Raw genomic sequence first — 144,179 nt, forward strand, 5'->3', positions numbered from 1 at the left:
TCATTCACTCACTCTGCAGAAAGTATTCTCAGTTCATGGTAACCCAAGAAGATGATGCTTTGAGTGCAGTAAGCAATATTAAGAGTGTTCATGAAGGTCATAGCAGCTGTTTTTGTGTACCTCCAGAGGACAGAAGTTATCCTTTCCCCATAGCTAGGGATTCGGTCTGTAATAAAAATGATTCTTGTGAACAGGCCTCAAGTACTCTGGAAAGCTTTGAAAGTCTTCAGTCCATTGTGACTAATTTATAGGCCACATCTCAGAATTCATTGAGGTGAAATGGACATGGTCTTTGCTCAAGTTTATCTTTCTAACAACCATTTCAACTCCTTACGGTGTCATTTTCTTTATCTGTCTCTCCTCAGATTATATATGTGCTAATTTGGCAGTTCTGAAACTCATGCTCCTTTTCATCCAGGTTACTTTTTATGCCAGACTGCATGTATTTGTATATGAAACATGGCTTCACACCTACTAAAATGGATGTTAATGTGAGTCTCCACTCTGGATATGGTCTGAACTTTCTTCCAGTGGTTATACAGACTGAGTAACACTTGTAAAAAGCCTTTGAGGAAGATATTCTACCGGGACTACAAGGTGTAATATGCTGTACACTCTGCCTGCAGTATTGACTGTGGTATTCGTCTTAGTCATCCTGTGATTCATACTGTTCAGCCAGTGTAAGTCTCATTTACACTTCAGTGTTTTTGAATTGTGAAAGGTTTGGAAAATGTGATGGAATCCTCTCCACTATGTCACAGTGGTTAAATGGTGATAACCACTACTACTACTACATTTTATATAAAGGAGGAGAAAGACCTCCCCTGCTGTCAGGAGACAATGATTCTCTGTCACACATCATCAGATTATCTGCTTTGAAGTTTAAAAGTTTATGCTGAAAAACTTCAGACACTCTTGTCTTGATTGGGAAACATGATCTAGCTGAAGTGAACTTCTTCCAGAAGCCCTTATATATCCCTGCTGTGGTCACAATTGTAATGGAGTACTGAAATTTATCAGGACTAATGCAGAGGTGTGTGGAGGAGGTGGAGTGGTGGCTTACATGCAGTAGGACTGCTGCAGTATGAAAGGCTGTGGCTTGAGTGCAAGTGAATAAGCATGAATGGTTAATACATTTAATGGAACTACTCTTTTAACCTTCATTTCATTTCTTTAGATAACAAGTCATTCACACTGGACAGGCATACAGTACATAGCTCAGGTGGCTTAGAGGGTATTCATTTTTATGTTGCAGCAGGCAGAGAAAATTGCAAATCTTTACCATACTAGTGTTCTACAGTTCTGATGGAGGTTTGGTGCTAAATGTTTTCATGGGATAGTCTCATGTGAGATGTTTTGATGCTGAACACACATGCTTCCTACCTAGTTTTAGACATGAATTAGGAATTTATTCCATGAATTAGGAATTTAGCCTTTCTCAGATCTCCCAAGCCTGATGAGATTGTGCAACTGTGGGGAATGAACTTCTGGAGCTGCCTGTGGTCTCTCTTCTGACTACAGAGGAAGACCAGAGTAGTTTAGTTTCTACCTGAGGCACATAACATTATCAGTAATTAATCCTGACTTCTGATAAAAAGCAAAATACGTAAGTGTACACTTCACCAGTAACTTTGTTAATATTACTTAAGGCTGTACTTGTTCAAAGTAAAAGCCCTTAGCAGAAATGTGATTTTTGATTTTTTTTTTCCTGTGTATAGTATACTGTTTTCTGTTTCTCAACCCTAATATTGCAACAGAGCAATTAATTTCGTTAACAATTTCCTGTCTTTGGTTATAATTTTTTATAACATTGCTACTATATTATATATTTTTAATAATATTGTTACTTTGTGTTGTGGACTACTATGAACTGATTACTTTCTGAAAGTACGGCTGATATATTGGATAGAAAACATTGTGCATTTTCAAAAGACCTTTACTATTGCTATTTTCATATGGTGTTTTTGCTCAAGGCATAAAGAAGTCAAAAGTATCAACACTATTCACTCTTATGGCAGAACTGTTCAAGTTGCATAGACCAAAATGCCACTTTTACTTTTAGTCTCTCTTACTCTTGCAGCTTCATTTTAATTTTTGTACTTCATACACAGTTCCTCGATTATTATTTTTAATGGCTAATTAACTGACAGTGCATGACTTCTGATTGCTCATTTAAATCAACTAATGAGCATGAAAGACTTCATGTAGGTTTAATCCAGGAAAAGATGTTTTCAGTTGATATGTTGTTATCTGACTTCCTGTTAGTAATGCATAAATGACTAATTTTTTATTTTTATTTTTATTTTTATTTTTATTTTTATTTTTATTTTTATTTTTATTTTTATTTTTATTTTTATTTTTATTTTTATTTTTATTTTTATTTTAAGTGCCAGGAGAATAAGTGTGAAGGTATGTAATTTTGTAATCTGAAAAAATAAACAAAGGCCCAAAACAGATGACAGAATAATGAATATATTCTGCTACTGAAATTCACTAGTTGTTGATGTGAGTTACAGAAGAGTCTATATGCAGCAGAATTTATTTAGGTACATCAGAAAGCATCCACCCTTCTGATTTACCATTTAGATCAGATGTTAAACATCACATCTAATTATTTTGTCTATTGTAACGCACTCATACTGTAATCAGTTTAATGTATGGTGGAAAAAAATAGGGTATTTATGGTTGTCAGGATGCATTTTTTTTCTTTGTATTTTTATTATCTTAGTTCATATTCTGGCAGTTGTTTGAGACACTGTTATGTTACCAGATGACATTCTGGTTTTAGGTCTTCATTAGTTAAAAGTTCAGTTTTTTTTACAATTTTATAGCTGTGTTACAGTATTAGCAGTTAAAAAAATTAGGTCATTAAGTTATGATATTGAGCTTATGAACAGTGTGTATTTATTTTATTTGTTGATGAAAGCCCTGATTATTTCCTCAGAGGGAAATTCCATAATCAATACTGTGAGCATGTTTCTAGCTGTAATGAAATCAGTTAAGTGATAGCTTCAGCTGATTAAAATAAGAACAATACAATCAGAATGCATTATATTTTATACATTATTTGAGTCTTAATGATGACTAATTTCAATGCTACTAAAAGTTTCCATATTCATATGTTTGATAACTTAGGAGCTGGAATTTTCCTTCATCCTCTTGTAATGCTAACATTTAGACACTGCCTTATTTGGAAAATAGTGCTGATTATTTCATGGTTCTGAGTATAATGGACTTAAATGTAACCGATAAATGAATAATTTGCTTTCTGCTTTTTTTTTTTTTTAATTCCATTAACAGCTCCTGAAGCCTCCTGATTTTTATATAAATACTATAATTGGGTGGTATTAATGTTAAATTTAGCCTACATGAGAATAATTATCATCTTGAATTGTCTGAAATTGAATTGCCATGCATCACAGAATAGGAAGTCATAGATGTAATATGATTATCAAGAGATAAGCCAGTATATTCTGTTCTAGCCAAGACTATGAAGACATTACATTGATATAGCCAGGTCCATAGATTTTTTAAAAAATATTTTTAAAAATTAAAATATGCAAACTTTTTTTTTTTCCACTTGAAAGTAGAGTATTTCTGTCCACCACTGTGCAAATATCTAAAGTCCTGAAACTGGAAAATAGTCTGAAAGTTTATGAACAGAGATATTTATCAGTGTCAGAGAGTGAAACCATAGTAAGGTAACTTACCGCTACCAAAGTGCCTTTGTCTTACTTGTGCTAAATCTAATTTCAGTCACATATATCTCTCAGCAGGATACTAACATTACGTTTTTTCATTTTTTACAGTTGCTTGCTTATAGACTTTCTGTATATTGAGTAGATTTATCTATTGAGCAAAACTTTTTTTCTTCCTCCAAATTTAATGAACCATTTGACACTTTAGAAAGGACATGCATGGTTCTATGCCAGCTGGGTTCTCTTCAAAAGGATGTGTAATTATTTTAGTGGCTCAAACCACTGCTTCTGAAATCTGCATTTTAATTTAACTCAGATTATGAAATTCTTCAATCAAGAAGAATTTTCTAAAGCAGAAACTCTTACTGTTGGAAGCAACATTGCAATGTGCAAACTGTTCATATCTGTTACTAAAAATGTTTTATTAACCAATTAAATATTTAAGCATCTGTGTCTTTAAGTACATAATTCTGTAAATATCTGTTACATGTTACATCTGTTATCTGTAGGATTGAACACTGTGCATGGGCAGAACTTCCAGAAGGTATTGTTTTTGCTCTGTGCTAAAAGATACTTTCAGGAATGGGCATTTCACCTGAAGCAAAACAAATGGGAAGACATTCAGGTGCTGACTGGTGCAGTGACAAATATTACCAGTGTTCTACTATCATATTAAATCATGTCAGGGACTCATTTCTAAGAAATGATCAAGATTCATTAAAAAAAAAATAAAAATTGCTTTTTGCTCTGCTACTTTGATTCCAGAATTTAATAAATCTGTTGGCCTTTAAGATGATTTCCAGCATATATTTATTCATGCATGGATGTGTTTGTATCCACTTGCATTTGTGGTAATATTATCTTTCAGTTTGAACAGTATTTCTCTGTGTAGGATTTGATTCTTCTTCCTTCCTTCCTTCCTTCCTTCCTTCCTTCCTTCCTTCCTTCCTTCCTTCCTTCCTTCCTTCCTTCCTTCCTTCCTTCCTTCCTTCCTTCCTTCCTTCCTTCCTTCCTTCCTTCCTCCCTTTCTTCCTTCCTTCCTTCCTTCCTTCCTTCCTTCCTTCCTTCCTTCCTTCCTTCCTTCCTTCCTTCCTTCCTTCCTTCCTTCCTTCCTTCCTTCCTTCCTTCCTTCCTTCCTTCCTTCCTTCCTTTCTTTTAATAAATACTATATATAAAAAATATTATCATTTATATATAAATGTATATATGTATATATATATATTTTTCTTCAGTGGGTCAAATATAACATTACCAGTATATACAGTATAGATAAAAAAATATATTCCATTTTGCTCTGATTTATCTCAGTTTACCATTCCTGAAGACTGGTGAAATAGCTTATTTTATATTTTATCATGATATTGGGATTTGGGGACTGGAGTTCATGATGTGTGTAATGAGGCTGAGAACTCATTTTGTTCAATCTTTAAAACAAAACAAAACCCAACAAACTACTGTAAGGGTGACACCTTTCTTACTTTAAACTACATAGGAGGAAAAAAAAGATGAATTTTGATTCTTAATTGAGATGAATAGTGAAAGGAGAAGCAGCAGACCCATCCCTGCAACCTAAGAAATTCAGACTAGATACTAAGATTTTTATTTCTTATTTTTTTTTTTTACTAGGAGAGTAGTCAAACACTGGATATCACTCCAGTGTTGTGTCTACTGCTGCATAGTGCTGGCACAGCATCAGGACTCCTTCCAAGCCCCCAAGAGCCAGCAGGTTGGGGGTGGGCAAGTGATGGGGAGGGGACATTACCAGGGCAGCTGACATAAACCAACCAAAGGGATATTCCATAACTCCTGATGTCATACTCAGCAATAAAAAGGGGGGCTCTCGTGGGGGAGGGGGCTGTTCCTCCTGAACAACCACTACGCGTTTTGAGGCCCTGCTTCCCAGGATGTGGCTGAACATCGCTCATTAATGGGAAGTAGAGAATAACTTTTTTCCCTCTCCCTGTGCTTCCGCGCAGACTGATTGTTTCTTCTGTTTCTTTTTTTTTCCTCCCCATTCCCTTTCCCTTTAATTAAACCTTTCTCATCTCAAACCTCGAGTTCTCTGTGTTGTATTTTCTCCGCCTTCCTCTTTGAAGAGAGGGGGAGTGAGAGAGTGGTTGTGGTGGAGCTCGGCTGCCCACCTGAGTAAAACCACCACAAGGGCCATCTTATTCTTATAAAATGGAATATAATGCCTCATCAGGATCCATTTGCTGCAGATTCTTCATGAATTCATTTGTCTTTGACAAAGTGGATGAAGAGGTCCAGTGCTGGTGATTCCATTAGGCTGGCATTCATCCCTTGAATATATCAAGGTTAGGGTAGGTGTGGAACAGGCACACTCATTAAGTTAACCTTTAAAAGCTTGATAAAGTGAGGGTAGAGAAGAAAATAGTGTTTTATGCTGGTTGAAAAGGTATAATCCCAATTCACTTGTCGTGCAGCTGTTAAGATATTAGATTTTTTATTTTTTCGTAAAATGCTTACCTTTTATGGTACACAGAAGAGGTCAGTTTGTTTAACAATTGTTAGTTTCTCATGGATAGGAGACTGCGAGGTGAATGTAATTATGTGTTCACATTAACCAGGATTTACAGGTAACTTTAACTACCTGTAGCAGCTGTCAACTGCAACTGGCTCTCTTCCTCCTAGAGGAATCTTCCTCCCAGAGAAATTAACTATCACTGGCTATTACCAAATTTAATTCTGGGAGCTGGCATGAAAGTAGATGAACCAAAGGTTCTGGGAGACTGGCTTATATTTAATATAACCCAGATAAACAGAACTGGAACCCTGGTGTGGGAATCAGTTTTATCTTTTCCAGTTAAATCAGTTAAATAATTGATTTTTTTTTTTTTTTTTCCAAGATCCATTATAGTCAAATACACTGACTTCCCTGGTTTCTATCTTTTATATTGCTTATCCCTGCTCTTGTGATAGGAGTTGAAGCAGATTTGCAGAGAAACTGGAGAATCTATTTCCACAGCCTACAGATTGGACTACCAACACCGATAAAACAAATTTGCAGTTTCAACACAATCAAATCAAAAGAAATCCAAATAAAAAAAAAAAAAGTGATATCATTCAAACAGGAATAGATTTACTAAAAAATTCTTGTGGTTTAGCCCCAGCAGGCAGTTCAGCACCATCCAGCTGCTTGCTCACTCTCCCCAGGTGGGATGGGGAAGAGAATTGGAAAGCTAAAAGCGGGAGAACTCATGGATTGAGAAAAAGACAGTTTGCTATGGAAAGCAAACTATGTGTGGAAGCAAAACAAAGCAAGGAATTCATTCACTGCTTCTCATCACCAGAGAGGTGTTAGTCACTCCCAGGAAAGAAGCGCTTATTGCATGGAACTGATTCTTCAGAAGAAATATCATCACTCTGAATATCCCCCCACCATCAACCAACTCCTCCCAACTGTTATTTCTGAGCATGATGCCACATAGTGTGGGACATCCCTTTGGTCGCCTGGGACCACCCCTTATTTATTTATTTATTTATTTATTTATTTATTTATTTATTTATTTATTTATTTATTTATATGCAGAGCAACATGATCCTTCTCTGCCAGGCAGAGAAGGACCTGGGAGTGATGGTGGACAGTCAGCTGAATATGAGCCAGCAGTGTGCTCAGGTGGCCAAGAAGGCCAACGGCATCCTGGCTTGTATCAGAAACAGCGTGACCAGCAGGGCTAGGGAGGTGATCATCCCCCTGTACTCAGCTCTGGTGAGGCCGCACCTCGAGTACTGTGTTCAGTTTTGGGCCCCTTGCTACAAGAAGGACATCAAGGTGCTTGAGCGGGTCCAGAGAAAGGTGACGAAGCTGGTGAGGGGCCTGGAGAACAAGTCCTACAAGGAGCGTCTGAAGGAGCTGGGCTTGTTCAGCCTCGAGAAGAGGAGGCTCAGGGGCGACCTTATTGCTCTCTACAGATACCTTAAAGGAGGCTGTAGTGAGGTGGGAGTTGGCCTGTTCTCCCACGTGCCTGGTGACAGGACGAGGAGGAATGGGCTTAAGTTGCGCCAGGGGAGTTTTAGGTTAGATGTTAGGAAGAACTTCTTTACGGAAAGGGTTGTGAGGCACTGGAACAGGCTGCCCAGGGAGGAGGTGGAGTCACCATCCTTGGAAGTCTTTAAAAGACGTTTAGATGTAGAGCTTAGGGATATGGTATAGTGGGGACTGTTAGCTGTGAGGATGGACTTGATGATCTTGAGGTCTCTTCCAACCTAGAAATTCTGTGATTTTGTGATTTTGCAAAAATATTTTATTACCTGCATGGTGTTACATTCCTTCTGCAGTATTGGTTGGCATAATATTTTTACTGCTTTCACAGTTACCGAGAGCAGATATGTTCTTTGTGCTTGGCATATGTTTTAGCCTCACAGCTTGACTACATTTTTGATTTGATGTGTTTGTTTTTGTTTGCTCAGCCTGTTAAACTTTCCTTCTGTGAGGAATAATTCTTCCTAGCTCTGCTAATACTTTTTCTTTGGAAAGTCAAGTTTATTTTTCCAATACTCTTTATAGATATGGTAATTAGCCATATTGCAGATAATAAATCCTCCATTACATTTCTAAATTTTTGAACTGCTTAAATTCATGGAGAAAGGACAAACAATATATTATTTAAGTTATGGATATTCCCAATCTTCTTTAATGTGCTTCCATGAGAAATTAATGATAACATTACAATATCATGTATTCTTCTGATTCTAAAACCAGCTTTATGAAGAAATAGAGCTCCACAGAAAGTATAAATACTAGTAAAATTAGACACCTGTGTCTAAAAAGCAGAAAGTATAAAAAGTGGACAGCATAAACGTTGTTACTTATTTGCTAGTGCTTACTTCAGCTGGATAACCATAAAACACATCAATATATATAGTGCTTTGAGCTGGATTTAAAATTACTTATAATTTTATTAATCTGTTTTTAGAACTGATAAATATAATTAACATAATATTTATTATAATATTTCTATCTGTCAATTATCAGCTGAGTCTGTTTAAAAGCTGACATTTAGGTTGTAAATCTATGGAATAAATTCACATAATTATTGAGCATTGATATGCAAGGAGATTTGCACTGCAACATTTCAGCCTCTTACTTGTATATAAGGAATGTAATTCTGGGCAAGACTTATGGTAAGCAGAAGTGATTACTATTTGGAAAACTTCTGGCTATCTAAATCAAGTGAGTGGATGATTTCATACCATTTAGCAGTGTCTAAATACTTCACAAAAATGCTTCACAGCAGTGTCTAGATGCTTCACAAGAAGTCCTGTTGATTTAATTGAAATTTATTTGATTCCTTTATTTTATTATTTTTTTTCTTTCTGTAAAATGTAGCAGTTTCACCACATGGACAAGTATTTTATTAACCGTAGTTTCATAAAATTATGCTGGCTACTTTGTGTGAGGACTTTTGCTCAAAAAGTTGTGGTATTGGGAAAGAAATTTAGCAAGTCTTGCACAGATGCTCCTAATAATTTAATAACCACATCAACTTTATAATATTCAATATTTTAGATTGTGATGAATAGCATTTAAGGTAATCACTGAGGATCAAAATTCATTATTTTCTGTTGTATCTTATTGATATTAAAAGCCTCAAACTTGTAAAATAAATGTTTGAATGCATCATTTTTCTGCTTAGACTCCTAAGCAAAGCAGAAAATAATAGTCAATAAGATTTTTTGTTGCATTAAAAGTCTGCAATACACATTGCTTTCAAGTTGGCTACTCAGCTAACATCTTTCTGATACAATTGATGTATCTCTTTCTTAACTTAATAAACTAATCATGTAGTAGTTCCTTAAGTAGTATACTCCATCAAGTGAGAGACAATAACTTAAAGAAGGTAAATCATTGAAGTGCATCTAAAAGGACCACCTTTAAATATAATCCCTTATTATATCATAAATACTCTCTCCATGCTAAAACTGCTCAGTGGTTAGAAGGAAGACTTTTTAGCATTGTTATTCTTTTAATAAATAATAAAAAGAAAATTGTAACTTTTTTTTTTTTTCATTCAAAATTGTCAAATTACTTATTACTTACCTTTTAGGTTATATAGTGAATCATGAAACTCTTCCAGAAGACCTAAGAAATAAAAGGCAAGTGTAAGTTAAAACATGAAATTTCAATATACATTTAAAAAAACTTTGCTAGGATATGTTTTGGTCATGTTTTATATAAAAGATATTGTCAGAACTATGAAATATTATAGTGTTACAATAATAAGTGACAAAATAATGGAACTCGATTGTAATTTATGCTTGGATTCAGATTGTGTGTATTTAGATATTTACATTTTAAGTAAAAGAAATATGGACAGTTTTGAATGTGTATACTATACAAATGCATGTGTATGTTTTAAAACTGAAAGTCTCTTACTAGAGTGTAATTTTCATATTTTTAGAATACTTTTTTTACTTACACATTCGTTGCTCACTGATAAGATGTTGCATCTAAATACTACATACAGATGATTCCAGATTTTTTTTTTTTTTTTATTTAAAGGGGGCTCTTAGACAACTTTGCTTGTGGTTTTATCAGAATTGCTTATATTTGAGCTGAAAGAATATCCAGGCCAGCTACTGCAGCTACTGCTGCAGAAGGACACAAAGACACAAAAAGGAATTTTTTAGGCACTGTGTAATGGAAATTAGTTGACACAGATAAAGCATTATGTAAACTACCTTGCAGGAAATGTTAATAGAAGGGGAATATCTAAAATACTGTTACTTTCCTGGAATTAGCTGCTGGCAGAAAACCTTGATATAGTCATCCATGAGAGACAGAGATTCATTGTCTGATACTTCCTTTGGAGCCTGTGTCCATGTCACCATCTGGATTTAGGGAACCGCACCACTTTCCTCTTTTAAAAAACACAGGGAGAGTGAAGAGAGAAGTAATTTTCATAAATAACTTAGCTGTCAGAAGACTTACCTGGAGAATGGAAGTTCTGAGTTCATAACAGCTTGGTGGGTTACCACCCCACAGCATGCACTTCAGTGACTGATGACTACTTGCTGAGGACATAGTGTTTGAGCCAGAGAAATGTTTTCCTCTCACCTTGTTAGTTCTGGGTAAGGAAAATAGTGCTACTTATGTAGGAATATTTCCTTTAATGTTGTCAGTCAAAGTCTGATTTCCGTGCTGGATTTAGTGTATTGCATTTATTGTTTGTAGGTTAATGTAACTGTGCATAAATGTAATCCTCTCTAGATGTTATTAAGATATATTTAATGTTTCAAGAGCAAAAGCTGCATGGAGTGTCTATCACGTAATGAAAGTTTCATTTGTTTCTATCAGTGTTATAATTTTACTGGCTATTCTGTTCTTGAATTAAGACATACTGTCTGTGTTTCACTTGTTATTTTATAGGCTTTTATTGTGTTCTTCTTTTTTGTATCTTTCATAAATATAAATTTCATAGCTACATTCTTTAAAATCTCTCTTCATGTGAAAAATCACATTATGAAAATAAAAACATATTTTCATGACTAAAATTAGTTTACATATTACCTTCAGTGGGATTTTTACATTCATCAGTTTTATGCTGTGCAATTGTTTTTTTCTTCATTTTTTCTCTCTTGATGTCTGCTAGTAATAAAGCAGATATATTATTATATATGACAGCTCCATATGCATTAGTGATAATACTAGAAATAACACTGCAATGATGTCACACAAGCTTTGGCTTCTTGTAATCCATTGAGACATTAAATCTAAACCTTGGCCTGATACAAGTCTTGAATTCCTAACAAGGAATCAATCAAAGTCCAATTACAGTGAGCCTTTTAGTAAAGGGAAGATGTAAAGATTCAGGACTGTTGATATAATGTGTACTATTGTGCAAGGCCTGAAATCATTCAAGGAATGGGAACTGGAACCCGGAAGGGGAATAATCTCTTGCTGGTGAGGGAGCAATGAGAATTTGGGAACATACTACTATGGTGTCCTTTTAAACTAGATCACTTCCAACTGGCTAGCATGTAAAATTATTGGTGGTGAGCTGCTATTGCTTTGCTCTTTGACATGACAGGAATAGTTATGCTCACATCATGCAATGCACTTTTGTATGAAGATCCTTTAAAATTTTTGAAAAGTACTTTACTATGAAATGGATGAATTCTTGTTGCAGCTGATGATTTTACAACTGTAACAGAAATATGAGAATATATGCAAAGAGCTGCGGTAGCTTTCTCACTTTTGCAAAATCAAAAGAACTTGCTAAGAAACCAAAGTAAAAAAAAAATTGCTTGCAATAAATCTGAACATTGGTGTTGGTTACACTACAGATTTGCAATGGGAAATAAATGATTTTGGGATTATTATCAATATATTAAAACTGTTTAGTTTGATTTTGACATTCTCAGTTTATTGTTCACTACACAGCAAAACTTTATCTCAACCCATGAGCCTTGCTATCTTATTTATTCCCCTATCCTGTTGAGGAGATAGAGAAAACTACTGGGTGGGACGTCTGGCAGACAGCCAACATAAACCCAACACAAAAAAATTAAATATATATATATATAATATATATGTATAATACATATGTATGCATTTTAGAAATAATGCTATCCAAAGGGAAAGATCCTACCTTTCAACTGATTTTATAAACAGTATGTAAGTCCTATTTTTGGGGGGGGGGGGGGGGGGGGGGGTGTAAAATGTAATAAAATGCTCTATCTTTTGCTGAAAAGATCACAAAAATTAATTTGCTCTAAGTGAAGACACTAAAATGAACTCCTTTTTAAATGGTACTTTCAAATGTTTTACATTGTAAAAGGGAAAGTTCAGAATGAAGAAAGATACTGAGTTTTATTAAAGGATTTGGATTTGACAAGCATGCAGACATTAAATGAATATGGAAACATTCATTTGCAATTACAAAGACAAAAATTTTTCATTTCAGCATCTAGTGTCTTTACAACAAATGAGCCAAGAGAATAAGTTCAAGGAGTAGAAGTACAAGACGACAAATATGTGCAAGCAGAGGTGCCAATTGATCAGTTAGTCAAAGCAAATTTGTTGCTTTATCTAATGTGATCATGAGTTGTCCAGAGCCTTTGAGACAGAACTTCTTACAACACTTTCTTGAAGTCTTTAACGTTGTTTTGCTAGAACACGAGGAAAATAAGGTAGACATCGTAAACTAACCTCATGACTCCATGGTGAAAAATAAATAAATAAATTAAAGGCAAAAGGTTTTCTCTTTGTTATTGAGTCTCTGCCAGAGTTTTTGATCCCACTACTTCTTTTTATTCTGACAAAATACTGGGATCAAACCAAGAGCATGAACTCATGTAACCTATTCCTTGGTTCAAAACACTGGTAATGTCAGTGGTAAAGAAGGAACAGAGTGCTGTACACTAGACTGCTGCTCAGAAGTGAGCTCTAGAGACACCTGGGTTATCTGGTGTTTCTTTCCCTGCAGGTTTTGATGGTGATTTGCTTTAACCAAGTGGTATTCTGAAAGCATTTCCTATGGGCACTTAAGCCCTCTGAGTAAAAGAACGTGAATGGATTTCATCCACACAAGTGAGAAATGATATCAGTAAGCATTAAGTGCATATATGTTTCGTCATTAAAAAAAAAATAATAAGGAGGGATGTTTCATATAAACACATACAGATTAAAAACAATAGGAGAAGGGCACATATGAAAAATGTTCATTTCATTTATTGTTAACTCATGATAATTCTGTGAAATCATTAAATAATTAATTCATTAAATTCAATTCTATATGCACATACATTTTCCACATTAGTCATTTTTACAACAGTTACAATAGTAAATAAATTTTAAAATAATTTTATAATATCATATCTATACTGTTTAATAACATAAAAAACCCCAAACAACTATTTTGTGTTTTAAATATCTCCTTATAGATGCTGTACTTGATTTCAGCCCAAGCATATAAGTCAGAAATGGACTAGCAGATACTTTAAAAACATGGAAACAAGAAAATAATCAGGATCCTATAGTATTTTATTTTGTAATTTTTTGTATTTGGAAGAGCTTATGATAAAAGAAAGGTTTTTTGATTCTTTTTTGAACTCAAAACAAAACAAAACACATCTGATTAATTATGAAGTGTCTTTCAGTTTCAGGACAGACAAAACAGAGATTGCAGAAGGTAAATGAATGATCACCTTCTCTGATCTCTCTCTCTCAATTCATCTGTCAGGTCAAACTCGTTCTGACAATGAAATCTTTATTTTTGTATTTTAAAATGAATTCAAAGCTTGTGAAAGCTGCCAGGTTGACAGCACAGAAAGGTGAATTCATCTGTATATCCATGGGACAGGTAGTGTTCATGAAGCAGCATCAGTACTGGAGGTATTACTAGAAAGTTCACTCAGGCTTTAGTGTTAAAATACAATTGCTCTATAATCAACTGTTGGCCACAAATGTGAAAAACACAGCAACACCTGGATTGTGATAGTATTTTATAGTATGCTACTTCATATTTTGTGCATATGAATTTGTTTTTAGTCATCTTGCGTTTCCATTTGACTACTCATTCTGTAAGGTCCATTGAGATTATATTTTGCCATTTTTTTTTTCCAATATGATCTATGTACTCTATGCCCAAGTAACTTCAAGGCTATACAACAATATATACTCTTGATGATGCAGTTGGCAAAGACATGACTGAGATGGAAACATAAAAGGAGAAGGAGGGTAAGGAAGGAGAGTAAAATGAATATAAAAAGTTGCTCGCTTGGGAAGGCAGGGAATAGAGAGATACAAAAGATAGTAAAAGATAGAACTGGAGAGATAAGAGAATTTGAAGATGGAAAAAATAAAATATACAAAGAGGACAAAATCAAAACAAGCGAAATATGAAATATGAAAGGAAGAATGTTAAGTATAAATAAGAGAGCACAATAAATATTTATGTAAAAATATGTTCATTTTTGGAATATACTTGTTACACAAAATTATGATGCTCATTTTTCTTCATTACAAGGTAAACAGCTGTGGGGCTATATCAATATTTTTCTCTGCTTGGAGAACCAATATGCATAAGATCAATCTTCCAGAAGAGCTATTTTGCATTGCTAGATTATTACATCTTTACTTTTAATGATACATTCATTGGAATGCATTTAGTTGAGTAGTTCCCATATATTTATTTTACTCATCTATTAAGATTACTGTAATATTCTCTAACTATTGCAACATTCTTCTCAAACAAAGCTTTCTAGTTTTTTACTCTTCTTTGCCTTTTATTCTTTTTATGTAGTGTGTTCCATGAAAGTCTGAGTGTAAATTCTTTTTATCAAAGCCAACACATTTGCATTTGTTTTTGAGAAGTAAAACTTCTGTATTTTTACAGATAAGCATTTATTGCAATATTAAAAGGGAAATTAGGCATTTGGGTAGTGGACAAAAAGCTGCTACTTATTGTCCTCTGTTAGTCCCTGTAAAGTTAAAATGATGGCATGTTAAAGATATGAACTGATTGTTACCCTGCCTTTTTAGTCTCTGTGCCAAGAGAAGAGGAAGATGAGAAAATTAATTTAGTTAAAATGCTAAAAAAAATGCAGAAAACGTGTTGTCTTTGTTTTCATTGGTAAAGACATCATAAATCCAAGACAGTGCTTACATTCCTGTAAATTTTAACAAGATTTAGAATTAGCATTCTAGTGACTTGTCTCTTTAGAATAAGAATTTTCTCAATAACATTATAATGAGATAAATGTTAGCCTCCAATTTAGTGGAATAAGGTTATAATGGTTTTAGTATTGTAATTTTGACACTTTCATTCTCTGTGGTTGTTCTAATTCAGTTTCATACACAATCAGTGATTTTGATTTGGCTAAATTATTTATAAGAGTTGTGAATATGAAATTAACATAACTCATTACTTTACTAGTTTGAGCCAAATCCTCCAGCTCTTTCTTAAGCAAAAACCTTGCTGAAGTGCATACTTACCCCTGAAGTGAAAGAGTTTTTTATTGAGTAATATCTGAAGATCAGTGAAGATCAGAGTGTTTCTTAATATATATGTAAATGCTTTTTTTTTTTTTGTATATATTTTGATTCACAAATTAAGAACAAGTATTTCATTCTTTGTATATTACCACTGGATATAAGTTAAAAGTTAAGATGAAATTAATGATAAAAGTTAGAATGAAACTAGAGTAAGAAAGCTTTAATTACTTATATACCAACTCCATAAACTAGGAAGAGCTAACTTGCTTTTTTATGTATATACATTCCAGCTGGGGCTGTAGAAGAAGAAACTATAGCGCATACCAGCAGTACTGTGAATGAGGTTAGAATTCCTTCTTTATTAAGTGTAAGCACATACATATTTTAAATGTAAACTAGATTTTAGAAGTAGAATGTAAAGCATTTGCATTTGATTCTGAACATGAAATCAATTGAACTTGTCTTGATTAAGGAATGCAGTGAAGACCTGGATGAGCTTGATATTTTGTTTGGTTCTGATGTGGCTGAAATTTCAATAAACCTTTTATCCAGGACATATGCATTATTAAAAGATGATGGAAGTCCTATAGGATTCAGTAATCAGATTTCTTTCATTGTTACTGTAGAAACTCATGAAATTTCAGCATCATTGAATCAGTTATAACTGAAAATTGAACTTGTGAATACAAGCATCATCTCTTCTCTCCCCTCCCACCAATGCCCTGCAACACAAATTTAAAATACAATACAGCTGTACAGCTTTTATTGTAAATACCTGTGGAAGCAATGGAAATAAATCTGTGTAAGTGCTTTTGCCCAAATGTATTTATTTTTGTTCTACCTCAAATAGACACTTGTCTTTTAAAAATTTGCCATGGATTTTAGTTTTACTCTTTCTTGAACAGTGTTGTAAGAGAAAAGGGAAATCTTAAGGTTCATGTGATGAATGCCCTGGCAGAAATCCTGTTTTTGTTGAAATTAGTCTGTGTTTTGTCAGTGACTTTGGTAGAGATAATACATGCAAATTCATGATATGCATATGCCTTATGATATAATTAATCTGATAAGCATTGCTTCTATGCCCCTATGCCAGAATATCTCTGTCATTGAACTATTTGTCTTTGTATGATAAAAGGAATGCCTGCACCCCAGTTCTTTTCATGCTTAATGCAATGAATTGAAAAAAAAAGAAACAAATCTCATTTTAAAAACAAGATTGACACTATTTTGATTATGGAAATACAAATATACCTGCAGTGTAGCTCAAGTGCGGACCAAGGATGAGAGTTGGAGAGAAAACCCATCTGCCAAGCCAAGGGGAGACCCCATCATGGCTCCTTGCAGTTATACACAGCTCTGCCCACTGCAGCCTGACTGTAGGCTGTACCACTAGACTGTGTCAGAGGTGGCCTGGAGCCCTGGGATGGAGAAGGAGGAGGCAGAGCTTCTTGCTGCTTGTGGGGCTCAGGAAACTGACTTGATTTCCAAGTGGATGTTTTTAAAAGGCCAGATAACAGTGGCTTGGTTTAAGGAGGTTCTGAAGCTGCTGTTCTGTCCACTTGTGCTTAAGTTTGTACATTGAGTAGTTCCATGATGGTTTTAGTCCTTAACTTTTCCATGATATAATATTTTTTCTTTTTGAGCATACATTAAAGTTGAGACTAAATCCACTTGGGAAGCGTTAGTGTCATGCTGCTAAGGTAATTTAATAGATTACACAATGATTAAAAAAAAATAGGGACAGGATTCACAAAGATTTATGATCATAATTACAGCATTTACATTTTCAGCATAATGTTACTGAGTCAGATCTGTCATTTCAGTATAGTCATTTAAGTTCCCTGTACAATGCATAGAGAAAATAGGAAATCTCAGAATGAAATCCACAAAATCTGAATGTGGGGTGTGAGCCATCTGAATAGGCAAAGGCAAGACAGATATAAGTGCTGCCCCTTCATTTGCATGTGTTTAAACTCAGGCCTTATGCCATTATGCCAAGCTACTCAGTTATGAGTTTGTCATAAGTCTCTTTCATTCAGTTCTAGTAGAAATTGTGTTCACACTGGGTGGTAAAGTAAACACCCCCTATAGGAGGAAATAAAAGACAGTGCTCCCAACCCAGGAGTTGGCCACATTTTTAGTCTTTCATTTCCTTTCTCTTTCTCTGTAGACCACTGAGCCAGCACTATTTCTACAAGCTGAAGTCACTGAGATTAGAAAATTTGCCTGCATGAGAAAAGGCAAAACCACTTATGCTAGCAACTTGTATTTAGCAGGTTCATTCCAGCAAAATGGAGACTTGCTCTGAGACTTGAATCCACAGATAGAATTTGGCCTTCTGTGTTTGTGTTGTGTAATTCTGCATACACAGGTTTATGACAAAAAAATGAGATATTGATTCAGAACATTAGGATGCTTCAGATCTTTTTCATGATTATTATATTACTCAAAGGAAAAAAAGTTCTTTAGTTTGGGTATTTCTGTAACTCTTAGAAAAAGAAAAAAGTGTAGAAATACTTTAGAAATAATGAAACACCTTTAAAAATGTATGAGTAATTTAAGAGAATTTGCAATGTGTGAGGTTGCATTGTGAAAAGTAAATGTTATTTATTTATGGATTTTCTACGTGTAAAAATCCAAATGAAGCTAATGTTGAAAATTCAATGAATTAACTGCTGTACACTTATTGATATAGGTTGAAGTGGTTATTCTGTCTCTGAGGATAATCAGGAAAGGTTAATTTAAAAGAATAGCTGCTGTTTTCTGAATAGAAGTGTCCTGAGCAGCAGAATAAAAGAATTACTCTGGACTTGGGGAAAAATCACATTTTTATGATTTTATTACTTACATATTTATATGTAAGTATAAATTCAACTAGAAAACAGCAGTACAGAAGGTGCTGTAACATTTCCACCATCTGCAAGAGCAAGCCTGGACTATTGTTTTAAGCACATGCTTAGTACGTAGAGGTTATGAAATGCAGTTCTTTCTTACAGTGTGGGCTGTATATAGAGAACTGATCTATCTGTAATTTGTACAGTGCCCACGCTGTGTGTAAGTATGAAAGTCTGCAAAAAAAATGCACCTATAAAGACTGCGAAAACTGCATAAATGATAAATAAGGTCATAGTCATGAACAGTAATATGCAGAGCAATAAGTAAGTTTAGTGGTGGTATTGTGTGTGAAAAATTGAGCTATCAGAAAATGTAACGTGACTAAAAATCACAGTTTTCCTGTTGAGAACATGAGCTCAGTTAACTGATTTTATTTTGCAGTCAGGAGTTGGGACATTTTAGAGTAAAACCTTTTTACAGCTCTATAGATTTTCCTATAATATGATTTTCCTTTCTCAATCAGAACATGAACTAAATTGAAAATTCTGAAATAAGTATTGGGACAAAATTAATTTCCTAATTAGATTTAGCAATTAGAAGCTATAATACTGCTTAGATAGAAGAACTGCAGTGTTTTAAAGTGAGTTTGAAAATATGGAGTTCTTTAGTTCTATTTTTATTGTAATTGACTGAATTCAGGGGCATATTTTCTCATTTTATCTCATGTGATGTAGGTAATGTTGGCAGGAATAGGCCCTTAATGAGAGTCTGTTAAAGATTTATGGGCAATAATAAAACGTGGGTTATTTTTCATAGTTGTACTGACTTTGCATTACTAATTAAAATAAAGATGCAATACCAGCTTATTTTTAGCAGGTAATGAGCAAACATGACTCAGATATAATAAGGGAACAAATCTATTCAGTAAGACTATGGGAGGTCAGCTTTGCTAGTCTGTGGTAGACCCATTTTAATTGGTGTGTATTCCCTCTATGACTGGAAGTGAAAGTCAGATAAATTAACTCAGGATGACACCTTTACTTTGGAGACAGAGTGTGTGGATTTTTCTCTACCTTCTACTCCTGAACATAGTCATGGGTGTTTACTTCCAGAGGGCAGAAAGGGATCCTCTACCAGAAAGATGGTAGGAAAATTTTGTATTAGAGAAACAAGCAGCAGAGAGAAACAAGCAGCAGTTTTCATGAAAGCACCCAATAAAACTTTATAACAGCAAAGTTCACTTTAAACACTAGATTTTTGATCATTTACTTTCCCCAGATTTAAAGCTTATAGTTTTCAGCAGGGTTGTTTCTGAGTACCATCCATAACACTTCACATTGCATAGACCCTATAAATTTGATTTACAGGCAGCTTGTAAATGCAGTCCTATTTGGAATTTATTAACAAATGTGATCTTACTTTAGATTCTCTTTCACATTTTAATGATTTGTGGTTAAATGGCACAGTGTTCAATGTTTATAAAAAGCATGAAGAATGTATTGTAGAAACAGATAATCACTGTGGGGTGGCTAGTAAATTTCTGTTTAAGCCTATGTGCAGTATCAGAAAATCAGCATATGTGATTATCTCACATATGTGTAGGAATTCTTATATACAAACACAGCCATTGTTTGGTAGAGGCATATACATTGTGAAGATGCAGTTTTTCCATTAAGTAAGTGTAAGGATTTATTTGCTAAAAATACTTCTGAGTGTAAATATATAAAAAGCAAGTAGACAAGTTAGGTATTGACATGGGTAATACAGGAATTCAAAAGATAGTTTGTCTTTTAAGATTAGTAATTTAAAAAACTATATATCATAGTACATTAATAATCTTAGGTTGCAATCCAGGAAAACATTTGTAATCAGGACAAGCTAACCTTGTTCTCAGCTTTAAGTATGTATTTAAGTTCTGTCTTGAACAAAAGTAAGATTAAAACTGATTTTCTAATGTAACACTTTAAATAATTTTGTGTTGAAATAAGAAAAAAAATAGAATACATTACTAACATAACATAAAGCACATTTTTTCCAAAGTTTTGTTTGTCAAAAAAGAAACAACCACCACCACCAAAAAAAATGTAAGTGCATGCATTTAGCAGCACAACATAGAAGTAGTAATTCTAACAGAGAAATCTTTTAATTCATAAAAAAATCTCCAGACTGAATGTTGAATGAATGCATTGGCCTGATTGGCTGATAAGAATCAACTGGACAAGTCTATATCAAATATTTAATATTATTGGGTGCTTTATCAATTTTCTGTAATTGGAATTCTCTTTAGTATTGCTAGAACTACTAATAACACTCATATTGTGTGATCAAGATTTTTCCCTTGTAACAATATTTTTTAGTTAAAATCCAAACTTGAATCTATTTATTTATTTATTTTATTGCTATGGTATTTATTTTATTGCCATCTACCTTGTTTTCTTTATTTACTTGAAAGTAAATATTTTTTTTTTTTCCTACGGTTGCAGCTAAATATTTTAGTGCCCAGGTAAACAAGCTCAGTGCCAATGGCCATAGAAACTACATTATCTAACCATAAATCATTAGTAATAATGATCAGGAGAAATAGGAAAGTAGCATCAAAAGTAAATATCAAAGATTTTTTTTCCCAGTCTTTTAGGTCTTTCATATATTCATTTGCATATCACTTATGAAGGAACTTCAGTTATTCCTGGTAGCATACATTAGACTTTTTATAAATTGGAGATGCAATTTAAAGAAAAACAATTCACTTTAAAATCTGGGGATATACAAGTTAATACTTGTGTCTGTGTCAATAACCATGAACTGTTTTTCAATACACGCAATTTCCTTGCATTACAGTGTGAACAGATGCCAAAGTAAATGTCCAAATTATTGTAAAACATAACAATTTTTCAAGCCTGGAACTATTAGAACTAAAATCTGAGATTCTTGATTAGTAACTGTTGAACTCGGCTAGCAAATCAAGCCAGAATGGTTACTCTTACCAGTAGTTATTGTAAAAAATGTTCAGATATTTTTGAGAGAGAAAAGTCAGAAAAATTTATGTGTTTCTGAGTCCTTTTAATTAAGGTGTCCTGAAGATGAGTCATTGCATTTACAGAGAAAAAAAATATATTGCAACTTGACATAGTACTTGTTTCTACTCTATTTCACAGAACCATAGAATCGTTAAGGTTGTAAAAGACCTTCAAGATCATCTGGTCCAATGTGGTTTAACCTGGCCGGCAGCTAAACACCACGCAGCCGTTCGCTCACCCTCCCCCCTCCCTCTCTGGGACGGGGGAGAGAAATGGAAAGTGAAGCCCGTGAGTTGAGATAAAGACAGTTTAATAAGACAGGAAAATAATAATAACAATAACAATAACAACAACAACAATAATAATAATAATACAATGATGATAATAGTACTACTACTAATAATATGTACAAACAAGTGATGCACAATGCAATTGCTCACCACCCGCTGACCGATGCCCAGCCTAACCCCAAGCAGTTGGGCCCCCTCCCCCGGCTAGCCACCCCTATATATTGTTTAGCATGACGTCAGATGGTATGGAATACCCCTTTGGCTGGTTTGGGTCACCTGTCCTGGGTCTGTCCCCTCCCAGCTGTTACTGCACCCCCAGCCTGCCCTTTGGCAGGACAGAGCAAGAAGCTGAGATGTCCTTGGTTTAGTATAAGCACTGCTCTGCAACAATTAAAACATCGGGGTGTTATAAGCACTCTTCTCATCCTAAGCCAAAACGCAGCATTCCACCAGCTACTAGGAAGAAAATCAATTCTGTTCTAACTGAAACCAGGACATCCAACCATACACATTTATTGAATATTTGAGAGACTTTTCAATACTGTAAGAGTTCTGACCATAGGTAGCAAAGGAATACTTTCAAGTATAACTTTTAATTACACTACTTTGCATATAAGTAAAGGAGAGTTAGCAGTGATTCTCAGAACGTCTTGTTATCTTGGGATGGATCTTAAAATGGCTTAGTGGTCATTTTACATTTGTACCTTATTACACAGGGTAATATCTAGACAGACTCAGAAAAATAGACTCCCTTTGTATAATCTTTATTTGAGAGATTTATTTGTATTGGTCACTTTAGTCTGCTTTAGCTTGCTCTGAATCATCCCATTCCACTCCTAAGAGGCTCCTTGTCTCCATAAATAACAAAGATAGATTAGGCTACTTGTTTTGGTCCTCTTGAATTATACCTAAGTGCAAGAGAAACACCCCAAGTAACAAAGGATAAACAGTACAGATTCTTACACAAGCTTATCTATGCTTTAAGTTTATCTAGCAATTTCAATTAAATATGTTAAATAATCAAGGCTGCTGTGTGTTGTGTTAATAAGAATTGAAAAGTTTCTATATACATAAGGCAAGAACAGCATTTAGGATGAAAAAAAATCATCCTAATCCAATTTATAGTCAGATTTAGACTTAATTCCTAGGATATCACTTTAAAATGTACTTCAGTTGATGTATATGAAATATTAATTCCATAACCTATGGTATTAATAGAAATCAAATAAGAACTTATTTAAAGTGTTGTTGAACTTTTATTGCATAAAAATTATAATTTCATGTAATTCGTATATATGCATACACATACACTTTTACTTTGTCATTCTTCAGTTAAATTAAATTTTAATATGAAAAAGTTATATATAAAAATGTGTATATCAAGGAGTAGTTAAAAAAAGTGCATCTGAAGTATTCAACTTGATTTAAAGCTGAGGAAATTTTAGATGTTGCACCAGAAAGTAGAACAATCTAGTTACTGAAAGGGCAAATGTTCACAAAAGTGTGAAGTGTATCATCTGTGTAATGATTTAGACAAAATGCAGCTGCAGTTGAAATTAATTAGCTTTATAACTGAATGGAATTACCCTTGATATTTTGTCTTAGAATGATGCTTAGCAAGCGGTGGTTTATAAACACTGTTTTCTTAGATACACTTTACAATCAGTTCTTCCAAGACAGCACACCAAGCACGAACTCTATTAGCTTGGTTTGTCTGAAAATGTTTTCTGATAGTTAAACAATAAATATAAACAATATTTGGTCTGAAGACCAAATATTACACAAAAAGTATGTACAATGTCCAGCTTTTTACCAGTGCATTTCTGTTTTAATGTTTTAATATTTTAAAACATGTAAAATATTTTAAATTTAAAAATTATTTATTTATTTTTACAGTTTACAGTGTTTGCTTGGAATATTTCTGTGGCTTATCTTAATATCCAAAACCTTTTAATGTTGTGCAGCCTTTCATAGGTCTGTTCTGTGCTCAAGCATATCTCTCACTATTTCTATAAATAATGTTATTGTTGGCCAAGATCTTTATTTTAAAAGTGTTGGAAACACCAATAGCTTCAATGGGAATTATGCTTAGGAACAAAAGGTTGGAGTCTACCACTTTGAACATACATTAGTAAAAATGTTTCAGATCACCAGCACTTCTGTGTGTTTGCATATATACATGTATTTATGTATATATATATATAAAAATATATATTTATACCTATGAATGTGTATATATAAAAAAAAAGCTTGACTTTGCAGAAAATCTGGTAATTCAAAATGTATATAATGCAGTCATTGCTAAGTTAAAAAGAATTAATTTACCAACAAGTTTAGAGAAGAAATTAGTACATTACAGTTCTATGTCACCTACAGTCAGAATTGCAGAATTTTAGGATGTTCTTTATCCTAAATATATCAAGGAATATGCATTAAAAATCTTGAATCTGTGGATGTGAAATTTTAGCTGCAATCTTTCATACATATGTATCTTGAACAAGTTGTTGAAGGAATGGATATAGATTAAATTAACAGTCACTTTAAGGGATGAATTCCCCTTGGAGCTTGTTAGCTATCTTTAATAGAAGACTCTTTTTGCATGTTTTGTATAGTAGTTAAGTTGAAAGTGGTTATTTTGTGACTTTTGATTACCAGATTGATTCAGATGTCAGCTTCTGATAGGAATTCTACATTTCTAAGGTCTCAATATTTGAAAAATTAGTATTTGGTCCAAGCAGTCTTTTGCTATGTATGGTTATTGGCATTGGGCTAAAGCTCACATAAAACAGTTATAATTACGTAGTTCTGCAGTAAGCTTTGGTAAACACTTGTCATAGAATCTATCCAAGAAATTTCAGAATCATCTGTAATTATGTTCACATGTATCAAGTATAACTGAGTAATATGAACCACTGGTGTGATGGACTGATACACTGCTGTACAATGACAGACTGATTTACACCGAGAATGAGCACCCTTTGGACCATTTGTTTTCATTCCTTGAGAATTTCCATGATCTCATCTATATAAAAAAACAAAAAAAAAAACAAAACAAACAAACAAAAAAAAACTAAAACCATTGAACAAGTAGTGATCTATTTTGGTGAAGCCTAAGTTTTTTTCATATAAAAGCTATTATTTAGTACAAATGAATCAGGTTCTGTCTGTTTGTAAACCACGACAATTTAATAACCCTGTTCTACTAATTATGTTTGTTTCCTATTCTTGCTAACCACATATTTTATGGGTTGTTAGTTCTTTAGCTTCATATTTCCCCTCAACTACCTCTGAGCCTACATAAACCTGTACAGATAAATAAAATAAGTAAATAAATAAATAACAGGTACCTGTTATTTAGTCTGGTCATAAATTAAAGTGCCAAGGCCTAGCCTGATATATGGCTATACTGTCTCCATCAGAGCAGTTTGGGCTCATCCATACTGCCAACTGGAAGAGTTCTGTGTTCCAAATCTTGCCTAGATCTAGTCTGGGAGAATATTATTTGGCATAGATTTTAACAGAAATTTACCAAAGTGTTATTCGACATTGGTTTTAACATGTTAGCAAGAAAATGCAGTGGATTGTTGTAGGTATTGCTTGAGCCTGTCACGTAGACCTGTTTAATGTGTTAGTAGTATTCACAGAATCAGGATAATAGTTGCAGGAGACCTCTGGAGGTCAGGTCTCAAAGCAGATCTAATCAGTCAGGTTCTCAGGTTCATCCAGTTGTTCTTTTAATACGTCCAAGGATAGAGATCCCACAGCCTCTCTGTGCAACTGCTCTAGTTTCATCTGGGATAGAGTTAATTTTCTTCCTAGTAGCTTGTACGGTGCTGTGTTTTGTATTTAGAATAAGAATAATGCTGATAACACTGTTTTTATTTTATTTTATTTTATTTTATTTTATTTTATTTTATTTTATTTTATTTTATTTTATTTTATTTTATTTTATTTTGTTTTGTTTTGTTTTGTTTTGTTTTGTTTTATTTTATTTTATTTTATTTTATTTTATTTTATTTTATTTTATTTTAATGCTAATTTTTATTTATTTTAATATTAAATTTTAATTCCTGATTTAGGTATTGTGAAAAACAAGAAAGCAAACAGTTAAGCCAAAACTTAGGGGAACACTTTGCCTCTCCCTTCTCCAGGATCAACTTCAGTCCAACATCTTTCTTCCCCCCTTTTTAGTCTTAACCTCCAATTTGTTTTGCCAAATTCTTCAGTGTGGTGCTGGGCAGCGGCCGTGGTTTTGACTGGGACAGAGTTATTTTTCTTTGTAGAGGCTCACACAATGCTGTATTTTGGATTTTTGGTGAAAATGATGGTGATAACACACCAATGTTTTTAGCTGTTGTAGAGCAGTGCTCACATGGAGCCAGGGACTGTTCTGCTCCTTGTGCTACCCTGCCAGCAAGGGGCTGGGGTTGCACCAGGAGATGAGAGGGGACACAGCCAGGACAGCTGGCCTAGGCTGGCCAAAGGGATGTCCCACAGTATGTGGCATCATACTGAACAACAAAACTGTGAGTGTTGTCCAGGGGGGCTGCCATTGCTTTGGGATAGGCTAGGCATTTGTTGGCTGGTAGTGAGCAATTTCATTGTGCATCACTTATTATAATTAGTTATTATTATTATTATCATTAATTAATAGAATCATAGAATATCCTGAGTTGGAAGGGACCCATAAGGATCAAGTCCAACTCCTGGCACCACACAGGTCTGCCCAAAAGTTTAGACCATGTGACTACATATAAGTGCACAGTCGAATTGCTTTTTAAATTCAGACAGGCTTGGTGCAGTGACTACGTCCCTGGGGAGCCTGTTCCAGTGTACAACCACCCTCTCAGTGAAGAACCTCTTCCCGATGTCCAGCCTAAACTTCCCCTGCCTCAGCTTAACACCATTCCTGCAGGTCCTATCACTCACTGGTGTTTACAGAGAATAGGTAGCCAGCATCTCCACTCCCCCTCACAAGGATGTTGTAGAAGTGATGAGGTCCCCCCTCAGCCTCCTCTTCTCCAGGCTGAACAGGCCCAGTGCCCTCAGTCGCTCCTCATATGTCTTCCCCTCTAGGCCCTTCACCATCTTCATCACCCTCCTCTGGACACTCTCCAACAGTTTAATGTCCTTCTTGTACTGTGGTGCCCAGAACTGCACATGGTACTTGAGGTGAGGCTGGACCAGCGCAGAGTAGAGCAGGACAATCACCTCCCTTGACCAACTAGCAATGCTGTGCTTGATGCATCCCAGGATATGGTTGGCCTTCCTGGCTGCCAGGGCACACTATTATTATTATTATTATTATTATTATTATTATTATTATTATTATTATTATTATTATTATTATTATTATTATTATTATTATTTCTTTTTCTTTTATTAACCTGTCTTTATCTCAACCCATACTTTCTTGCATTTTTACCATTTTCATTTCTCTCCCTCACCCCATTTTTAGGGGGTGAGCAAATGGCTTTTTGGTGCCTAGCTGGTTGCTGTGTTAAACCTTAACAGTCCTTATGATGCCCAGCATGAAGCTCAAAGGGTTGAGATAGTGATACATCCAACCAGAGCATCAGAGAGAACAAATTTGTTTATAATCATTTTCGCCATGATCCTAATCATCACAAAGGCCTTTCACTGGACTTTTTTTTTTTTTTTTTTCTTTTGTGCTGGAAAGCTCAAAGCTGTACACAGTACTCCAGATGCAATCACACCAGTCCCTGACAGAGAATGTGAATCACTTCCATTGACCTGCTGGCTACTTTCTTACTGATGCAGATCTGAATGTTGTTGGCCTTCTCTGTCACCAGTGCACCCTGGTGAACAGAGCAGAACAGAACAGAATAGAATAGTTCAGATGGAAGGGACCTTCAAAAATCATCAAGTCCAACTGCCTGACCTCTTCAGGGCTAACCAAAAGTTAAAGTGTATTTTGAGAGTATTGCCCAAGTGGACTCTGACAGGTGTAAAGCATCAACCACATCTCTAGAAAGCCTGTTCCAGTGTTTGACCACATTCACACACATTTGTGGTGTAAACATCCCAGAGACTGAGAAGCTTGTAGTCCCCTAAATTCTCCTGTTTGCCCTTCTTGAAGAATAGATCCAGCTTGAGACTCTGGTTCAGACTGTTACATATTAATGCAATTAGTCAAAGTAGTGGTAATGTGATTTTAATTATTTTCATACAAGGAAGTAACACAATGGGTGGTATAACTTGGGAACTGATTACATGATAGAGGAAAAAGAGAAGAGTTTTCAATTCTGCTTCTTTTGTTTATACTTCTTTTCATACAGAAATGTGTAGTACCACATGGTCAGTTTAAGTTCCGGTGTAAAAGTAGATTTTGTGATGTCTGCTCTGATATATGGAACAAACTTAGTTCAAATCTGTTAATAATGAACAAAGTAAAATGCATTTGCAATTTTTTGTGTGGGTATACTTACAAGATATTTTATGTACAATAATGTTAGTGCAGCTACCAATGACTTTTTTTTTCAAATATTTTTCAAATATTTTTGAAAAAGTTTTTAATCCTGTTTCAGTTTTAAGATCATATTTAGCAGGTGGATAATTCAAAGACCAAAGTATTGAAGGTTTTAAAATTAACAACTCTGGATAAGTTTGTGTTGTCTGTTCTAGAAAAGGTTTGCTGGTATATCTATTTGATGGAATTTTCATATTAGACATACATATGAAATATGTATGGTTTACAGAAGACTGTGCTTTTTTTTTTTTTTTTTTTTTTTTTTTTTTTTTTTTTACAGACAGTTCCTACTGATTTTACAAACAAAATGAGTAGTAATAGTAAAGGTTATTTTGCTGTCTTAATTTAGTTACATTAGGGCTTTTGTCAATAGAAAAAAACAGTCACACTGTCACGGTTTTATAAACTAACAAAAATATTTCATAGTGAAAGATATATCAAAGTGAAAAATGCAATTGCTTTTGGATGTCCTTTAAGGTTTAATGTAGGTTATCTTCCAAATTGCTGATGATCATTTTAGTAATTCTAAGGCACTTAGATGTAACAGATATTGAAAAAAATATGTATGTGATAAGTGAAGCTTATGAAAAGGCTGATAAGATTGAAATTTTGATTGACTTTTAGGTATTTTAAAAGTTTGAATTAGTTCTGATTCTATTTAAATACTAATCTGATAGTAACTTCTACTGTGCACAAAAAATGGTGACATTATATTTTTCCTTTTCTTTTTATTTTTTTTTCCTTTTTTAGCTCTTTCTTTAATGTTGCATGCCTGAAATATACTATGCTTCTCTTACTTGTTGCTTTTACTAGACAGTATAAAATAGATTAATAACAACAATGTAGCTTTTGTATGGTGCTGTGTATCTCTGAAGTGTGCTGGATGTAGGAGAGATGCTTTCAGTCTTTTATGAGAGGTTTTGTTGTGCAGAGAAATAACAGGAGGCTGGAAAATTGTGACTGCTCAATAATCCCAAATCTATCATTAAAGCATTTTTCAGTTTTTTATAAGACACACTTTGTGAAGTTTTATCTTACTCAGAATGTAATCTTTATCTACAAGAGGTGTAAATGAGATCAGAATCCGACCCAGTGATGTTTTTCCAAATGTTAAGGTGCTTCACATACTTTTTTTTTTTCTTTTTCTTTTTTTTTCCCCAAACACAAATATCACCAATGAAAGACTTAATGTTGCCCAGAAAATTTTAATTCTTGGATGACATTTCCCAGCTATTTCTATAACAGTAAACATATTTCTGTTACGAACACCATAGGAATTTATGAAAAGAGCTAAGTTTCTCAAGGGATTTATTTAATCTGAGAAATCCCCATGTCTCACGTATAGAAAAACCTGGGCAACAAGCTAATGCTGAATTTTAGAAGGCCCAGTTTAGGCAACAGTGTCACTCCTCCTTAATTTCTAAAGGTTTAAACTAAAAAAAATCTAGGAGTGGGACACTAATTCTTTTGTATGTGAGCATTATACATATATATAGTGTGTATATATATAGTATGTATATATATACTATATATGCTACACTATACTAAATATGTATATATTGTAGCAGTATAGTGTAAAACTGCTTCAGGTTTCAGTTTTAGGATATAGACAGGGATAGCTACACATAGTCACTTTTTAATTTTGGGTAGCTACAACAGGTGATATCTAGTAGACAGTATGTTTCATAGTAGCAAAAGTGCCAGAACTTAATTCTTTGTGTGTAATAATTTATTAGCTCTGTGTGCTCTTTAGTTATACAAAGAGATTTTGGAAGAGGTCTTTTTTTTACACTCCTTACTAATTATTCCAAATTTGCATTCTCTATAAGTTCTGAGTACACTGTGTTTTTAACTGAAGGATCTTTGACACTCTCTCCATTGTGTAGGATCTAGTTCTGTTACTGTAACTAGCATTATTGATATTTGAGACCCTTATTTAACAGGTGATGTGGTTTAGCTCCAGCAGGCATCTAAGCACCATGCAGCCACTCACTCACTCTCTGGTATATGTATATATCTCATTAAAAAGTTACACATATCTCATTAAAAGTTACACATGCTTTGCCTACCCAAAGCAATGGCAGCCCCCCTGGACAATACTCACAGTTGTTCAGTATGATGACACATACTGTGGACAAAGGGACATCCCTTTGGCCAGCCTGGGCCAGCTGTCCTGGCTGTGTCCCCTCTCATCTCCTGGTGCAACCCCAGCCCCTTGCTGGCAGGGTAGCGCAAGGAGCAGAACAGTCCCTGGCTCCATGTGAGCACTGCTCTACAACAGCTAAAAACATTGGTGTGTTATCACCACCATTTTCACCAAAAATAAATATACAAGTTACATATATGCTGGTGTTAAAAGAATCTTACTCCATCTCCAGGATGTGCTTTCAGGCTTCTTATGTTTTATTCCTCATGGGATTCTGCTTTATTTAGTCCCTAGAACTCTAGAATCCAGTGAAAAATACTTTGTTGAAAGACCATTACTACTGCTGAGCTGGTATTTCTGTCATTTTTCAGTACTTCATAGTGGTTTTTTAGCTACTTGACATAGCTAATTTGTACTTTTCACTTCTATTCCAGTGTCAGCCACCTATGACTGGGAGCTCTGTTATCAACATGTTGTCTCCTTTGCTATTGTTTTCTCAAAAGTTTCAGCTAGCACTCAGTTGAACACCACTTGCATGCTGAGGATTTCCAACACTCCTGTTGACCTTACATAAGTTCATAAATTTAGTTTTGCATCATGTTTCTGAAGATATTTTTGCATCATAGTTTCTGAAGATATTTTTATCCTTTTGTGTCATATCTGGCAGTTACTTTACAGCAACTGAATCAATCCTGTGGTAAACATTGGGATGCCTGAAGACAGCTTGGTTTATAGATGTTGAAATAATATTGTTGTGACAGTCAAACTTTTAGAAATCTGATATTTTAGATTGTAACCTAAATGAACTCTTTAGTGTTTTGTAGTGACAATTTTCTGTTTGCCCTCTCTAACAGTGGACTTATGTAATTTATAGACCCTTTGCAAAGAGGGTCCTTTCTGTATCTGTCTGACATAATGACTTGGAGTAAGCTTCAGACCTGAATACTGCAATGATTTTTGTGCATGTTTAACAAGAAGGTAGTAGATGTGAATAAGTGTATGTACTTGCAAGATCAAGCTTTCAGATTGTAAAGAATTGTTTGGGACTATAGTGTTTTATGGATCTGTCACACAGGATGCAAGAATAGTCATCTGTATTTTATTACTATCTTTAAATTTTTCTTTTTTAGGATTTTAATTTTGTAGACTGAGACACAATTTGCAAAATATATATATATTTAAGCTACAGGGAGATGTCTACACCACCTATTAAAACAGTGCTTGTAAAGAAACAAACAATACATTAGGTATCTTTCTTGCACGATTCAAAATGTAAAACCTAAACATATGGTTAAATGATCTTTATTCTTTATTGGCAGATATGTACATGCTCTCTAATAAGCTTTGGTGGATACATTTAGAAATGAACATATTTAATTATTTAGTGTCTGCGGAATATCATAATTTTTACTTTACATGTTGGTGATAATTAATTCTTTTTGTAATTTTCTGATGAATTATTTCTGTTTCTGCCTAATCAGCAGGCACACTGTGAAATATAATTGCACTTGAAGGAAAATTACCGTCTCATGAGATGAATAAGTTTGATGATTAAATTACATAGAATAAAGCAATAACATTCACATACCCAAGCAGGATGACATACTCATCCTTTGTTGTGTTTTGATGACCTTTAACAGAGAGTCTTTTTAGAAAAAAATCAAAGTATTTCAAGTCAGACTATATGAAAGAAAATTTGAAGAATCCTAAATAACACATAGTTTCATGGGCAAAGTAAAAAATTCATCTTTTAAAATTAAAAATACTAGTCTTTATTTAAGTTCAACATAATATAAACCACTGAGGTTGGAAAAAGCTCTTAAACCTGCTAAGAAAACTTATTTGCTCCTAAAGTTAGTTACTAAACTTGATCAGAAATAAGTTGGCAGCCCAGCACTAATATCAACAGGAGACAGCCTTTTGTACAAATAACATGAAATATATTTTGTTTTGTAAATAAGAAGACAAATCCTTCCTTACCATTTGTTCTGTTTTTAGCTGTGTCTTTATATAGTGAAGTATTCATGACCCTTCAGAAATTCTTTTTTTTTTTTTTTTTTTTTTTTTGAGATATGAATATTTGATTTAAGAGTAGGTCCATTTTGATTCAGAACAAACATGTGTGTGACTGTAGACTTGAAAAAAAATATTTTTGGCAGTATTATTCCTTGATTGTTCATGACAAAGCCCTGATTATACTTAAGTCTGTACGTATAGACCTAAAAGGGGATGCTCACTATTATAAAGACCTGTCAGTTTAGAATTTGGATATTGTGAGTGAATATGTCTTGTATTTCATATTCCAAGGGAAAAGAGAGATTCATGGCCTCCCAGCCCCCCCAAAAAAAACAGTATTTCGAAGAACACATGGATCCATGAACCTCTGGGACTTCTATAAGGTATTACAACTATAGAAAAATGTTTGCAGCATTGAATAATGCTCTTCCCAAAAGTGGAGGAAAGGTTGAGAAAAAGCCTTTTTGGGGTACTGATCTTTGAGTAATGTAGATCTACTTTGGCATTGTTCCCAACTGCTCTTATGTACAGGAAATCTGATAGAAATAACTTATCTTAGAGGAGCATATATGGACAATTTATTTTTTCTTTTTTAGACTTTTCTACACCACAGTTAGGAAGTTGGTGACTGAATGGACATATCAATAAAGCATTTCTGTTGCTAACTTTGATGTAAATAACAGTAAGAATGGAGGTTTGTTTTGTTTTCACATTGAAAAACAATAATTTCTATTCAGATGCGACTCCCATGTGTTCTCAGTAGACAACACTGAAATTTGCTTGATTCAGTTGTATGCTGAATTTATGTATGGAGAAGTTTTGATTCCTGGGGATTCAGAAACTTGCTGTATGATTCAAAGGAGACTCAACACATGGTACGGACCCATATCCGGAGCAGTTCTGGAAGAGCTGTTGCCTGTGTGAAGCCCACGCTGGATCAGTTCACCAAGGACTGCATCCCGTGCAAGGGTCCCCACAACACAGGGGATGAGAGTGACAGAGAAGGAGCGGCAGAGAAGAAGCGTTGTAGACTGACCATAATCCCCATTCCTCCGTCCCCCTGCACCACTTGGGGGGAGGAGGTAGAAGAGGGTGAATGGAGGGGGGGAGGGGGAAGGTGCTTTTGGTTTCTTTCATTTGTTTCCCACTTCTCTAGCTTGTTAGTAATAAGCAATACATCTTACTGTCTCCCTATGCTGAGTCTGTTTTGCCCATCACAATAATTACTGCGTGATCTCCTTGTCCCTATCTCAACCTTTGAGCCCTTTTCATCGTATTTTCTCCCCGTTCCTCTTTGAGGAGGGGAAGTGAGAGAGCAGTTGTGGTGGAGCTTGGCTGCCCACTTGAGTGGAACCGCCACAAATCTTTACTAAAATTTGAAAACTTCATGTTTTGATTTTTTTAAATTTTTATTTATTTATTTATTTTTTAAACTTAACCTACATAAATTCAGGTGACTGAAAATAGTAGAATCATCTGTGCTCTAGTCAAGTGTATATGAAGGTCACCTCATGCCTTAGGAAAAAAATAACACAACTGCATAACACAACTGCTAGTAATCACAGAATCCTAGGATGGTTTAAGGGGGAAGGGATCTCTGGAGGTCTCTAATCCAACCCCTCTGCTCAGAGGTTGTTCAAGTATTTATCCAGTTGGATTTTCAAAATCTCTAAGGACGAGGACTCCACAATCTTTCTGGGTATCCTGATCCACTGTTTGACCACTCTCAGAGTAAAGCAGTTACTTCTTACATTTAAACAATTTCCTGTTTCAGTTTGTGCCACTGAGGAGGGTATGATTCTGTCCTTTTTACTCTCCACCATCAAGTATGCAGGCACACTGATAAGATCCCCTCTGAGCCTTCTCTTCAGGCTGAACAGTCCCAGCTCTGTCAGCCTCTTCTTGTTGTTCAGGGACTCTGATCACTTAATTGTGTTCATGACCCTGAACAAGATAATTAACAAAAAATAGTATAAATAGTATGGCTGGGGAATAGTGAGCAAGCAGTCGTTCTGCATAATTTCTGGATCATAAACGTTAGTTAAAATGAGAGAAAAGTCCATCTCCGCACACACAGAGGAACAGTGGAGAGGGGTATGAGTGGGGTGAGGGGACAAAGGTCTGGGAAGGGGCAATGAGGCTGTTGTGCTGAGGGCCCTGACATTAACTTTACATGATTTATGCCATGGCCTTACTGTCCTATCTGATAAGATAACTTGAGATGTTCAGTATGTTTGCAGAAAAGGGAAGGTAATATAAAGAGGAGAGGATGAAGGAAGAGGGGAAAAAGAAAGACTGGAGGAGAAATGTCAACACTGGAGGCATTAAGCACTCTCTGGAGACATTGATAATCATTGATGAAATGTATAATTTATGAGCTTTTTATGATGTTTCTGCATGGGGGTAGAAGCTCCATGTGTGATCTCTGGTGTTCCTTTGGAAATACCTTGGCTAAGTATAAAAAATAATGTATCTAACAACATGCAGTTTTAGCCAAATTCTATTTTTTGAATACCAGAAGTCATTGTCCTTCACCGGCAGTTGCCAAGGAGAAACAAAGACATTTGTCCCTCACTGGACAAGAAAGCCAGAGTAGACTAATGCAAAGGCTTTGCCCATGTCTCTGTATCTGTGGGTGGCACTGAAAATTTGCAATGTCAATGATTCTATGGGAAGCAAGAAGGCTTCCCGCAGCCAGAGTGTGTCCCTACAGCCTCCCTATAGCTTGGGAATAGTGTCAAGAATAAAACTGTAATAAAGTTAAAACCATGGTTTGAAAGATCATTGCTGCAGATGTAATAGTTAAGATGATATGAGTAAGTATGTCTTTCTGATAACTTTTAAGCATTAAAAGAAGAAACAGTTTTGGGAGTAATGGATGAAAACCAGGAATCCTGTTAGCTGCCCATGCAGGAAAATATGGATTTGCTCCCTCTTACTTTTTCTCTACTGTTTTCTATACAGTAACAGACAATAGCACTTTAAAGACACAAATAATTAATTTTGCAATTTGCTGATGATAGCATTTCAGTTATTGTAATTTAGTGTTCATTAATTTAATTTACACTATTATATACTATGCCATTTTTTGGGCCTTGTCATTTATGTATTTAGCAACACTGTATTGTGAATATCTATAAAACCATCCCGAGTTAAAAACATGAGTTGAAATCCTCCTTCTTTAATTACTCACCTAGACCTTGTTAATTGATTATTGATTTAGAAACTGTGCTGCAAAGTGAAAACTGAGCTGGAATGCTAAAAGTAGAAGAGAGCAAGTGCTCTGATTGTGTAGCTATTACGTAAAAGGTGATGGTAACTGCTAGGATGCTCTCAAGCACTTGGCTCCCATTAGCTACAAGAGATATTTGTGTCACCATAGGAGAATTTAGTTTTAGAATGAAGACAGTATTTGCTATATTGCCTCTTGAACTCTATGTAATGTTCAAGTCTTTTGATGATTTTAAAATACGGTAAAGCTATGAAAGGCCCACGTTTTTAAAACGAGGTATACTTAGTAGGCCAGACACCTAAGTGAAGACATTGTTAGTTACAAAAAAAAAAAAAAGTAAAATTATGTTTTACTGAATTTAATGGAGTTGATTTTTAAAGGTAAACTTCAACTTTCATGACAGTGGGACCTTAAATTGATTTTTCAGCTTTTCCAATGATTCTTTGCTCTGAATAAGTCAGAATGCTAATGCTAAATTACAGCTTCCTTTTGACAACCTAAATTATGGATAAAGTGAAATGTCATGTAAATATGAACCACAAATCACATTTATACAAACAAGAAGTTATTCTCTGGCATGTGTGGCTGACATCTCATGAGAAATTTCTCAAAAATTGCTTAGAGTGTAGGTTGTCACCAAGACTGAAGTTTATGACAGCAAATACCGCTAGTCCAAATAGTCCTTTTTACACGAGCACAGCGATTGCCAGCAGCTTGAAAGACAAAGGTTCAGAAAAAACTTCCTTTTCAAAATAAATAATCTACTAGAAGAACTCCCCATAATTTCTAAAGTGGAATTTGGAGCTCAGTCTGGTTACTGCCTTGCTGAAACATTGGTTGTTTCACATGAGGCTTTGCTCAGGCAGATAGCGACCACAATATTGGCTCAGATTGGCTGCTGCAGAAACTAACAGACAGATGTCTTGCTCTGCAGCTGAAAGCCAATAAAGCATATGCCAAAAAACAACGTGACTATTAGTCCATCATTTTACTCTGTAAGTAGTAGGCCAAGAGCCCTTTGAGCCCTTCTGCATGGCAGCTGGCTGCACAACAGGATCTACCCTGGAGTTGGGATGCCTCTCAAGGTCATGCCAGCTGCAGAGATCCCTTACTCCTTGCAAGAGGTTCCTTGCCACAGCAGATACTCAGCAGGTGATTAATAGCTTGCTTACAAAGCTTGAAGCTTGTAAGCTTCACTAAGATTATATGTTTGATTGTGCACATATTGTCTTTAGCCATAAGCCATTGACCAAGTTGGAGACTAGTAGTAGATTCAGCTGCATGTAGGCTCCTTACCTCTTCAGTTCAAGGAGTTCAGAAAGAAAGGGGGTCCACTCTGAACCTTGTGACTCAATGAGAGGGTCTCCCTGACATGTCTGACTTACCCTGTCCTCTATGTCCTCTATGCAGTTGATAAGTTATGCCGTGTATTTTAAAGATGAAAACAATAGCAGTTCTGCATATGTAGTGAAGATTCACTAGTATGTTCCTTATCCCCAGTTTCCACAAATTCTGCAGATAGCGTGAAAGAGTTAGAATTTCTTAAATAGATGTGAATTCATGTGTGTGCATGTGATTAGCAAATCCCAACTCATTCTCTTCTGTTTGTCTTACAAGCAAAAAAGCAGGCTTTATGTTAAAATTAATCTATACCGAATGCAATATGCAGTACCTATTTGCTCGTGTAGTGTAGATTTGACAGCTACTGGACATATTGATAGCCTTTGTCATATCCAAAGTCTGATTACTAGCAGTTAGATAGTTAGTGATCAGTTGTGATAATGTAGAACCTTTATGGTCTCTTAATTTAGTAAGATATATGATCTCTCTTTATAAGTCCTGGGTCTCAAAAGTAAAAATCCTTTCTTCTTCTTAATTAGCTTACTGATCAGAGTAACACTTTAAATTAAGTAGTTTACTGGTAATATTGCAGATTTGTCTTTTCCTACAGAGATTAGATTTCCCATGCTATTTTACAGATAATGTGTTGTTGTGGACAGGTAGCCTGTTAGGAGTGTGATTTATAACACAGAATGTCAGAAGAGATTAAACCCTGAAGGGGGAAAAGATGGCAACTCCCATAAACTGGAGATACCATGTAGTACATGGTACATAGATAGTTTTTTGCCTATAGTCCTAGTAGGATTATGTTGAGGGATTTTTGAAACAGCAAAGATCCCATGACTTGCTGCAGCTGACCAAACCAAGCCACCAGGACGACTATGAGAAGTTCCCATGACAGTGTTCCCACATTGCCCGATTGAGGAATTTAGAAAAATATTGTTGACAGCAGCTGGCTTCAAGAACGGGATCTGTGTGACTGCTAATCACAAGGGGGTTGTTTTCTTGCAGGTGGGGTTGTTTTCTTGCAGTTGTTTGTCTGAATGCTTTTGACCAATAATCTTGTGTGAGACACTATCTGCCCCTGTTAAGTTTGCTATAAAAGTCAGGCTATTCGGGTAATAAAAGAGAGCATGATCTGACCATACTAGTGTCTGTCGTGTTTTCAGCTGTTCTTCTTGCAACAGGATTACTTTTCTAGACTGAAATACTTAGAACTGTTGATATCAAGAACTGAAAAATTTCAATTTGATTCTTTCATGTTAATAAATCGGAATATTCCTGAGAGAAGTTGTCTCAGAAATAAAGCTCTCTGCTCAGGTGATTTAATAAAAATAAAACTCCTGTGTATGCTCCTAATAATACTTGTAAAAAAGGTCTGACAACTCTTTCATTTTCATTGAATGAAAAAATATTGAGTGATGAGAGTAGAATAGGACAGTGATGCTGAAGAACTTGGAATATTAGGTTTGAAAGATGTATATCATACTATACTGAATACTCATGAAGAAGTTTAAATGAACTTCAGTCACTGTAACACGAGCTTTTGTAAGCAGAAAGAGGGGTCTCAAAGGCACTAGAAATGCCAGTTACCCTCCCTGTGTGTGCATTACTTGAATATCAGATGAAGCCACACCTCTTCAAAGGGTTATGATACAGAGTTGACAATTTCACAAGAGGTGTGTCTATTCTTATTTATAACCGTGAATATGCAGAAAGATAAAACCCCATTCTAGACTGAGCTTGGGGCTCAGTCTAGTGTGTTAATGCTCTCTCATAGAGCTCATGGAGATTGAAAGGAAGTACTTCACCCTAGTGGCAAATTATCTTACTCAGTATGAAACCAGGAATATCTGCAGCAGAGATTCTGATTACTGAGTAGGTTACTGAAGAGTAAGCCCTCTCATGTCAGCTGGGTTAGGACTCATCTCAGCTTATCCTAAACATCTCCATCTAAACTAGTGGCTGTAGAGTAATGGTAGATTTCCTTTGTCGTCCAATAGGCATGCGTTAGCTTCCCATCCTCCAGACTGTCTTGTTTTAGGATGAAGTAAGGCATGCATTCTAGAAACATCTGCACTGTAGAAATTTAATGAATGAAAAGTTATTATGGTGAGGCAAGTAGACTGCTCAAAATTTTGAAGCCTATATAGATTTTTTTTTCCCAGCAGAATTTTGCAGCTGTTTGTGCTGAGGCTTAATAAATATTTTTTTGTGGGAAGTGAAGGACTATGTAAAAGATAGCTAAATTTCTAAGTCTGTAGGTAGCTGATGCTTTATTATACCAAGTAAGCAGACTGCTTGGAACCAGACCAGCAAAGAACTATTATATTATTTGCTGATTTACCATCTTACTCATAGCTGATGAATCCACATAGCAAAGTCTTGTGATTACGATGCAATTGCCTGGGAAGAAAGTAAGATAGACTGATGTAAAGTAACATATACTGCTGCTAAAGATATTGTAAGGCAGGATATTATGTACTTTACTGCAACATTTCCCAGATTTTTGTGACTGTTCTAATACTGTCTTAATTGCTAACAATGTTCTTGTTTTCGTGAATTCTAGCAGTCTCTATGCAGGAGAGTATTCAGCATCTTGGGGTTGGGGTTTAGTTTTCCCAGGTTTTCAGGCTTGCAGGGTTTATTTCTATGTATTTCTTAGTTAAGAATTGCCCAGTCTAGCCCCTGGTGCTGTGGTTGGTCAGTGGGGAGAAAGATGAAAGAACACTACCGCTAAGAATAGAATTAGACTGACTTGTCTGCATGATATTCTGAATCTTGTTAATTATAAGGTTTTTAGATTTTTGCCTCATTAGACTTCACAAATTTGTATTTTATTTTCCCACTGTGTGAAAAAGTCTAACCCTTGCATTAACTTTGAAGTGAATAGGTGTCAAACTCACTGCTTTCTTGGGACTTAAGTTGTAAGATAAATTTAGTTTAAAACCTGAAACCTCTCCCCTATCATCTCTGCAACTTAATTCACATAACAAATCAGTAATGGTGTTCCAAAGCATGTAATTACTTTATTTTGCATTTGGTGTCATGAGAAATTATTTCATCTGCATGTACTCAAATGGAGCAAGGTGTGATGGACTGCTATGGTGAGCATTCTTCATTCCCAGAACTACCTGTGCTCTGTATTTCAGTGTTGTACCCATTAAAGGTCTTTCTCTACAGTGAAATATGAAACAAACAAACAAACAACAACAACAAAAACACACCGCTAACAACAAGAAAAATCCTCTGTTTGTGGTTGAGGAATATGAGTGCTTCTCAGGGTCCTTACTGCTAATGTTTTCTTAATGTTTACAGATTTTAATCTAAACCCTTGGACTGTATAGTGAAGATTTTAAATATAGTCTCACCTTTTTCTGTTACTGCTCTGTTTTTCTGCATTCATTGTACTTGAAGTGTGGTTATTATTGCAGTTAAGAATGAGTTAGAAGTGAACCTGCAGTTTCCTTTTGAAAGTCTAATACGTGGTAGAGACTATGAATTAAGGAGATGGGCACAGTTGATTTAAAGCACTAATAGGAAACCATCAGTCCTCAGGGGCTGGAGATATTTCTAGGCAGAAGCTAGACAGACTAGATTAGAGATAATTGTCTTCCTCATTCTCATGAAGTTCAGTTAGAAACTTGCTCTTTTGATAGTTTTCTATTGTCACAAAACACCTTAGACAGCTATTTTGTATTGACTTGGAGATCTATTAGTGAAAGGCAGGGATGGAAAGCTGTGTGACAACTTCTGGAACTTCCTTCACTATACATGTGATAAATAGACCTAATCATCAGACCCATCAAGGAGGTCACATTGATAATAATAATTTGATATTTGATAATATCAAATTAGTGAAGGGAAAAAAATAAGCATATAAGTCACCAATTACCTAGTTAAATTAAAGAGGACCCACTGGTATATAGGAAAAAAAGGGAAAACAGAAATTTTCATTTATTACACTGACTTTAATAAATGTTCAGTTAAACTCAAGAATGATAAAACCACTAAAGTGGAACATACAGGAGGCCTTGTTCAGTGATGTGTATTTCATTTTAACTTAGTTCAAATGTGGCCTACTTTGTGACTGATAACCCTGTCAGTTTGGGACTAGAGACAGATATATCATTGCATACTTCTAACAAGATACCTAGCTCAGACAGAGACAAAATAAACAGTACAGATTAGAGCTGACCAAAATGCTGTTGAAGAAGAAAAGAAAAAACAAAACAAACCAACCAACCAAGAAAACAAAAAAACTGCCAAACCTGTCAACATCTTCATTTTTTTATTTTTTTTTGATTTTCTGGAAAATCCTTAAGTGTGAAGGTAACCAATTTACTACTAATATTCAGTTGAATCTCTGAGAAGTGACTTATCCCTTGACATGTACTCAGATGAGTTTATTTAGTAGTATGGGTGAATATGAAATCTTGTTGCCTCACTCATCTATCACTCATCTATCTTTATCTATGAAGGTAAACACAGACCTCTGAGTCATCAGCACTGAATACCTTTTGAGTAATATGAGATACTAGTACTGAAAATTGATAGAAAATGACAGTGTTAAAATATCTTCTCATAATAATATTCAGCTTTTTGACATGGAAGAAACAAATATTAATTCGGTTCTGGTATAGATATAAGACTAGACTGGACTGGTTTCTTTCTGGCTCAGAGGTTTCATGTTGTGTGTGTTTCAGTTTCAGGCAGCAGACATGCAGTTCCTCTCCTCAAACTAATGTTAGTTACCTGAATGTCTGATTAGGCAACACAGAAGCTTATTTATAAGCAAAATGTTATGAGCCTATAGCATATAAAAATATACAGCTTCTGCATAATCTGCAAAGTCTTACCCTTAATTTTGTGTCTATCGCTATGCATATTGCCTGTAGAGTGAGTTAAAAATACCAGGTAGTTTGTAATATATATGGACATGTGATTTGTCATGTGAGAAATACCACTGGAAGCTTGCATCTGGCCTAACAGATGGTCTGTCAAGGAACAATAGAAAAATGCATATTTAAAAGAATCCCAGTTCTCTCATATTCTGTGTATCCAGTGTGCACTGTACATTTTTTTGAGAATAGTTAACGTTACCTTCAGAACAAATAAGTATTACTACCATTACAGTGAAGGGTATTTAACAGCTCTATGTGCAGTAGAAAATAGCAGGAGGAAATACTCTGATAGTAGGGTCATTAACTTCAGTCTTGAAAGATTTGGGGTTAGTTAGCTTCTTCAAATCTGACGATAAACAGATCACTGCAGTCACATTCATCCGAAGTCACTAATTTAGCTCCTCAGAACCCCTCAGCCCCAGGTGCCAAAGCTTCTGTCTGTAAAACTGCAGAGGCAGCTGGGTACCTGCCCCCAGCAGAGCCATGCCCAAGAAATCCCACCCATCTTCGGAGCTGAGGTACTTCTACATTTCTGTGATCTTGTAAGTATTTGAACAGTTTAACAAAATGATTCGCTCTTGGTTTGAACTATTATACAAAACTGTTAACTATCTATTGGGATAAGGAATGAGATTTAGGCCAAGGAGTGCCCTAATCACTGAGGTTTAGAGGTGAAGTCAGAATTGAAAGGAAAAAGTCTTGATAAGAGAAACTTGTTCTCTCCCACCACAAAGCAGAACTGTGAAGAACAGACAATGTGTACCACTTGAAAATAAAAAAGTAAATAACTGTTTTGAATTTGCTATATATGCAGTCTAGGTCCAAATCCTGCTTTGTTTTAGATCTGAACAATAATTTTTGGTAATATTAAAGAAGGAAATGTTGAAATCATGTGTGTAATTAATGACCCAATACTTAACCCTTTCTATCTGAAGTAGAAGCTGACTGGCTCTCTTTATTATAAACACTTAGTACCAAATGGCAGCAAAACCAACATAACCATATCTCAACCCAATCACTAAAATGTGAACACAATTCTTTTCCCAGGGAAAGGATGAGAAAAAGAATTAACTTCATGTTGGAAGGAACATTATTATCCCTAAAAGTCTCCATAGATGCTATGATGACAGCAGCAGCATAAAACCTGTTTGAAATAATATAATTACAGAATCAAGACCAGGAGGGCCTGGATCATTTGGACAGCAGTATTTTGCAATGTCGGGTGCTTTTTCACTGTAGTTATGAGAAAACACTGCTGAGAATAAGGCTACTGAGGTAAATCAGTTGAATCTCACATCTACCATTGCTCATATAATTTGCATTAAAAAAAAATAATATATATATATACATATATAAAACTTTTGCTTAAAGTGTTTTTCCGTAGTTTTCATAGCAAGAATGCAGAAGAGAATTTTCTGTGTTTGGATCTATTGCTTGCTAATTTTGTCTAGATACAGACTGAACTTTTATTTAATTGAACTTTTGGATAAGATTTCAGGGCAGAATTATTATTCTGAACAATTATATGTTTAAGTTTTTGGTACATAAAGTTTGCTTTCCAGAGATCTGTACGATTTAAGGAAAAGGGAATTCTTTATCCTCTACCTTGAAAATTTATACTTTACATAAATTTACCCTCAGAAATAATGACCCTTTATGCTATTTATATAGCCTAAATAGCCTTAAATAGCCTTAGCTTTGCTTTTAATTTCTGAGAATTTGTAGGAATTCAATCAGTACTGAAAGCTAAGAACCCAGCAAGCTTAAAAAGAACATAAGCTTTTTAATTAGGCTTCTTTTCAGATGTTTAGTTTTACTATGTATGATGAAATGAATGGAGATCATTAACCAGACTGCCAAAAGAGAGGCTATGTAGTTAAATGTGTTATAGAGAAATAATATCAAATTATATCTGTCTTGTAATTTCTAAATGATTTTACCCTGCAAAGTTTACTAGCATATTAAATCAGTAGGTTAGCCTTTGTTAGGAGGCTTGCGTAAGATTTCCTAAGTTTATGATGGCTAGAAGAATTAATCATAAAAGCCAATACAGCTCAGAAATTCATGGTTGTAATTTAGTTTATTTAGGGAGGGAAACATGAGACATTTTTCTTATTTCCAAATGCAAATTAATAGACATAGCCTAAGTCATGCTTTCAATTTCAAAGGCAAAATCAATACACTTCAAAATATTTGAAATATATTTTATCCATTGCATAGAAGCTCAGCTTTTTACTCTTCTATTTTAAACATCCTGGCAGTAACTCATGTTGTGTAGATAGCTAGTGATTTACATTAAACAATAATAATGCAAATCTATACACCAGGAAAATACAATTATTTATAAAAAACAAACAAAACAAAACAAACAAAATAAAAACAACCAACAACTTCATAAGGATTATGCTTGTTAGTCTGATTTTCTGTGGAAACAAAGTATATGTGATTGTATGGTCTCTACATCTGTTGTTCTGCCTCTGCTTCCTTACTCAATAGCTAATTTTGAGCAAATTAGACAGAATTATTTGAAGACACTAAATTCATACAGATGTAGGTGTTCAAGGAGAAAACCTTTCTGAGACTCTGTAACACTGAGAGATAGAAAGCAGCAGCATCTTAAATTTATTGTACATCAGAAAGAAGTGGTACGGATACTCCCAAACTAGGTAAAGCTTCAGTTTAGTATGGCCTCATTGTTCTGTGGGCATCTTCAGAATGCAGTGAGCTTGTCTAGGTTCTTGTCGAGACACATAGCTTGACTGTATTAGCTGAGTCTGTGTTTGGGCTAAATGATCCTGTTTACAAGCCAGGGTTTTAGCTAGGTATTTATTCAGCTCAGAATGGCTTCTTCCCTGACAAAGAATGGTACAACACTAAGCAAAGAACATCAATTTGACCTTTTCTGATTATTAAAGTATTTGATTCCAAGATCCAGGAGTTTCAAGCTCATGTCCTGGGTTTGCCATGTTGAACTGGGACTTTTGGACTGTAATGAACAAAACCCAGCCTTATCAGAAGTAATCACAGCTGACAGCAGAGTCACTAGGCTTCCAATTTAAGCCCATGTTTCTGAAGATCTTTACATACATAGTCTCTACTGTTTTCAGTGAAAATTAGATATCTAACTACCTTTAGATTTATGCTTATGTTGCATTTATGATATTTGGTACTATTTAAACACTAAAGACATTCTTCCTGTCACGAGAAACAACAGGATCCTGATCGTACATAATGTTGCATGAAATGAAATGTTTTTATCCCTTGTAAGGTAAAGAATAGAGTTCATTTCAGCTGTTTAACTCAGAAAGCAAAAGACATCACCATCATAATTTTAATTATGATTTTTATTTACATTGTGAAAGTGCCTAGATGCCTCACTTAGCATACACGTGCCATTATGCTGTATGAAAAGCATAGAATAGATACAGTTTCTATTCCAGAAAGCTAATGATTTAAAAAACTGTGAAACACCTGGACATTTCTGTTTGTGCTTGTGTATGAACTAATAGTATCCAGATTTAAACACTGAAGACCCTGAGTGTGTCTTTTTCCTCTTTATGGGTTATATCACCCATTGTAGTTTTAGCAGGATATAGAACACTGGAATGTTACCTTCATTGTTATTGAAATAAAGAGATATTTATTGAGATAAAGCTCTTTGGGAATCAATAATATTTCCTCAAAACTTGACGGTTAATATTCCTTTCATTTTTCTTTTTGACAACTGGATATGATAACTAAAGTTATTATAATCCATAGGTGGACAGAGGAGAGAAAATGATCAAAATAGTGTATTTATGATGAGAGAGCTTAAAAACTGTGGCCATAAACCAAACTGTTACTCCACTTTATAAGAAATGCATACATCTCATTCTGTGAGGAAAGATATTTTTATAGCTCTCACAGTCATTAATCATGATGGAAACAGAAATTCCTTGTTACTTCTGAAGACTGAGAAGAAATTACATCAGAATTACACAAAGTTCTTCAGAGGTACTGGAAAAGAATACAGAAAGAAGTTGTGAGCTCAGCCCACCATTAAGATGTCTCTGGGGTACCTGGGGTTGCCTTGGTCAGCCTGTATGCCTTCTCTGGTCTCCAGCTTGTCCTACAGCTCATTCAGTGCTGTGTGTTGTGCAACTCATGGTGTAGCTGTGTCATTCGTGTAGTCAGTGTCTCAGCTCCTGACTTTTCTTATGTGTTCACTTTCTTCTTAGAGGAGGCAAACAGAAAAATTGGTGTAGAAGGGCAGGATGTAAAGAACAGAGATAGATCTGTGAAGCTGCTGCAGGGCAATTTATTGTGTGTGAGATCTGTGGTGTCTTGATGACTCCTCTCGCACACTCTAGAATTGGGCAGGGAAGAAGTCAATGCCGTCACTGCAGAAGGCTGAGGAAAATAAATATTTTAGACTTGCCAAGGGGAAAAGGGAGCCACTGTAACTACAGATTAAGTGATAGATGTCTCCCCATCTATGGTGGTTTCACACTGATAGGTAGCAAAGCACCACCATGCCACTCTCTCACTCCTACTCCTCAAAGAAACAGAAGGAAAAAATATAATGAAAAAAGCTTGTGGTTTGAGATAAGGACAGGGACATCACTCACAAATTACTGTCATGGGTAAAACAGACTCAGCATAAGCAAGATTAATGTAATTTATCACCTATTGATAATAGACAGGATCAGTGAGAACTAAAAGCAAACTAAAAATACCTTCCCTATACTTACTCTCTTCTATGTCCTCCTCCTGCCCCATGTGGTGCATCCACCTGCTCCACTGGGGGCTCCTCCACAGGCTGTAGCGTGGAGATCTGCTCCATGTGGGACCCATGGGCTGCAGGGGGACAGCCTGCTCCACCAGGGGCCTCTCCACAGGCCACAGGGGAACTTCTGCTGCATGTCTAGAGAACCTCCTGCCCTCCTTCTGCACTGACCTTGGGGGATGCAGGGCTGGGTCGCTCACATTTCTTCAGTCTGCTCTCCCAGAGGTCCACCCAGTGTTGCTTCCTGGCTTGGCTCTGGCCAGTGGTGGGTCACTTTTGGAGCCAGCTGGAGCATGGGGCAGCTTTTACCAAAACCTTGCCATGTAAACCAAATACACTCGCTGAGTGTACCAGTGTACCAGTACTTTCAGCACAGTAAAGGAAAGTAAACAAATAATAGAATTTGATCAGCTGATAGACAAGGCACTATTTTTAGGACCTTAGAAGTAACATGCAGTCAAATTCTGAAGGCAGTTCAGTGTACCTCTTGCACTCAGTTATAATTATTTTAAATAGACATTGTATCTCAAACTGCCATAACCAATGCCTCTTACATTTCTTTCAATTAATAATTTTACTTTTAAATGTCATTTATTTAAAATTGTGCATTGGGAAACATTCATAATATGTAAAAAGAAACAACTGATTTCCTGCATGCCTATATATAGAATATTTATATTACTCAGTGATGATCTCCCTCCCTCTGTGTGTCAAATAACATTTCTTAGTCATGGTCCCAAGGGTGTAAATCAAAACACAGTCAGCCTAAAAAGGGGGTTTTTCATCCTCAAATACATAAAATATGCATATTAAATTAGAAAGCTTTATAATTCATAAATTATTGTAGCCTGGGGTTAGTAATAATTTATATCTTATGAAATTACTTTCTTAGTTATTCATGGCAGTACTCAATACAGAAGCATACATACCATGGTACTACTGTAATTCATAGACTACATCAGAGATTACCTAAAAAGGGAAAATAACAGTTTTTTACCTGATGTAAGTCAATCCATCTCTCTTGATTTACTCCTGCTAAAGATCAAGTCCAGGCTCTCCATCAGTGCCTAAGATGCATTTGGAGTACAGTGTCTAATACCTAAAGCTAGATGTATAATGTAAGCTTGGGGTGTGTGAAGGACTCTTGATCCCTTACATCTGTAAAGATTCAGTGCAGTCATTAATCTGCACTGGCTCACTACTGTATTATTTCTTGCCACCATCTTTTACAGATATACATCCTATTTTACTCAGGAAGGAAAATTCAGGAAAGAAAGTGAGGGTTCTATGGAAAATTTGAAATTCCTCTCTTTCACTATCTAGTAATTTAGCTACTTAAATCCATTAGGAATTTTGTCCTGTCAGCAGCAGTTAAAACAGGTTTACTCAGTGAAGCTGGGTCGGGGTGCAGAGGTTAATATGATTCTGCTGTCACAGTCTGGGATGGTCTGCAGTCAAAACAATGGCAATCAGTCTTATAAGATTACTTTCATGACACTGATGGCCCTGGAGGTTGATGAAGTACTGCACTGATTTTTCTACACTAAAAGAAAATCTACGTTAAACCCCAGTGAGGCTGAAATACTTAGAAAAAGGGAAAATAATTGTGATATTTTGAAGAAAATATGTTATTTTCTGGAGGCTATTTTAAATTCATAATGATTTTCTCATTTCTTTTGGGGAAGTTTTGTGCCTTTTATATTATTAAAATTAGAGTTTAGGTTGTCTTGTAACTTGGAGTCAAAACATAAAAATTCTGAGAAAGACACACAGTCCCCACCACATATCACCAAATACTACCTTTAACTGAGTGCCTCAGTCAAATAAGTGGCAGAAATGCCCCATCTGTGGCAAAGACAAACAGCTGTGAAAACAATTCAGACCTTAGGTGGTTTAAATCATCTTCTGGAGGCCTTTGTTTTATTTCTACAGATTACAAAGATACCTTCAGTAGCTGGGCTCCCATGTCAGGCCTCTCATTTGTCTGCCCAATAACAGGAGAGATGATCTAGGTCAAAGAGCCTGAATTTTTGTTCATTTTGTAAAAGCTTGCTTGCTGATCTCTTATGTCAAAAATTTGCACCTTTTATTCTTGACTGGAATCATTATATTGGCTCCTGGGTCCTAAGTATGTATCTGGTTTGAAGGTATAAAGGCATTATAATGCAAGAGTAAAGATTGTATTGTTATTCTTTAAAGAACTGGTAGTATTTAAATGTGTTCAAAATAATTTTGTAAATTTCAAGTGTTTCAAGAAACAGTGATGTTTTAGTCTGTGACTGTGGTCATTGCTTGTGGTCTTGTTATAATGCTTACATACTCTCTGCTATTAATTAACATGCTTAGCTGAGACAGTCTACTATGAAACAGTGTAGACTAGGATCATTTAAACCAGCAACAAATGATCAAACTGCTAGTGTTAATAAGCAATTGTGAATGGTTAGAGTCACAGCACATGTAGAAGAATAGATGACATGAGCTGAGCTACTGTACTTCATCAGTTTGGTAACCACTGTAATATTCAATATTAATGCAGTAGTTCAGTAGTATAGAACATGAGCTAAATGCAAATATTATCACAAGTTAGGTTGTTTTTGAACTGTGGCTTGAAGACTAGTTCATGAATTTATTTCTCTTTATGACATGGGGGTAATGAGTATCATGTTCTTATCTCGTTTTTAAAAACTGAAATGACCTATTATTGAATACCTTATTCTGAATACCTTATCTCAAAGGTGATGTGTTTTTCTGAATTTAATAATATCAAAAGTGTCTAGTTTACAACCTTGTTTTTTGAAAATGAGTGCTACAATGAAAAAATGCTTTTGTCCTGTTACATTTAAAAAATGTTACATTTAAAAAATGTTTCCAGATAACTTTCAAACTGCCTCAAAGCAATTCATAAAATTTATATAATCTTTTAAAATTACCAAATTAGAAGCTTGTTTTGCTTACATTTTAAGATTAAAATTCTATTTTGACATTTTTAAAATTGAAGAAGTTTGTTTAATGATGGTTTCCCAGAGCTAATATTATCCCATTCAGTTTCTGTGAAAACATTTTTAGTGAAAAACTTAATAAACAAAATAATTGTCTAATTTTAATAAAGAACAAGGGAGTTTTAATTATTTCAGTGTCCATCTTCAAAAAATAAAAACAAACAAAAAAACCACAAGGGAGTCCTTATTTTTATTTCAGTATTACTGATAATGACCTTTATAGGTGTCATTCAGCTATCTGAATTTATCTATTTCTCTGATTTGACCCCAAATTTTCTAGACATGTATTTGGGCTTAACCTGTGAAAAACATATCTAATGCAGAACAAATACATCAAAAGTGTCCAAATATAGCAAAAAACTATCATTGATACAGAACTTTTTCAAATCTTTAGACTCTTAGAAAGAGAGATGAGAGCACTTTTCCTGTTGTAGAAATCATGCAGCACCTTGCAGGACTGACCTTTTAATCAGAATTTCTACAATGTTTGGTTTAATTTTCCTTGTCAAGATATGTTCTTGACTAGTTATGCTCTTTAAACCTCAAATTGCATAAATAAGCAGAGAAGAAACACAGCTGTCACGAATGCATGAAAGAATGCTTGGAAGAGGACAAGGATCAATTATTCCCATTAGCAAATGAGGGTTGAAGAAGAAATGTTTCAAAACTATACAGGAAATGTGTAGGCTAAATATTACGTAAAATGTTGATAAAAATTAACTGTAACAAGCAATTTAATGAGGAGGGAGGAGATGGGAAAGGTTAGAATCTTTTTGGAATAGTTATTTTAATTATCACTGACAGTATGGAGAAAATTAATGTATTCATGACGAACTAAATGTTTCGTCTAATCCAAATTATTCTAGTTGTCTCTTGTGGTTATAGCATGTGTATAAACTTCTCTTTTCTGTGCTCATAATAAAGTCAGTGATGAGTAATTTTTTTATGTCTTGAAAACCTTTTGGGGGCAGGAAAGGTATGAGCCAGAGGTTGTGTGTATTTTTCACCAAGATTTAACTTGGACTAACAGCACAAGCCTCTAAAAAACAGCAGTCTGCCTGCTACTAATCAAAGCTAAAGTAAAGAATGTATAGATGACATTCCATTTGATCTTTTCCATGCTCTGTGACTATACATTACAACTAAAAAACCTCATGTACTGTAATAGGTCCAGAGAAGCATTTTGCATGACTTTTGACAGATAGCATCCCATATTTTCTCCCACAGAATGTGCTGAACGTGCTTCCCATCTGTCTTTCACCACAGACTTCTCTGTTGCACATGCAACTCCTGTTTAACTAGGGAACTGACTAATGGTGTCTAAAAATAACTGCATTACTGTTCCTATTAATCCTCAATATACACCTTAAAAAGCATCCTGCCTGCTAAAAAAAAAAAAAAACAGAAGCCAATCCAAAAACCTAAGCAGAATGTATCTATATGCAAACCCATTTAATGAGAAGGGGCTAGTCCTTGCTGGAGCTAAATCTTAGATTATGCATTGGAAAGATAGATTAGGCCATTCTGCAGCTTTTTTGAGCATAGCCACACAGTTGGAAGAATACCAAGAAAAATATTCTGGGACAATATCTGTCTGAATCAGAGCCTCAAAACTGCATTTTTCATGCAGATTATGTCCAAGATTCTACTGTGTCCCACTGTGTAGATTTATTCATGGCCCACTGCCATTTATTACACCAGAGTTTGCAAATGTATAGCCTCTGAACTCTCCATTTGCTGAGCAAGGAAATGAGCAAAGAACTGGCTGAAGGAATGTAGGCAAATGTCTTATGATGATTCTTTTCCAAAGCCTCAATTTTCACTCCCAGAAAAGTCAGTCTCTAACTTCCACTATTATGAAGCAAGTCTTTAAAGAGAGCTCTGAGCATGATTGATGAAGTCACGCAGTTCTGATTTTGTAGAGACTGATAGCATAGCTCTAAGTTGCAAATGATTGCATTTGTGCACATATCTTCATCGGCAATAAGAATGTATAAGTCACTCCATGTAACTGTAGGTTCTTATCCATGGTGGTTTACATGCATAGTTGGCTTGCAGTCCCTGGACAGGGAGGCCACACCTGTTCCAGAAAGGATGTTGGGTTGTCAGTGAATGGCTTCTATAATTCTTTTATAATATCACAGAATCACAGAATGGCTTGTGTTTGGAAAAGCCCTTAAAGATCACCTAGTTCCAGCCCCCCCTGGAGCCAGGGATGCCACCCACTAGGTCGTTACTCAAGGCTTCATCCAACCTGGCGTTGAACACTTCCAGGGATGGGGCATCCACAGCTTCTCTGGGCAACCTGTTCCAGTATCTCACCACTGAGTTAAGAATAAAGAATTCCATGTAAAAACTTTCCTACTAACACCTAAAACATCTAATCTGAATCTCTCCTCTTTTAGTTTAAAACCACTCCCCCTTATGCGATCACAATCTTCCTGTGTAAAAAGTCACTCTCCATCTTGTTTTTTAAGCCCTTTTTAAATATTGAAAGTACACAATGAGGGATCACTAAAGCCTTTTCTTCTCCAAGCCGAACAAACCCAGCTCCGCCAGCCTTTCTTCATAGGAGAGGTACTCCAGTCCTCTGATCATCTTTGCAGCCCTTCTCTGGACCTGCTACAACAGACCCACATCTTTGGTATCATGGGGACCCCAGACCTGGATGCACCACTCCAAGTGGGACCTCATGACAGAAGAGCACAGAAGTGTGTGTCACCTCCCTCTACCTGTTGGCCATGCCTCTGTTGATGCAGCCCAGGATGCAGTTGGCCTTCTGAGCTGCAAGTGTACACTACTGGCTTGTTAATTTTTTTCATCCACCAGAAGCCCTAAGTCCTTTTCTTAGAGAAAAGTTTTCTTAAAAAGTTGCCAGCTCTGATCAGTTCCCTTGTCCTTAAGGACAGTGTCCCATAGGATACTAATTATTTAAACAGCTGGAAGTTCACTCTTCTGTAGTCCAGGGCCTGATTTTGCTCTTGGCCAGGCATATGTTCCTTGAGATCACAAACTCAACCAGGGCAATGTTGCTACAGCACAGCCTGCCTCCAGTCTTAGCCTCTTTACTGAGTTCATCCACATTGGTGAGCACCAAGTCCAGTAGCACTTCTCCTCTGGTTGGTTTGTCTAGTACTTGGACTAAGAAGTTATCTTTGATGCACTCCAGGAGCTTTCTGGATTACTTACACCCTGCTGTGTTGTTTTCCAGTAGACATCGAGGGAACTGAAATCTTCTGCCCATTATGATGAGGGCCTGTGAGTGAGATGCTTGAAGCTGAAGCAAGACCTTGCCAACAGCCTCCCCTTGATCAAGTGGCCTGTAGTAGACCCCAACCACAGAATCACAGAATCACAGAATTTCTAGGTTGGAAGAGACCTCAAGATCATCGAGTCCCACCTCTGACCTAACGCTAACAGTCCCCACTAAACCACATGCCTAAGCTCTACATCTAAACGTCTTTTAAAGACCTCCAGGGATGGTGACTCCACCACCTCCCTGGGCAGCCTGTTCCAGTGTCTAACAACCCTTTCAGTAAAGAAGTTCTTCCTAACATTTAACCTAAAACACCCCTGGTGCAACTTTAGCCCATTCCCCCTCATCCTGTCACCAGGCACGTGGGAGAACAGGCCAACCCCCACCTCACTACAACCTCCTTTAAGGTATCTGTAGAGAGCGATAAGGTCGCCCCTGAGCCTCCTCTTCTCCACGCTGAACAAGCCCAGCTCCTTCAGACGCTCCTCGTAGGACTTGCTCTCCAGGCCCCTCACCAGCTTCGTCGCCCTTCTTTGGACCCGCTCAAGCACCTTGATGTCCTTCTTGTAGCGAGGGGCCCAAAACTGAACACAGTACTCGAGGTGCGGCCTCACCAGAGCCGAGTACAGGGGGACGATCACCTCCCTAGCCCTGCTGGTCACACTGTTTCTGATACAAGCCAGGATGCCGTTGGCCTTCTTGGCCACCTGAGCACACTGCTGGCTCATATTAAGCCGATTGTCCACCATCACTCCCAGGTCCTTCTCTGCCTGGCAGCTGTCCAACCACTCATCTCCCAGCCTGTAGCTCTGCTTGGGGTTATTGCACCCCAGGTGCAGGACCCGGCACTTGGCCTTGTTGAACTTCATGCAGTTGACCTCAGCCCATCGGTGCAGCCTATCCAGATCCTCCTGCAGAGCCTTCCTACCCTCAAGCAGATCGACACACGCGCATAGCTTGGTGTCATCTGCGAACTTACTGAGGGTGCACTCAATGCCCTCGTCCAGATCATTGATGAAGATATTAAAGAGGACCGGCCCCAGCACTGAGCCTTGGGGGACGCCACTAGTGACCGGCCTCCAACGGGACTTGACTCCATTTACCACAACTCTTTGGGCCCAGCTATCCAGCCAGTTTCTAACCCAACGAAGCGTGCGCCAGTCCAAGTCAAGAGCAGCCAGTTTCTTGAGGGGAATGCTGTGGGAGACGGTGTCAAAAGTCTTGCTGAAGTCAAGGTAGACCACATCCACAGCCTTTCCCTCGTCCACCCAGCGCGTCACTTTGTCATAGAAGGAGATCAGGTTCGTCAAGCAGGATCTGCCTTCCATAAACCCATGCTGACTGGGCCTGATCGCCTGCTTGCCCTGCAAGTGCTGCATGATGACTCTCAAGAGGATCTGCTCCATGAGCTTCCCTGGTACTGAGGTCAAACTGACAGGCCTGTAGTTTCCTGGGTCTGCCCTCCGGCCATTCTTGTAGATGGGCGTCACATTTGCTAGCCGCCAGTCAGCTGGGACCTCCCCCAATAGCCAGGACTGCTGATAAATGATGGATAGGGGCTTGGCCAGCTCCTCTGCCAGTTCTCTCAGTACCCTTGGGTGGATCCCATCCGGCCTCATCGATTTGTGCACATCCAAGTGCCGTAGCAGGTCACCAACCAGTTCTTTGTGGATGGTGAGGGCCACATCCTGCTCCCCATCCCCTTCCGCCAGCTCAGGGTACTGGGTATCCAGAGAACAACCAGTATTGCCGCTAAAGACTGAGGCGAAGAAGGCATTAAGCACCTCTGCCTTTTCCTCATCTCTTGTAACTAAGTTTCCCCCCGCATCCAGTAAAGGATGGAGATTCTCCTTAGTCCTCCTTTTTGTGTTGATGTATTTATAAAAATGTTTTTTGTTGTCTTTAACGGCAGTAGCCAGATTGAGCTCCAGATGAGCTTTGGCCTTCCTAATTTTGTCCCTGCACAGCCTTGCTACATCCTTATAGTCCTCCCTAGTGGCCTGCCCACTTTTCCAAAGATTATAAACCCTCTTTTTTCTCCTAAGCTCAAGCTGCAACTCTCTGTTGAGACAGGCCGGTCTTCCATGCCAGCTCATCTTTGGGCACATGGGAACAGACTGCTCCTGCGCCATTAAGATTTCCCTCTTGAAGAGTGCCCAGCCTTCCTGGACCCCTCTGCCCTTCAGAACCACCTCCCAAGGGACTCCACCAACTAGTGTCTTGAGCAGCCCAAAGTCAGCCCTCCGAAAGTCCAATACAGCGGTTTTACTGGTCCCCTTCCTGGCCTCGCCAAAAACAGTGAACTCCACCATTTCGTGGTCACTCTGCCCAAGACAACTCCCGACAATCACATCCTCCACCAGTCCTTCTCTGTTTGTGAAGAGAAGGTAAAGGTGTTCTTTATTGGTCCAGTTCTTAATTTTTACTGCAAGCTCTCAAACTGTTAGTGGCTACAACTAACATAGCCAAATTTCAGCCTACATTGAAATAAATGAGGAAGATTCTGCCATTTTGTTTATTTATTTGTAATTGTGTGTTTTTGTCGTGGTTTAACCCGGCCGGCAGCTAAACACCACACAGCCGTTCGCTCACCCTCCCCCCTCCCTCTCTGGGATGGGGGAGAGAAACAGGAAAGTGAAGCCTGTGAGTTGAGATAGTTTATTAAGACAGGAAAATAATTATAACAATAATAATAATAACAATAATGATGATAATAGTACTACTACTAATAATATGTACAAACAAGTGATGGACAATGCAAATGCTCACCACCCGCTGACCGATGCCCAGCCTAACCCTGAGTAGTCTGGCCCCCCTCCCCTGGCTATCCACCCCTATATATTGTTTAGCATGACGTCAGATGGTATGGAATACCCCTTTGGCTAGTTTGGGTCAGCTGTCCTGGGTCTGTCCCCTCCAAGCTCCTGCTGCACCCCCAGCCTGCCCGTTGACAGGATAGAGCAAGAAGCTGAGACATCCTTGGCTTGGTGTAAGCACTGCTCTGCAACAATTAAAACATTGGTGTGTTATCAGCACTCTTCTGATCCTAAGCCAAAACATAGCATTCTACCAGCTACTAGGAAGAAAATTAACTCTGTCCTAACTGAAACCAGGACAGTATTTTTTTTTTTTGTTAATTTATTTATTTATTTTTCTTTTAATGGTTGTGAGGCTGTCAAAAATCTTGGTACAAAGTTTCGTTCATCCAAGAATATCATAAGGAATATTCTGAATAATGAAGATAGTTATAAATTAGTCCAGATTGTTTGGGAAAATCTAATTCAAGTTATTTGAGGAGAAAGATATTACCCAGAAACATTGAAAATCTATGCTTTTCATTCATTGAAGAAATCTATTTATTTATTCATTTTTGTTGTTGTTTTAGAACAGATTTTCTTTGAGAACTGGAAATATGTTGTGCTAGATACTGTATAGAATGTATTTGAAATTAGTTCCTGATGTAGTTATTAAGGACAAGTGACTATTCAGCATGAATTTTCTAGTTTATTTTCCATAGATATACACAAATCATGTTCCCCCACATATGCATATATGGATAGAAAAGATAACAGATGATCTTTCATAGCAGTACCCCGTGAACAATTTTGCAAAATACTTTTACTGATCACACATCTGAACCCACCTGTGTTACTGGTACTGATCCATTATGACACTTTGCAGAATTAAATTTAGACATATATAAGGTGGGTAATTCTTATTGAGATAATCTTTCAGAAATAGGCCATTTAACGTAATTTTCAGTGGGAGGTCTTGTAAACTGTCTCTTAGTCACTTGCTAATTTTCTTAAAATGTTATAATAATAAAAATAATAATTATTTAGTATACAGCACATTTCATTTTCGAAGTGCTTTTGCAATACTAATTAATCCTCACTGTGAGGTTTAATGGTGCATACCAGAGAATTATATTCTGGCTTAATGCCAATTGCCAATCAGCTGACACGATTCCAATTTTAGAAGTTTTCCTAAGAGGAAAAAGGCATAATTTGAATTATCCTGGACAGAGCAGCAGTATGAACAAAGAGACTTCATTGGTCTTTGGAGTGCTCTGAATGTCTAGATGCTTGGTTTAAAGGTAAAATTATGAAATTCCAAAGAGATAACAACTTCAATTTTAAAAACAATTACACTAAGAATAGCTAAAGGTACTTTAAAACACGTCTTTGAAAAGGTCTGTTTAACAGAGTTTGCTGATTATTTAGGGATCATTAATACCCAGATTCCTCATTAATTGAAAAACAGGTAAGACTTATGAGCTGTATTTCATATGCAGGAAAATATAGGTACAAGGACTATGTTACATGGTCCAAACCACTATTGCAGTAGAGAACTTTGTTCCACGGTGTATTTTCTCCTCTGGCAAAGCTGGCATATGAATTTTTCACCCTCTGCTACTGCCTCTTCAGTAGTGCTGGTGGTACTGGCTGTAAGAGCTGCACTACACACTGGCTTATTAAAACAATCTATAACAATACCACAATACCAACACCAACAACCACTTCTTTATCCCTCTCCACCCCAACATCCAAAAATCTGAAAGAAATTAAAAACTGTTAGTTTTGTTTGGCGTCCAGTTACACTTGGAAATTTGGGTAGTAATTCATGAGGATGGTAAGGACATTGCAACCATTTTTGCTGCTGGAGAAAAAAATATGGACACAGAAATGGCACCCAAGACTGAGTCCAACTTGGTTCGTATTGTACACTTTGCTATTTTCAAGAGATATTGGCTCAGATATTCTTCATTGATAAATTTTGCTTCTTTGTTGTTGTTGACAAACCCTTTCACTTTGTGTCACATTTTGGCAAAGGAGAATAAGAGGATTTTAGTGTACCCTAGTTAGCTCTGCAGATACTGTTAACTTGCCCCTATGTGGGCACTATGCTATTTAATTTCTTTCAGCTCTTTCCAGTGCAGGAAGAAACCAGACTTTGCAAGTTGTGAATGCTGTGATTCTCCAGCCAGCCCTAATACTTTATGTAGAGAAATACCTGCAGGAATCTTCCTCAAGAGGTTGACAAAACTTATTTAATTTACAGTGACATTTTTACAAGTGTTTACATAATGTACAGTAGCTTCATTTGTTTAATGTAGCCAAGAAGCTGGAGAGGCAATTTTTCTAATGTGATATAATCAGGAGTGCCACTATTTTTTCCTCGGGGAAAAAGAAATCCTACCAAACATATGTACTGTATTAAAGACTTCAGAAACATGAATTACTTGACAGATTGTTATTCTCTGGCCAGTAAATACATTTAGAGTATTTTTAAAGACATATTATCTACCTGATAGAATGTAATAACTACAAAGGGTGGTTATTCAGTTACTTCAATGTATCATAAACAGATACAGTTAAGGTCCTTAAAATACAACAGAAACTAATATATACTTTAGCCAAGAGAAAGCAGCAGCTGCTTCAGAGGTGTTGCAGTTTGTTTTATTCATCCTTGTAAATCAACATTTGGCTTCTTTAGAGCTGCAGCCAAAAATGTGTCAACAGCAACATTTTCACTGTAACAGATTATAACATGTCTTTGGTAGGTGGAGTAGAATTCATCTGAGTTAACGGTGTCATCTATAACTCAGTTGTCTACATGGTTCTAGATGCCTACATTCCCTGTATACTGTATTGAAAAAAAAAAAAACACAACTCATTTAGGATGTGATTCTTCTAATCCTATGTCTGTGGCAGATCAGCTGTATTGTGCCCTAAAAAAGTCTGTTTCTCTCCACTGATGGTAATTGGGATTACTATTACAAGTAGCTCCAACAGCATATAAAGCAAAACTTAGTTAAGGTGAAGCCTTGTAACCCATGTAACATTGCATGCATCTTTCCAATGCCTGCAGAACTGAACTGGAACAGTAAGTACGTTAAGCCTGTTTCAATGGGAGGCAGAATGGCTGATTACTTGGAGTCAAAAGCTTGTCCATAGGTAGTGGTATTTTCCTTACACAATATCTAAAACATACATTAGAGTCATACTGCCAGGCTTCTGTGTGAATAGGGGCACTGTGCTCTTCTCTGAATTGTGTCCTGTTACTTGAGGCTGTGTTGATTGTAATGGACCAATGCCATGACAAGGAACTTCAGATTACACAGGGTGGACAATTACAGGTCCAGTGCCATGCTACTATTTAGTTTGTCAGCATGGATGTAACTATTGTGTCTCTGTGCTACCTGGTTAGCTGAAGGTGAGTTCAAACCACAAAGTTTGCCTTGTCCCAGTGTGCTGGGTCTGGCTGGGATGTTAACTTTCCCGGCAGCAGCCCATACAGTGCTGTGCTCCGCACTTGTAGCTAGAACAGCAGTGGTATCACACCAGTGTTGTGTCTGCTGCTGAGCAGTGCTGGCACAGCATCGGGCCTCTCTCTAACCCTCCTAGGGGGTGGACAAAAAATGAGGAGAGAAATATCACCAGGGCAGCTGACCTAAACCAATCAAAGGGATATTCCATACCATGTGGTGTCACACTCAGCAATAAAAGGTGGAAACAGGAAGAAGAGGGGAGGGATGGGCTCTCGTTGTGAAAACATCGGTCCTCCTCCTGAACACCGGCTACGTGTGTTGAGGCCCTGTTTCAAGGACGTGGTCAAGCATTGCTCATTTGTGGGAAGTAGAGAGTAATTTCTTTCCTCTGCATTTCCACATAGCATTTTTTTTCCCTTTCCCCCTCCCTTTTCCCCTTCCCCTTTTTTCCCCTTAGTTAAATTGTTTAGTTAATAATAATCTTTCTGTAATAATTTTTTTTTCCTTTAATTAAATTATCCTTATCTCAAGCCATGAGTTGTTCTTTATTTTACTTCTTCCCCTCCTCATCTAAGAAAGGGGAGTGAGAGAGCAGTTGTGGTGTTTAGCTGCCCACCACAGTAAAATCACCACACCCAATTGTGTCTTGCATGCTTCTCATCCACATTTTAGTTGAGGATAATTTTGGACATTTTAAATGTTCAAATGTTCACACTGTGCTTATGGCTGAAATGGATCCTTCTTGCCCAGCATACTCACTGCACACACAACCTACTTCTGGTGGAACCCAAAATGTGAATGGTGTAGCCTGAGACATACAGGGTGTACATGAAGGCATGCATATCATAGACTCATAGAATCATACAATGGCTTGGGTAGGAAGGGACCTTAAAGAACAACTAATTCCAATGCCCCTGCCACAGGCAGGGACAACTCCTACCAGGCTAGGTTGCTCAAAGCCCCTTCCAACCTAACCTTAAACACTTCCAAGTATGGGGCATACACAACTTCTCTGGGCAACCTGTTCCTGTGCCTCACCACTCTTAGAGTAAAGAATTTCTTCCTAATATGTAATCTAAACTTACCCTCTTTTAGTTTAAAGCCATTACCCCTTGTCCTATCACTGCACCCCCTGACAAAGCGTCCCTCCCCAGCTTTACTGTAGGCCCCCTTTAGGGACTGGAAGGCTGCTATAAGGTATCCTCAGAGCCTTCTCTTCTCCAGGATGAACAACCTCCTCTGGACTCGTTCTAATAGGTCCATGTTTTCCTTGTACTGGGGACCTCAGAACTGAACACAGTGCTCCAAGTGGACCATTGCTCTCACAAGAGCAAAGTAGATGTGGACAATCACCTGCCTTGATCTGCTGGCCACACTTCTTTTGATGCAGTGGTTGGCCTTTTGGGCTGCAAGCACATATTGCTGGTTCATGTTGAGCTTTTCATTAACCAACACCACCAGGTCCTTCGCCTCAGGTCTGATCTCAGTCCATTCTCTGCCCAGCCTGTATTTGTGCTTGGGATTGCCGCAGCCCTAATGCAGGACCTTGCACTTGGCCTTGCTGAACTTTGTGAGGTTTGCACAGGCCCACCTCTCACACCAATCAAGGTTTCTCTGGACAGTATTCCTTCCCTCTTGTGTGTTGAGGTGAGGTTACCAGGTCAGATAATTTTAAGGATTACGATAGTATTCAGGACAACATCTTGTTCCTGTTCCACATGATCATATTTCCTCACCTGGTAAAATCTTTAGGTACTGACACAAGCTATTATGTGGACACCACATGCAGGCAGCAGAGATAACTGAGGAGTTTGGGCTGGTGTATAAACTCCAGCTGCTTCACAGTTGGTGGAAAGATTTCACATTCTTCAGGAGGCACTTAGATCTCTATTGAATATGAATCAGTTCAAAGCATGAATGTAATATTAATGCTTGTTAAATTGATGTTTTAATCTTAAGTGGATTGGATTTACCTTTAAATCATCCAGTAGCTTATTTTTTATTTTTATTTTTATTTTTATTTTTATTTTTATTTTTATTTTTATTTTTATTTTTATTTTTATTTTTATTTTTATTTTTATTTTTATTTTTATTCTTTCCACACGTTTCTGGGCTGTGTTTCACTCTTATGTCCTTGCATGGTTAGATTACTCTTTTGTAAAATGGCTTTGGGCCTAGCTGGATTCCAGATAGCAGCTATATAATAAGATTATATTGTTAAAATGGCAATAAACATATTAAATCCCAGTAAGATACACCTTGCCAATATTTGATACATAAAAAATAATTTGCTAATATAAGCTGAACTGCCATAAATTCTGAGTTTTGACAAGATCCAAAAAAATATTTGTTGTAATTTTTCTTCTACAGAGCTATAAGACTTTATTTTAGATAAAATAAAATCTACTTTCCTGTGTGACTTTGTACACTTTTCCCATTTATATATTACTTTATTTATCTGAAAATATATAATTAGATATTCTCATTCCTTGTATTTATCAAAATTTTCAATTGAAATATTTTTCTATAACCTACCTTTCATCCACATTGTGTGGTCTGCTGCACTTTCTCCCTGTTTTATTTAATAGATGTATTTTGATGTGACTAAGATTTTTAGCATTAGACAATGTTCTGAAATAAGGCTGAAATAAATCATATTCCTTCTATGTATACCGTGTTTTATCTATAATAGAACAGAACAAAAAATGGTCAGAAGAGGTAAAAGCATCTGAAACAAATCAAAAAGTTTAAGTCCAAAAATGAGCATTATGGTAATCTTGTTGAGCTCTAGAATAACAGAAGACACCAGATAATTCCTGATAAAGTGTACTGTGTGCAGCAGCCATAGTACTTGTCTCCCAAGAGAACTGTGCTCTTTTCTTACTTTGATAAATGAAGCAAACTTTTGGTAAATAAAATTTCTGGCTCTGGGAGGGAAAAAGCAAACCCATGTGACATGGCCACCTTGTTTTTCTCTGTTAATTCCAGGCTTGTCCTACAGCAGAACTGTGGGACCCTGGAAAGCCACTCCGAGGTCTCATCTAAAACCTACTTCCTGTGCCCTTTCTCTTTAGAAACTAACATATGTGGTAGCTAAATCCCTACCTTCAGCAAGATCAAGATTTTCTACGCATCTTTTTGGACCTTGGAGAAGGGCTTTGTCTGTAGAAGTAATGTGAAAAATGTAAAGTAATATCCTAAAACTTGTAAAGACCAAGTATTTAACTGTAGCTGCTTGGAAGTTGTATTTGAATTAATCGATGAAACCCCTCAAGTGTCTCCATGGAAATTTGGTGGGTATATAATTACATGCATTGTCTTTGCTTGAATTCAGTTCTGACTTTCTGCCATATGATGAAGTCTACCTGGTGATGGAAGTCAACAATGACTTTCTCCATCACCCATACTGTTTTACATAGAGTTACATTGTAGCTAGGACTTTTTTTCTTTTTTCTTTTTCTTTTTTTTTAAATATCATTCTATGGAATTTACATTAGATTTTGAATTGGTATTGGATTTCAGAAGGAACACATAATTAACAATTGTTCTTTATAATTTAAAGTAGAATTCTTAAGGGATGTGCAATTGCTTCTGTAACTTGTATTTACCTTACATAAAATTGTTATCATCCAAGTAACTTACACTCATTCAGATGCCTATTACAGAGCTTTTGCAAGAATATTGGCTTGCATCTCTTCTCCTATGAAGGCCTCAAGGCCTAGAAAAGCAATAGTGATGAGGTGCTCTTTTTTACTGCTTAAATCTGGAAATTAGATGATGACAGTCTCCAGTTACAGGCTTACAAATCAACAGAGGTGGTCTAACTGAAAAAATTGTACTAATTGGTGATGGAATGGAAATCATACATTTATCAGGAAATAATTTTAGACTCATAATTAGACTTTCAAACTTGATGCAGTAGCATCATTAATTATAACCCTCTTTATAATGCCTTGTTATTCATTTATGTACACAGAATTGCTTCCTCATTGCCTGATTGAGAACCTTCAGTTGATAATTATTCTTAATTTTTTGATATGTGACTTAAACCTTAAATCAATTGCCCAAATGTGGATGACTAGTAACATTTAATAGGCCTGTCCTGAGCTTCTGGAATGTTATCCTATTTGGCCTCCAGCTGTTGTCCTAGAAAGGCATGTATTGTATTTCCTAGTTCTATGGGACTTTGGGCACCTGAAATGAGTTCTTGCAAGTATACAGGCATGGTTTCAGATAAGTGGAATTGCATCTGCAAACATTTTAACTGGACATTGTTCTTCTGCTAAGACATTCATATTGCACTTTGTACTAGAAGGGTCATACAAAATAAGAAGTTCAATGTTTTAACTGTGATTATTTTCTGATCGTGATCTTCTGAATATTGTTTCACTGTATCATTTCAAAATAAATTATTCCTTCATATTTCTTCTGTATTTTCTACTTTATATTATAGTGATTTTTTTTTTTTTTTTTTCTGACACTTCCCAGCATAATGTTCTTTGTAAATTTTATACTGTGATAGAACTTTTAGTAATAACTTTTCATCTGACTTTATTTGATCATGTTTGTGAAAAGGAAAAAAAAACACATTTCAGAAACAATAGAAAGCAATGGTGCTCACTACCTCACAGTTAGCAGGAGCTGATTTTAAATAATTTGAGAATTCAGGCCATGCTTCAAGAAGTCGGAATGTGCTTCAGTCAGAATCCACAGTTCCTCAACACTCTGATTTGTTAAGGTCAATGAACAAAGCACTTTGAAGGACTGCAACTTGCTGATAGTAGGCATGTGGTTCCCTGCTAAATTCTTTGAAAGCAGACACCTGAATGCTTTTGATTAAATATGGAAAAGCTACATCTAAGCTTGGAATTGAAATTTAAAAGGATTTCAGAAGACATTTTCATACCATTTTCTCTTCCAATGCTTTAATGTTTGGGGGTCTAAAGTTCCCTAACTAGGAAAAAAAGAATGTTGTCCAATGTGAAAAAAAATAAAATAAAAAATACCTGCAATAGTTGATAACAGAACACTAGGAGAAAATAGAAATATGGCAGCAGTCTGTTCTTGTTATGAAGACATACAAAACAGTAAAAACTGGAAAATCACAGTACCCCTAATGGTGCCATTGCACATACATATCCATAACAAACCTTTGCCAGGTTTATTCTAATTGCTTGGAGAAAGCATTTCAGTATGCAAATCATTGGTTTATCTATCTATCTATCTATCTATCTATCTATCTATCTATCTATCTATCTAAATTAAAGTATTTATCATTCAGTAACTTCCAGGATTATATATGTATAAATAGACCTTAAGACATCTGAGAAGGATTTGTTTATTTAGTTAGTTGCTCATTCATTCATTCATTCATGCTCTGTTTTTAGCCTCTGCATTTTGTAGGAAATCTCGTACCTTCTTTTGTATTTGAGAGTATCTACATCAAAAACACATTTCAGGAAATGAAGAAAAAAATTAATGCTTTCCCCCCCCTCCACTCCCCACACTGGTATTTGCATAAGCTTATAAAAATATTTTTATAAAAATGTGTCAGAGCCATTTCAAAACTATATTGCAGGCTCCTCTTTTACATTTGTTAAACTTATACAAATATTTGTTACTTTGATACTTATAGAACAAATTCCTTGTTTCTTTCTTTTATATATATATATATATATATATATAAATGGTCTCAGGAAGCTTTGGAGATACATAATGAAGCTAAACAATAAAATGTGAAATTATTCTGTGTTGAATTTAGGGCAAAAAGTACAACTGAAAGAAATGTGTCAATTCCATTAGCTGAACGAGAAGAAGAAAAGGAACTGTAATGTGGACATTGCAACCATTTTGAAAATATAATGGATTTCATTTTGGTCTTTGACAGTAAACGCTTTAGTTCACAAGTTGCCTCATATTTCTCAGATAAACTCATAGAATCATAGAATGAGTTGGAAAGGACCATCTAGTTCCAACCCGCCTGCCATGGGCAGGGACACTTTTTGGTAGACCTGGCTGCTCAAAGCGCCATCCAACCTGGTCTTAAATAGTTCCAGGTTTAAAGCCTTTACCCCTTGCCCTATCACTACACTCCTTGATTTTAAGGGGTTTGAGTAGACTTTGGTTGGTAAGGTTGCTGTTTGTCAAAAATACTGTAACTGAAGATTACTCTTAAGTTATTGGGGCTGATGAGGGGATTACTAAATAAGGGCCTGTTGTGTGGGTTACAGGAAGAAATACAACTCCTGACCCTCTAATCTAAGAATCATCCTGTTTCAAGATCTTTACCATTACCCCTTGTCCTATCACTACAGTACACTAGGGGACAACAAAGAGTTGCCCTCTAGTTTTGCTGTAGCCCCCCTTTATGTACTGGAAAGCTGCTAGAAGATCTCCCCAGAGCCTCCCCTTCTCCAGGCTGGACAACACCAGTTCCCTCAGGAGCCCTCTGATTATCCTTGTGGCCCTACTCTGGGCTTGCTCTAACAGGTTTATGTCCTCCTTATATTGTTGTATAATGACCAATAGTAAAACTTGTAGGTATATCACAGCTCAAAGTAATTACCAGTAATTATAATATTAAAAGAATGAATATTAAGTAACACAGGGAGAATTCCCTGTCCATGATATGTTTGTATTCATACTAATAGACATTTTTATGAGTTTCAACATTTCTACAAAGAGGAAATGCAGAATACCCCTAACATTACTTAATTTGCTTAGAAGTTGTATGACTAAACAAACAAACAAACAAACAAATGACCATGTATATGGATGTAGTACTAACCTGGAAAACTATTTCCCTAAATCTATGTGGGAACTATAAAAAAAACAGTCTAACTCTAAACATGCTAGGGATGCAGTCTGCATAATTCAAGATTTTATCCACATTTGAAATTCTATAGGTTTGACAGGAAAATAGAAAGAATTCCATACTCCATTACATTTATATATATATATATATATATATATATATATGTATATATATATATTTCAAGAATTTTCCCATTATCTGAGTAAAACAGATAGTAGATACAGGTATTGACATTACTTATGTCTTAGTCTTCTTGATATAATCATAACATTTATTCATTCATAAGTCTGATTTCTAGTGGCTAGAAGTGATGGGCTTGTTTTTAAGAGGAAGGTTTTAAATACTCTACACATTGATAAAGGTATAGATAGTACAAATAGTTATTGACTTTCATTTTGAACAGCACATGCAATATTACTGAGTCATTGGTATGACTTTGTTATTAGGGGCTGCACTGATAAACAATTTAACCGATTTCTGTAATGGTACATATACTGATGATTTGAGCTCCACTTGCTAGCAGAATTTTGCTCTGAGCTTTAACATAACTCATCTTTAAATACAGCCATTGTAACATACACTGCAACACAACTTCTAGTAGTAATGTTGTATTTAACTTAGATTCAATCTTTACCATTCTGTAAGCCCATCAGGAGCATCCAGTTAAATCTAATTTGCACTGACTAAAGAGGAATTTTAGGAATGTAGGAACTGCTATACTGTGTCAAACCTGAAAGATGGTGTCCTGTTTCAGCAGTGTCTGGTACCAGATAATTCAGCTGAAAGTGCTAGAATTATCCAAGTAATTGCTCATGAGGAAATCTTGTCCTAAATTGTGCTAGTTGGTGGTTGGTTGATGCTCTGAAGCAAAATGGCTTCACCCAGTCTCTGTCAGGTGAATGCACACTATTTACTAGGCTGGAGTTCTCAGAGTAATATTTGTTCAGGTGAAACAATCCCTTAATCCATTTCTTGCATTTTGGTTGCACTGATTTCTCTTTAAAGTTTAGTAATGTGAAATGACACCCAGATTTGCCTGTCTGAAGTGGTCATTATTAGTGGTCATCATTTGACTCTTTCTCATTTGACTCTTCCTATTTCAACTCCTCTTTAAAAAAATGTGCTTACAGATTCTGTCTTTTATGAGTTCCAACTGTGTCAAGAAAGCTTTAGAATGCTGTTTCATGATGTTGTCATATTTAACCTTTAGTTTTGACATAGATATGCAAGATAATTTGCTGTTTTATAGAAATATTTTCTCTGTATACCCCAACTTATATAAATACCTCTGTTGTCAGTGTAGCACATATAAAATTCTGTTGTATGTGATGAAATTAGATAACCAGAATTGAGAGTTTTTTCCAGGTGATGGAGGACAATCAATTCATATAACAACATTATAATATTTAATTTCATCTCTCTTTATGACTGACTGTAAAAAAAACAATCTTCCCGTGAATTCTGCTATGTGATTACTAAATGTCATTGCTAAGCATGAGATTGAAAAGTCCTAGAAACATTATAAAAGGCTCTTATATACTACACAGAGCTGTGTTTTAGAGAAATCCAGGCATTTTTTTTTGTGTGCTTTTTATCAGTCAGAATTCAAGCTAGAGTGGGATCAAATCAGTTAAGTTTCCAATTTGGGGTAGATTTAAAAGTAAATTTTCAAGACTATTTTCAGGTAAGGGTGCTTGCACCATTTTAATTTCATGAAACTTTATATATGTAATGTCATACATCAATATGATATTGTTTCATGAGACAATTTATGTATTGTTCCTAAATATTTTGAAAAAACCCTAATCCCAGCGACCTCAGTTTGCCAGTCTGGCAAGCTCCGTTCTGTCAGAAAATCTAACTAGTCAAACAGGAATTAAGCATCCATGTGCAAATTCTGAGACCCCTCTGAACAAAAGAAAGTGGGACAACAGAAGAAACTACCAGGGAAAAATAGCTATATATATATATATAAAAGAAAAACTAGAAAAGGACTATAGAATAGATAGAATAGTAACCTTTATTCTCTTACACCATGGGAGTGGTATGCAGTAGTAATCTATGTAATCAAGCATAGTGAGAAAACAAATATACTAATAATAACTGGATAAACAACGCTATTGCCATCTCTATTGTATTTGCACAAAGAACACCAATCCATGATAATACATGATCTTGTTTTCCAGTGCCCTCTGATAGATACAGGCCTAAACTCCCACTGTTACTGTGCTTTCCCAAACTAAGACTAAATCCACACCCAAATTTTTGAGTCTAACTTGAAGCCTTCTAAAATGTTTGGAATGGAGAATGGAGATGACATGTATCTGAAAACTGTTTGCCATGTAAAGGTAGAGAGTTTAGTATCTTATTTTGTGACTAACAGAGAACTGTTGAAGTATGTCAGCATGTAAATTTAGGTTATCCCTGGAGGATATGTAGTGTGTGTTAGCCAGAGCACTTTGAGTGGTTAGTCTGTCTGACAGCTAGATGCCACTGTTTCTCCATAGAGGTGACGTTGGGCAGTACTATATAGCTCTTGCAAAAAGTCAAAATATGCCTGTCTCCTGTCAAGCAAGGCCTTTCACAAATCAGCTAATGGGAAAAAGACTAAATATGTTAATTTACTACCTTCAGTAACTTTTTTTTTTTTTTCCCCTATATTTAAAACTGAAGAGATGGAGATGGTTTAGATCTCTGGCCTGAGAGTACCATCACAATTTAAATGTGAAACAGAGGTTTTATTTGTCTTGAACTGTAAAGCACCTCAGAAATGATAGGCATTGTTTACATTTTATATACTATAATGCACAGTCAAATTTGGTAGCATTTTTACAACTGTTTAATTTAAATCTTTTAAATCTAGAAGATGAGAAAAATAAGATGCTGCTTATAGTAAATCGAAAAGTGTAAAAGGTCTTGATTAAAAAAAAACAAACATCAGTTTTCAGGTGCCAGTCAAAGGCAAGCTTATATTGCTTATAATAGCCCAGTGCCGCCCTGGTTATAAACTAACCGAAGAAATTTACTCTGACAAGACAAACATCTTAAAATTGTCTCCCAGTTGATTCTGAAGTTTCTGTGGTAAATGAGAAAAACATTATTACAACACAAAGTTCAAGATGAGAAAACACACTTCTTGCATGATTTCCCAGAAGGTTAGGGTTACTGCCTCCCAATATTTGATTAACACTGCAAATGTGCATCACCTGGCAAAACAAACACACCAGCCCTGATGGGAGCCACTTCATATTTCACAGTGTATATTTTATATTGGCATCATAGGATTGTGACATATGCAGCAGTCTGCAATGTCATGCTGGTCAATGTGCTGCACAACAGGGCAGCCATGGTAGAGGGCAAAGGCAGTAGATATTTGCAGAGAGAGGTCAAAAGCCCTCTCCATCAGCCAGGTAGCCTTTGCATCATGAACTGAGGAGTCCAGAGGGGCCATGGTTTAGGGCATGTACCTGTATAAATGGAAGGACTAGGGGTGCCGAGATTAAATCATTTGGCAGATGATTTGTGCAGGTTCCTATTAAGGTGTTACTAGTCACTGCGTTGAGTAGGTACGTTGTCAGTAACAATCTGAGATCACTTCCACTGGTAAGCCCAGTCCAGCAAATGATCACTGCAAAATACTGTTCCCTAATCAGCATAACATAGCCTATAAATACCAATAATTCTTCAGGGATGTTATAAGGAAACTTGGACAACACTACCAAGTCTCAGAACACATTTCAGATGTGGAAGCAGAGGAAAAACATCTCAGCTACCTGAGTACAACAAAAGGCAGTTGCAGCATGTCTCTGAAGTATCAAATTTTTACATTACAGTCAAGCTTTTATATTAATTGCATGTTCCCAGAAAGTTCGACAGAGTGCATTACTGATTAGTTTGTAAATGCTTTAAAATAAATATTTGGAGACAAAAGCCCCAAAGCTTTAAAATCAGACATAAAGTTATAAACAAGTGTCAAAACCTCACAGAAACATTGCAGCCAACATAAATCATAGCAAGAAGTAAATGCTTCAAAACAAAAGATTCTAAATCTCCTGATAAGTTATATATCAAAAAGCATTTACCCCTTCAGTTCATTTATGGCTGTGGACACCAGAACTATTCTTCACTCTATGTTTATTTTCATGTGATAGATTTCTCTTCCAGTCATTTTAGAAGTACTCATTTTACTTCTGCTAATTTTTCTGCTATTGTTTAAGGGACAGCAGAAGTTTGGATATGTATATCTTTTTTTTTTTTTTTTTTTTTCATTTCAAAGTGTGATATTGTACTGTTTATTTCTAGTCTCATTTTCCCTAGGTAATACTGGTCTTTTGTCACTAGTGTAATCCTTTCAAATTCAGAAGGGCCCCTGCATATATGTGACAATTCTCTGCTCATTTTCAGATTATATATTGTACAAAGATCACTCACTATATTTATTATTTTACTAATACTTGTTAATGAATTTCATATACTGAATTTTGTAAGCTCATTTTTTCTGCATTTTTTTTGTTGAATCTCTTTTATCTCCAAATACTTTCCACCATTATGCTTTTTAGGTCTGCCTTTTGTTATGTCATCTGACATACAAATAAATCATATGATCACAGAATGGTTAACATTTGAAGGGACCTCTGGAGGTCACTTGGTCCAATGCCCCTGCTCAAGCAGGAACACCTTGAACAGACACCCAGGACAATGTCCAGGTGGCTTTTGAAGATCTCCAAGGAGGAGACTACACAACCTCTCTGAGCAACCTCTGACAATGCTCCAACACCCTCATGGTAAAGAAATGCTTCCTGATGTTCAGACTGAAACTCTTTTGTTCCAGTTTGTGCCCATTGCCTCTTGTCCTGGCACTGAGCACCACTGAAATGAACTTGGCTCTGTCTTCTTTAAACCCTGCCTTCAGGCATTTATAGGAATTGACAAGATGCCCCCTGAGCCTTTTCTTTCGTAAACTAAACAGTCCCAGCTCTCCCAGCCTTTCCTGATAGGAGAGATGTGCCAGTCTCTTCATCATCTCTGTGACCCTTCATTGGACTCTATCCTGTATGTCCATTTCTCTCGTGCTGGGAAGCCCAGAACTAGACATGACACTCCAGGTGTGGCCTTACCAGTACTGAGGGAAAGGATCACCTCCCTTGATTTGAACCAAGAATAATGCATTATCTTTCTTTGCAGCAAGGGCAAATTACTAGCTCAAGTTCAATTTGGTGTCCACCACTAGGTCCTTTGCTGCAAACCTGCTATCCAACTGGGTGGTCCCCAGCATGTCCTGGTGCCTGGAACTGTTCCTCCCCAGGTGCAGGATTTTGCTGTTCTTGTTGAACTTCATGAGGTTCCTGTCATCCCATTTCTCCAGGCAACTGAAATAATTTTTATGACCCTCTGGTATATCAGCAGCTCCTCCCAGTTTTGTGTTGTCTGCAAACTTGCTGCGGGCGCACTCTGCCCCATCTTTGAGATCATTAATGTAGACTAGACCCAGTAATGTCCCCTGGGGTACACAGTTCCTCAGTGGATCATAATTATATTTGTGATTATTCAGCAGTTTCAAGAAGATGAAAAAACATGAATCCTAACAAACACAAATGCTAAATAACATGAAGATGTTAGCAACATGAAATTCAATTTTCACCACTAGAACAGACCTGTTACATAGACCTTCGCCTATTATTTTCTGCATTTCATTATATTCTGAAGTGTCTTGTTTAATTTTCCTTAGGGAAATTAAAAAAAACACCCAAACAGAAGCAACAAAATTCTGTGTCATTGGAGGTTAATCAGCAATGATAAGAAACACTTATTTTCAAGAATGAAAGGTCTTGAGGACTTCTAATTTTTCAAGAATGGAGTCTTCATTTTTCTTTGCTTCATATTAATAATGATTTTCATATTACTTATATGATACTTTGCTCCCCAAACTTTTAATTATATTTTTATTTTTTTTGTAATGTAGATAACCAGTGTGCATTTTCTAGCTTTTAGTTAAACTATCATAGGTAATACTTTTGCCTTGGAAATTATTTTGAGCCCATTTTAATTGTATTACCCTTCTCTCTCCATCTTTGACTGCCTTTTCAAATAACGTCTTTCGTAGTGCAGGTTACTCAAAATTTCATCACTGAAATGTTTAAGATCTGATCTGAATAGCAAAGAGCATTTTATCCTGTATGTAGCCACACTGGACCCAGTAGGAGCATTTATGAAGTAAGAACACAACACATGAGATTGCTGTAATCTTACTCTGCACAGAAGGACCTATTGCCTACAAACCTTTGAGAGGCTACAGATGTAGGTATGTTCCTAAGTCATGCTTTCTTACTTTACTTTACTTACTTTTTCACCTGCAGTCCAACTCTTGTTTAAAGTTATTTATATTTGACATACTATTCTTCCCTTTGCACCCCTGGGTAAGACTTGCATTGTTTTGTTATTAATGTATCCTTCTCCAAGATTTACTTTTATTTTCTTTCTGTTTTCTTTCTGTATTTATCTATCTATCTATTTATTTATTTATTTATTTACTTTAATAATAGAGTTTAAGTCATATTCCTATATACTCTGCTTCAAATATGTTTCTGAAAACAGGAAATGAAAGGGTGTTTTCTACTAGGCTCTTTGCATCTGCTTGGTACAGTGTCATTATAACCATTTTGTTTATGGAACATTATTGGGCACAGCTTGATCCCTTTTCTTGTGAATCTCCTAGGATATCCCGTGTGCACTGGGCTGAAATGCTGAGCTTGGAGTCCCAGGTCTGGTGTTTTAGACATTTTTTTTTCCCCAAAAAAGTCACAAAAAGTCACAGGGTTTTTTAATAGCAACAGAAAACTACCATTAAATATTTGCTTATGAGATATTAAGGTATTATTAGGGTCTTGCTTATATGTGGGTTATCTGCATACAGTCATAAAACAACAAAAAAGGAAACTTTGAATGAATCTGGTGTGCATGTATGTGTATGTCTTTGGTAGTTAGGTGATTAAAGAACTCACGTGGCTTCTACCTCTAGGGTAACTGGCTTTTTATAGAGTCATAGAACAGTTTGGGCTGGAAGGGACTTTAACAATCATCTAATTCCAATCCCCTGCCATTGGCAGGGACACCTCCTATCAGACCAGGTTGCCCAAAGCCCCATCTAACCTGTCCTTGAACACTTCCAGGGATGGGACAACCTCTCTAGGCGACCTGTTCCAGTGCCTCACAGTGCCTCTTCATCTTAGTGAAGAATTTCTTCCAAATATATATATAACTATATAACTATATAACTATATAACTATATAACTATATAACTATATATATAACTATATGTATATGTATATGTAAATAGATAAAAGAGAGTTAAAATTCATTACTGCTTGTCCTATCACTAAATTCCCTGATTTTAAGCAACTTGAGTAGAATTTATTTAGTAATATTGGTGTTTGTGAAAAATACTGTAACTGAAGATTAATCTTAAAATATTGGGCTGATAAGGGGATTACTAAAAAAGGGCCTGTTGTGTGGGTTACAAGTAGAAATGCATCTCCTGGCCCTCTAGTCTGAGAATTATCTTCTGTTACAAGGTCACAGAAGTAGAAAGCCAAATTCCAAGGTGAAACAAATAACTGTGTAAGACAAATACAAAAAATTTTTTTTTGGTGAGAACACATAACAGACTGATGTCTTACTTTGCTGCTCTGCTTTTCACTCTTTCCTGTGTGTGAGATATCCTCTGCATTGGCCTGGAAATTATGCCAATCTGCACCTCCTTCAGGCTGCAAGCTTTTGGTGGTACACGTGGGTATTGTTCACAGTATTATTTTCCTCATCCCTGTGCACTCACTTGCCATTCTTTCTTGTTCTTGGTGCATTTTTACTGCTCTAAGCACACACCAAAAACTTCCAAAGGCTCACTGTTCCAAAAAAATACACCAGAGATACACATGCATACCCTCTTGTATTTCATAGTGGAATTATAGCTCATACTTTCTGTGTGCTGTGCTGAGTGTTTACCCTAGAGTATTTGTGTGCCTATTTGGTAAGCCAATATTTGTGAAGGAAACCTAATTTGCCTTCAAGATATCAAAATATGTATTAAATTTATGTCCAATTCCTTGGGTCTTAGCTGCAGTTTTCTTTTATAAAAGAGGCCTTCAGCCCTTCAGTACTCTCTTATGCCCTAGTACAGTAGTGAATTATTTAGTTACATCTCAACAACTTCTTCAGAAAGACTAGCTGATTAATAAAGGAATAAAGTTGTTTCCTACTTGCTGGAAAAAACACATGTCTGTGTGCCTATAAATTAACGTGTACTTAAAAGCTGTGCTTGAATTCTGAGCTCTATTGTAAAGATGGTGTTATGCCAAACAGTTTTAGCAGTAGCTGCAACATTTTACTGGATGTTGTAGTAACAATTGGAGAAGGATGAAGACTGCATAAGTCAAGGAACACCCTGATATGTGGGCCTTGGGAATCCAGCATGGTCTGTGCCTTCAGGGCCTCCCTTTTTAAGTCAGGCAGTCACTGGAAGGGAAAGTATGGGGAATAATGTGAGCAAAGCAACTGCTGCTTCATTAGCTCTCATATTACTAGTGCTGTATAACAGCCTGTGTGATTATGAGTGCAAACCAACCAAACCCATCACCAACTGAATTAGTTATGGAGGCTAGTCAGTAGTGTGCAACTTGTCAGTTTGTAATTTGCCTGGGGAAAGGGGCACTGACTGCTAATGCAGAAAGAATAAAGCTTGGGATGTCTTTCAAGTGCTCATTTAGCATGCCAGATTCAAGGAACTGCTTATTCCTTACTGAGTTTTGCCCAGTGGTGAGAAGAAGACGTAAGAACTTGCAGTCTGCTACCCTTTGCCTACATTACTGCTTCTTGAGGCAGTATTGATTTTACAGTCACTTTCTCATATCATCGCATAATTTATTAGAAATAACAAAGAAAAACGTGCACTTTAAGATAAAGCTTAATAATTTCTTAGCCTGTTTTTAATAGGCCAAATCCTGGAAAATCAGTGGACTGTATTGTGAAAGGGCATTGACATTTGGGCTCCCAATGACAATTGATATTTCATACTAAAGGCGATGATGAGAGGACCTCATACCATAAACTGTCACTGACATTAATGCACGTCATTGTGAGTTATGGGTTCTCTGCAAAATTCAGCCTTACTCTGGATCAGTCCCAGGAACAGTTTTGCCCAATCAAGTCTGGAGTAAAAGCTAAGTAACAAATTCTGAATCAAAAGGTCATGAATACCTTCCTTTCATTATTGCAATTCAAGCTTAACGAGTACTTGGTGCTTTCAAGATGTGGTCTTTCAATGACTAACTCAGAGCTGTCAGTACTTCTCAGCAGATGTCCTTCTGTCTGTTTAATTTATTTATTTATATATTTAAAGTACAAATGAAGTGCAAAAGTATGTCATCTGGTATGATTACAGTAATAGTTGAGAATTTTTCTGTAAAACATAACCATAATTACTGAAATATCACATACAAGATCTTGATATTTCTTAAATGATTAAATAGAAGCGCTAGAGCTTATGAAGTGATGTGATAAGGAGTTTACATTCTATTCCTGTCTGAAGTGATTTGAGATTTCAATGCTGTAGCACAACTGATGTGATGTTAAAAGCAAGCTTTATGTATCAATACTTATCCATTATTTCAAGTTTGATTGTCAGCATACACTGTTTTCTTCATGCAGTCTGCCAAAACTATTATTCTCAGAAGATTGTTGATAGGAGACCAGCCAATGTAAATCTGGAAGAAAGCCAAGGAAACAAAAAGCTATCAAGGGTAAAGCGATTTTGGAATATTATTATTTTTTTAATTACTGATTGGTCTAGTGTAAGTGCAAGATGCCGAAGAAATGAATTATATCGCACTCCTACTTGTTCCTCAGGTAAAAAGAAGCTTCTCTCTTGGAACCAACCAACATCTTGGTTGGGTCCCAATTATTCTGACCCTTGTTTACTTAAATGCATGAGGAAATTATTATATACTAATGAAAAGTGGTGAATGCTGGGCTCAATTTTAAACTCAATAAAATAAGTTTCTATAGAGGAGTCCAAACTCTTGTAACCCATGTTTTACTCTTTTAATATCCTTTTAGTTTCTTTTTGTTTGTTTGCTTTTGTTATTGTTCTTGAAGCATTGAAGCATTTCCTAATTCATCAAGACTGTTGATTTGGATCAACACAATACACAATGAATATCTGAAGCTGTAAATACAAGAAACCTTGTGCCTTCATAGAGGGTTCCTAGGTAGCAAGCAACTAAGGACAACATTAGGAATAAAGCTTAAACCTCACTGCAGTAATATGGTGCACTATAATGGTAGGGTAGGGTATTTTTGTGGGCTACTGAACGCAGGACATTATCTGCCTTGCTGAAGCACAGTCTAAAGAAGTTCTTACTGGAATCTGTGTACCAGGCTATTGGTGAAGGCTGCATGAAGAGAAAAGAAAGTTTTTGGATAAACAGCTGTAAAAATACCTCGTCAGGTAGTATAACAGGCTACAAACAATTTGAAGTAACAGCTACAAAAGCAGCTCAAGGTTTGCCCTATGTCATGGCTGTTTGTACCACTGGTCCAGTAATACAGATGAAGGGATAGAATCATAGAATCATAGAATATCCTGAGTTGGAAGGGACCCTTAAGGATCATCAAGTCCAACTCTTGACACCGCACAGGTCTACCCAAAAGTTCAGACCATGTGACTAAGTGCACAGTCCAATCTCTTCTTAAATTCAGACAGGCTCGGTGCAGTGACCACTTCCCTGGGGAGCCTGTTCCAGTGTGCAACCACCCTCTCTGTGAAGAACCCCCTCCTGATGTCAAGCCTAAATTTCCCCTGCCTCAGCTTAACCCCGTTCCCGCGGGTCCTGTCACTGGTGTTAATGGAGAAAAGGTCTCCTGCCTCTCGACACCCCCTTACGAGGAAGTTGTAGACTGCGATGAGGTCTCCCCTCAGCCTCCTCTTCTCCAGGCTGAACAGGCCCAGTGCCCTCAGCCGTTCCTCATACGTCTTCCCCTCCAGGCCTTTCACCATCTTCGTAGCCCTCCTCTGGACACTCTCCAACAGTTTCATGTCCTTTTTATACTGTGGTGCCCAGAACTGCACACAGTACTCGAGGTGAGGCCGCACCAGCGCAGAGTAGAGCGGGACAATCACCTCCCTTGACCTACTAGCGATGCCGTGCTTGATGCACCCCAGGACACGGTTGGCCCTCCTGGCTGCCAGGGCACACTGCTGGCTCATATTCAACTTGCTGTCTACCACGACCCCCAGATCCCTCTCTTCTAGGCTGCTCTCCAGCATCTCATCGCCCAGTCTGTACGTGCAGCCAGGGTTTCCCCGTCCCAGGTGCAGGACCCGGCACTTGCTCTTATTGAACTTCATGTGGTTGGTGATCGCCCATTTCTCCAACCTATCCAGATCCCTCTGCGAGGCCTTTCCACCCTCATTCGAGTCCACAACTCCTCCAAGTTTGGTGTCATCAGCAAACTTGCTCAAAATACCTTCTATTCCTACATCCAGATCGTTTATAAAAATATTGAAAAGTACCGGCCCTAAAATGGAGCCTTGAGGGACCCCACTGGTGACCGCCCGCCAGCCTGACGCAGCGCCATTCACCATAACCCTTTGGGCCCTGCCCGTTAGCCAATTGCTCACCCATCGTATGATGTTTTTATTTAGCTGTATGCTGGACATTTTGTCCAGTAGGATCCTATGGGAAACTGTGTCAAAAGCCTTGCTGAAGTCCAAAAAAATCACATCAGCTGGTTTCCCTTGGTCCACCATACGGGTGATCTTATCATAAAAGGAAATCAGGTTAGTTAGGCAGGACCTACCCTTCACAAACCCATGCTGGCTGGGACCAATGACTGCTTTGTCCCCCAGGTGCGCCTCAATAGGTTCGAGAACCATCTTCTCCATGATTTTACCAGGCACTGACGTGAGACTGACAGGCCTGTAATTGCTAGGGTCTTCTTTCTGACCCTTCTTGAAAATCGGCACAACATTTGCCAGCTTCCAGTCTACTGGGACCTCTCCAAATTCCCAGGATCGTTGAAAAATAATTGAGAGAGGTTCCGCGATGACATTCGCCAGCTCTTTCAGCACCCGGGGATGAATCCCATCTGGACCCATGGACTTGTAGGGATCCAGGTGGAGTAGCAAATCCCGCACACGTTCAGGGTCGGTTGGGAGTTTGTCATCCCCACCGTCCCGGTCCTCCAGCTCAGGGCACCCTGGGTCCCGAGGCCCATCATCGGCATTGAAGACAGAGGCAAAGAAGGCGTTAAGCGTCTCTGCTTTGCCTATGTCATTGTCTGTGAGTAGACCTTCCCTATCAAGGAGCGGGCCTGTGTATTCTTTAGTTCTCCTTTTTCCATTCACATATCTAAAACCCTTTTTATTTTCTCTCACAGACACAGCCAGCTTCAACTCTAGGTGTGCTTTGGCCACACGAATTTTCTCCCTACAAACACGAATAGCACCCCTGTATTCTTTCCATGACACCTGGCCCTCCTTCCAGTAGCGAAACACTCTCTGTTTCCGCCTAATCTCCATTAGAATGTTCCTGGTCAGCCACGCCGGCCTCCTGCCCCGCCTGCCTGACTTGCGATATTTAGGAATTGCCTGATCTTGTGCTTCTAGGAGGCATCGCGATGGTATAAGAGATTTTTTTCTGTCATAAGAGTAGAGAAAGCAAGTGATGTCTCCTTCAATATTAAAATTGTGCAGTCTTACTGAATCTGTATCATTGATGATTTCTCATGAAGAAGGAAAGAATAACCTGGACACAATTAAGACCTTTGACTGCAATCATAGTATTTGTGTTTTCTGCCCCTGGTGCTATAACCAGCTGTGTCTCCTACCTGAGGATGAAAATGCAAGAACAGTTATGCAGCAGCCCTCCATTTTTTTCTCAACCTAATGACCACCCACATATGAGAGCACTATGCCTCTACATTTCAAAGCTGGGAAGGAAACATTCATTTTATGTTTACTGTTATGTTTAATATGTGAAATCAACAGCCACAAATCAACAGCCCTCTTTTGCCAGGTATCAAGTTGAGATTATTATTATTTATTTATTTATTTATTTATTTTTGTCCATTGTCTGGTCTTTTACCTGTTCCATTTGAGACTTTTCAGAAATACACTTGGGTACCCTAAAACTCTAAAAGAAAATTGCTTTATCCAATACTTAAGGTGGAGTTGGAGAGCTTTTTATTATCTACAGATACCATAAAGTGTCTAAAGGAAAACCTAGTGGGGAATGGGAGGAAACTTTACAGAGCTCATGTTGGTAGCTTTTGGTTAATATATATTAGAGGAAGGGTTGCAGTCTCATGCCATTGGTCATCCGAGTCCTATTTTGAATGTAAGTAGAGGTCAGCAAAGCTCAGATCTGGTCAAACTGGTCCAAACTCTTCCTTAAGACTTTGGAGTATTGAAAGCTGTGGTGTTGACTTATTCTAAAGTAAATTTAATTCTTAGACACAGAAGGACATTGTATGAGTTTAAACAACAATATCCAGACGTAGTCTAATCTTAATGTGTAAAAGGTTTTGTTTTGACTTTGATATGTACGTATTATATATATTTACACCTAATATTTATATATCATATATATATATTTATTGATAATTTCAGTGGTAGGTAAGATAGATAAGAACTGAAATCCCATTTGAGCAACGGATCAATGCAGGAAGATTAAATGCATTGTCCAGGGTTATAGAGTCAGTCAGTGGCAGAACTAGGAAAAACATATAGGTGTCCTGATACAGAGCCTTATTCACTGCCTAGGAAATCACCATTCCTATTGTTTAGCTAAGCTATTCAGATTGTCCTGTGGGATTTTGTTTTGAGTTGCGTGAAACTATTACTGGCTCAAAGGTGCTATTGAATCAGTGGAGTTGCTTAGGGAATTTTGCATGTAAATCCAGAGTCAATTTTGTGTCAGGCTGGTTTGAAAATTGTTAATTAGAATCTGTTTTTACAGTCCAAATGAACCAGCAGCATTTTATTGCTTGTACGTCTCCTGAAGCTGCTGATATTTTAATATTGTCGTCTGACGAAAAGTTGACTGAAAACAGCCCTTAAAATTCCTTCCTTACACTAAGCTTACTTAGTCACTAAACCACAGGTTAAATAAAATTCTGTCTTTTCAAAAAGCATTACATTGAATTAAACATCAGCTTAAGTGAATGAAAAAACAGCTATATGATTCGAGAGCTATATCATGTATTGTTAGCAAATTTCTTAGTAATGGCTTTCTAGGTACAGAATATGTGACTTTTTCCCGTGTTTTTAATTAATTAATTAATTAATTTGTTTTCACATCAGCATTTTTCAGGATGCTTTGTCCTACAGGCTGCCCAGGGAAGTGGTGAAGGTATAGTGGGGACTGTTAGCTGTGAGGTTGGTCTCGATGATCTTGAGGTCTCTTCCAACCTAGAAATTCTGTGATTCTGTGAAAACCGATTTGCAATAGGCTTCAATAAAAGGGCACCAATTTACTTCTATTGAAAATTGCTCTGAAAATGATGTTATGGTTATATGCATGCCAGTAAATAAAATGGACCTGGAACAATATTTTGTCCCTGAGGGTAACTAGCTGGCACAGCTTGTCTCCTTATACCTGAACTTTCTTCCCATTTGAAACAGGAAGCCTACTAGAAGTGGTCTTTGGCCTACTGCTCTTCCTGTGTCCATTCATAGGTATTGTCTGGGAGAGTGATAGCTGATATATACTCTTATAAGTGGGAACCAGCTGCAGCTGAATCTGTGCTCTTGTTCTATTAAGTGAACTGCTATAGCTATAGCATATGTGTACTTAAACACAACAAATGTTCTGTTTGCACTTTTTCAGCCTGTCGGAAGATTTGTTGAACTATATTAATTTAGAAGATTTAGGAACAACATACTGGTCTTCCAGTTGAAGAGTATTATCTCTAATGGATGGAAAAGACATTCTGAAACATCTTTTTACTTCTATTGCTAATTCAGGAGAAACAATTTGTAGGGTGTTTAGGTCAGTTCTGTCTCGACTTAGTCTTGTGACAGACCTTTCCTGATTCCTTCTGTTGTATGAATGGACTTGACATCTGACATTTAATTTGGTTCCTGACAGCTCTTTCTTTCTTTCTTTCTTTCTTTCTTTCTTTCTTTCTTTCTTTCTTTCTTTCTTTCTTTCTTTCTTTCTTTCTTTCTTTCTTTCTTTCTTTCTTTCTTTCTTTCTTTCTTTCTTTCTTTCTTTCTTTCTTTCTTTCTTTCTTTCTTTCTTTCTTTCTTTCTTTCTTCTTTCTTCCTTCCTTCCTTCCTTCCTTCCTTCCTTCCTTCCTTCCTTCCTTCCTTCCTTCCTTCCTTCCTTCCTTCCTTCCTTCCTTCCTTCCTTCCTTCCTTCCTTCCTTCCTTCCTTCCTTCCTTCCTTCCTTCCTTCCTTCCTCCCTTCCCCTTCCCCTTCCCCTTCCCCTTCCCCTTCCCCCTTCCCCTTCCCCTTCCCCTTCCCCTTCCCCTTCCCCTTCCCCTTCCCCTTCCCCTTCCCCTTCCCCTTCCCCTTCCCCTTCCCCTTCCCCTTCCCCTTCCCCTTCCCCTTCCCCTTCCCCTTCCCCTTCCCCTTCCCCTTCCCCTTCCCCTTCTCCATCTTTCTCCTTCTCCTTCTCTTTTTTTTTTTTTCTTTTTCCTTTCTTTTAACTCTACTCATTTAGTACTCATCGTATTCTATTTGTCCTACGTTTGCAAGGTTGACTAATTTCTACTGTTTTTCTTTAAATGCATTTTGATGGATGCAATTAAATTTCAAGTAGAAATAAATCTATTATTTCACTATAGTGTTAAATAAAAAAATTAAAAGCTTCATTAAAAATAACTATGATAGTTTTTAGCTTCTGAAAACTATTGCCTATCTAGATAGGCTATAGTAGCTATAGATATAGTAGCTATAGATATAGTAGCTATTTTTTCTTTATTCTTTTGCCTGACTGTACAATTTCCATTCATTATTAGTATTGCAAAAATAATGTTAGTTATTATTCTACTAAGATCATGTTCATGTTTTGTACCAAGTTTTTGTTTGTTTGAACACAGGCATTAGCAGTAAATGATTCTTAAAACTGATTCTTAATAGCCCTTAGATACAGAACACAATTTAGAAATATTTATTTCAGAATAAATACTACAGTATTTCAATATTACAGTGTTTCACAGGGGAAACCTTATTAAATTTGACCTTGTTCAAATTAATTTCTGAAACATTTAAAGTAAACAGAGATCTCTTTCAATTTTTTGTCATATTCAAAATCAGCTGATTAGTCCAGAGAAATGAAAAATGTCTTTCAGACAGTGGCAAACTTTTTTTTTTTTCTTTTCCCAGTTATGAAAAAAAATAACAAGGTCTTCTCTCTCTCTCTCTCTTTTTTTTTTTTTTCCCTCCCTGGAAAAGAAATCTTCCATTCCATTTAATTTAATTTAATTTCATTTCATTTCAAATTCATTTTTTCATTTCATTGAAGATTAAAGAGAAATGTTAATTGTGTCCAAACTCCTAGCTGTCTACTATGGTTTAGGCTATAATTGGGACTATTGATGCTTGAGATCTGTCCTTTCAGGAGTTCAGAGTCTTTGTTACTGTTACTGCAGTAACTAAGAGATGGAGATGGTCACTAGTCCTGGATTGTCAGCCTCAAAATTTTCCAAAACAATGATGTGATCTTAATATATGTAGTTGATCTTATGTGGTGGTTTTACCGTGCTAAGCCAAAAAGGACTGTGGTGGTTTTACCATGCTAGGCAGCTAAACACCGCAACTGCTCTCTTACTCCCCCTCCTTAGATGAGGAGGGGAAGATGTAAAGCAAAGAACAACTCACAGGTTGAGATAAGGAAAATTTAATTAAAGGGAAATAATAATAATAATAATAATAATAATAATAATAATAATAATAATAATAATAATAACAATAACAATAACAATAATAAAAGAAATATTATTATGAACTAAACAATTTAGCTAAAGGGAAAAAAAAGGGAAAGGGGAAAAGGGAGGGGGAAAGGAAAAAAAGGGAGGAAAACAAACAAATAAAACAAATAAAGGCTATGTGGAAGTGCAGAGGAAAGAAATTACTCTCTACTTCCCATAAATGAGCTTGACCATGTCCTTGAAGCAGGGCCTCAATGCACGTAGCTGGTGTTTGGGAGGAGGACTGACATTTTCACAACAAGAGCCCACCCCTCCCCTCTTCTTCTTTTTTTCCACCGTTTATTGCTGAGTGTGACATCATATGGTATGGAATATCCCTTTGGTTGGTTTAGGTCAGCTGCCCCGGTGATGTTTCTTTTCTCTCATTCCCCCCCCCCCCACACCAGGAGGGTTAGAGAGAGTCCCAGTGCTGTGCCAGCACTGCTCAGCAGTAGACACAACACTGGTGTGATACCACTGCTGTTCTAGCTACAAGTGCGGAGCATAGCACTGTATGGGCTAATGCAGGGAAAGTTAACATCCGAGCTAGACCCAGTACATCTTAATAGCCAAAGCAGTAATGCTGCTTCAGCAGATATTTTACCAGGATGGGTTACCTTTTTGATATATGAAATACCTAAATTGTGAATAAAACAATTGGTTAACAAAAGAATAATACCCCCCCCAAAACAAAACAAAAACAAAACGAAACAAACAAACAACAACAACAAAAACACCACCACCACCACCACCACCACCAAAAAACCTGCCTCTCTTTCCAAATAATGGAAGTAGGTAAAACAGCCTCAGAAATGCAGAACAGCAGCAGAGCACTTGAGCATGTCAATAGTCCCATTAACTTCAGTGGGATTGTTAAAACACTATAAAACACTTGGGCTGGTGTACACTGATGTCATCTGAAATCTTACAGATTATGTCAGCAGAAAAGGATCCCACCCTACATGGATGGAACCTATTAAATAATATGGTTAGTAATAGTAGAGCAAAAGTCTTTACTTTCTGGTCAGAGGCTGTATCTAGAGGCCCGTGTACTGAAGGCATGAACAACTGTGGAAGGTGCCCCTGCCTTTCTTAGAAAGGGGATTATTTAGGAAGTATAACAGCAGATGGTCTGGTAAGGAGGCAATTTAGTCACGCAACACCATTTATTGGGTTATCAAGGGCAGGGCTGGGCAGCAGGTACCCTATTTGGGAAGAGGCCATGATCCACCATGAGTCAGGCCCTTCCAACCAGCCACCACCCACAGCCAGTCTGAAGAGCACAGGGTGATGCAGGCATGAGGAGGCACAAAATGGAGGCAGAGAGGAAACAAAAGGGGGCACCTGAGGAAAAACATGAATAGGCCCACTCAGAGAAAGAAGAGGAGGTGTTGGGGAGCTGTGTGGAAGGGGATATATTTGGGGTCACAGCTGAAGATACACATCTCCCACACTGGGGCAGGGATGCCTCTAAGTGACAGTGACCTTTGGAGGGAGTCATAACAGGGCAGAGGAACAGTGAGAATCAAGGGGCAGCAGAGGAAAAACAGTATAGAACAAAGTGAAGCAGAAATAAACTTCCACACACTGAACCTGACCACCTGAGCTGCTGCTGTGGTGTTGCCCTGGCAGGCAGGTAAGTACCTGCTTCTCACTCACTCTCCCAAGGTGGGATGGGGGAGAGAATTTGGAAAGGTAAAAGTGCAAGAACTCATGGGTTAAGACAAAGACAGCTTACTAGGGAATGCAAAAACCATATACACAAGCAAAGCAAACCAAAGAATTCATCTGCTACTTCCCATCAGCAGGCAGGTGTACAAGCCACTTCCAGGAAAATGGGGCTCATTGCATGGAACTGTTTCTTGGGAAGACAAACACCATCACCCTGAACATCCCTCCCTTCCCCCGTCTTCTCCTCAGCTGTTATTGCTGATCATGACACCACATGCTGTGGGACATCCCCTTGGCCAGCCCGGGCCAGCTGTCCTGGCTGTGTCCCCTCCCAGTTCCTGGCACAACCCCAGCCCCTCGCTGGCAGGGCAGCATGAGGAGCAGAACATCCTTTGACTCTGTATGAGCACTGGTGTGCAATAACAAAAAATATTGGTGTGCTATCACCACCATTTTCATCAAAAATCCAAAACAGAACATTGTGTGAGTATGTACAAAGAAAATTAACTCTGTCCCAGCCAAAACCATGGCAGCTGCCCAGCACCACACTGAAGGCTTTGGCAAAATGAAGTGAAAGTGATACTAAAAAGGGGGGGAAGAGATATCTTGGACTGAAGCTGAGCCTGGAGAAGGGGAAGCAAGGTGTTTCCATAAGTTTTTTCTTAATTGTTTGTTTTCTTGTTTTTCACAATACCTGAATCAGGAATTAAAACTTAGTGTCAAACATTAACATTAAATTAAATTAACTGAAGTCTCCTGAGTCTTTTCTGCCAACAACTTGTACAATCTTATGCTATGTAGTAACTGATTATGCTATACAACAGACTATCTATGCATTTATACCAAGGAAGCAGAGAGAAACATGACAGTTATATTGTGTGAGAGATCGTGCTATAATATGAATGTGTGAACAGTGTCACAACAGATGGAAAAAAGTATCTAGAACTGGTGATTCCAAAAGCTGATAGCATTTATTTAAGTCCGGAGAGTTAACATCAGTTACTGATTGTCTTTTTGTTTGTGTTATGTTAAACATCTATCAACCCTTATTTTATGCCATCTGCTGTTGTATTTTATTCTAGAGCTGTCTCTGGAACATTAGGCCACATGCCTTTGGAAAGACCATGTTTCAGGGCTGCGGCATGGACTACAGTTTCATATGGGAATATCAGTTGTATGTATGGCAGAGGCTGTTGGAAGAGGTTTACATCTCAGAGGTGCTGGCAGTTCTGGGCAGTACATGGTCTAGTCAAACTCCTTGTATTTCAGATCTCTCTAGATGAAATGTTGTATCCTTACTCTGCCACCTTCCCACACACACCAGATACATCTGGTCTACTGGTCACATTGTCCCTGGTAAAGCCACTGACAGAGATTGTTATGGAGTAGAAAAAAGACTCATTTCACACACGTATAGATGGCACTGGTGTTGCATACATGTGGAAGGCATCTTCAGATAAACTGTAGCATAGGAGGGAATGGGTTTTATTACCATTTTCATTGCATGAGACTTGGAAGTGTGAATCCAGATGTACAGCAGACAAATCAGAGGATAAAGTACGTGAGAACTGTGAGATTACACAGGTGAGACCATACAGGTCTGGATTTTTCAAAGACAAAATTTTTAATGATAAATATAATACTATTTGGGGAAAAAATATCCCAGAAAATTGACAGTGTATATATATATATATATATATATATATATACATATTTCCATAATTTCTTTATTTTCCTCATCTTTCTCTCTCTCTCAAGTAAAAGGGAACCCATACGGAAGAGAAAGGAAACTTCTTGCATTATATTTTTATATGTATATATTATACGATCTTCACCAATATTTTTTGATAGAAACAATTTTGCTCACTTTTATTAGATGTTCATTGTGGAAGTTTAATTATCAGAGGTTGGAGCTCTTTTTATTTTTATACAGTCACCAGGGTTTCAGAAAAGAAGGAAATATCTCCAAGAAGACTCCAATTAATCCCGACATGATTTTTTTACTTTCATTTTTAATTGGCTGGTAAGCTGGTTTGCATGAATGCTACATATGTAACATTCTTTCACAATGGGGTTTTCTCAATGAAGGAGGCAGTGGGGCTCTGTATCCTGGAAGTTTCCTGGTGTATTTGCAGAGGTAGTATGGGAGGGAGAATGGCAATCTGCTCAGCAGGGATGTAGGAGGTGTTTATAATCAAAAGCAACACTTTCAGATTTTAGTGGCAGAGAAACACATTTAATGAAGAGTAATTCAAAGGGCAGCTGTTCCAAAGATTGTGAATGCCTCTGTTTTGTGGCTGTGCAAAGCATGACCAAATGTCATGCTAGCTAGGGGAGAAAGGAAGAAAAGGAATGTGGCCTGTGCAAACGGGTGTGAGTATTAAAGCTCTACAAAGTAGGTACCACTTGTTTGGGTGTCCTGTGCTCTACAGACTTGAGATATTGATGGTTCACTGACTTATTTGTTCACTTAGGCCTAGGAAAGCAACTTTTGAAATTTGTCTGCTACATGGCTACTCATTCCCTGAATGCTCAATTCATTTACATGTATGTTCAGCCATCACAGGAAATAAATGCCTATCAAAATCTGCTCAAAACAGCATGAATTAGGCACCACTGCCTTTAAGGATTCATACATTAACCTCTGGGGACAGTCTGTGGGAGCTAAAACCTGAGTAGGTCCTTTACCTTCCTTAGGGTCTCATTAGCTGCAAGATACATGTTGTCTAATTTGATTACTGAAGGACTCATCATATGAGATCAACAGCAAACAACTTTTCTATAAACACATATTCCCTTTAGACAGATGGCACTAGACCACTTCTAAAATTATCTGAGGATGACACAGTACTGCTGCTAAGAGAGTAGAGGTGCATGTTAGTGGCAAGGCTCAGCAGACTGTTTTCAACTGGACTAGATTAGAATGAGACTAGAGACTGGGAAAACTGTCTTGAGTCTGCTCAGCATATTTTACTAATGCATTTGGTTTCTCATCTGCACAAGGGAGATAGTTGGTCCTTCTCTAGGCCACAAAGGGTTGAAGAGAAATGCATTAAATTCAGAGCTGCTCTGATAGAACAGCAATAGAGATACAAAAGAAAAGGCATTCCAGTACCATAAACTTAGTATGATGATGTTCAGGACAAGTGTTGTCTCCCCAAAATATATGTAGCATATTTTGTGCAGCATAAATAGTAAGGCATAAAAATTAATTAAAGCAGAAGGATATATAAAGGAGGGTGGGTAACAAAGAGGTGTTAGAGAGTGAAGGGAGCACATTGAGTGTTAGCTTCAATCTATTGCAGTCTAAGTACATTACACTTCCTTGGGCTTTACTTTGAAACAGGTTTCTCTCCAACCGTTTTAAGCAGAAACTGAAACCTACTCAGGAAAAGAATGCCTCTCCTTGCTCACCTAAACCAAGAAGAAAGGCTACTAACATTTGTATGATTACAGAGAAAAATGGAAATGGCAGTGCTGAACTCAGAAGAGTATTGTGACTACAAGCAATTCATTTGAGTTAGGAAGTATTGCAGAAAAATCTTAATGCTTAAATAAATGGGGGCAGAGCCGGGGTTTCCTGTTTATTAGAATTTCTTGCACAGTTCATACAGTATAGCATCTCAAACTTTTAAGAACTGTGAACATAAAAACAGAACATCTCTGTGAAAAATTGTCTTAAAGAACATGGGCATACTATATTTGAAGAACAAATTGACATTTACTATCTTAATCAAGTTAGCACACAAGTGGTAAAGCATACAGCAGTATAAAATTATGAGAGTGATTGTTCAGATCTCTAGTCTTCTATAAAAGTACAGGAAATACGCTGCTTTGTTAATGGTTTTGGAGTGCCAGCAGACATTCACAGGAAGACAGAAGGAGAAAACTCTACTAAATGTCAATTTTATTGCAGGGAAGAAAAAATAACTATGTATAATAAACAATCAGAATTCTAATCTCTAATTAATATGTTACAGATACACCAAAAAATTACCTGATTGTTGTATTCTTGGCAAGATTACTTTCTTTTAGAACCCGTATTAAATTAAATCCAGCTTGCAAGAAAAAATAAAGTGCTCATACAGAAACAGTATGACTTACGTTTTATTCCTATTGTTTTTATTAGTTATAACTTACTTATATTTGCAAATTTTTACACATTGCTAATTCAGTAAGAATATATTTAAGTTTATGTATGCATAAATAAAATTTCTAGCTGTTGTGGCTCAGGGCCAGACTGTGGATTTTAATGTGCATATAAGGACTAAGTGTGTATGTTAGGCATTCCTGAGACTTGCTGAATTGTATCATCTCCTAATACAGATGATGTGAATCAGTGAGTGTACTATACTACTGAGTTGAGACTGTTTAGGGAACACAATGGGTAACAAATATGAGTACCCATCCATTTAATGATGTAGTCATATAATGGTTAACTTCCAATATGCGGTCAGGGTGCCTTTTTGTTTTGACACTGGCTATGAAAAAAACTTCTGTTTAATGTCACTGGAAAAATGCATAGGTCTCCGCTGACAAAATATCAATTTACATAAACTTTTATTTGATGTAAATGAGCAAATTTGATTTTTATCTTTGCTGCTGCTTTTTATAAAGGAGATATTTAGAGATAGAATTATCTTGTTGTGACAAAGATTGAAGTGTGCTCTTAATGAGTCATCATTCCAAAACACATACTATTTTGGGGGACTACTTCCTGATCAAATAGCTGAAAAGATGACTAAATATTCTTTATACTGAATATTGATTCATTGGTAAGATTGGAAGAAAAGTCTCAGATCATAGAAATGGCAATATTTTAATGAAAAACTTTTTATGCTGAAAGTAACAGCTTGCCATTATCATCAACAAAGCAGAAACATAGTGTACTTTCTTTTGGAAATAATTTTCACATACAGTGTTACCAGCTATTCTAGCATCTATATATCTTTAAAATACACGTAATTATCAATTACCCCAGAAACTTTGCAACTTTCCAAGAATCACTCAGCATATTTTAAAACTCCCTGTTAATGCCACAGTTTCTTCTTCCTTAGCCTTTGCCATTGGCTGCTGCATCTTATTGCAGTAGCGCTCCTGGTTTTACATCTTATGATCATTCTGGTGATGGTAGCTTAAGAAATAACAAGAAATAACACTATTTTTCTACTCCAAAGCTGTCATCCAGCTCTGTAACATCTGGGTCACGTGTACTGTGTAAGTACTAGTCTGATGAGTGTTTATTGACACACCTAGCTGTTTTGCTTGTGAATGCTGGCAAAGGGAGCAGCTGACTGGATCAGGCTGGTGTAGATATGTAGCTATACAACAAGAGTCTGCCACACCAGCGCCTACGTTGTTGCCATTTCCCTGTCATATATTTTAAGAGGTGAATGGCGGGCTAGAACCACAAGCTCTTGCCGCCACAGACAAGACTAAATTGTTACTCAAATCACAAGCTCACTTTCTCCTTTCCTCCCATCTCTTAGTTCCCCATGGCCATGTCTTATCAAATACTGGTACAGTAATTAGCCAGCTATCTTCAGAGTGAGACAAAATAGCAGAAGTGAGAGAGGAATGGACAGGTGGTGTGTGAAAGCATGTGGGCTCAAGCCGCTCATTTTCACGAGTGCGGTTTTCATTTGAAAATGTTAAATAAAAGCCCAGTTCTGCAGTATTTCCACAGACTGCTAGTACTGTCAAATGCTGAAAAAAATCTGCTACCAGAGGCTGCAAATGTCACATGTCTTTCTTCAGCCCTTACAGCTTCTTTACCTTACCTTGCTGTCTCACAGACAGCTAAGGATGAAAATGTTGGTCCTGTGTTCCCAGCCTCCCTATGTTGGCTCTACCTTTATACTGCTGCGAGGGAAAGAAAGAACATTCTTTGACTGGGTTACCTTTTGACTTGATCATCCTCACAAGCCAGGTGACTTCTTGATTAATTTTGATTAGATGGAAGTGCTTTGTGTGGTATGCCTGTGATTGGTGGGGAAAGCAATGATGCAGCATTCTTGAGTTACTGTGGTTTGAGGTAGGTGGTATCTGGGACTGTGCAGTCCTGGAACTGGTAGAAGCAGCACCTCTGTAGTTCCTCTGCAGCTGTAGCCTTCAGATGGATCATCTTGTGATAGCACACGTACACAGTTTAGAATAAAAAAACAGCAATATAAAACTCCACGTCTGATATTCAAGAGGAAAAATGTAATTGTATTTTGTTATGGCTCTTTAAAAACCAGCAAGACAATATAATTTCATCATTCACCTTTCCTGAACAGTGAGTTCTCCTGATGAGTGTTTTAGGTGTCGTTTAAAAGTTTGGGTAGTACTACTTGTGTAGTAACTCCACATCACCAAAACTATTCTAAAAACATTTTTAGCTCTGTTGTAAGACTTGCCTTCAAAGGTGCTTGACACGAAAGTGTGTAAACCTGAATGGCCTACTAACTTTTGACATCTGGCTCAGCTCAGGGGTGAAAATCAGGACAGAGCAGCTCCAAGAACTCAGGCTATATGAACACTCAGTATAAACATGAGACCAAGTAAACCCTTTGGCATTATCTTATCTCTTCGAGAGCAGTGTGATTACTTTCCAGGGCACAGTCCATGTGGTTCCAAGCATTCATATGAATGATTGGATGAAAGATGTATCCTTTTCGACCATGGTATTCAGAACATGATTGGCTTTGTTGTAAACCAACTACAGTGTAAAATACACACTGCAGTTAACTCTTACATATCCTGCTGCCTTCCATGATGATTTTTTTACTACTGATATATTTTAAAAAATTCAACAAACCTCATATCAGAAGAAAGAGTGTACAATAGGATGTGGTAAAGACCTGTGATAGATTTTAGAGGATTACAGTGCAGGATTTATGTGCAGGTGATTTATATGACTTTATCACATTTGAAGTAGTAATTATGTTTGCCAATAAATTTCTCAGCCAAGGACCATTTTTCACTTTAATTTTATAACAAGCATTATCATAAATGGCAAAAAATAAGAGAGACACAGAGAGACTTATCAGGATAATCTAATCTAACATAAAATGCAAACCTCCCCCATGAGAAACTTTCTGATCAGATGACACTCAAACTCACTTTATCATTTGACATAGTTGACAGGCATAAAAAGTTAGTCTAAATGTCAAAAGCCACAATGTCTTTGGTATTGGCAGAGTTTCTAGGATTTGCAGGGGAATTATTAACACAAGATAAATATTTCTTCCTCATGCCCTCCTTTTATAAGGATTTGTCTGTCAGGAAATGGAAAAAGAATGAGGAGAAAATTTAGCAGTTCTGCATTTCTTGTCAGGGTTCCATGTATACAACCATTCCTCCAGCATGATCATGAAAACTGTTTAGATTTACGTTTAAGAATTGGAGGTGATCTCATTTATTTGTGCCTGATATTGAAATGCTGAGAGCATGTGCAGCCATACAAAGGATGGAGAAGCAGCATCATATAAGTCAAGTTTGACCTAGTAGCACAAGACAGAGCATCTTTTAAATCTGAAGTACACACTTTACTTGTTATAGGACTATCTTTGGATGTCAGACAGGCATTCAGGTGTGATACTGGAAAGTTTCTGGAGTTGAGTTACACAGAAAGGAAGAAGGATGTTTTGGGGAGCCTAAGTATAGGGGGCTATTATCTGAGAACAGTATAATAAGAGAAAATTATGTTACACTGTAACTTGTTTTGAAAGAGTATTACCTATTTAAAGAAAGGTACAGTGTAGAAGGTTTGTAAAAATAACATCTGTAGAATCTGCTTTACTCAGAAAGAAATTTCAAAGCTTACAAAACCATAAGCTTCAAGGCATATGGTCAGATGGGATTTCACTTCCAAGTAGGTGCTGCATATATTGGTGTGTCACGGGAAGGTTTATTGCCTCAGGAACAACTGCAACTGACAGATGATCCGAGGTCCTAATTGCCAACCTAATTACCTGTGCACCATATCCTCTATGGAGACCACCCAGCCAGGAGGGAATGAAAAGCATGTCTGTAACTGACAGTTTTGCTCCCAGTTTGGTACAACCTCCCCAGGCTTTCGGGCAGAAGGTCTAGAGCTTAGGTATAGTGAGACAAGGAGAACTGAAGCATTCCCCAGCTATCTACTTCCATTACTTCCATCAATACTTTTGTTCAATGTCATAAAAAGCTAGTTGGATAAAAATAACCTGTTATCCCAGTATAAATACATATTTCCCTACAGTTTCCTGTTATTTTGCATTGCATTAATCCTGGTTTCCACTGCTGTAAGTGGGCAGTACTTTACTATGGGGAAGCTAACATTGAGGAACAATTCCTCAGCTTTGAGGAATGATTTCATAATTTCTCCTGCTTTTTAAAAACTGAAACCAGACCAAAAAAAAAAATCTATTTCAATAGTATATTTTTTCCCATAACATTTAGGATATTTACATCTAATGTCATTACACATTGTAATTATGTAATTGCACATCTTAATTACACATTCTCATTATTTCATCGTGTATGCTACAACAATTAAGTAATTAGGTCTAATTTATACAATTAGACCTAATTGTATAAATACATGACAATGGCATAAAAATGGCCTGAAAGAACAGGGAAGACTTTAATTAAAATGCAAGGAACGCTCTGTGTGTCACAAACCTGTGCAATCAAGGCCACATGCAGAATAGGACTGATCCTGTGCAGTGATTAATACTGTAACACTGTTTCATGGCTCTTACTTTTCTTATACTGAGAGTGCTGAGTGCTTGCAGAAGCAGGTTCTTGGTAATCATTTTAGAGCATTGGATTATGAGCTTTTTTTTTTTTTTTTTTTCCTCAACTTTGGTTGAAACTGCAACATTGCAATTTCAAAGTGAATAATTTTTCATGTACTGGCACATTTATGCCATGTGTGTAGCTGTATTCCATGTTGGTCTTCTAGGACATTTATTATTATTATTTCTCTTCACTCAGACTTCAGTTTCCTGTTCCTCTTGGTAGGAAACACGTGCTGTCTCCATCCAAAACACTAAATTCGTCTGTATGCAGTTTTGAGCACTGCTGTCTGCCCAGGCTGCAGAGCTAGCAGATAGCCTGCTCCTGGGCACAGCTTTGACCAAGATGTACCACGTTCCAGAAAGCGCTTGGGTACACACTGGGGGACAGTGTACATCGTGGCAATTTCCAGAAGGACATAGATTGCATCATATGGATACAATTTATGCAATCTCGCTTGCTGAAGACAAACAGCAATGTACCCTTGTCCTATCTAGTTTTACAGTGTAACTACAATCACAGAGCTCTCGTGAGCCCAGTCCTTTAGCTAAGGAGATCATACTTTAAGATCCAAAACTCTTCAGTTAGGTCTGATTTTCTGATGAGACTAGACTGTTTATGGCCACCACTCTACCATAATCACAACCTGTTAGAGAGGCCAACTGCACACCTGAGCACCTGACAGAGAATGCCTTGCCTCACAAAACTCTTTTTCAAGAAAGGATAGTGCAGATGTGCAAGCAATAGATTTGCAAGCAACAAGGCACTGTGGTAAGATGGAGCCATTTCAATTTTTGGCCATTTTTTCTTCTTTTCAGAAGATTCCTTCACTGAATTAAGCTAATACACACACACACACACACACACACATTTTCTCACAAGATAGGAAAGGATTTTACAACAAAAAGTAAGCCGGATGGAAAAAAAATCCACGCTGTTTGAACAGAAAATTTTTGCCCTGTTCTACTCAAATCAGGTTATTCCATAAAGGTGAATGCTTTTCTCTTCATTAATTGATATTATTGCGACCATACTGAGATTTCCCTTGGCTTCTCAACCCTCAAGGCTTTCTTCCAGAAGCTATCCAACTACAGGAGAAACAGAAATGTCTTCATAAAATAAATAAAAATAAATAAAATAAAAAAACTAATTCTAATTGCATCTTCCATTGGAGATTCACCAAAATGATTTGTTTAATTTCCCAAGGGAACATCTTCATGCCTTTTTTAGGACAGATTCTCCATTGTGCTATGTGAGAGAGCTTAAATTTAATTTCACTTTCTTTTAAATTTATTTCACTTTTTTTTGTTTGTAATGGAAATTTTGTGCTGGCTAGGAAATAAGGAGATGAATTATTTTTTTTTTCCCCATAGTAAATAACATCTTTTTTCCTTCCAGAGGTTCCCCAGGAAATCTGCATATACCCCAGTCTTTCACTTATTTACCTAACCATATATTGTATTGTTAAAAACAAAACAACAAAAAGCAAAGAAAAAATGCATTTAATTCTGCTCTGTTGTAACACTGCTATAACATTTGCTACCATTCATTTTGTGCACTTGCAAGAATTAAAAGTGATTAGTTCTTACTTTACTTCCTGTTCCTCTATCTGGAATGAAAAGTATGCCAAATACATCCCTGCTGTAAGTCCATTGGAGATAATGGAGTTGCAAAGGATTTGAACGTTACTCATTGTGTGTAACCCATAACCTCATTTTTAGCTGGATAGGAGTAGAGGTTCTCTGTGCCTTTATTTAGAGCTGCAGCTTCCATTAAATTTAATTACTTTTCCCTATGGCTGTAAATAGAAGGTGTCTCTTGTTAAATTTAATTCCTTTTCCTGGCAGCTTGCATGATAAAGGTATAGCTACTAAATGAGGATATCTCCTAAATGGAAGGAGATTAAATCAAGGATATATTATGTAGGGGAAGATTTCAATTTTAGACTCTAACTGATAAGCATCAATGAAATAAAAATCACAACTATTGCAAACCGCACCGAAATTCCTTGACTACCCAGAATAAATTGTCTTCTAGAATTTATCTGTACGTGCATGAAAGCTGGATGTAGGGAAATAAGCTAAAGGTGCATAATGAATAAAATGAATTATTGTTATTAAAGATGTTAAATTAGGCTGTTGTTTGGGTGTCTGGTTTACTGATAGGTGTAAAGGAAAGGAAATTATTAAAAAAAGATTTTTTTTTTTCCTCTTATAAGATCTCTTGATAAAATAACTATAAATCTGTAAGAACCTGTGGGCTTTTTCTCTTGAGCTACTGCTACATCATTGTGCATTGCAAAGAATGAAGTAAGTTTTCTGTACTGATATATATATATATAATATTTTACTTTACATTTCTTATTGTCTTTCTTCCATTATCCTATTTCTGATCATTCCTATACTTAAAATTGACCCTTTCCCTTATTAACATAACTCTTTCTTGAGATGGCACAAAGGATTCAGTAAAGTTTTCATTAGTTCCTAGGAAAAAAGAAATAAGTTATACCCTTAGAGTTGTGCTGTGCTCACCTTTGTCATTCCTAATCATCCTGTTCATCCACTGAACATTTTGATCAAGATATTTTCTACACAGCTCTGAATATACATATTTATGAAGTACTCATCACCATGGTATCCAAGTGCACTTCAATTTATTAAAAGGATTATATGACGTGTTGGCCTGTAACAGCAGGGGATTGGACATGATGACGCAGGTTCCTTCTAGTTTCATTATTTTTTCTGTAGATTAAACTAATACCATAAAACATTTTGCTAAAAATAGATGCCATTTGGAAGGTCACTATATATTTAACATTCAAAAGAGCAACAGTTTTGTTGCAAAGTACATCATGACATGTTCAAGGACTCTGCGTTCGGGTTCTTGGGTAGGCTCTCCTTAGCTGCAGTCAGAAATGTTCAATCTGAAGCAGGAAAGCAGGCCAAAGAAAGGCTCAACATGCTCTGGAAAGTTTTGCCAGCCACTATGAGATGTCAGAACCTGGGCCTCAGATGTCAGAACCTCTTGAAGGAGCTGTGTACAGTCCTTGTGCCTAGAAGCAGGTACTTGGGTAGAGTCTTATAGAAGCAGGGTGATGACTGCTGAAAGTCATTTTAATGAAAAGTCTTTCTATTTATAATGACTTTGTCTACTTCTATAGAGACCTGGCAGAAAGAAGAGAGCAGGGCAGGAAAGAAAAGCACTACAGGCATACCTGTGGGCATGCTTGTCTAAACAGGAGTTCTGAGTTGGCAGAAAAGGTCTGTTCCAGTTCCTGTTAGCAATTACAGGACATTAGTTAGTGACATTAATGCAGCCTTATATTGGGGCTTTCTTAGTCATGCCCTAACATTCATTAGATACCCTAGGTTCCATTGGATGAAACCATCTGCTGAAATTGATACAGTGCAGATATTCCACTCCTGATCCAACCAGTTAGTCAAGAACACCATTTTAAGCCAAGTATGGTATTATGGAAGACTGTTACCTCCACAGGCTCATCCATATGACTTTGAAATGCTGTGTTCAGGATTCGGACCAATCTAATCATACCATTAGATGCCCTAGGTTCATTAGATACATGTCGTGATAACGTGGTTTGTATGGCACATCTGCCCAGTTTAGAGAACTGGCAGAAGAGTGTGTCTGTTTGAACCTGTCCTTCTAGGCAGGTGACAGGGTTGGTGTAGGTAGCCAAGATTAACTGTCCAGAATGAGGAAAGAAGAAAGTAATATAATATTGCTCTTAAAAATACATGAAGACCACAGAATAATTGGTTGAATTCCTCTGAGTAGATCACTTTCTCAAACTACATGTTAAGGTAAAATAAAGCTATGTTTCATATGTTGCATATGACTAGCTTTGTGTGTAGGATGCACGGTTCTACACCTAGCTTAGCCAGAGGCCTCTGAAATGGCTCTCTCAGGGAAAGATCAATAAGCTATAGATATCCATTAATCCATCTTTCTGTTTATTTATTTATTTATTTATTTATTGCATTTTTCAGCATGTGAGATGAAAAGTGGTTATTTGTTTTCAAAGGTCAAAGATGATGTTGTTAGCAAGTCATTCTGGAGAGGTATTTTTAGAATAAACATTTTTTTTTTTTTTTCCCAGAATGTCCATTAACATTCATGGGCATCTAAGAAGTTTTAATTTGTAAGGGGTTTTGTCTGCAAAATAGTCTGTGACAGCAGAATTATAGTTGTGCTGATGCAAACAGAGTGTTGTTGCACCAAACTTAAAACAGAAAATCACTATAATCATTCTAAGAGAAAGACTCTGTTGTGATATAAGGTTAATACCGTTATATTATTTTTTTTTTGAACACTGATAAAATTAGTAGTCAAACAAATATATCAAGTAATGCAATTATAATAAATATTATTGTTTTCATTGTTAAATCTTACTGCTAATGGTGCTCCTCGTTTAGTGCATCAGTGCAGGGACGGTGTTGCATAAAGCAACTGCAAATAATCCTTTTCTGAGACTTCAGCTTTGCTCATTTTCAAACATAGGTCTGATAGAATCAGATGAAGATGCTAAAATACAACAAAAATTGAACTGTAGCCATATCCCTTTAATGGTGTAAAATTTTTCAAGTGACAAACAAACTAAAACACCAACTTTGAATGGCTTGTGTAAAGTAGGAATGTGACTTCAGCCTAGGTGTTATGCCCAAGGTAGCTTTAGATATAGCTGGCTTAGGTATGGTGAGTAATTAAGCTGCCTTGACATTTACTTGCTAGGCAGACAATCTTCAATCTGCTGAAATTGATACAGTGCAGATATTCCACTCTTGATCCAACCAGTTAGTCAAGAACACCATTTTAAGCCAAGTATGGTATTATGGAAGACTGTTACCTCCACAGGCTCATCCATATGACTTTGAAATGCTGTGTTCAGGATTCAGACCAAGGCAGAAGAATTGGCTTACTATATTCCCAGTTGAACCTGTGAAGAGAGGATTTGTCTACAAGAACGTCTTTCGGTTACATATTTCTCTAAGACTTTGCAAGTTCAAAAACATTTTTAAAATAGTAGAAAGATTGATAACTTGCATTTAGTCACTTAATGTGTCCTTGCTGTAAATAAAAACACAGCTCCAAATATTTATTGAGCCATGGGTGTGGGCAATAATTTTTTTGGCTGTTAGTTTGTTAAACCATTGTGGATATGGTATGATCACTAGTTTACTAACAGATGGACATCCTTTTAAAGCCAAGCTGTTACATATTTGTATCATTTTAGTTTGGATGGAAACCAGCTTTTTACCTTATGCTGTGCTTTTTATTTCTTAAGTCAGAGGACAAAATCACTTCCAAATTGTGCTTTTAAAAATAAGGAACATTTCTATAATCCATGTGGATTTCTTCATCACACTGGTATTTGCTCTGGATATTCCCCTGCTAGTAAAATATGGAAATCTGACCTCATGGCCTCGTTTACTGCTGCATCCTCTACCTAAATCAGTGGAATGCCAATCAGTTGATTGACGTCCAGGTACGACAGATTTCGGAGATGTCATGGCAGATGCCAGGCCTAGGGATATTTTGTCAGACTACTCTCTTTGTTCAAGTATTCCGCCATTTGTTGTTTTTGCCATCTGTCATGCTTTGCTTAGCTACTCCTTTTGTTCTTTTTGACTGTATGGCTAGCAGGCACTGCTGCCTGTATTTGATACATAGCTCCTGGACCAAAATCTGACAGAAGTCCAACACCACAGTTATCAACCTTCTCTAATGTAAGTGCAAATTTAAAATTTTGGCAATATACAATGTACTGTAGATATAGATGGCATTAAATAAACAGATGGATGTTTTCACTAGCTTTTTTGGTCGAAGAATTGTACATCTGAATATGATAAAATACGTTACTCATGTTTTGAAATTAATATTGTAGTTTGATACACATCTTCATTGATTGGAAGGATTGATGTCAATGCTCCTTATTGCATAAACTTTCACAAAAAATTCTAACAGTAGACTATTAGCAGAGGCATAGGTAGCTGATAAGGAATGAGTTTAGATATTGAATTCTCTTCATTTTCCTTAGTTCATAAAGTAAAATATACAGTTTTTACTCAAAAAGAATAAATTAGTTGAGAGAAGAAAGCAGTCTGTTTAAAGAAACTAAGCTATGTTTAAGTTTACACAGTTTACAGAGGGAAGACACTAGGAAAACAAACCAAAACAAAACAGGTTCATGTTATTAAACTGAGAAAATTAGAATAACAGAAACAGAATTACTTGGGTTGGAAATGACCTTAAAGATCACCTAATTCCAATGACCCTACCCATGACACCTCCCAATAGACCAAGTCGCTCAAAGCCCCATCCAACCTAGCCTTGAATGTTTTCAGGGATGGGGCATCCACAGCTTCTCTGGGCAACCTGTTCCAGCTGTTCCAACCTCACTACCCTCATAGTAATGAATTTATTCTGAATATCTAATCTAAACCTACTCTCTTCTAGTTTAAAGCCATTCTCCCTCGTCTTATCACTACAGTTCCCTACAAACAATCCCTACCCAGCTCTCCTGTAGGCCCCCTTTAGGTACAGAAGGCTTAAAGGTCTCCCTTGAGTCTTCTGTTCTCTAAGCTGAACAACCCCAACACACTCAGCCAGTCTTCACAGGAGAGAAGCTCCAGCATCCTCATGGTCATCCACTGGACTCGTTCTGTTAAGTCCTTGTTCTGGGGCTTGTTCTGGGGGACCCAGAACTGATCACAGTACTCTAGGAGGGGTCTCATGAGAGCAAAGCAGAGGGGAGAATCATCTCCTTCATCTGGCCACACTGCTTTTGATGCAGCCCAGGGTACAGTTGACTTTCTGGGCTGCAAGTGCACATTGCTGGCTCATCAACCAACACCCTTGCCACTTCAGAGGCAGTTCTTATGGAAAAAAGATGACAATAACTTCCGGCTTCTGACAATATGGCACTAGTGGCAGAAATGAAAGAGACGGACTTGGCAAAACCATGAACCCTTTACTGCCTCAAAATAAAATTAAAAAAAATGGGAAAAGTATAAACAAAGTGAAATAATTAGGAATTATAACAAAAACATAACAGGAATTATAACAAAAAATGTGCGGACAAAGAAAGACATAAAATGTGACACAACTATTTGGAGACATCAAGAGTAAGAAGAAATAATTATTTAACTATATTTATCAGCAAAAGGAATATGGAAGAAAATGTCTTCCTTTTCATTGATGATCAATTATGCTGAAATAAAAACAAACAAAACGTAAACTGTACTTAATGTATGCTTTTTATAACTGTTTTCACACAAAAAAAATTAAAATTTCAGTTATGATGAATTGCTTAGTATAATTATTACTACAGAAAGGCTTAAGAACTCAGGCAAGATCATGGTAGAGAGTGGAGAGATGAAGTAGATATTTTCATAGCAGTTACTTTGTAAAGGACTCGATAGAAAACTGAACAGATGTAGTTTTCAATCTTTTGAAAAGGAAAAAAGAGAGCAAAGGAATTAGAGATTGGAAAACTGCAGTTTCTAGAATAAAAACTAACAAACTTTGGAACAAATAATCCAGAAAACTTTTGTAAGCACTAGAAAGATAATAAGAAAAGGAGCAGCATACAACCCATCTTTTAAAAATATGTGTTGAACCAAACTACCTTAGTTTGGGCCATAGTGATGAGTCAAGGAAGTTGAGGGGAGCTGGGGCTCAGCCTCTTCTTGCAGGTAACTAGTGACAGGACTAAGGGCCTAAAGGCCTAAAGGCCTAAAGGTTGTGCCATGGGTTTAGGTTATAAATTAGGGACGTTTCTTCTCAGAAAGAGTGGTTACGTGTTGGAATGAATTGCCTAGGGAAGTGGTGGTGTCACCACCCCTGGGATGTTCAAGGAAAGGTTGGACGTGATGCTTAGAGACATGGTTTAGTGGGTGACATTGGTGGTAGGGGGTTGATTGGACCTTGATTGATCTTGAAGGTCTTTTCCAACCTTAATGATTCTATGATTCTAAGTCTGAGGTCGAATAGGGAAATCCATCCACAGGTTGGGGTCTGGATCATCAGGGCAGGTGGCCAGCTGAAGCTGGGCTGGAGATCAGTGCTCCCACAGTAGAGCTCAGACAGGAGCTGAAGGTCTGGTCTGGGCAGAAATAGGCAGCAGGATGTAGAGAGAGACCCTAGATGGGGCTGGTACTGGCCACCAGACTTACTAGTGCCCTTAGGGCAACTCGGCCACACCTTACTACTCCCAGACAATTGTGCAGGTTTTATGCAAAGTTGTCTGAAGAGTGTTGACAAAAAAGACTTTTGTGTACATGCAGTTATATTTAAAACTTCAAATCATTTTCTAAACATTTTTTTTTTCTCATTTTGTCATGCTGTTATGACTTTTCTGTGCTGTGACTAGAGATATAGCCAACAACTGGTGAAACTGAAAATACTCAAGAATTCAGACTTAATTTTCATAGTTTTCAAGGCTAATCTGTTTTTCTGAAGCTGCTAGGAATGCTTTACTACCACTTTCCATCTACTGTAGTTGTCTCATCAGTATTTGGTATTCTCTAAACTGACTGCACTGGCACGGAGGTGTTTGTTGGAGCAGAAAGGATTAATCTCCTCTAGTAGATATATGTCTAACATAACCACAGATCTGACATTTGGGGTAAGAGCAAGCAATATCTTTTCAAGTAGCTGGGACACCTGCTCACCATTGCACTGATTCTCTGTTAATTTTAACATTTCCAGTTTTGTCTCTGCAACAAAATTTGTCTGATCACAGGCTCAAAAGGTGTGTACATAGACTATCAAAACAATAGAGACCTTAACAAAGCTCTTACTAGTTTAGAAGTAAAAATACAGGCCAGTTTCTGATCTAAGTTTTGAAGGGGACTATAATGCATAATGGCAAACTGAGAAAGTTCAATTCACTTTGACTCGTAGTTTTTTTTTTTTTTTTTTTTTTTTTTTTTTGTAAATGAAATCATCTTTCTTCACTGCCAGCATAGGCAGCAAAAAAAAAAAACAAAAAAAAACAACTTCAGTTGGGAAACACAACTACTATGTTGGGAATAAGCTAAATATTTAAAGAAGCCCTTAAATATAAACTGTATATGCTTTATCATTTGTAAAGGTAGTAATGTACTGTAGGTAGTAATAGTAATTGTAATGAAAGGTACTTTTGCTGCTGGATGACATGAGGAAAGTACCCTCAAGGCATCTTGTAGGTCTGTAAAACAAATGGTTAGTGTTGCCTATAATTCCTTGAAAACTATTCCCTCCTTTTTGCCAGCTAATTGCTCTTCTACACATTTCATAACCGCCACATAGAATTTAGCCTGTGGTAGTCCTCTTGCAGGCAAACAGAGTTAAACAGATAAGTTTGCAAGTCATTAATTTTTCTAGGTTAATGGTTGTGGTCTCCTGGGAAAGAAATGTAATTCAGAAGTATTTTTAAGAAACGTCTTTTTTTTTTTTTATTTTTTACTTATCAAAACATACCAAAAGTCAGCCTTACAGCATTTTTATTTCATACTTTTGTTACCGGTTCTGTCTTGCATCAGTATTTAGTAGATAAATTGATATATTTATCAGGGTTCCCTGCTAAAAGGACTTAAAAGCCTTCACTGACCATCACAGGGAGCGTAGCCTTTTAAGCCTCTTAAACAGAGTGAGTTTACTGCTATCACAATATACTGGAAAATGCATTATTTATAATTATTGCTTTGAGTTCTAGTTTACTGTGCTATCCTGTGCACACTTATTTGGCTTCTGACTCCTTAAAATTACTAACATATTTTACAGAAGATACATATATACAGTAAATAATCTCAGGACTTTATATTTCCTTACTTAGGAATTTATTAGAAACTCCTCAGTGAAACATTTTTTTTCAGCACTTTGGAGCCTAAAACTGACATTCAGAATTACCTTCAGAATTGAGTTAAAAAAAATAAAAATAAAAAATATATGTATATGAAGGGAAATGCTGCTTAATCAGGACAAGTGCCAAGTACTATTTATAGGAAAGGCTTATCAAATGGACAAATACGAGCTAGGAAACAGTGGTAAGGATTCTAGAGAAGTTTAGTGATTCACAAGATTGAACTCAAATCAATTGCTGTTACAAAAATACCCACAATACTGCTAAGTATAAAGAGAAGCATAGCTGAACACTCCTTCCAAGTGCAATTCAATGGGTGTGTGATGTTGTCTCTAGTGTCTGACCTTAGAATTGAGAAGACATCTTAATCAGATTTTTTCACAGTCTCTACAGATGTTTGAAACTTTTAGTAGTGTTCCATAATTCTATCTTTTTGCATAGGATATGAAGAAACACGTAAAGGAACAGAATGAAGGTTTGAGCAGTTTTTAATCATACTCTTTCTTGAAGAAAAAGTATAGGATTTGATATTGCTTTAGAAAGCAAAATAAAAACAATGAACTTGCTTGTTCTAGTTCATCCTTTCATTGGAAGTCATGGGAAGTCTGCCTGCTAGGCCATCAGTGTTTCCTCAACTTCACCAGGTTCTTAGTGCATACAGCTCACAACTTATGGTTCACAGACTGAAACAGGTGAAGGAGAACGATAGACTGTCCTCGTGTTACTCTCCAAACTCTTTATCAGGTATCACCTGGATCAGTTTCCCCATGGTTACAGAAAACATAGTCAGGTAAAATGTTTTTGTGGGTGCCAACGTCCTTTAGAGACCTGTTCTCAGTGGTAATTAACTTCTTGCCCTTGCTAAATATTTTCTGTGGTAGACTGCTAAAGTAAACAATCGTTTTCCGTTAGTTCTTGTCCACTTGAATAGTGTGAAACATGGAAAATAAAGAACACACAGACAAAGGCAAGTGATCAAAATAAAATATTTGTCATTTGATATAGGCATATTCAGAGACCATAATCTTACAGAAAAATCATAATTTGTACAGACAGGTTCTCTAAATAATCAGTTATCTGTTAATTGGGAAGAATCAGTCTTGGAACTGTGGACAGATGTATGCAATTAGAAACAAGAACACATTATTTTCAATAAAAGAATGCAAATCAACAGCAAGAAAACAGGTGCATAAATGCCACGGTCCAATAAAAACTATCACAGGTGCATTAGGAATCATTTGGTGAAGCTGAGCAAGTTCAATCAACAAAGACTTCAATCAGATTGTTATTATATAACATGTAATATGCTAAACCCCTCAGTTTAATATGCTATGGATACATTTAACTCCTAACTAAGATCATTAATAAAAAGGTTGATAAGATATGGTGCTAGAATTGAGCCCTGGGGAACACTGCTAGTGACTGGCTGCCAGCCAGATGTAGCCCCTTTCACTGCAATCCCTTGGGCTCTATCATTCATCCAGTTCATCATCCAGCACACTGTGAACCTGTTTGTAACACAGTTGAACAACCTGTGTAGAAGAATACTTTGCAGGACTGTATCAAAGGCTTTACTAAATCGAGAAAGATTACATCCACTATCTTTTCTTCATCTACTAAGTGGGTGAATTTATCATAGAAGGATATCAAATATAAAGGCAGGACTTTCCCTTCATGACCTATGTTGACTACAACTGATAATTGCTTTGTTCTTTAAATGTCTTTAAATATTCCCCAGGAAAATCTTCTCCATAACTTTTCCATGGACTGAGGTTAGATTAATAGTCTGTAGTTTCTTGGGTCTTCTCTTGTGACTTTCTTTTAGATCAGTGTAACGTTGGCCAGCTTCCAGTAAGTGGGGGCTTGTTGAGAGGGGTCTAACATCTACTAGCACCTTCAGTACTCTGGGGTGAATCTTATCAGGCTCCATGGACTTATGGAGATGGGCATCCCTCTTGTATTTCCTGTTGAATGAGGGTCAGCTGATGTTTTATTAGTGCAATAACAAATGTAAGTTCATGCTGCTCTCTGAGCTTCCATATAGAAATAAGGTGCTACTGTAGGAACACTTGGTAAAATGCAATTTGTAGTTTTATTTAAAGTAGTATTTTGAGTGCTTTTTCTACAAAATATGTTGGCCCGATTTCCTCTTGCTTCAAATTGACATAACTCCATAGGCAACAGAGATCTGTATTAACATTAACACCAAAGAAGATCAGCTGCAGACTCGAAGCAGTATAACACAACTCTGGAGAGGAAGTTCCCAGTGTAAATATCATCAGTGTAACTAGACAATCTGCATTTATTTTATTTTATTTTATTTTATTTTATTTTATTTTATTTTATTTTATTTTATTTTATTTTATTTTATTTTATTTTATTTTATTAATTTTATTTTATTTTATTTTTACTTGTGCTGGCTCACTAGTAGTTCATTTGTGTATTTATAATTTCCTTGTGTCTATAGCATGCTTTTTGAAATAAAAGAGATACTGATGATTGATATAAGCACTCTCTAAGATCTCTGTATGCCTCTAAGATCTCTCTATATGCCTTTTTGAAACAGATACATTCTTAGAAAGAGGAAGGTTCCCCCTACAAACAAAAAACAAATGAAGAACATTAAGCTGAAGACAAATTGACAATTGATTGACAAATGAGTTTTGTAAATCTCTAAAACTGTAGTTTCAAAATGCAGTCTTGGTGGAGGAGTAATAAAATAAGCATGGTGGAAATTCTTTCTATATTAATGGCACAATTTTTGCCATATGATACTAAAAGTATTTTTTTTCCCCATGGTCTCTATCCATAGAAATCATGTAGCTCTAAAATTAAGTAAACATATAAATATATTCTGTTCCACTTAAATGAGGTACGTTTTTATTCTGATGGAAAATATCAAATTAATGACATAGCAAATCTAGAAAGACGAATGTTTTAACCTGTTTCAGTCAGAAACATTCAATCTAGAATCTTCTTTAGCTTGGGTCTCTACACAGTGCCATGGCCCTATCTCAGAGCTTTGTGCCCTAAAACAGTTAAAGACATGCTCATTGCCAGCCTTGGGTCAGGCAGCATGCGTATTCAGCACGGTATTACAAAAACCTTTCTCTGACAGCTATTGACACAGATTTAGGTGGGATTTTTAGGCCATTGAGCAAGTACCTGGAGGGTGGCTGAATGAGATCTTTTGTGAAGTGTCACAGGTGAAAGTTATTACACCTGGGTTGAAACTAAATTTTTTGAACTGCTGTTTTTAAATAAATGTTGAGGAAGCAGATAGCTTTTTTGAAATTTTGTGGAACAACAGATCTCCTCCCCCCCCCCCCCCCCCCCCGGTTTATAGCTGTGTTTAACTGATGATTCAGGAAAATGACATTTTCAGAGTAAGTACCTATGTTAAGAGTCACTATGACTCTCTCTTTCTAGAAACGTGTTCCATATTTTTTTTTTTTCTGGCACATTTGAATTGACTGTGCACTTGTTCCAATTAAATTTAACTGTCAGAGGTTGTGATCAGTGGACGTGGTTGTCATTAATTTCATTAGCATAGCATTTCAAACCATTCAAGATCATAGTCATTTTGATGGCTTCAGAGAACATTGCAAACATCAAACCTCTCAATAAAGACTCTACAGAATGTGAGCAGAATAGTGGAATAGAGAAGAACACTGCAACGACACACTGCTGTTGCCACTGCTGAGTAGAAACTGTTTTGAACTCCAGGTGACATATATTACATTCTACTTTTTTAATGTATATTTTTTCTTTTATTTTCCTTATTTATTTATTTATTTATTTATTTATTTATTTATTTATTTTTGAGAACAGTAGATTTATACTTAAACTATTGAGAGGTGTATTTCTAAGGGCCTGGTCATAAGTATGTGCAGCTTGTCAGTGGTATTTCTTTCCGATAAAAGGGAAGAGTAAGGGTATTCTCCCCCATTTTTTTTTTTTTCATGGTTATTGCTAAAAAGCTATTCAGAAATCTAGGGCTGTGTGCAGTGGACACAAAAGCTGCAGTCTGTCTTAATGGAGAATGGACACCCTCAGTGTAGTGGTATGAAATTCCTTGAAGTGCTGCTTTCTCCTGAGCAGCATCACTTCAGACTTTGCAAGAGGAGTCTGCCTCAGCCAGCTACTCCTCATCCATATTCAGGCACTGAGAGCACTGTATTGTCCTGCGCTGAAAAATCAATACTGTGAATACTGTGTGTGCTCAGCCTATTTGATCTCCATGGTTGTCATGGCTACACTTCAAGGTATTGATTCATCCACAGGGATCTCAGGGTTGGATGGTCCCTGTATTGAGGCAGAAATCTTTTGTCCTCTGAAATCTAAGCACATTCTACAATGCACTCAGTTTCACATACACTTACACCACCGAAGTGTTTTTGTTTTTGTTTTAATTTTCTAGGGTTGAGAGTGGAAGGAGAAATTTCTTAAGTACCTCCTGCAAATTCCAGCAGGTCCTATTGACAAAGATATTGAACATGTGACAAAATATACAGTGAAAATTAGATGGATGAAATGTAAAATGCTCAAAGTACTGCTGATTTGCTTCAGTGAACACAGTGAATCACGCAGACTGTGTGTATCCTTAGTAGCTTGGATCCTTTTGTTCATGTATCGGATCTATTATGGTCAACTTAACAAAGAAAATCAATGGGAAAAGGTTGTGATTGGAAAGGATTGGAATTTGCATTAGAGCTGTGTATTAGAATCTGTTGTTTCATATTGCTTATTCCTACAGTTCACTCTTTTTTTTTTTTTCTTTTTTTCTTTTTTTTTTTTTAAAAATATGGCCATGTATATATGTATTTAAAAAAAATAAAACTATCCATAAAGGTATATATAGTACCTATGATATATGATATATAGTCCCTATAGATCTATGCTATATAACCTAATTTTACTCAGTAATCATATCTCTCTGTCTAGATACCTTTATACTTGTATTCAATGAAGTAACTGATTCTTCTATGATTGTTATTAGCCTTGATCCTCTGGAACAGTTTTATATAAAGTAGCAATGTCTTAGCCCATTTTTCTAATAGGGAACTGATTGAAGAAATTTGTAAAGTCACACACGGAGTAAGATTGTGGTATGTCTAAAATGCAAGTCTTTGAAGTCCAAGTGCTATTCACCAGTCTAATCTCCTGTTGCTCTAGGTGAATTATGTTTTGTTCATTAGCATTTCCAAAAGGAAATTGTTACTGGAAGAATAGTGAACCTTTAGTGGAAAAATTACTAAAAATGTGGAGGGAAGAGGGTCAAGCTGCATATTATATTTATAATTAAGTGTTGGATCCAGGCAATACACAGTTTTGCCTTGTGTGGCAGTATAGATCTTCCTGTAAAAAGACTGGGAGACATATAATGTGAAAAAACATTGGAAATAAAGAGGTATGTTCTCATGGTGTGTTGAGCGTTGAGAATAGCAGGCTTCTCTTTCCCAGCAAGGATGTAGTCAATTCCTTTGCTCTGGTAGCTGTTTCCTCCTATTCAGCAGATACGTGTATGCAGATGTACTGCTTAAATACACACCATGAAATTTATGATATGTAAAGCCCATGTCTTGTGAAGAAATAGCTTTCTCAGTTGAATCTCTCTGTTCATTCTGTCTACAGACTGGATAGAAGTCAATGAAAAATCCTAGGGAAGGAATGTTTCCTCAGCCTACTTCTCCTTCTTTGATCCCAGGTGAGCTTCTCAAGGAATTGTAGCTGTTTTATTGGACTGTTGGGAATCTATCCTCCAGATAGATCCCTATCAGAGGTATGCCTCTCAGTAAGGCTTGCATGATTGAAACTTAAGGAACTTTTTGTCCAGGAAGTTACTAATGCCATGTCTCTGGTCTATTGCAAGCATCTTGCCCTGCTTATGATCAGAGGCAGGCAGAAAGAAGCACCTTATTAGGTACTTTATCTTAACACACTCAGAGTCCAGATGTTCCTTTTCAAGGCATGTCAGTGAAATGGGGTGTCATAGCAGTGATAAACTTTGAGCACAGGATAAGATAGATAATGTCAGATGACAAAGGAAACAAGGAGCTGGGACTAAGGGAAGGTGTGGTAGCACTGCTAGTTATACCTCTCTTGGTGGCTTCACCCCCGACTTTATCTCTGTTTCACAATTTGCAAAGTGGAACAGCGATGGTTCTACTTAAAATCACTGTGGAGTTACTTTGTCTGCTTTTCAAGAACAAGCTTAGAGAGGAAAAAAAGACTCCAGCATATACACATAATTTTAATTTTAAAAATGTGCTAGCAAGAGAAAGGGAAAAAAAAGTTAGCTTTCAGAGATTTGTAATGCTCCATCTCTGGTTATTTCAGCTAGTCTTCTAGAAAGCTTTCTAGCAGTTCAGAAAACACTATAGTTCACCTCTTTCTAGGAGCTTGGGATTAATCATTCATTTATGAACTGTTCAAGGTCAGACTTTCAGTAATAATCTACTTAGTAGATTTTCTTGTAGCTGATGCAATTTTAAACCCTGGAAAAAGAAGCTGCAAGCACAGGCATCTAGTGGCCATTTCTACACAACTGCTATCCATCTGGAGGATAACTGTAAGATCTTTCTTGACTTGTATTTATTTTTTAGGGATTGTATGAATCTCTCTATGCATATGTGCACACACACAAATGCACACTCCTTATAATTGACTTCCACAGTAGTTTTAAAATCAGAAGGAAAGATTTACTATAGATGTGAGGTAATTCAGTCTTAATGAGGTTACAAGAATAATCACATCCATTGGGAAGAAAATATAGCCTAAATCCTGTTACTGAAGGCCTGGATACTTTTTTTTTAGCCTTCTATTTCAGTAGGATAATTCATGATACGCTGAAAACTCAAAATGGCTGTAACTGTTAGGGTGGAAGCTGGATCAAATGTACATTGAATGTCATTAGCAAAAGTCATAGCTAGGTGTAAAGACTGTTGCTAAAGGAAGAGCAAAGACTTATCAGCTCTTAGCTATGGTATATAAGGTGACAGTATTTATTTAGCTGTTTTTTGTTGTATTAGATGTGGATTCTAAAGCAGTTGTATTTGAAACAATTTAAACAATTTAATTTAAATATCATTTGGTCTGATATATGATGACAATATACATTTTCTTCTAATGATAGTCACCAAAACCTATGTTTTTTGATAATCTATGGCAAAAATTCTTGCTAACAGTAGCAAGTTCTGGGGAAGAGAGAAATGGGGCAGTGAGCAGTACTGCAGTGTAGTTCTTCAGTTTAAAAAGATAAAAAAAAAAAAAAGAAAAGAAAAAAGAAAAAGAAAAAAGAAGTCCTACTCAAATATTTCTTTTGCAATAAACATTTCATTATGGGGAGCTAAGTAAGAGAGCATCTGTTAAACTCTTTTAAATAACTATTTCACTTAATCAAAATAGGTTCTTAAGCTGTTAGAGTTTCATTTTGGATGGCTTCAGCATTTGCATCTGCTGAATGATTTATTTCCCTGACATTAGCTGGATATTATGAGGAAAAACACAGTTCAACCTCAGGCGAGTTGGCATGAGACATGAGACTGTTCCAGGTTGAATTTTCCTTTTTAAATTTTTCATGAAATTCTCTCAGCAGGGCCACTGTTGAGCTCTGAAAAGATTTTGAACCTATTAACTATAACCGCTTCAGTCCAACCATCGGGGAAAAAAAAAAACAACACACACACACAGAAAAAAAGAAAAAAGAAAAACCTCCACTGAAAAACATGCATTTCATCAAAGCTCTCTTCCTGCTTTTACTGCACCATAATAACACTGAATAGGTTTAGGGGCCATCAATTGTAAAATTATCATTTTTCACCAAAGCAACGTTATATTAAATGCTTAATTATTCATTACTAATGCTTGTCATGATGAAAGATTGGTCCCAGTAATTTTTAAAGCAGTAGGCCTGGCTTTTCTTCCTTGAAGGTTAATAGCTGAGCCCTCAGTTTCATTAGCCTCCCTAAACGTAGCACACCTCATATGTCACAGCTTAGCTTTTTGCTTGCTCTACTGTCTCTCCCTTAGTGACTAGATATTCACAAGGCTAAATGTTTGCTAGGGTCTGTTGCCTGGCTTTGTTTTGGTATTTTCTTTGGAATAAATGGTTCACCCTGGCAGCGAAGATGGGTGGCTGCAATAGTGAGGTTGGGGACTTTGTAAGATATAATTGTTTTTGGCTAGGCAGAATCATTCCTGCTGGGCATTTTTGAAATGGTGGCACTTAGCTTTAAATGGAACAAGATGCACTAAGATTATGAGCAAATTATGCAACTTGCAGAAAGCTATTTACTCATCTGAAATTACATGCATGAAATATTGATGGTACATTAGTTACACAATGGGGATAAAAGTGGACTGCATTCAGTCTTGGTAGGTACAAGGCTACAGGCTTACAGCCTTAAGCTTTTCCTCTGTAAACCCCTGAATGTTTGAAGTAATGTTTAAAGGCCAATTTCAATATACCCTGTCAATATGGGGTGAAGTTTTTTTGGAGTTTTTCAGAATCTTAACAGCATCAAAAATCCCGTGTAACAGAAACATCATTCATTTCACTGACATGGTGAAAAGTTGTCTTTTTGCTGTGGTTAGAAGAAATTGCTCCACGTTTTCATATTACTATCTTTATGTACTCCTAGCTTTAAATACAGGACTAGTTCCATTCTAATTTATTCAAGTTTTCTTTTTAAGCTCTTCTCTACCTCTTTTAAAGGAGCAAGGTAAGCCTGGCAACTGACACTGACTAAAACACTTATAGACTGAAGAACTAGTACAATCACTAAAAAATCCAGGAATCATGAATGATATTGTTTCTATCTACCTTGGTATCACTGCCAGAGACATTTCTTTGCTAACTAATAGGCTAGGGTTTGTTAGATTTTCAAACTTACTAGAGCTTTCTATTAAGCATTTGTATTTCACCATGTGCTCATTCCTCTAAAGCAGAATCTTGTACACGATGCTAATTACTGGTTTTGATTCCTATAAATAAAGCCAGCACTGTATAAATAATGAATTTTGAACTTATCTATACATGTGACAGTGCTCTATAAATATAAACGTGGTAATTTTCAGCAAAGCTATTCAGTGCACTTTAAAGGAGATAAATAATTAATATGGATTCCATTTAGTTGTTAAGAGGAATAGTGAAGATAAAATTCATTGGAGTTTTTAACAAAATTCCCTGATTGCTAGAAGTCACATTGATAAATGAAAACCAAATTATCTGAAATTCCTAGTTCAGGCCTTGGCTTTGCTACCTCTATTGATACCCACCCTTTACAGACAATGATGGATGAAGTATTTCTGGGCCAGAGAGCAGATACAGGCCCAGAAACGCCATTTTCTGACTGTTTGTGTGCTTTTCACTCAACCTGGAAAATAGTGTTTATTTTCCAAGTTTCTAAATTTTCTTGTGTTGCATTTCCCTCTCTCCTCTCATTCTCTCATTAAAATAAAATAAATAAAATAAAATAAAATAAATAAATAAGAACATCCACAAAGCCCTGTGCTAAAAATTTAAAGTGCCTTAAAGAAAAGAAACTGCATTTTTAATTAAGGACATAAGGACATAAATGTATTGCAGTTATGAGGTTATGAGTTTAGGGACAGAAATACAGTGGCATACTCTTTTCAGGAATCTCTTTTTCTGTAGCCTACCAAAACTGAATTGCTTAGGTCCCTCATTTTGTAGCTAATATGTGGTTTCCCAGATCTGCAGAGGAAGTACATGTAACAGAAATGCAGATTTTCTTCATTGGGTATCAATGGGAGCAGAGAAGCCATTGAAAAAAACTTCTCAGATGTTCTACTGAGATCCAAGTGCTGACATTAAGGTCTGGATGGCTTCCAGGCAGGCTTATGAAGATCACAGGAATATAGTAGGCTGTAATCAGGAAGAATCATCCTCATCCAGACAGTGCAGCTTCTGAAGTTGGGAAATCGGGATTATGTATTCAGTGACTGTTCTTAGCTCTGTGCTGGGATCATATTTTGTTCAGGACAAATTTTTTGTTCTTAAATATGTGTGTATCACTGTTTCAGATTCACTGGGGCTGGGCATTCCTGGCCCAAAGTGCTGTTGTCTCTTAGGAAAAGGTAGAAGAGTAATGGGGAATTGCCCGTGAGAGAGACCAGCTGACACAATACTGTTGCTGGGCTGCTCTTTCCTCAGGCTATGTCTCCCTTAATTCTTCTGAAAACAAAACAGAACAGAAGAAAACAAAAGAAACAAGCAAAAAAAAAAATTATCTGGGTTTCATATGAAAACAATTGTGTAATATCTAGGCATGTAACATCATTACTTAATTGTGACAAATTTTGGGCTTGTTATTGTATCAAGAAAAATGCTTATCTTCTTACTAAGCTTTTGTTCTACATTAGCAGAACGTTGACATAGATGATCAATGAAGGCCTTTTCCAGTAGTAACATTTAGGATTGTATAGGTTTATACTGTATTTCATTTTTAATTTAATAAAAGAAGGTCCCTGTTTCTTCTGGCTATAATAGGAAAGCAAAAGTGTTAGAAAACATTCTTCTGAGAAGTTTACAAAAGAAAACAGAAATCACATCTAAGAAACCACCTGCTAAATCCACATTTAAAAAAAAATATGTTTGAAAGATCAATTAAACAAAGGAGAGAGGAGGTAATAGTTATTACTGTGTATCTCAAAGGGTGCTATTTATTTAACTGCCATCAATAATAAAACAATTACGTACCATTCTGAACTCAAGTCATTTGCTGTTTATTCTACAGAGAAATGCTAGAACAAATGATGATTAACAGTATCCTTCTGCTGCAGCAGAACTCAGAGTATGTTGCTGGTCCAGCCATGGTTTTCTGCTGAAGATTGTTCACAACTGTTTCCTTTGTGAACATTTATACTCAGCTGATTATTATTCATGCTGTGACAGTTAAGTAAAATCAAAATAGAGGGGAAGGCTAGGGAAGGCTTAGTGTCTCCTACATGTGCAGGTCAAAAAACCAAACATCCCACCTCACAGTATACAAATATATTCTATTTTAAGCATTTAGAAATAAGGAATTTGAACAAAATACTTATTTATGTATTTATTTAATTTGACCTCTTAAGTGCAGCATAAGCTATGTCCTTTCAGTATGGCATGTTCTCTTCATCTCCGATGGTAAGGTCACATCACATGGGAATCTATAATCACACAGCTGTACTGTGTAGTGGTTTTTTTTAAGTGTTTAGCTCAGGCAGTATACATTTATAAATGAAGTCTATCCCAAGGTTAGTCTGCACTTCTGGGAGCCCTGAGGATGGGTTGGGAGCTATTGAAGATTAACTTCAGGACTGTAAGAGGTAGTGACATCTCCACACTAGGTCCAACATTCAGCTTATATTCAGAAATGCTTTTAACACTACTACTAATATATGTTTGCTGCAGTACAGGCTGCTAGATTGTTTGCAATTCACTCTCTAGGGAAATTTGAGTGCAGGCTGAAAGAGCAGGTTCCAGTCTCAGAAGGATGTCGGTGTATTAGCAGGGCTCTTCAGCTCAGGTGGAGTAATATCACAGTGCACCTGCACTGCCCTCAGTACTCACTGCAGCTGTTTGCAGCTATGTTGTACCGTAGTATACAGAATAGATGTGCCCTGAGGAGACCAGAGAGGATCTTTTCCCTCTGATGTAGTTTTGCTTCATTTGGGAGAGGCAGGCTAGACTCAGATAGTAGATTATGGTTGTAAAGATTAGACACCCAAAATGTTAGGTGAGTGAGCTTCATCTTCTGCATTACCACCCATGCTCGATAAGTATTTGGTAATATATATAAGAGCATATACAATTGCAAGTACTGTGAATCTCTGGAGCTATTTCAGACATAATATTTTTGCTAGTAAGTTCCCTACCTAGCAGCTTTTAACATCACGGGTGATCTGTGTATAAAAAAAAATATTTCTTCTCTATTTCTCCACTGAATTGGTTTAATCTGTCCTTTCAGACTAAAATTGAATATCATATTTAGTGCTAAACTCCAGCCTTCCTAAATATCATGTTCTGAAAGTTTAATTATTTTGCATGTAGAACATAATTAGCCATTTGTTTCCTAAACAGTTTTCATTAGAGGTTCCAAATGGATAAGTAAATGGCATTAACACCCTCCCAATACAATTATTCTCTCACATTGTATCATGTAAACTAGTTTCACATCCACATTGGAAAAACAAGCTCATTCTATGGTGCTGAATTCATGTTCCCTTTAAAGGGTTTATCTGCAGGTAGTCAGTGAAATACATCAAATATTTTGGAGAGTAAAGGAATTGCATGGATTTTTTTCCCTAAAGATCATGTGTGCTTTTTTCTCACCTGAATGCAAGGGCAAGATTACAAGAACTGGATCAGTAGAAATAATCTGATGTTTTCATAGAGTATTGCAACCTCCATCATGCAACAAGCATGATGGAGAAACTAGCAAGGGGAAATGTCCCTCAGTTTGGTGCATTTGTTGTCATCAAAGACTGTCCTTCCCAGTGTAACCTTTTGGAAACATTATGTTAAGACACCAGAAATGCTTAGTTACACCTAAAGAAGGAAAGCAGGGGATGATTGAGTTGTCAATAATTTTTGGAGGACTTTTGAGAGAATGTTTCTATATTGGAAAATTCTGATTTGTCAAAACTGTAAGTGATTGCAGAGAGGTTCTACATTTGAGAGCATGTTATTTGGGACTCTGAGATCATGCCTGAAATCTCTCATCAGAGTGAAATAGGACAAATTTATTTGATAACCAAATCATGAAGACAATACACTTAAAATGAAGAGCTACACAAAGGATTCTGATTTTGCCTGATCTTTCAGCTTCTAAGAAGAAGGGGAAGACATGCAAGTCTATCTACTAAAGATAGACACAAATATCATCTCAGTGATATTTGGAAAGAGGGCAAGATAATGTTGAAATATTCTGGAAATAAACATGAAACCTGGATAAAGTTCTGGTTCTTTCATTACTCTTTCAGAGGGTATAAAAGATGAATTAAGCAAAACCACTTTTGAGATTTTGTTGACTATAGGAACTTTTTATTATAATGTGAAATGTTTCTGTTGGAAAAGGCTTTTGTTTCACGTTGATGTCAGACATTTAAAATTCATTGAAGATAATGGAGAATAAGTGGCCAGTAATTTCTGAGATTTCTGGGTTTTCGATTAGAGAGGTCCTTAAGGATTAGAGAGAGATTTGAAGAGAAGTTAAAAAATGGTGTTGTGATAAACAAGACACTTGGGGTTGTAGAGTTGTAGCAAATAGGTTTCCTCTAGTCTCACAAGTGAGCTTGATGTTGATGTTATACAGATGTTTATAGAAAAGAGGTGAAATACCTCAAAATTGGCGGCCTTCTGTTCTGAAATTGAATCTGTTCCATCACTGTAATGGGAAAGTTAAGTTGATAGTCTTTCTTTTCTTGGAAAGATATTGTTGTCCATTTGCTTACTCCAGATGTTTTCAAGAAAGTCTAATGTTGTAGGTGGTGGTCAACTGTATAACTTTTCATGACAAAATCTAATTGAGTTCAGAACATTACAGACTCTTTAATTGTGCTGGTGTAGATTGGAAGGGCTGCACTAGAATTGAGGAGTAAACTGATCTACACCATGCAAGTAGCTACCCAGTATATTATTATTTAATTCAACTTTCTAATAATGAAATGCTTGAGGAAAGAAAAACCTGTATTCACTTCCCCTGCTGTTTCAATGTGCTTTCATACAGGACACATGAGATGTGACACAGAACTCTATCAAACATGATGGGACTGAAAAGTTCAAGTATTAGTCAACTTGTCTGTATTGATCTATACTTAGCTTATCTGATACAAACTATTTACTCAGACAAATCAACAGAGTACAGAAGAATCAAAAAAGCTGTCAGTGAATGTGCCTTTTTTTTTTTTTTTTTTCCCAATAAATATATCATATAAACTGAATCAATTTGGAACAATTAAGACGGGCTAATCACACTGTGTTAGTTGCCATATCAGCTGATGTACAGCATTTTATCTTTACTGCATTTATATCCCTTAGGATTTAATCCAATAAGAGTGAAAAAATGCGATATATAAGATATGTGTTTACATGAAAGCTGTGCTTCTGTTCAAGTGAACATAAACAGCTTTGATTTATGTTTTATACAAACAAACATAATAAACAAAAAGAACGAAAGCTAACTCAGTAAAGGATATAAACCATATTTGAGAGAATACTTCATTCAATTTTTAAATTTTCAAATTAAAAACATTTCTTTAGAAATCACAAAGAATTAATCATTCTTAAAATTTAACATTAAAAAATTTTAATGTTAAATGAACTAAATAATATATTTACAAAGAATATGATATCAATAAAATTATTACAAACCACAAATGTACAACATATAAGTAATCTGTTACAAAGAAACATTTTTTATATTTGTGGTATCCATAACTAAGTGCTGAGGATGTATGTTGTTCTCTCTCTACTTGTGCTGAGTACTATTGCTCTTCAAGAAGTGCTCTTTAACTGAGGTGGGATACCTGTTGACATGGAACCACATGCTCTGTAGGTTTGAATATCAAAACAAGACACTTTTCAGTCTTTTAAAGAAATCCAAAATGGCTGTGTATGAAGGCTGTCTTGTTCAATTCTGTGAGCTTGGAGACATTATCTACACTCTGGGTAGGAGAGGGACTTGGCTGGAGGCCTGGTTCATTCACTGTTCTTTCCTTTTGAAGCATTCCTGGTGGCCTTTCACACTCCTGGTGTGAAAACCCATGTAGTCCCTGTGCTTCAGGGTTGTCTTACTTGCCAGAGGCATTTTTGCATTGAAAGGAAGTCTAGAAGCCTCTATCCTGTTTGTCCTTGCAATACACTCACAGCATGGTGAACCTAGAAGTGTTTTTTTTTTTTTTCCCTGACTTCAAGAGAAGACAGGATTTGTAGTGATGAATCATCTAAATCACAACAGCTTGTATAACTGTTGCAGAGAGCTCCTAGACTGAGGGCCTAGAAATTTGAATAAATAAGGGTATAGAAGATGTCTTGAAAGAACTGATCTTTTGTTATGTCTTGGAATTTTAGACAAATTTTTACAGATTTTGATGTTCATTTTAGCATCTCAGTTACTGCATAAAGAGTGTCAGAGATTTTTTGGTGAAAGTAAGTTCTCTTGGTCTTGGAGAAATGTTCAGAAAAAAAAAGTGTGATCAGATTCATGAAAATATAGACTTCTAGTGTATTTTATTTTTGTGAAATATAAGAACATTTGCATACTGCCTTTCATGTCCATTTTATCATGTTCTTGGATTCACAACCTGTAAAATTTGAGGACAGGCAAATCTGGACTCATCAGGCAGTGATTATGTGATCATACTGCTCTGAATTTCTGGCTGGCTACTCCTAACCCTAAAACTACCTCTTTGTTGGTTTTGACTTTTCATGATCCACCACACTCCACACATCTCAATCATACAAGCTCTGATGTTGTTGTTTTTTTTTCTCTTCTTTTCTTCATTTTTTTTTCCTTGTACTGTATTCAGTAGCCCCTCACCTCTGTTTTCTTTCCTTTCTTTTCCTTTTTACCCTCTACTTGGCAAACATGTATCCAATACGCTTTAAAAAGGCCAAGTCCATCTGGTAACCTTCTGCTCTGCAAAAGTAAAAATTTTGAAATGTGTCGTAAGGTGCTGAAGCAAGTCATGTTTTTGCTCATGCTACTGGAACATTTTGTTCTTCATCTTGTCTATTCAAACTCTAAGGTTTGAATTCATCTCACCAAATGCAGATGCACCCAGTGTAAATATTCAGCTGTGAGCTAATCATCACAGTTTCCCTTTATAGAGAATGCAGAAATAGGCACTTCTAGAGTATGATTCACAGAATCACAGAATCAAAGAATATCTAGGTTGGAAGAGACCTCAAGATCATCGAGTCCAACCTCTGACCTAACACTAACAGTCCCCACTAAACCATATCTCTAAGCTCTACATCTAAATGTCTTTTAAAGACTTCCAGGGATGGTGACTCCACCACTTCCCTGGGCAGCCTGTTCCAATGTCTAACAACCCTTTTGGTGAAGAATATCTTCCTAAGATCCAACCTAAAACTCCCCTGGCGCAACTTTAGCCCATTCTGTCTCGTCCTGTCACCAGGCACGTGGGAGAATAGACCAACCCCCACCTCTCTACAGCCTCCTTTAAGGTATCTGTAGAGAGTGATAAGGTCACCCCTGAGCCTCCTTTCCTCCAGGATGAACAATCCCAGCTCCCTCAGCCGCTCCTTGTAGGACTTGTTCTCCAGGCCCCTCACCAGCTTCGTCACCTAATTCATTCAATGATTCAAACCATTCTAAAAGAGACTCCTAACCTAATCTCGATTAATCATTCTTTAAAGGTGCCTATTAATTTCAAATGACCATAAAGGGAGATGAAGATGTTGTTTGGCTCCAAATAAGCCTCAGGAAGTTGGTTGACGTAGAGTGCATGGTACCCTTTGGGCAATCAGGTGGGTACCCTACAGCATGCCAGGAGGAATAAGGCTTGCCACACTACCCTGGTATTGCTGATTATGGGATAATAATCATATGCAATTGCTATGTGCATCATTATTCTTCTTCACTGCATTGATGCGCCGACTACTCACTCTTTCTGGGTTTGTCCACATCTGTCTGTTACAGCAATTCTTATCCTTAAATTAATTGGTCTCTTTCCTTGTTTGGCTCCAGATTTTCTGAATACTTGTCTTAACATATAACCTTGGTGCTTCTGCTGTTTTTTTCTGTAGCCTCATATTGCTCATCATGAAGCAATAAATTCAAATTTACTTGGTGGTAGAAAAGGTTTAAAGAGTTGTGATATTTCTTATTTAAAAAGTTGTGGTACTTCTGTACTCCTCTGTACAGACACTCATCTTCAGAGTAGTTGTATTCTCTGCCCTGGCAGTGCTGTTTCACTGAGAATAACTCTCATTTGTCTACATACCTAACTGCAAGACCATTTTTAGGGATTCTCAAGGGGAGGAGCAGAAGTTATAACTAAAGATGGGGGTAAGATGTATCTGAGGTCTGGGGCAGGCAATTCCAAGCTCATCCATTTCTTGTCAGTGACACCTTCAGTTTCTTCCCAGCTATATCCTGTATGGTGCCTTTCACCAAGAAAAGGTTCACGTATGGTACAAGAAGCAAAGAATATAAAATGCAGAAACAGAGGAACAATTTTTGACAACTTTTACCATAATCTAGACAACAATCATGTTCTATCTTCTTGACAGAGCTTTTCTATATGAAGCCAATGCAGCTATCCTGTGGGTAAATATAAATCTGAAAGCCATGCATGTCTTAGTAGAATTTGAGCATACACTTCCACTATCTAAAAATGTAATTTACAAGGGTAATCTGTTAGGTCATTACATTGAAAAAATATTTTAATGCATAGAGCTAATGATTATGAAAGATATCCAGGTTTTGCATGTTATAAAAACTGCCCTGGATGTAAACAACCCTTAATGCAAAAGGACTTAGGCTTTGGTTTAACAGCTTTTAAAGACTTATTTTCTACAAAGCCTGTAACTTTTATTTTCTTTGTATGTGTTATTTAGTTGGCTTTTCTACCAACACATTTTGTCTTGGGATAGCCTTGGAAATGAACTGGGTCTTCTCAGGGAGTTTTTCCTGATGAAAGATTTTAAAATAAGAAGTCTAACAGTTCTGTGACTTGCCATCTGTACTAAATACGTCTCTACAAAACAAACAAACAACACACACTTAAGGCCAAATGTAAAGGAGGCTTGGGAGAGAGATAATCTGACCACAAATTGGGTGGAATTCACAGGTATAAAAAATTCCTTGGGCTATGAATAACAGCCAATTCCCTGGACAGCAGGATGCTTCAGACAGCTAGGAGAGCATGCTGGAGAGAAGGGTCTGTTGGAAAATGCAGCTACAGTTCAGGGCTTCTGAGCATTGCTATCAAGTGGGATTCTAAGTCTTTAGATTTGTCACTGAAGTGCACTTAGGTGCACAGAAATAGATCAGCTTTTGCTAAGATTAAGGACAGGTTGGGGAAACTATGTATATTTGAAGTAAAGACCATCGTTTTTCTAGGTCTCACATAGACCAAGATCTGAACAGACCTCTTATATGCCAGGTAACATATTGTTTGCATAATAAGTAAACAAACAAAAATATACATATTTTTTAGAAAATACAATATTCAATATTTCAGTCCTCACCATTCAGTTGCTGTTTGAGATATGAGAATGTATGGTCCAGAGACTGTGAGTATTCTATTTTATACTGAGAAGCAGTATGGTTTTATTGGCTATAAGCACCATAGTTTCCATTCAGTATTTAGTAGTCTCTAGAAAGCTTCCCTGTGTGTATGTAATATATGCATATATGGCTTCATAAGCATTGGTTTCTCTGAACATGTACAAGATACATTAGTATCCTTTATGGGGGGACATCTAAACATAAAACAGTGTGTATTAGAAAGTGTATGGTGCTTGGAGAGTTGGAGAGGATAAAAGATATGAAATTCTGAGAGAACTAAGAGAAACATAAGAACATAAGGAAATAAGAGCATAAGAGCATAAGAAAATCCTCTTATGCTCCATTTTAATAATAGGCAGGGACTTTTACAATGCTCATTTCACTGCTGTCTTTGTTCTGTCTTCCATGCTCACACTTTCTGTTCCTTTTATTACTACATACTGATATCCTGCTCCCAATCCTTCTTACCTTCATTCTTATTCCCAGCCTTCATTCTATTTTTTTTTTTTTTCAGAAAAAAAAAAAGTGTGAACATGGAAGACTGAATAAAGCCAGCAGTGAAATGAGCATTGAAAAAGTCCCTGCCTGTTATTAAGATGGAGCATAAGAGGATTTCCTATTTAAAAAAAAATTTTTTGGAAGTTTTTCTAGGACTCAGGTGACTGCAAAAGGAAGGTTGTTGCCCCTATGCCTCAAGAAAGCTTTTCCACCTTGAATTTTCTATCTATAAAGTAAAGTAAATATAAGTCAGTTAACACATTTAACTATATACTTGATAAATAAACTGTTATTTCTTGTCAGTAGAGAAAACAAATTAACATTGGGGTTGGACGCAATGATCTCCTGAGGTCTCTTCCAACCCCTACAATTCTGTGATTCTGTGATAAGAAATTTTGATTTTTCCAAGAAAGTTCAAAATTAACCAGTAAAAGAGTACTGACAAGATACTGTCAAGAAGCAGAAAATGGCTGATGGCCAACTATTATACTTACCTATTTTGTATTTCATAATCCAAGGAAGATGTGCTGTCTACTCCAGTCTACTTTAGCACTTTCCCAAGCCTACGTTTGTTTTTGTCTCTTCCATAACTCCAAGTAGTCTTGTACTGAATACTCATGCCAGGGAAGGGAGAAAATCATTAGAAAGAACTTAAGTTCTGTGCTTTCAAATCATTGGGCTTAAATAATTTATTCCTAAAGTATGAAAGACTGACTGAGAAAGTCTCAGAAAAAACAGAACTTATTTTAGATCTGTAAAAGACAGCTCAAGTAATGGGAGGTTAGGGAATGGCAAATGTGATTTTGATCATTAAAAATGAAAAGAAAAGAGGAGACAAGAAATTAATAGTCCAACTGGCTTAACTTCACCTGTCATAAATAACTGATTTATTTATTTATTTATTTATTTTTTGTTAGGACTTAAAGAGAGATAGGACAACTCTCCAGCAGGAAGTTGTGTTAGACCTTGTATGATGTCAGTAACCTCTCCTCTCACAGCAGTGTATCAGGCGTTGCACTCAAAGGAACAAGGAACAGATTTCGTGTCTCAACTTCTGTAAGGATTCTGATACTAACTGACATGACTGTTGTATGAATTTTAAAACCCAAGTCATTTAATTATTTTTACATATATTCCTAATTTTGATTAAGGCTCATTTCATTTATACTTGTATTTTTTTTTTATTTTTCACATCATTGGGGTAGAACCGAGCTTTTAAATATCTGTTCAAGATTCTCATGGCAGAAGAGCAGAAACTCAGAAATGGCTTATCATGAAAGACATACTACACCCTCTAAGTACACATTTAAAATGTACATACTGCAAGACTGTTTCATGTGTAACAGAATTGAAAGAACAAAGGCATTCTTCTGCATCAGAGACAAACCATTCCTGAATCCAGTTTCTATAGTCAGCATCTTCTGCAACTGGTTCTCTCCCAATTTTGTCACCAATACTGTCAGTCAAGAGCAGTCCATTAGTTAACTGGAGGTAGAAAGCAGAGGGATTAAGCTGAAGCAAGGAAGATTTAGATTAGACATCATGAACAATATTTAGACATCATGAACAATAACAGAAGGATTAGGTAAGTGCTAGAATGCATTTCTTGGACAAAGCTATTAAGTCCCCATGGATACATAAGAAAAGTCTGCACAGAAGTTCTCCCAAGTATGAGACAGGTATAGTTGATTTGACCTTGGGACAAGTCATTAAATTACCTTTTAAAGTTTCCTTTAGACCTAATTTCTGATGTTTTCATTTCTGAATGTTTTGCTTTTTTTTTCATTTTTTTTCCTGTATATGCATACAAATGCATATGTATATACATACTTTTTTTTTTTCCATACATATGCAACCAAACGTATGTTGCATTCATCAGTAAGAGTTGACTATGGCAGTCTCTATATTGTGTAAACTGGAAATTGTAATCAGAAAAAAATTCTTGTAATCAACAAGCCAATGTAGCACTCTGCCTAAATTACCAAAATTGTGCCATTTGTTACAGCTCTGCAGTTCCACTTAAAGGCAGTAGGGCTATATGGCTATAACTGATGGCTGAGATTTGCTCTATTTATCTTTGAAATCTAGTTCCTATTGGAGGAAAATATGCAGAGGGAAAAAAAATAGTACCAGTATAATGCCATACCCATATGACAAAACTGATTTATTGAAAACTAAATGCTCTACATGGTGTGCTTCTGAAAACACATTGTTTTCATGTGCTAAAATTTAGACCTTTGAAACTGGAATATATTGTTCCAAGGAGTCAGGTAAATTGAAAACTATTTATGTCAATATTTCAGAGAAACAAATTGTGTGCTTTTGTAGCCTGAGTAGAATGTCTCAACTTTATGGAGGAAACTACTGTTTTCAGCATCAGTCTACTGGAACTGGGGACCTTATGCTTTTCCTGGACATATTTGTTCATAACAAAATTTTTACTTTTGCCGTATATTCACATGTTTTGATCAGACATCCCTGCAAAGAGATATTTAGCACCTGAGAAACAGAGAACTTGGATAATGCCAAATCTTAGGTTTAGACTCAGTTACTTCAGAATCTGGAGCAAGCACAGGGAAGAAGAAAACCATTGGTGAAAGTGTAATGTGTCTTTTAAAGGTCAAGTTAAAATGCATGTCCAAATTCACAAACTTAATAGTCAGCAGTGTAAAGTAGCTTAGGACATTTGCTAACTAAAGTCAGTTTGAATTTCTCACACACATTGATAACGTATTTGACACCACATATATGAAAGCTGTTGCTGTTGTTAATGTATCACAGAACGTTTAAAAAAAAGTCTATATATACTGTTGTTTTTTTAGCCATATGTTAAAATATTAATTTCCCATGAACTGAAAGTCCAGGTAGCCTACAGTCCGCTTTGTGTAATACTCATTATATAGATATTTGTAATAGCTATACAGTATGAAAATGCTGACATAAATAGCTTTCAATTTACCTGACTCTCACTGTCAGCCTGTGAAGGTGAATGCTCTTTTACCCAAACTAGTTCTGATCAAAACCAGACTGAGGTCAACCGTGGGACAGGAGATTGAATGGGTTATCACTAATGTTGATTGAGGGTGATTTGGTTCAGCTGCTGCTGCTGCATTTCAAAGGAACAGTTTGGTGATTCTGCAACATCAAAGAGCAGAAAGAAGTTTTAAATGAAACTATAGCTCTTAAAACCTTGCTAAATGTGAACGTACTAATTTTTGTATAAATAAAAGTGGTATATGTATTAAAACAACTATGATGTATTAATTGAATTTCTGTCAAATATTCTATTTAGTATGACATAGCCTGATGTCACTAGTATTTGCCCAATAAACCACTGAATATCAAAAAAGATACTTATGTTTGACCTTTGATACTGCTGGTAACGATTATTATTCAAGTACTGCATTACATAGAGAAGCATAGTTACCATTTCTCTGTTGGAATCACGGATCAATTATGCCTTCATTCCATACAGCATCATATACTTTGTATAGAAATAAGTTACTAAAGTTTGTAGTTAGGCATACGGACCACATACTAAAAATATTGAGTTTCACTTTAACTTATCTCATTATATGGATATAGTGATCAGTGATTTATTGCCTTGAAATGTCTATATTCAGAAGAGGCAACTATTTATTTTACAATACAGGAAAAAACACATTAAAAAAATCTAGAAATGAACATCACTCCTGATAAGATTATGAGAAATAACAAGTTTTATAATGATATCAGTGACATTTTAATTAGTCAGAATAGAATTTTTCAAGTACCCATCCAGAATTTTTTTAATCTACTGCCAGGATTCCAGAGCACAATTTATATTATGATGCATATATTTTCCACTTTGCTTTAATTTCTTATTTCCCAAATATTATGTGGGAAATAAAATAGAAACAAACAGGCCTTATTAATAGGCACTCTTTGCCTTTTAAATTATGGAAAATGCTTTTGATCTCAAAATTTATGCGTTCTCTCCAGTCTCTAGGCCTTCTAACACTGTGAGTTAACACTCTTCTACATCTTAGGGGCTACATCTTAATTTACCTAGTTATGCTTTTTTTTACATCTAAACCAAGCTGGAATGAATGGGTTAACTCTCCAAATAAGGCACAAGGTAATAAAAGTAACTAAAATATAAATAAAGAACACTCTGGTGCTCAAAATGTTACCCCTCATGCTTTGCAAATTTGGCAATTGGTGGCTGTGTCATGTCTGACATGTCTCATCAGTTCTGACACTACCTGTTGAAATGGGAAAATAAAAAGGTCTCTCTGTAGTTTCCTACTAGGGAAAGCAGAGCTTGTATCATAACACCCTAAGGCTCACCCTCAAGAGCCTGAATATCCATTCCTGAATAGCTGGGAGAAAGAATTTCCTTACTCTTCTTTGTTTTGCTTCTCATTTCATAGTGGGAGAAGGACTTGCGATCTAAACCCCTTGCCCTGCGCCACAAAATAGAGCCGCCAAATTAAAATAATCTTACCATTTTACTTTTTTCTTAGAAGGGATCACACCAATTCTTTCCAGTGGAAATCCCATACTCCTTGCAGTTTCTCTTCAATATTCTGACTTAGATGCCTCACTGATATAAGCCATAAACTGTCACTCCAGTATCCTTGATTACAAACCTTATTCAGATAATGACTGTTTACCTATATCTGACTACATCACTTTTTATCACAGCAATTAATCTAGTGATGAAACACTTTAATATTTATTGAAAAAGTCACTATATTTGTTCCTCTGTTTATCACGAAAAGAGAGAGAAAGAGAGAGAGAGAACTCTAGCCTCCAAACTTATGAGTTAATCATGAATACCCATTTCTCAATCCCATTTTCTTACGATTGTTTTGTAATGGCACTTTGTAATTTGGAGTTGAAATTATCTCTCTGCATAACATTTATATTAAATTCTCTTATTTATTTTCTTATGTTGTCTTTTTTTTAAAAACAATTTAGTCAGGCTCCTCTTCTGTCTTCTTTGAAGCTATTGAACTTGTAGAAATATATATTTGACCGAAATAGCTGAAGGTTCACCAGTTTCCTAGAAAACATCTGATAATGGTTATTGATGCATATTATGTGGTCCTACAGCTTTGTCTACTTTAAGTACATCTAATACTTCCATAGCTGATGCTATTTTGTGTATACTTCTGCTGTAATGTCCCTAGGACTATTGATTCCTGATTTGGTTCATCATCAAGCTCTTCTTTAAAGACATGGATGAAGTATTTGTATGTCAGCGTTGTGCAATTCAGCACTGTTATGAACCCTACATTGTCACTTAGTGGCAAAAAAAAACCTTTTATCTCTGTCCTCTGCATAGATATGCCTGCATAAATGGATTAAAATGAAGACAGTTGCCTGGCTTCAGTTGCTGCTCAAAAGTTACCTGTATCTGTGTATCTTACACAACTTGGTTGTCCTAAATGTTGTCAATTCTGTCGAATGCTGTCAGTTCTGTCCTGAAGGCTGCGGGGAATGGAGAGGGTACAAGGGAAATTTGCAGAGACAACTGACTGTATCAGATCATAAGCAACTATCTTGGTATGACCCTTCATTTTTGTTTAACATTTCCCTCTCTTGGGACAATGTGTATTATTTCTTTAAGTTTTTCATAGAATATAAAGTCACTTACCATTACTTTATTATGAAGCAGATTACATACAGATTCCATGACTAAAAACAGTCTTCCAAGTGTGAGTTGTAAATTAATATTTAAAAAAAAAAAAACAAAATACTATTGTTATTTGAAAACTAGATGAGATTTTTCATTATGGAAGTTGACTGAAAAAAGAAAAAAAAACACACACACAAATATTTGCTGTTTTTGTGTTCCTGCTATTTGCAGGAACACATTCATTCAATTGGAAAGATACTGAGGTGATGTATTAGAGGTGGAAAAAACAATTGGTTTTCATTGATGAGTGCCTCCTGCAAGCTCTGCTAACATATTGGGGTGATGTATTGCAGCCAGGCAGTAAGCTTCCACTGACAGTTATATTTTTTTTTCTGTTTCTGTTTCAAAACTCTTAGAAGAATATGGATTTTAGTTTCCTCACATTAACAGGGTCAGCTGTGCTCATTTCTTTAATTTAACAATATGGTGACCTGTTCCACCTCATTCGTTTAACTATTTAACTATGGACAAGATCTTCAGCAGGTATAAATCAAAGAAGCTCTGTGGGCTACATTAGCAGGCCTCTGCTACAAGACTTTAGGGTCTGCCCTTTTTTGTGCTTGTTTGTTTGTTTGGTTTTGTTTTATTTTCTTATTTTTGTCTATGAGATGATCTTGGAGGTTTCAATATTATTTTAATGAAATGGTATAAACGTCTCAAGATATTTGTTCAATCTTTTGCTATTTGTTATGTGAGCTTTGTTCCAGAAATGTTGCCTGAAAGTGTGGGATGGAGATAAGTATGTATGTGGGCCTGCAGATTAAATCCCCAGGACAGAAAAAATGATTTTTTATTAAATCCAGAAGATTCTATTGATCTGTATACCTCTTGGCATGGTGAAACCTTGGAGGTTTTTTTCCAACTTCCATGATTGTATTGGAATCTAGAGATGTGAAAATTTCTACAGAAACCACCAAAATCCTAAGTGTTTGTATTGTTCTTTAGGGACAGATAAAGTAAAGGGACAGATTCAGAGCAGAAACTGTGTGCCGTATTTCATTCAGGGGATTCTGAGCCCTATTTTATAGTGTGCTCACAAGAGAGATGAAAATGGGACAATGAAATGCATATGAGGCTTTTAAATTTTGTCTTAATTAAAACAAAAATATTATTATTAGAAGTAGTATTAGTATTATTTGGCATGTGTGTACAACGAGGCAACTGCACTTGAGTTTAGGAACATGCACATAGAACATACATAGAAATCTTCCTAATAGACTGAAGAACACGTACTGAAATCCATGCAGGTGTCTGCATTTTAAGACTACAATGGCTTATACTGTTGTTCCCCTTTGAAAATAAACAAAAAAAAAAAGGTGAAATATGATTTTAAAATATTCAGAGAACCAAACTCATTTCTGAGAGACACTTCTAATAGTGTATTTATATGTTATGAAGTAAAAAATTAGTAAAAAATAAGAAATCAAAAGGGGAGCCAACGTATATTGGTACTTGTCTGTTTTCTTCACTGTGAGTTTTCACAAATGATAAATGAGCTGATAAAGTGTCTTGTCAATATGAATGTTTTTAAACTATGTTTTAAGTCCTATGCATGTGCATCCACACATCACAGAAGACACCGTTCACCCTTAGTGAACAGTACACTGTTTCTTAAGGCAGTTCAGCTAGTTAGCAGATAATGTAGACATCACCTTTCATCAAATGCTTATATCCTCACCTCTCTTTTTGCTTCATGGAGTGTAGCATGCTTCTTAAGACAACCTGGTTATCTTATGATGTTCTTGGTTATCTTATGATGTTCTCCATTATATACTAGAGTTTTTGAGAATTAAATCCTCCTGATCAAATTCCCTCCTGAATTTCATAGTGGTCTTGATATTAGATTGTGTTTATTTCTCCTTCATTTGAAATAGTCTACAGCATCATAAATGTTTTCTTAGTTGGAGCTCTGAATTTATAGACTTGATAAGTTGAATGACCTTTTGTTTTTCATGCAGCAATGTCAAGACTCAGACTGCTGTCTGAGAATTTAAACCTACATTTCATTTTTCTTAAAGGAAATTTAGGCATAATGTAACTGTGGATAAAAATCCTCTTTTGCAACCCTAATGAGTGTGTTCTTTTGAAAAATGTCCATTTTGAAAGCATCCGATTCTGCAACTCACCTTGGCCACAGTAACTACAACAAAATCTGAAACAATTAGGTAGGACAAGTATCAGAGCAACTTGGAAGCCACGTCTGTTTAAATATTCTCTTCAAATCCAAGGACAGGCATTGAGAGTTGCATAAAGATCAGTCTAGCTTGCACAGTAAAAAAAGAGATAGGTAAAAATCAGTACCTTGATATGTATATGTTACAGTAACATTTATTTTGGACAGTAACTCTTAGAAAAAAGCTATAGAAAAGAATTGTATACCTGTATGTTTTGACACAATTTCTTTTCCATGACATTATGCTATTCTCTTTCACAGTCACAACAAGGTTGACATGGTTGTGAATGTGACATATGTGCTGTAACTCTTGCAGAGCTAACATCTGTGGTTTTGCTTTTGAGTTGGTGACAGGGGTCACAGAGAGGTGAAACAAAGTTCCACAGGTCAGTGGGAAGACTTTGTCTGATTTACTGGTTAATTACTGATTGCAAAGTATGAATGAGTGTCATATTTGTAGTAAAATGTCTTGCATTATGGTTAAATAATCATAGTTTTCATCCCTTAAATATAAAGCCTTCAGTGTATCTGACTGCTGTATCACTGCAGACTTTACAAGATGCTTCTGGGGAAAAATGGTTTTGACAGATGCTTCTGTAAAGCAAGAGGTTAAATGTTGGAAAAGTGCTTAACTGTGAGTAGTCACTTATGGTGAGTAGCCATCTTTCTCTTAAATATTTAATTGATGGTCACTCTAACAACATATTTAATCTAATGAAAAGGTATTCCTTCCAATGGCATATCACAAATAAGCTGGAGGAAAAGGGAATGGTCTATGATAATCTTTTTTGCCTGCACTGTGCCTCCCTGGCTCAGGACAGCCCTTTCTTACCCTTCCACAATTTCTGAGAAGCAAGCTGTGCTGTGGTTTCCATACTGTAGCACAACACAAATCAGAAAGCATTTTTTCTTCATATTTGTGGCATACAGCATTTGGTTTACTTATCAAAACATTGGATTTATACGTGGTTCTATCCATGAGTCTTGAGCAACCTTCTGTAAGGTTCTGTGTGATTGTAAATGGCAATTAAGAAACTTCCCCTTTTTATTAAACTATTTATCTTAGACTGACATTATTCTAGATTCCTATAAAATATGTATTGTGTTTGTTCACCCTAAATATTTTTTCCTCTCAGTTTTTAGGGAGCTGAAAGCATCAAGGAAACTCATGGCATATTTACAGTACTTACGGTTTTTATGGAGAAAATTTGCTAACTAAAATGGACATTTTAAGATAGTGATTCTTTTGCATTTGATTATTACTCAACTTTAAGAAAAAATGTGATTTTAAGTAAGGATACTAATGATGCAACAACACTGATGAAATAATGAAGAGGATTAAATTAAAATTTTAAATATTGTATGATTTAGAATGAAAATCATAAGTAATAAGTAAATTTATAAAGGTCACTTTTGGTTCCAGAGTGAGCCATTAACAGAGAAAGCTTCAAGTCCAACCACTAAGTTATTTGTAACACATAGGTTGCTTAACTTTAATGACAATTTACACAATGTATTGAAAATGAATTCATTATACAGGAACCTCTGGGAAAATGCAACCTGTATGTGCAGCAAGTGGTTCAATTCAGTCTGAGAAGAAACTACAAAAAACGGGGAAGCTTGTGAAAAAATAATAGATTTCTGCAGTCTATCAGTTATTTTACCAATTTGTTAATGCTTTCACGGGACTTGTTTTCCATCTATTTCAACATGGAGACAGCAGAATGTGGTTATCACAAGGCTGAAACCAACCTCTTGTGTTAACCCCTGTGTGATAGAGGTGAAGCTCTTGAATAAAAGACTGCACAGGAGTACAAATTTATCCTGACAGATTGACAATACAGATTTGTTGATAATCTATACCTCTAATATAAGAAATCAGTAAACATGTTTTATGCGGATAAGGTTGGTGAATAAACTATATAGTAAAGTTGAACTTGTGAAATACTGCAGACATACATTTCCATCTTTGTAAGAAAGCTGCTAAAGAGTAGTGAAAAAAGAAGATAGATGCATATAAAAAAAATCAATGAACTGGTCAAAAATTCTGTTTAATACGTCCCTCTGCAGTGTCATAATAATTTTCCTTTCATTTTTTATTTTTTTATTTTATTTTATTAATGAAGGTTTCATGTAGAAGTACATAAAATTGTTTGCACTTTTTCCTTCTCACAAGTTGATATTAGCAGAATATTTTTCTTCAGATATCCTTCTAGATATCTCCTGTAAAAAACAGAATACTAGTTTTTACTCTTGCTTTATTTTGTGATGCAATATTTTATCTTTTTTTAAAAAAACTGCTACTTCTCCAAGTCTTTTGTGATGGTCGGGTTGTTAATGTAATCAACCTCTTCTGAAATGAACAGTAGACTAATGACTAGAGATGTGTTCAGTAACCCACAAATAATTCCTGTACCCACTCATTACTTTAAAAGTAGGCAGCTTTTTCTGTGGGTGACCTAGCAGTAATTGCAAGACCACAAATTCATGTAAATAAAAGTGCAAAAGTTAATGCTGTCCTTGAACAGATCTAAGCTCTTTTCTAAGAGAGAGAATATGCTTTTATTTCTGTACCCAGGTGATTTGTACGAAATGAAACCAGCTAACAAACTAACCAAACCAAACCACCACCACCCCCAAAACCAACAAGGAAGATAGCTGTGAAACAGTCTCTTTAGAGATCCTCTTTCAGTGATGTTTGCAAATTATGATATGCTATTATGTGGAGTACAGACAAGCACGAGCAAACTGCCTCAGGTTCTTAGGATGAAATGCAGTGCTAAAATGGAAGTGATACAACTGCAGAAGCACAGTGCTGAGATCTGCAGAGGCACAGGGTGCAATGCATACGGTTCAGTGTTATGGGAAAGTGACTGTTACGCCTTCAGGTCCCAAGAGGATTGATTTCCACTGGTTCAGAGGAAGGGCCAGCTGTTAATACTTGGTTGCCATATGTAGTCTTCTCCAAGTTCCCAAAAGGAAGAGGGATCACCATGATCTGCGGAGCTCCTCATTATTAGTACACATGGTAGACATTTTTCAAGTCAACCTAAAATTTCCCCATGCACAAATGTTTAGGCTACTGTCAATATTCAGATGAATCCTAGACTCTCTAGTGCAATATAACTCTTTGCCCAAGTCTGCCCTGGACTTTGATCTGGTAAATATTAGCTGAGCTTGTCTACCAAGTGCTGACAGATCTGAATTAATTCAGAAAAGCAGCCAGAGGAATTTACCTACCATTTACCATAATTGCCTAGTAATCATGGCGTTTACCCTGGAAAAGGGAAATTTTGCCTCTGAGCCTACCTCAACCTGAAGAGATTTGAACCCTGTGTCATCCTGTTTCCTGTTGGAAAGGCCTCACCAACACCTCTTCTAGGAAGAGTGCTCCAGTTCTACTGGGTAACAACAGAGAGAGCCAGGCCTAGCCCCTGACTTGATGGATATTAAAGCATGTCTGAAATTAAGGGCTAGAAGTCAGGTTCCCTTTCTGTCATACTATACAGATATCATCTGTTTGTGTCTTCTTTCGCTCTCTCTCTGACATTTCCAGTATTCCTGGCTGCAAATTGACCTTGTGGAGACAAGGAAAGCTTTCTTATCAAAAGCCTGGACTTAAGGGAGATTTCCGTAAGTGTGTGATTATGGGAGTGGGAGAATGAACTCAAACCATGTGAGGCTGAGGAAGGCTATATTTGTCTCCTTAGGGAAATGCTTTTAACATTAAGCTCTCTTACAGCAAGCACATGCAATTTGTCACCTTCATGAAAAAAGTGCGACCATGCCTCTGAAGTGCTGATCCTCAGAAAATGCCAGGCTTCACATCACTGGGTTAGGAGAGCTCCAAAGAGAGATAAATGCTTTGAAATATCACTAAGAATATTTTTTCAGTGGCAGTTGTATAAAGCTCTCAGCTTAGTACTGTAGGTTTTCTGGCATGGAAGCCAAAGGCACCAGTTTAGATAGTTTGGATCTCTATATTGTGAGCTATGAGATATTGAGATATGAGATATAAATCTGTACAATCAGGTAGGTGGTTTTGTCCTCCCTGAACTATGATTTTTATGGTAGTATCAATATGAGGCTGATATGCACATAAGACTATAATGAATGGCCCCCTGTAAACTACAGTGGGCTTATTAAACAACCATCCACAAAATACTTATTAATTCATTCTATATTAATTCTAATTTTCTGATGAAAAAAATATTTAAGTTAGCTGACTTACTCTTCTCTCAAATCCTTGTCAGAAACTGTCCCCTAGACCCAGTTTCCTGTGGCAACAGGGTCAGGTTGTGCCTGGCCAGCCATATAGAGGTGTTCCACAAAGGACAGCAGGAAGTGACTCACAGCTGGTTTTAATTTCAACACTTAAATGGTAGTGTAAAAGCAGTTGGGCAGGTTGCGAGTTCCATCTTATCTTTGTAGAGTGGTGGCATGATGCATCAGCGTAGTTCTACTGAAAGTGCCAGCACCCAGCAGCAGGGATAGAGTGCCTGTCCCACAGAGGTTGTGTGCTTGTTGGTTGTAAACAGCACAGATTTCTTTTTTTACATCTTAACTGTGTTGGCATTTTCTGCTACACCAAATATGTCTGCACGGGAAATTAAAATTATCTAACACAACAGACAGCATTAGCTGTCATCATCTGGTCATCAGCATTTTAGGTGTTAAATTCAACATCAAAAGATTTTTTCTTTTTCACAAAGTGTTGTTGTTTTTGTTTTATTTGTTTTCCTTCTTCATCATAAATTTGGCAAAAAACTATATACTGAAGTAAATTTACAGCATTTGCACATCTGGCAGCACTTATTGTATACTTAACAGCAACAAGTCCTTTTGTGCTTTTATACATTTCTTGTGTTGGCAGGTGGCTAGCTACATATTGGTAGGAGTGTCTGTGTGTATGCTAGGGTAAACACCCAACTGGTGTGACTACAGAAGAAGTAGGTTCTTCACTAGAACTGTACAGCTTTCTTATAACTTTAACTCATTTTAAATGACCTTTACTGATCATTTATTCTGATGTTTCACTCTTGACACTCAAGAGATAGTAAAATCATACAGTAAACTACAGAAATAAATATTGTTGCCCTAATCAGCCCAGCTGGTCAGGACCTGGCATTTCTGTTTGGAGTGCAATTCTGACATTCTAGAAATTAATTACATAATGAATCAAAGGGAAGCAGGCATTTCCCCTCCCATCTCAGCTTAGTGATCTCACAGCTTCTTCTTTGATTGTGTTACATTTTGAATTGCAGATGTTAAAAGTTTATTTGAATTTATCATTTTTGTTCATTTTGACTTTTTACAGTAATAATGACTATACAATGTATATATATGGACAATATCAAGATTGAAATGAACCACTTTAATAGTCTCAAAAAAGAATGAGAGTCTAAATCAGGGTGTTCTTCCAAAATTAAAATTCAATTAAAATTTCATGAACTAATATTTGGTAGGCAAAGGCACTGCCAAGGAATTTTCAGCCAGCAACAGTTATATTTAGGCTGTTTTTGTTTGTTTGTTTGTTTGTTTTTTGTTTTAAGTAAAAGAAAAATATTGAAAGGTATGCAAGGTATATAAAGAATAAAAATATTCTCCCCTAATAAGGAATCACCCACAATTAGAACATTAACAAATTATCATCACACGGTCTTTTTGTACAGGGGTACGGAAATGGACTGAGTTTTGCCATGAAATCCTTTGGATCTTACAGTTTATACCCTTGTAGAGAAACAGATAATCCCTTTTACATCCTTCTGTAGGTTATCCAGACCTGAGTCTAAAGGAGCCTAATGAATTGCAGGCCTACTACCTCCACACTTCAGATAACAATGATTAACAGCAAAGACAGGGGATAGAAAGAAACAGATGAATCCTCTCCCCATTGTATTGGTCGGCAAAGTGAACTGGTAAAAACAGTCTAGAGATTTTGCTCTGCTGATTTGTTATTACCACACATAGCCACATCATTGCCACATGTAGCATAGCTGGGAAAGAAAAGTGAATTTTGTACAGAAACATACCTGAGATACAACTCCCTCTTAAGGCAATATTATCCTGCAATGCTTATCTTGGGTCAGTGTAATCCTGCATTGAGGAATTAAATTATTTAGGGCTCTGAGGAGACCAAGTTTAGGTACAGTAAACACCAGGTTGAATGTGGGCCCGAAAGTGTGAAGTTATTGCAAGGCAAAGAATATACCGGGCTTGCAGATTCAGGGAAGTTATTCTTTCCCTCTGCTCTGTGCTGGTGAGGCCACAGAACTATGTAAATGATATAGCCTAACATTCTTCAGTTGTAGCAGATGATGTAACCAATTGCTCTTAGAAGGTTCAGACTGGATGTTAGGAAAAAAATAATTATAAATCACCAGTAAGTAAGGGCAGCTCTGGATCAGGTATCCAGAGAGGCTGGAAATCTGTCTCAGAGCTCAGCCAAAGTCATGAGTGACCTGATCTACATTCAGTATTAGTCCCACTTCAGGCAAAGTCTCCAACCATCATTTCTGAAATTTCTTTGGGATAATGTGATGGTATAAATATGGGAAAAGTCATAAATTTGCCATCTACCTGCTTTAGCCCACTTCTAGTTCAGCTATTTCTTTTGGCGACATTTCAGTACTCAGTGAAATCACTGGGAATTCTTGCCTTCCATTTGGTCTTAGAGATCTTCATTCAGTAATCAGAAAACCTAGCTTTCTGCTTCTGTGTACCTTATGCAACGAGCCTTATGAGTGGTAAGGAATTCTGCATCTTGTCTTAAACAAATGGGAAAAGAGAAGAAGGAAGAATCACTTGCTAAGCTTGTCCCTGGTTCTATGTTTTCTGGATTCCTCTTTCTGGGAGCAAGTAGTGAAAGAAAGGAAGTCTTCCCCGACAAGTCAAAACTGTGTCTAGGAACCACTTGTGCTTTGATAACTATGTCTACAGAGCCATTTCAAATTGTCTCTAGCAAGACCTTGGTTCTGCACAGTCAAGACTGTGAAGCAGTAATCATGCATCATTCACTCCAGTGCTTTTACTCTGACCTAACAGAAAAAAAAACAAACTAAACAACCAACACGCAACCATTTTATGGTTGTTCACAGAGCCTGATTGGTTTTGCTTGATCTGAAGCACACTGAGACCAGTGTGAGTCTTCCCTCTAACTTCTAATAAGCTTCAGATTTGATGTGTCACGTGTACAGACCCACTTGATTTCTCACTGAATGAAGCATATTGTTACTCTACAGTTTTTGACCCCGTTTTTGGTATCTATTAAAAAAAAATGCAGTCAATTAGATCTCTTGATTTTACCAGTCTCTTTCTGAAATGTATTCTGTTCAAATTCTGATTGGAGTTGGAAGATTTCCCTGGTAATTTTGAAATACAGGTGTGAAATCAATCACCCTGTCTTATTTTATTTTCTTGCTGATTGTTTCAGGTTAGACAAATTATGATTTCAGTTTTTGATTGAATTACTTGACTTGAAATAACTCTTTCATGTTTTAGTCATAATTCATGCTTCTAGGTCATTATCACAAAAACATGGTGCATTTTCTATTCCAACCTGGATTTTTGTTTTTCTTTAGACAAGCTACATTTATTTAGTACTACATTGTTTGATTTTCTTTATCTCCTATTTCAGATACAATCAGAAATCTACATTAACTTCATTATTACTGCTATTCAGGCAAAATAATGGACTACATGTTTGTTGAATGAGTATGTGTTTGTTAAGAAAACACACAGGCACACATGCTGAATATTTTTCATTATTTGCATTTAGTGATATCTTAAATGCTTTATATCTTCATTTACAATATTTGAAAAATATATTGAACAGACCCATAATAAAAATTTACGTTTTGCAGGATTGATTTTTAAATCCATTTTGTAATTAAGTTAATCCTGTGTGGCATATGAATGTTAAATCTAATTACATAATTAGACACCTGCATTATTAACTGATCTGTGATGACATAACAAATGCATCCTTTGAATTCCGTTGTCTTTGTACATTTAATCCACAAGTTACTTGATGTACAGTTGATATATTGAATACTGGTGTACAGTTTTGTTATACTAAATTTACCAATTTGATACAGAAATGTCAAGTCATTCATAGAAATTTTGATATATAGTTAACTGAGCTATATAGCTAACTGTACTATAGTTAATTATATGATAGCTACAGATATTTAGATTAGTAGCACATTGTAATATGACAATTTTATTTCTTAAATGTCACTGGAAAGCAACAAATTACATTTCATATGAAATTATTACTTATTAAAATGTCTTCCAAAATTAAATGATTATATGACTGAAAAAACTTATGACTCTGATGGGGAAGCTGAGAAATACAGTTAAGGCTGAAAATATATATGAGATTTTAGAATCAGTAGAGACTTCATGAAATACAAAGACATACTTGTTGATTATTTATTTCTTTGATCAAAGTAGCAGAGTGTGCATGGTGATAAAAAAGGAAGATGCTACAAGAAGACGAGTCACTGTAGAGAGCAGTGAGGCGATGTTAAATCTGCGAGGTGAATTGTAGCAGATTTGTTTTAGTATTTTCATAATAATATCGTATAAAAATGGAGGTGGGTGAGCTGTGAGTGAAAATTGTCCCCTTTTGTTTCTTGTTTTTAATTATTCATTTATTTTGGTAAATCTGTGCACTTAGGTGTACAACACTGATAAATTTGAAACAAAAGTCAGAAAGAAAGGCTGGTTTCTGGGTCATATACATTTCCACTAGTTTCAGTTTTGACCACTATTAAGTAAGGAAGTTTTCTTCATGTAGTGTGTTATATTTCTGAATTCATAAGATTACTGCTTAAAAGCTATGAAGACTTAAAATGCAGAAACTACAGAAAACTAGAGTTAGGACACCATTTAACTATATTGGACTTTTTTTACCTGCAAGGGGAGGATATGCTGATGCATAAAGTGAAGACAAAAATTTCTGTTCTGTATTGGGGTCCTTTTTCCATAAGTAAAGCTATTCTAACTTGAGGAACAAGTGGAGCTTCAAATTTCTGCCATATGAAGAATGGGATTGGAACACTGAGGTCCATTATGCAGAATCTGTGGGGATTCTGTGACACTGAGGTTTATATTCCAGGCCTTTGTTTAATGTGGAATTTAACATGCTTTGCACCATTTCTACACCTCCTTTTCTCTGTTTTGGTTACATAGATTCATTTAATACCACAATATCTTTGTAAAGTGGATCAGGTGTTATTAATGGAAAAGGCACAGGCATCCTGTTGGCCTTCTAGTAATCAATCTGGATTCTCTTCCTGTTTTTTGAAAGATTTCCTGGATTTCCTGTGTTACCTTGGTGAAATTACATTAACTTCCTGCACCCTGAGATTTTTTTTTTTTCTTTCTTTTCCCCGTGTTTAGTACTTCAGCAGGTTATCTAATGATTGATTTAGAACACAGACAATCCTTTTCTGCATTTCTGGCTTTTACATGGAAGAATCTTAGTTGAGCCCCCAGGTGCTAAAAATGAAATGAAAATTGTGTAAAGTTAACAGAAGTATAAGGAAAGCATAGAAACACTATTTTACATACATTTAGTTTTTATTTTTTTGGAAATTGGTGTTGGTACTAGAACAGAAAGAGATCTTTTATAGTTCTTTTGCACATCGCTTGAATGGCTGCGCTACACTTTTCCTTTTTCTAAGGAATAGTAGAAGCTACAGTGCATATTTGCTGAGGACACTGGCTAAGGGCTTGTTATTGTAAAGGTGTCAGAAAATGAAATGAAATGAAGTGAAATGAAAGAATATAAAAGGAGAGGCTTTCTGAGAGTGAAATCATTTCATCTCCTGAAATGTTTCATGTTTGACATATCCAAGTTCAATGAATGTCAAATAGTAAAGTCATTTTGCATGTTTATTTTTACCTTCACTAACTTGGATATCCTTCCTCTAAATTTCATATCTTTTGTTCCAGCCAGTTTCTGTTTCTGCCCCAGGAAAGCATGATGTTGAAAGAATTTTGTAAGGCAGTAACTAAAATAGTAGCTATTTCATGCTATTACCCTTTTTTCCGTTCAGTCAGAGCAGATGTGCCATTGCATATCAACCACATGCTGGAAATCTGGCAAAACTACAGCATAGATCTCAAGTCAGCACAGAGACAAAAATCTTTCCCTGTGCCTGTGAATACTCTGAGTCTTTTGCTGCTTGGGACCAATGGCAGCTTCTGAATGCAGCTCAGCTGTTCAAAAGGCTTCGAGCTACAAAATAAGCCTCAAAGTTGGCTTAATTCCAGTACCATCTGTGCTTTTAGATCTTAAACATGTATCTATTCAGATGCATTTACATGTGCAAATTCTTTGTTTTATTTCAACTAGCAAAAGACAATGAAAAATAAAAGGGGAGAAAAACCACCCACAGTGTGGAAACCCCTAATCTTGTTATTCAGTGAAGAGTTGTGGTGACAGAATATTCATTTCTCGTGTTGGCTATAAGTGTTGTTTTACTGGGTGAATGATGTGAAGACTATTGCTATATGATGTATAGTAACCCAAAAATTAATTTTGCACGTGAGTGGTGTTACTCTGAAGTCATAAAATGCTTACATTCTATAAAGATTTTAGGCCAAATTCTTGTGTTTTATCTAGTCTTCATTATGGAAAATTAATTGTTATGCTCCTTCAGTTGGTAGTTTCTGAGGTCTCTCTTATGTTCTCATATGAAATTCTAGCTGGAGAAGACATGTAATTACTTCTTAATGAAAAATATTCTCCTCTTATATCCATGCCTACATGCAACCTTTTTTACAAGTAATAGTGAAAAATCCCTCTGGAGTGCAAGTAAAGTGTCCCATTGCCTTTAGGGAGTTTCAGATAAGGCTTTTATACTGAGACTTAGTGACATGTACTGTAAGCACTCAAGTACTGTAATTTTTAATGACTTTTACCATGTAGATTAATATCACAGATGTAATAGTTCCATATATTTTAATTCTACAGGTTGTCATTAGGTGGAATTCTATAGCTTGTGTCCTCTGAGCAGGCAGAGAAGATGATGTGAGCAGTTGCTTTAGGCTGCAGAGCCTTTGAGTTTAGGAGCAGTAACTATTTCCCATTTTGGAAGCCACTAAAACTGCTGACATTGACTCAGATTCCATTCTCCACGCTGTTCAGAAAAGGTTACTGAATGCAGTTTTTCCCTACTAGAGTCCTCCTATTTTTTTAAATAGCACCCTGCTATAAATCCTGCCTTGATGTCTATTATCCCGCTCTGCCACAATTATTCCAGAAACATTCATGCCAGTCACTTGTCAATCCCATGTCCATTTTGCTAAGAGTAACAGATTGCTGAACTGTGCATATGCCACTGTCAGAAAAGTTGCCAGTGATCTCTTTCTCAAGATTTTCAGCTGCTCTTCCCAACTTGGGCACTCTAAAAGGAGGAAAATACAAATGTTTCTCAGTATTTCCCTATTTTCCCATAAATTCATATTTCTTGCTGGTAATTACTTCCCACTCCAAGCTGCTGGAGTGGTGTGCACTATGCATGCCACCGGTCCACTGGCAACCACCAAACCCTAGATGCTGCTGAACTCTTTCTGTGTTGGATAGAGACAACAGAGATAATAATTTTAAATCAGCAGTTTCTTAGTCTGGCAGTGCAATAATCTGAGATCATATAAATGCCAGAAGCATTTATATGCTGCTCCCCTGAAGGGACTGTCTGCTTTCTTGGCTCTCTTAAACAAATCTTTCCTTCTAGCTGTCCAAATTATGCTTGGAATGACATCAAATAAAATGGTTTTTACCAGGTTGAGAACTGTTGCTTCCCTTCCTTCACAGCTGTTCCCTGGGCATCTGCAAGGAACTGCCATGTTGAGGTGGAAGCTGAAGTTAAAAGGTTTCTTGGAATGTATATGTGCATATGTGGTGGTTTTACCGTGCTGGGCAGCTAAACCCCACAACCGCTCTCTCACTCCCCCTCCTTTAGATGAGGAGGGGGAGAAGTAAAGCAAAGAACAACTCACGGGTTGAGATAAGGATAATTTAATTAAAGGGAAATAATTATAATAATTAAATAAAGACTACCATGAACTAAACAATTTAACTAAGGGGAAATAAAAAGGGAACGGGGAAAAGGGAAAATAAAAAGAAGGGAGGAAAACAAACAAACAAAATAAATGAAAGCTATATGGAAGTGCAGAGGAAAGAAACTACTCTCTACTTCCCACAAATGAGCGATGATTGACCACGTCCTTGAAGCAAGGCCTCAACGCACGCAGCCGGCGTTCGAGAGGAGGACCGACGTCTTCTCAACAAGAGCCCACCCCTCCCCTCCTGTTTCCACCTTTTATTGCTGAGTGTGACATCACATGGTATGGAATATCCCTTTGATTGGTTTAGGTCAGCTGCCCTAGTGATGTTTCTCTCCTCACTTTTTGCCCATCCCCTAGGAGGGTTAGAGAAAGGCCCAATACTGTGCCAGTGCTGCTCAGCAGTAGACACAACACTGGTGTGATAACACTGCTGTTCCAGCTACAAGTACAGAGTACGGCACTGTATGGGCTGCTGCCGGGAAAGTTAACATTCCAGCCAGACCCAGTACAGCATAAGAGGAAGTTTTCAGCATCATCATTATGTAGATTACCATCATTAACCATTTTAAAAGATTGGATGTGTAATTAGTGACAGATAATTATCACAAATTCTTTTCCATCCACTTTATATACCTTTTCTTTCCTCTTCTTTTCAAAAGCTTATTTTTGAGAGAACAAGCAATTAGTATTATTTCAGCTTCACAAACTCTATTTAACCTGGAAGTAAAATATTATTTATTTACTCTTTATTGACAGATTGTGTGCCTGAAATATTAAACTTTGATGGTAATTTAAAAAGTCAGGTCTTAACCTAGAAGCATTGCACCGTGGCCACAAAAAGCTTCCTATATTTTAATGTTTATATCTATGTTTGTTGCTAGCGTGATCTATTTATTTATGAAAAATATTAATTTATTCACATTGTCGTGGTTCCGCTCGAGTGGGCAGCTGAGCTCCACCACAGCCGCTCTCTCACTCCCCCTCCTCAAAGAGGAATGGGGAGAAAATATGTGAAAGGGGCTCAAGGATTGAGATAAGGACGAGAAAATCACGCAATAATTAGTGTAACGGGCAAACCAGACTCAGCATAAGAAGACAGATAGTAAGATTTATTGCTCATTACTAACAAGCTAGAGAAGTGAGAAACAAAGGAAAGAAACCAAAAGCACCTCCCCCCCCATCCACCCTCTTCCACCTCCTCCCCCCGAGCGGCGCAGGGGAACGGGGGAATGGGCGTTATGGTCAGTCTACAGCACTTCTTCTCTGCCGCTCCTTCTCGGTCACTCTCGTCCCCTGTGCTGTGGGGTCCCACCCACGGGATGCAGTCCTTGACGAACTGATCCGGCGTGGGCTTCCCACAGGCAGCAGCTCTTCCAGAACTACTCCAGATATGGGTCCGTACCACGGGGTCCATCCCTCAGGAGAAAACTGCTCCAACCTGGCTCCCCTACGGGCAGCAGCTCCTGCCAGATCACCTGCTCCTGCGTGGTCTCCTCTCCACGGGCTACAGGTCCGGCCTGGAATCTGCTCCGGCAGGGGTCTTCCACAGGCGGCAGCCTCCGTCGGTGCAGGGCCACCTGCTCCACCGTGGTCTCCTCCACGGGCTGCAGCGTGAAACCCTGCTCCACCGTGGTACTCCATGGGCTGCAGGGGGACATCCTGCTTCACCATGGTCCTAACCACAGGCCGCAGGGGACTTCTGCTCCGGCGCCTGGAGCACCTGTCCCCCTCCTTCTACACTGACCTTGGCACCTGCAAGGCTGTTTCTCACTCCCTTGACTCTCCCGGCTGCTGTGTGGCGCAGCGTTTTTTTCCCTGTCTTAAATATGTTCTCACAGAGGCGCAAAACAACATCGCTTATTGGCTCAGATCTGGAAGACAACGGGGCCCTTCCCAAACATGGGGCGGCTTCTAGATCTTTCTCACAGAAACCACCCCTATGGCCCCCTGCTACCAAAACCTTGCCACATAAACCCACTACACACATTTACTTAGTATCCATTAGACAGGGTTGATATCCTTCGAACAGTGATGAATTATCAAGTAAGTAGGCCAAAGACTTTTCCTGAACAGGAAGTCTATTTTAGCAAATGCCATAGTCTGGAAAGGAAGCTGAGAAAGTCTGGAGGTTTGGCAATGCTTGAATGCCTTGTATTTATGATATATCAACTAAATTAAGTATA

Source organism: Anas acuta, chromosome 3 (genome assembly GCF_963932015.1).
Source record: "Anas acuta chromosome 3, bAnaAcu1.1, whole genome shotgun sequence".
In the NCBI taxonomy this organism is placed as follows: Eukaryota; Metazoa; Chordata; class Aves; order Anseriformes; family Anatidae; genus Anas; species Anas acuta.